This window comes from Fringilla coelebs, assembly GCF_963513975.1.
Source record: "Fringilla coelebs genome assembly, chromosome: Z".
Taxonomy (NCBI): domain Eukaryota; kingdom Metazoa; phylum Chordata; class Aves; order Passeriformes; family Fringillidae; genus Fringilla; species Fringilla coelebs.
In genome coordinates, this window is record NC_140031.1 from 49742339 (window position 1) to 49876246 (window position 133908).

Genomic DNA, 133908 nt, shown 5'->3' on the forward strand with positions numbered 1-133908 from the left:
GTGAGTCACAACTGAAAAGAGTCATTCTGGCTCAGTTATTTACAGAGAAGCTAGAGTGCAAAGGTTCCCCCTCCCCTGCTTCCCATGCTGTAGTTCTTCTGTCAGACACCTCCCATCAGACACTGCCAATCTGTCCTGGTTTAGGAATGGCACTCCCCAATTTTTGCCCCCTCAAAGCTCTCCAAACCAGACACCACTCTCTCGCTCCATTTTCTCCTCCCCTTGCAGTGTGCTGGAGAGAACTGGAGGCACAAAAGACAAAAGATCACAGGCTGAGAGATAAGAACTATTTACTGCAAACAGCAATGAGATATGAAAACGAACAGTAACAGCAACAAACTGCCCAATAACAATTTTGAAGAATACTTCTAAAACCAAGAGCTCTCAAATAGAGTGGACAGACAGGCCTGTAGCCTCAATTATGTCAAAGATACTCTGCTGCCCAAATTAACTCTGGATCACAGCCTGAGTTTCCACACTTTTGTATCTTCTGTTCAGTACTTGTGTTGGGACACTAATCATCATAGAAACTAGTCCAGGAACTCATTTCACAGTCAGACAATTCCATTGACTAACACTAGCCTGCAGTAATAAGAATATGTGGTTCTCTACTGCACTGATGGCTCATCTATCTATTCCAAGGAACAATTACAATACTTCCCCTTTAATACCTAAAACCTCCCAGATTCCAGCTCATATTTTGAAGTGGGTTATTTTACTTTGAATGCGTGAATATCAAAGCCTGAAATACCAGTTTCACTAGTAAAGTTCATTGCCAGGATGCTGTTAAGAAAAACACCCACTGAAAGCAGACATCCAATTGTTGAATTTTACTTGTTTAATAGTTAACTTAATAATCAGGGCTTTATTTTAGGTCTTCAACATTCTGTTGTAACCTGCATTTTCAAATGCTTAACAGTTATGGCCAACATTGTATTGAACATTTTTATGGCTTTCTGTTGAAAAGCAATTGACTGTACAATCATTCCAATGCAGCTGACCCCTTGTAAAATCCTCCTGGGTTTAAACTTACATGTCAAATCTGCAGCATTATTTTCTCTATCACCAGAAATGTATAAAGTTTTGCTTAGAAAAATAAACACCCAAGAAGTTAAATATTGCTTAGTTTAACTTCTGCGAGCTCACTAGGCTCACTGTTTCAGGAAGACCTGGAATTCTGTTAGTCTCCTTGCTAAGAGACTTGCTAGAAAAACCATTAGAGCACTACAAAATGAAATGCTACTATATTTATTTGTTAATTTTGAGAGAAAGTATTTACTCAACAATAATATATTCATATAATAATATTATTTATATTAATTTCAGGTTTATTTTTACAAACAAACCATTGCAAACCATTCTTTTTCTACAGATCACCTGAATTACTTTTTAAAAAATTGCATTTCAATAGAGAAATGGGATAATACCCACATCTGTGGTAAAGTAAAATTATTTACCAAAAGCAAGTTCCAATTTTTGGGGGAAAAAAAACCCCCAACCTCTAAAAAAAACAACAGTCACAGAATAAGTCCAGGATAACCTAGAAAAATTACCTGCACTTCTGATGCTGCATTAACTGATAGAATAGGGAAAAAAAAAAGAAAATTTTTATTTAAACCTACAACTGAGAAGAGTAGGTTATTTGGAGAAAGTGACCATTATGAAAGACTTGAAAAAGAAAACCATACATTTCAAATCTGTCAAACATTTGTGTAAGTTTTAAGAACCAAAGTTCGCAATCTTCAATTTTTTGAGGGTTTTCCTCTTTGACAATTTCTAAATTATTGAAACCCAGATGTTTCAATAAAGATATACAAAATACTTCTGTAGAATTAGGATTCAGTCATGCTTGAAAGGCGCCGTTGCCGTCTCTTGAAGCGCTTTATGTTCCATTTGTATGTCTCCAGCATAAAAGGTCCATTGTAGACAAACAGCACAGTCATCTTGTCATTGTAAGTGAGATTCTGCAGGAGCTGGTGAAAAACACAGAAACAAAAGCCAAAATAGCTAGATGTTCCCCATTATCTAAAAAAGCTGAATAAGATCTATGAAAAACCTTAGGTCTCAAAAATGTCACTATACTAGGATTACAAACTGACACACTGACAAATTAAGTGTATTTGTTCCTAGAAACCCCCTCAAAGGGACTCATTCTTCAGCCAATTTCCATGCACCACTATTCTTATTAGAGGAAAATTTTCCTACCTAATCTGTACCTTCTTGCTACCATAGAACTCATTGCTTTTTTGCTGTATCCAGAGAATACCTCCACTGCTCTGTGGGCACAGAATAATGTTTTTCCCTTTTTTCCTCAGGGCAGGACAGGAGACAGTAACTGTACCAAGCAAATCTATGTCTCTCTGTAGCCTTGTGCTTCTCTAAGCTAAGCAATTCCATTAGTGGAAACTCAGAATTATCTAAATTACTTAGAAGTTGCACTGCTACCTTCTGGAGTCATTCCAGCGCCTGTACTACTTTCCTGAAGTGTAACAGCCAAAGCTGGATACTTATGATAATCCAAACTGTGCCAAACACAAGCCCAGCAGACAAAGGTGTCATGTAAACCACAGATTATAAGCGGTGCTCAGGATGACATTGAACAATTTACCTGCAACTGATGCTCAACTTGTCACTTTCCTCTCCCCAGTCATTTAGGCATTACACCAGATGTTGTTGATTTTTCCCACTTAAATACAAAATTTTTTGTTTGTCTGTACTGAAATGAATCCTGTTTTCAATAAAATTAATCTAACCTAAGATTGTTTATAATTTCACTTTACAGCAAAAACAGGATTAACTCCCAACATGGGAGTTATCTGTATGTTTAATAAACGTGATATTTCACCAGATTTGTATTAAAAATACCAATTTTCAAACCCACTTCTAAGAACATATTCAGTTCATCTACTCATTATGACAGCAAATCACAGCTGTTCAAAATACAGTATTCCTAATCAACTTAACTGCATATTAATTTATACCCCTTCCCTCTGCAGCTTGCATAAAAATACAACCAGGGGAGGTGTCAACACTGAAAAAAAGGGTCGCACTTTTTCCTGTACCCACATGGAACTTGGCCTAGCAAGACAAACTGTCACACTTTCTAGTAAGTAGTGACATATAGCAGGGGCTCAGGAACTGCAGGTAAGCCATCAACAGTAGAGTCTGGCCATCTCAGCCCACCCTGTGCAGCCTTTTTAATTATCCTCTGATGCAGCCCACACAAACACTCTCAATCAAGTAAACCTTTACACAATGTGCTCTCACACTAATTTTTCTTCTGACAGGCCATTGTAACTTGCCATGTCACCTACTTGTGGAGGGAAGAGGGAAGGAGGCACAAAGAGTATCTTCAGCCACCTCTTCATAACCCTGTCTCTTGTTGCTGAATAATGCTGCAACATAGTCCTCAAGTTTTCTCTTACCATGATGTTGACTTTTTTGTTTTTTAATCTTCAGAGATTTTTAAAATTATGCTTTCTCATTTTGATTTTGATCTTTCTGGTTAGTTCTGCATACTCAATTTTCCCCTGTCTCTATTCTTAGTAATTTGACAACAGACTCAACTTTTACAACAGACTCTGGACCCCAGACAGCAATTTTCTACAACTCCTTAAATTTGGGAACCATTAGAGTTAGTTGAGCCATCTACCTTTCAACATCCAAATCATACTGCTCTTTCCCTAAGTAGGAAAGCGCATGGAAAACCTGATTCAGTAAGGAGAGGAATCACAAGAGGACAAAAGGGAATAGATAACACAGAACAACAAACAAGTAATGTGGTCAGGAAATGACCAAACTGCATGGAGGTAAGCATACTGCAAGATCAGAAGGAACAACAAGCATTACCTTCCATCTCCTTCCAGTAAGGTAAATGCTAGGAGGTGGCCTTACGCAGACCCTTCAATTGCTACTTACTGAATAAACAGGACATACCAGCCGGATTTTCTAAAATACACGGTGTAAAGAGATACAGGAGTGATCCTGTAGAGTGTTAATGAAAACCAGCACACTTACTGACTGCTTGTCTCCCTCTTCAGTTTCCTACTGAAACAGTAATATTTACTGTTTCAATTTGTCTTGGACCAAGGTCAACATAACATTAGTCTCTGTTAATGGTGCAGGTGGACAGCCACCCTATTACCCCTTTCAAGACTTGGCACTGCATCACTGCATGACAAGTATGTCAACTGCCTTTTTTAAAATTTTGACTGAAGAGTACAATTAAACTCATCACTCTCAGAGCACAGATCTTTTCTGAGCCTCTAAATCTCAGATTAATACAGGAAAACTATTCAAGTAATCATGTGGGATTCTTCTAGTTCTGATGTCAGCAGCACTAGCCTGCTCCTCCTCCAGTATCATTATCTGACTTGTCTGGAAGTTGGTCTCTGCTACAGTCTGAATTTTATGTTAGCTGGAGGCATTACCTTTTACAGCCTTTTCCATGGTAACCCTGGTCCACTGGTGGCTAACACATAGTACTACCAGTGGGGGCCACAACTCCAGAGCAGGCTTCAGAGAAGATAAGCCTTGGCCTAAGTTGTCTGAATTCTTGCCTGACTGTCCTTAAAATGGACAAATACTCTCTTTAATCCAAATTTCTCAGGTAAGTTATACAGTGTTTATTGGTGTATTATCATACCAAATCCCATTCTCCTGCACTTTAAACTTCCTATTTCATTTTCTGCCACACACCTTTGGTGTAATGAGGAAGTACTGAGATGTCCTTTTTTTACAAGCAGTTTCCACAACCATTTCAAAAACTCTTCTCTCATTCATTGGATCCATTCCCTAAAAAGAAAGAAAGAAAAAAAGTCTGTTCTCTCCACTATGTCATAAGCATCTGTATACAGAAAGAGCAATACCACACTATTCATTCTCACCTGATTTATTTCATCAACAACCCTGAAAGGACATCTGTTGAGTTCTTGCAGAGCCATCAGGTATAACATAGTGGAAACAGTTTTCTCGCCTCCACTATGATGATACGGAGTCAATTCATGAAGTTCAGTGCTACTGTGGAATTTGACTCTAATGCGAATTCCATACTTCTCATACTCCTCCTGTGAAAGCCAGTACCTTTTAAACTTGTTTTCTTTTTATTACAGCTTATTTTATAATGACATGCAAACTACAGGACATTTATACAAATGTACATGGGTCTATCAACTACTCAGGTTCAACTTAAAATCAATATATTAATTCTGGTTCATCTATATATATTAATCCTGTTTCATTTGCTTTCCTTCATTCTTGTCTACTTTTGCTACAGAATTTCCAACACCATTCCCTTTCCATGACTATGATTTGTTAATTCCTGTTAAGAAAGGTTTTATATGCAGTAAGAACATCAACAGGAAAATAAAAATCTTGGCTAGAATAAGAAGAAAGTGATGCCTCTATAAATCCCACTAATGAAAAAAAAAGCCTTAGGATACTATCGATTTGAACAGTAGACTAATGGTGTGTGTGTGTAGGCTGCGCACAAATCTGAACCTCTTAAAGTGCAAACAGCTCAAAATCCATCAACCATTGGCTGTCCAAATCCAGGACATGCTTCAAAACCACAAACAAGGATTCCAAAGCTGGCTTTTCTTTAACAGGAAAGTGAAACTTGGCAGCAGCCTCCGCCAATGATATCAGGATAATGGATGTGGCTCAAAAGAAGGACCATGCAATGAAATGCGTTCATGCTTAAGATGAAAAAGAAATCTTCAGAGGACTCTCTATGATTGCTGAAGTTGTGTTCAGTGGCTACTGAGTTCACTTGGTTGGTCAGAGCATGATGCTAACAACACTAAAGTTGTGGGTTCAATCCCTGTATGGGCCATTTACTTAAGAGCTGGACTTGATGATCTTTCTGAGTCCTTCCAACTTATCTGTTATTCTCTGAGTTGTTCTGATTACAATATGATGTAAAGAGAAATAAACCCCAGAATCTAAGGTCTCTAAGCCCACTGTAATTTCAGATACTTGGCAAAAGTAGGTTTGAAAAAGTGAAGATATAGGCTAGCAAACCAAATTAAAAAGATTGTTGTGAAACACAGCCACAATGGCATCAATCAGACCTTGACAACTGCCACCCTACTATGAATGCCAGTTTGTCTAACTGACAGATTTCCCAAAACCTGACAAAAATGATGCTCGAAGCTCCTTGTGGAGTGAGGGTTGTTGTGGCTAGCCATATGAGTTCTGGCTACTAAGTGTTACCAAAGTCAGACTGTTCTCAGACGCTTCTGATACAATGTTAAGAAAGAACCCAGTAAAATGTTTCACATAGTACCACACAGTCCTTTTGGCTGGAAAAGGCCCCTGAGACCAGAGCCCAACGTATGCCTGAACACCAATCTGGGAAATAGACCATGGCACTCAGCGCTCTGTCCAGTCATTCCTTAAGCATCTTCAGGGATGGTGACTCCATCACCTCCCTCCTCAGTCCATTCCATGTTGAATCACCTTTTGTGTAAAGAAGTTCCTCCTAATGTCCAATTCCTCTTATTATCCAACAGTGACAGCAGGCAGTGTCACCAAGGACATCCACAGGATCTCAAGATTCCTATAAGGCAGACTAACAGAGGCTTGAACTTCAGTGTCACAGAAATATCTCTAATAAAAAGGAAGTCAACCTCTTATCTACAGGAGATGCAAAAGATCCTCCTGCAGAGAACAGCAAGGAGTGCAAACTTGAGAACAGATTATCCACTCTTCTAGACTGCAGCCATTGATCTCTTGAGGAAAGAAGTTATACTCAATGGCACAGTACTGGTAGCTAATCTCTTAAAACTATTTGTTTTTTGCTATAGAAAAGCAAGACCTTCCAAAGAAGAGATTCAGAAAGGTACTCCACAAGCCTTTTGCTTTTAAATAGCTTTACTGTTCCTTCCATGTTCTCCCTTTCAACATCCGTTTTTTATCTAAAAAGACAGTTTTTGTGTAATATAGATCTGTCGAGATAACTATCAAAAGACCTGCAAAGTATGTTTTAATGTTCTAGTTTTTCACATTACTAGCCAGAAAAAAACTGTGTTAAATTTCACTATTGTGTAATCTATGTGTTAACATATGAAAGTCTCAACATCATCATTTCAGTGATCAATTTAAAACAAACTACCAAATTTCCCTCTCCAGTTCATTGCACTGAATACTTCTCCCCAGGTTCTACTGATGCTTTTAACTCCTCACCAGAGGTAAACCCTACTTATAAAAGTTACTGAGAAAGTAACAGGATGGGCCAAATGACAACTGCTTTCAGGACAGATCAAATGCCCTCAGACTCCAGTAAAAACTACATGTAGAACCAAATCAATTCAACACCTAATAACAGGAGATTTAGATTATAATAGAGGACAAAAAATTAACTGAATATTCAGAATTAAATAATGAGCCTAATAAATCTGAGTAACAGCTAAGTAAATAGAGTGTTTCTAACAAAACTTTCTAAGTTGCAGGCCTATTCCAAAAGTCAGGAGGTGAAGTCCTAGTCATCTCGATAAAGACTCACTTGCCTTCAATCAGACTGATAAGTCAGTTCTACTACACTAAAAGTGTTGAGTAAAGTTCAGTGCTTTTAAATAAAACATGTCCACATGACAACTTGTTATTTTTCTGTAGCAATATATGATCAAAACATTTTGCAAGAAAATATGAATGTTATATGAAAAATCAATCATACCTCATTTTCCGTATGAAGATCAACTTCACCAACACACTGCATAGAGCTAAAGAACTTACTGAACTTTCCATTAATTTGTTCAATCATCACTTTCAAGAGGCTTAGCCACTTTTCTTTGACCTAAGAGCAGACATATCCATGTAAAATCAATTTAAGATCTGAATTTTCCCTTGGAGATAGCATTTACACTGAAAAAACATCATAATTAGGGAAGCTAGCATCTCCGTTTAAACTCAAAACAATCTGAAATGTTACCGTTTATTTCTGTACATACATTCCAACAATAAAACAGAATTATAATAATGATGCAGAAGTAACTTGAGCTATTACCTGTGAAATGTTTTGCTTATAGTTATTCAACTCATTTTTCTTTTCCTCTAGATACTCTGTTAACTGCTGTATTTCTTGTGTTTGCTTATTGTATTCGTCAACAACCTGCCAGAACAAAAAAAAAAGCAGTCAGCAAAATATTTGCTAATTGTAACCCTGACTGTAAAAATACCACACTGTGTCAATACTGTTCAAGAACAATTACACAGACCACTGCACTGCACACTAAACAAGACAGTTTTCTAACTTTAAAGCAAGGAAATGGTAAAGCTTTGTTTCTCTCAGATTATTGCAACATCTTCTTTTAAAGAACCATCTTGAAATCTGAGTAGCTGCAGAATCTGGCACTTACAGCACACTGTTCCTACTGTCTAGCTTATTATACCAAGAGATCTAGCAGAGAGTGGGAAACAAGTACAATAGGGGTAGAGGGGGGAGGGAAAGCAATGAACATACTGAAGCACTGAGGCCTGTGAAACAGGAAGCCCTGGTTCTCTCTTCATTCAGAAAAGCATCAATTTCCTCCAACGTGTTTGGAAGAGTCTGAAAAGCCTACAAGACAAAGGATTGCACATGTTACAAAGCAATACTAATGAAGGACTCAAGTTTTCTTTAAAAAAAACAAAATGGGATAAACCATAAACTATTTTGTTACTTTTAATCAGGGTGTCAGATACTCAAGGTTTAACACAGCAAGATTCCCCCACTAACTATTCTGGACGGAGAAAGAAGGTTGGAAGTGCTGTTACATAATTAAGATACATAATTAGTTGGTCTTTAGTTGCCTAAATTGTGCAGGCACAGATACTCAGAGATTCAGGGTAAGATATGGACTATGCTAGATAAGTCATGCAAATGAATACTTCTAAGAGGCTGGGTTCAGACCTCAGTCCTTTGGTGTTGCTACATTAGAGCAGAAAGGTAAAAAAATTTGGCCTCTATTTAGTTCTGTGAACCAGAGACTGTGGATTTCAATTCAAATCACAGGTCTAATTTTCCCTTCCCTGAGCACAAAACAAAGTGGTAGTCAAAGGGTAGTTCAGCACTATTGCAAAGGTGGTTTAAAAGGCTAATGACAGTAATAGAAGTACACAATCCTTTACTGTGAGCCTTCTAATAAAAAAAAAAAAATTATTCCTTGCAGGAGAAGTTAGAAATTCAAGAGTTATGTGAAATTTTCTTTTTGTACGTACAACTTTAAATTCTTCTGGAAAATCTTGATCTGGACCCAATCTGCAGATGTGTTGAGCCTGTTTCATCAATTCCTTGCACTTCTCATAAAGAAGTTGCTTCCTAGTATCCAGTTCATGAAAACGTTGCTATTAGAAATATTAAAAGATATTTTTTAAAATCACCACTATATATATTTTTTTTAATTATTATTGTGAATTTCCAGAGCTAACTCTAGCACACGAGCAATAAACCACATCTGAAGCAGAAAAAGTAGGTGAAACCAGACTATCAAAATATCAAAACAATTTGCTTCAACTAACAAAACTCATTCTACATCTCGGCTCATCAAGTCAACAGAAAGCAAGGTTAACTATCAAAAGCAAGTTTTTCAGAAATACCTACATTTCTTTTCTCTCAGCTTAACATGTGTGCATGTAGATTCCAGAGTTATCTTCCCAAGTTTTACTGTTGTGTACTTCAGCTAAATATAGGAGCCCTCCAGTGGTGAAAAAATTTCAGTTTTCATTTGAAATCATACAGTTAGAGAAATACTTGTTGCACAGTTTTAAAAACAGGACGCAGACACTGACAGTCACTCTCATTACTTTCTGTAACTGTAACTGATTGTTATTTACTAAATACAACAGAAGCAGTAATAATGGCTATGATCATTAGTGATCATCTCACACAAGTTAGTTACCCATTCTCAGCAGCTATCAACTCAAAAAAACCTGTTCTTCCCTCCCTCTCCACTAAGCACTAAGAAAAAGATCTTTGCATTACAGACCAGGATTTCACAATCTCCACACACTGTAAAAATATTTTTCTATACTGAGCTGGTGCTTTCAGAAAGGTTGGAAAATTTTTAGAAGAAGTCTTTTTTTAGACCATCTCTTCTACTTCATGAAGTCCACTGCAGAGGAGGGAAATGTCATGTGGGTTGCAAGGACTGGCATTAGAGCTGTACAGATAAAACAGTAAAGGGAGGACATACCTCCTTTTCTTTCCAGCCAAGATCTCAAGCTACACTGAATTAGCATAAATGCTATTGTACAGCACAATAGTTACCTTCCACTGGATATCTGCATATGCTCTCTAATGGTTTTTTGGATCCCACAAATTTAAAAGTCAAATGGCTTCATCTGAAATATTTTGACATGATAACAAAGGCAAAAGATCCTGTGAGAGGCACCCATACTTTTTTTCTACAAGAAACATGAATTTTATGTATTTGATCATTTCCAGAGCCCAAATCAATTCTGAATCAACTGAAGTGGGGACTCTCAATCCTCAATTGTATACAGAGCTCTCACTTGAAGGGAGGTCTGCAGAGCTGCATGAAATAAGAGTTCAAGTTGATCTGTAGGCACTTAAAATCTGAAACAGATTCAATATTTAACAGATTGAATATGCCTTATCCAAACTATGGTAAGTAAAATTCTTCTGTGAAGAGGAAAATAAATAGTTGGCAGGAGAAACTTCACTATGTGACAGAAAAACTGGAAAGCAATAGATATTTGATGTTACTATCAAGCATGTACTAGAATAAATGCACTGACAGTTCAACAAGTCAATTTTCAATTTTCACTCAACTTTGCCAGTTTACTGTCAATGCCCACATGCAAAATAAAATTTAGACAAATATAAATACACAAGCTTTGATTCCTTATTTCTTCTATATATTAGAAAATATGTGGCAATGTTAATGATCCTGTTAGTTTCCTGAGGGGGCCTCAATGGGACTCCACTTGACGCACACACACCATTTATTAGGAAGGAGGCAGTTTTTAAGAATTATCAGAATGTTACTAATCACCAATCCTGTCTACCGATCTGACCAGATATCTATGTACCAGCCCAAGCTTCTCCCTAAATGGTGATGATGTGTGCAGAGACAACTAGAAACATTACATGAATTTCCCAGTTACAATACACATTACTGACATGAGGCTCATGGCTTTGTTATACTTTCTTACTCCTTACTGAGCTCCAGCCATTACATAATTTTCACTGAACTTTTATAAACTGAGTAAAAGATGCATCATGGGCAAGAACTTATGCAACAATGGTTTTCTAAGTAACATGCTGGACTTCATCTCTTCAACTGTTCAAGTTACTTTCTGCTCCTCTTTAAAAAGTTCTTCTCTGCCTAATTTTCCTGCAAATGATGGTAACTATAACTCAAGTGGTTTTCTAACTACATGCTAAGACCACTCTTTTTGCAAGTACCTGTCCATGCAAAATAACAACTATCTACTGCCTTTCAAGCTGCTTTGCAACTTTATGATCAAGTTGACTGAACTCTTGAAAGACAGGGAGAAATCCCCAACTTACTGCCTTTTACTTGGACAGTTCATTCCCCAGTGCATTGAAAGACTCTACTACTACAAAAATACAAAAATTGACCTTTGCAGCAATTCACAAGCAATGACAGCATCCTCTGCTTTTAGAAATGTATATTTGCTGTGGAACTAACTCCTCTGACTTTTCACCTGAACAGAGCATAGCTTCCTAGTAAGACCTATCAAGGGAAGAATCATTCAGTCTCTTTTCTGTCCTCCAAGAAACACATTTATTTACAGCATGAAGAAATGAGCTATGAAAGAAAGGTAAAATAGCTCTATTGTGCCACTGCATTTTCTGGGTCATCTTGAGCTTGGATTTCCCATGTGGGTTGGAGCTACTTGCTTATGGACAGACTCAGAAGAAAGTAACCCTTCGAGTAACACCTGGCCTTTTTACACACTTCTTATTACAATAAAAAGATCCAGGATAAGACGACTAAGTGGCACATTTTCACAGCAGCTTAGCAGTCTTAACTGAGGATGGCAAGGTACTATTCTGCTTTAAATGAAGAGGCTGAAGTCAAACTACAGAAATCAAGGCTAAATATTTAGCATTACTAACAGCCACTTTGAAACAAAGACACAGAAGCATCCTTTTCAACAGCATAAAGGCTTACCAGTGAGACATTTTCATAGTAGATACCCCAACATTCATAAATATTGTTACCTGTGCAGCTTTTAGCTGTACAGTTCCTGCTTTGTGCTCTGATTGTAGTCTGTTCTTCTTAGCAGTCACCCTGGTCATTTGAAAAGCCAAATCTACTTTGTTGACGGTCAATGGTATGATCCTCTACACACAGGAAAACAAAGCAGGTTTTCTTTCACCAGACTCAAAACTGACATAATCACTACTTTAGAAACTACCCATCCTTTTAGTCATAGCATACAATCTCACACTGTGCTCAGGTCATCAATACTGCTGTCAAATTCAACGAAAAGTGGTGACCCAAGTTATTAAAGAGGTATAGTCCACATGTACTTTTAAGTATCTACAGATACATATATAATTTCCACCAAATATATATAAATACACATATGTAGATATATACACACGCCTACTTTCAACCCTCCCTCACCCCATTCTCTTTCCCTTCTCACTTTATACTATCATGCGAAATATAAGAAGAGTTGAGGCTCTTCATTGTTACTCCATCTCAGTTGTTACTCAGAGAGAAGAATCTAACAGGTGGATATTGGTGGACATCATACATCCCACAGACATAGAAAAAGGTCAAAAAATTAGCACAAAAGACATACACATCTTGTAATGACATTGCAGTTGACTGACAAGATGTACAGCAACTCTTGTATCTGATGTCTTAACTGGAACAGCGCATGACAACTAAACAAGGCTGTGTTTGGGAAATTACATAACAGACTTTAATGATCACTAGAATCTGGTTTGACAACATTGACATTAAAATGTTTGAGTTTTTTTCAAAAAAGTCAGCCTCAGGAACAGTCCAGAGGCTTCAACACCATCAACACATTGTTTACTGTCTAAAGGCTAGCTACAATTATAGGCCATTGAAAGCAACTGTTTATCATGTCTTTATGATCAGGACATAAATACAAATGAATCCTCTCCCTTAATGAAATGGAGGATAAGGTTTCTATTGTAGACCTAGGGGACCTATAAGATAAAATTTTGAGGGTGCTAGAATCTGACTGCAGTGGTGAACCCAAGGTCTGAGATCTTTACTATTTATCATTTTAACACAAAGTTTCTACAGTATGAAGCTGGGCTTCATACCGTAGGCAGGAAAAAGTCTATTTGTTTCCAATTCTCTTAAGCGATTTAAAAATAATTATCAGAAATATAGACTTTAAAAAAAATAGGAGATGAAAAATGGGAAAGTTAAGATTATTCAACAATTAAGAAAGCTAGCTTGAAAACACTAACAGTAACAAATGTTGCATGCCTCCTGCTTAAATTACAAGAATTGGACTCTTCACAAAAGTGGAACACATACCAAGTTAAAAATACATACCTTAATGAGATGCATCAATTCAGTAACAAGTTCTGCTTTCTGTTTATTTATTTCTTTGATCTTTACATTTGCCAGCTGAAATTCCTTCTCTAGGTCAATAGCATCTTGTTCCAGCTGTCTTAAACTATGGGAGGAATCAATATTTGATTCATTGTGATTAAAAATAAATCATACTAAAAACACAAACATTCATACACTTGATGACAAACCAACAGTAAGCAAAAATAGGAATTTGTAATCATAAACATTCCAAACACACTGGAGGCATTCCCAGCCTATACACTTTAAACCAAAGAAATACAACACACAAAAAAGTAGCAGTTAAAGAAACTCCTCTTTTGGCTACTAACAGCATCATTGTGCAAGCATAGTCCTTTACTTCTGTAAATTTCAAATTGGAGAAAAAACATCAGTGTAAGGAATGAACTTTTCTTCTTCTGATACTTTTTTGTAACAATACAGCACAGGTGAGTTCAGGAAGTTTACTTAATTCTTGTTACATAGCCTAGCCAAAAAATAATTGTATCCTCATCTCAGCGAAATAAAACAGAGTTTTCACTTGCTTTAGAGCTTCGGAACATGGAAGAGGAACCATGACATTTAGTGAGCTGCAAACCATTTGGAGATTTTTCAAAACTTCTGAACAGGCCAAGAGGAAGGAAACTACAAACTGGTCATTCTCGCTTTGATCCCTGGGAAAATTGTAAAACAAGCCCCTTCAGGAAGCAATTCTAGAGGCATAATGGAGAAGGTGATCATGGAGATTCATCAAGCATTTACAAAGGGCATGCCATACCAGTGAACCCAACTGTAAAACAATGAGGTGACTGAGATCAAGCAGTTGCTACTTACATCAATTTTCACTTTCTGTTAGGGTATCTGACAGAAGCTCATCTCCACACATATAAAAGAGACCACAGCAGATGCCAGAAGTCCAAGTAATACCCTGCATCTTGGCTAAACCCAGGCCTACCACACAAGCCATAAGTCCATGAAATGCCCATCTCCACAAGCCCAGAGGAGCACAGGGCCATGAGAGCAGATGGGAACGCAAATTCAGGACTCAGAGAAAGGGACAACCTGTCCCAGGACAGTCCCAGTACCAGTGTCCAGGTGTGAAACCAAACAACCTAGTCAACCCCAAGACACCCTTTGGACTGAGGGCAGTTGCCTTCTTGCACTACAACTGAATCACAGAATTAGCTGGGTCGGAAAAGACCTTAAGATCAAGTACAACCACTAACCTAACACTGCCAATTCCTTCACTAAACAATGTCCTTAAGATCATACCTACATGTCATGTTATAAACCAAAAAAGTAACTGAAATAAATCAAAAATCCACTCTTCCAGGCAATGATACCGCTCTCATGTAATTTCAGGCTCTGAAATGCGAAAGTAGTATCTGAAAATACTATTGTCAAGTAAGTCTACAGGGGTACCACACTGGGCTTCAAGAAAATGAGTGAACACATGCCCGTCTGTGACTCCATCTGCAAGACTGAACAGCAGTCCCCGACCCTAATTTAAGTGGTGGCACAACCTTTGGTGACAGCTCTCCTGTCAAAGAGACAGGAGAGCTTCAGGTTCCTTCCTCTTTAACAAGCCAGTTATTCTCCACTGACTGCAGTTAACCTGGAAACCCTGCGGTTTTGTGGCTCTTTCATGTTTTATGGACATTTCTGTCTGCATTAGCAGTACTGTGAATGTACCAAACATGTCGCTGTGTATTTGTGGGATACTCTGAGTGACCCGAATTTCTCACTGTGGCTGAGCAGCCTCACTGCTGGCCAGTGAAGGTTCACCAGGGTTACCAATTGCTCACTGAAGTTCATGAACATATGGATAACGTTTTGAAGCAGCAGAGTGTAAAAATTACATAGAGGAGACAAAACAGAGTTCCTACTTATGATATAGAAGATATCTAAATAAAAATGTATATAACATTTTTATTTACATATAAATATAAATATAACATAATGAAAGGTCTTGTTTCTGACAATTTTGCTGTTATCTCAGCGGAGATTGCCCTGAATCTTTGTTCCTAAAGGCCAAGTCCTCCAGCTTCACTAGTCATCAATTCAGTGTCAAAAGAAACCTCAGTCTGTAGAAGGTGACATTAGCATCCCCAAGAACAGAGTCCTTTAACCTCTGCAGTCAAAAAGCCACTATCAGCTGCTGTTACTGAGACTTCTCCCAAGCTGTTCAGCTGCGTCTCTTGTAGAACAGCACAGTGCTGGACATTGTGTTATAGAATAGACATTATGGGATCCAGCAGAAAAGCACAGGACTCTTACTATTACATATTCAAGAGTACGAACAAATGTGAAGAAAGGGAGGAACTAGGTCATTTGGAGAATAATACGTATAGGGAAACAAAGGAATATGAAGACGAGGGACACTTAGATGTAAAGAGTGGGCTGGTTGCTACCCTCGTCCAGCCATGCCCAATTGGTACATTCTCTTTTTACTCAACTCCATTCCTTCCTCCTTTCTTACTTTCTACTCAGCACTCATGTGTTTGGAAGTCTAAGTGCAAACAACTGTAGTCAAATCACAAGTCAGAGGGAGAAACCTGCTTGTCTGTGATGGCTGCACCTGGCTGAAGAGACCAGAGCGAGTCCACCGTGGGATGATGCAATTGTCCAAGCTGCCAGCACCCTGGTACATGGGTGCAAGAGAGTGTTTGATCCCTAATAAAGACCAAGGCACACTAGACAAGTGGTCCAGGAGCCAAGACAGTAAGCGAGTCACTTAGAGTGACACCACAGGAAGAAATGGCTACTGGGGGATTGGCCTGGCTGACACAGACTGCTGCCATGTGTATGTACTTATGGGTAAGAATACAGGAGTACTGGCTATGGGATGCAGACTGGGAGAGTCGTGGCTACCTCTGTACACATATATTACCTCTGTATCTCTGACACAAGGACCACAGAATGAGCTACTGGAAACTAGGGAGTCACAGCCAGTTTAGCATGCAGGCACACATGGGTGAGGGAGGCAGTCTGTACAGGCCAACAGAAGCAGGGCTACAGCCTCAGGGGTTTGCATTTCCAGGTACAAGCAAATTCAGAAGACTGAGGTCTAGGGCTAGATTCAGAGTGTCTGGAACCAGCTGCCAATGGAATCCACACTGCCCACAGATATGCACAGGCAATGCACCAGGGTAATCCCTGGTGCTGCTCAGACACGGTACAAACACAAGGCAAACACCAGTGCTGCATCTGTCCAGCTGCTCTGTATGACCACTGCACAATGCTGTTCAGATGTGTTCTCTGTGTGTCTAGCGGGAAGTCAGGCTTATTAGCCTCACCACGGGATACATGCGGGAGCATTACCATGCATCAGCTTCATCTTCTTCTCCGTCTGCGGATCCAGACTAATTTCTCTCATTTTTTGAGTGTTGTGTCCCACGCCATTTATGCATTCAAATTTCAAGACCACAGTCTGGATTAACTTAGGACTAAATAGGAAAAAAATGTGGTTCTATGGGGGCCCTTGGTTTGTTTTATCTTGCCCAGAAATCAGTACCAAGGATTGTGTTTTGGATCCTGTCCTATTTAGGACTCCTGACAGGGACATGGAAGAGCAAAGAGATGACCCTGTTGATAGGCTTTTAGACACTGAACTGGGAGGGATCAATACACCTGCAGTTCGCAGAGGTCTACTGAAGCTGGGGAAGCAGTTGACAGAAGATTTGAGATTCAACAAGGACAAATGCAGAGTCCTGTCCTGTGAAGACAGTGGGTCTGGCAGTAATACAGGCTCAGGACTGACTGGCTGCAGCAAAGCTCTACAAAGAACCTGAAGCACTGGTGGACAGTGAGCTGTGCAAGCAGTGCACCCTGGCAGCAAACCAGGCTGTATGAGTAGAAGCACAGGCAAGATAAGCGATTTTTCCTCTCTGTTCAGCACTGCACACAGTTTGAACCATGTGCCAAACCTCAAAAACTTGGTACAAACTCAGAGAGCAATCAAGATGGTCAGAGGCTACAGCACACACTCTACAGCGCAGGATGAGGGTGCTCTGTTTGTTCATAGTCAAGAGACTAATAATAGCACTAAATCTTTCCACAACAGAAACCACTGACAGGATGGAACAAAGTTCTCTTATGAGGTACACAGTAGAATTGAAGACAGTGTTCCTAGGTTAAAACAAGGAAGGTCCAGGCTGGATGTTAATGCTGTCTACACTGCCTCCTAGGAGTGTGTGATTAAATGAAATACCTGTTGAAACATGCCCTGACTGTGCCTTATGACAAATGGTAACAGAAAAACTAATTGCAGAGGCCCACAAAAACAAAAGATATGTAATGAATGATACTATGGACTACTGGGGCCTTACTCAATCCCTGACATGCTTGCTTGGTACCATTTATGCACATTGTGGCATTATCTAGATATGTGCTACAAAGTTAGAACATTAACCTAATAATACATTGAGTAAATACATGCAGTGATATTTAACTGGAATCCTATGATTTTACTACAGAAAATCATCTGGAACATTGCTATATGTTGTGTCAGATACTGTTGTAATTTCTAAACACCTTCCTTGTCTTGATTATCACCTGTATCTTATGCTCAAATACTGGTTACTTTTTAAGGGTAAAGCACACTGCAAGAGAAAACAAAAATATCTCTGCTTTTAAAATGGAAACATAGCTATTATAGATTTTTCATAGATAATACAGCTTGTTTCCTACCTATCATACTTCACACCAATTTTCGATTCCAACTGCCTCCTCCGGTTTCCTCTCTCTAAAAGCTCCTTCTTCTCTTGCCTGAGTTTATTGTCCTTGTGATCCAGAATTTTCTGTCTCTCAAACAGTGCAGTCAAACGTGCATCCAATGACTTTAATGTATTACTGATGTCCTGAAATAAAAGAACACGCACCACTAGTATTCTTACTGCATGCCATACTAACATATGCAGGCTCTGTTTAATGCATGATAAAACAGCTAAAAGGTCACAACATACACAGTTTACAGAAATACATTGGTACCTGTCGCTGGTTTTCCAACTGTCCTCTTTCCTCTGTATTCACTGAACTAGTGAGATACTGTGCCTCCTTCAAGCAAATATTACTAGAGATGGTTTGTTTTGTGTAAGTAGATATTTTAATAATATATCTTTCTTCTGCTGTATAAATTTGCTTCAGATTGGTTTCCTGTATGACCTAAGAAAAACAGAAAAATATTAATCTGACAAAAGCATTACTTAAGGCAATACTTTCCAGAACAAGGAAAAGGTGTGATTGATAAACACAGTAAACTTCAGCTTATGCAGGTCCCACTAATTAACAACCTTTACAAAAAGATGCTAAGTTTAATGCAGCATTACACTTGTAATTCAGACTGGTAAGCAAAGAACTGTTGAGATACTGTTGGAGTATATTACCATAACTAATTAAACAAGTCTGATTGTCAGGATATTACAGACACCAAAAAAATTTTGTTAGCATTGGTACTGCATAGTGAACAAGGATTGTATTTGTTTCAGATATGTAACATGTTGCACCTGTATCCTGTGTAACAGACACAAAGTACTAAAGAATTAATAGATGAAACCCTAAAGTGAGCTGTAAATGTATTAGTCAAGCAAATGTATCTGTAGGAAAAAAGAACGTATAAAAATACCAGAGCTGCTAGTTTTAAAAGCTTCGTATCAAAAAGGATAGTATAAATACCAGAGCTGCTAGTTTTAAAAGCTTCGTATCAAAAAGGATAGTATAAATAACCAAAAATTTACCATCACTCAAGATACATAAACAGAAAAAATGTCCACTAAACGAGAAACAGCAAGAAGCCTCCATAGGATAAGTTACATTTGACTAAAAATATTGTTCAGTTTATATATGCAGCATCAGCTATATTCTGTCAATTACACTTAGTGAATAATTAGGTTGATTGAATTTGTTAAAATGTCTAGCAATCTTAACCCATAATGAAGTGTTCCCACTTCTACAAGGCAAACAAAAAGGGTAAATAAAATTGCTAAAGCAATTTTTTGCATTCTCCATATTTACTTGCCAAACAACTTCCAAAAATAAAACTCTACACCACAGGTGCATTTATGCTTCTTCAGGTACTTTACCCTTTCAATCATGTCTCTGGTCTTCTGTGTTCCGACAGGAACATCATGAACACGGTACTGGTAACAAAGGTAATTCATCACAGGAGAAGGAGCATCAAATAACTCTCGCAAATATGAATAAAATCCATATTGGCTGAAGAAGAGATAAAAAGCAAGCATCACAAATGAAATTCAGCAGGTAAGCAAGCTGAAGTTACTGAAGGGTCAGAAAGAAGTCCCACTAACCCAGAACTAAACTGGTGATAATTTGATTTGCATAAAAAATTCTAATATATAGCAACAAAAGAAACCTGCATTTTAAACTATTAAATAAAAAACTATTTAAACATTAAAACTATTTCCGAATACAATCAGATACATACTGTAATTGTTCAATAGGTGTTGAAGGTAAACTTTCGGCACATGATTCATCAGGTGCACATACAGCATTCACTCTTAGTTTCTGACGATCACGCACCTATATTAAGATTATATTAGATTATTTGGTAAAAACCAGAAAAATACGCCACATGCAAAAAAAATATTAATTAGTGATTCAGAGTCAGAATTATTTTCAACTAATGACTTCTGGAAGAGCTTACAAATTCACTCTGGCTCAGAAATAACCAAGCTCTCTAAAAGCAAACTCTATTAACATCCCTGAAAACACTATATGCTAGAAAATAAAAACAATCAAAGAAAACCAGAGCCAAGTGCTCAGTCTAAAGAGCTAATCATATAAGTGAAGATCAGTTGAGCTGGTTAAAGCAGCCTTGGACTGAGTTCCACAACCACACAAACAAGATACGCCCCCAGAACTTCAGGGGGCTTATAGGTTTCAGGGGGCTTCAGGTTTTTATACCTGAACAGTACCACTGCTGTTCAGGTATAAAAAAGTGGTTAGCTTCCATGAAGAGTGGACAAGTCTTCAAAAATTGCAGGACAGTTTGTCACTAAATACACCGCTGTGTTGACAGTAGTTGGGAAACATTGTGACAGTTTAATAGCGTATCTTCTGTTTTTTCCTCTTGCATCATCTGCCTGACTTTCAAAAGGAACAATCTTCTCACTGATTCAGGAGACAGCAGAATTATGAAAAAACTAGCTTAATTTGCTGCTTAGAGCACTGCATGTCACAAAAGATGCTTCCTGCCTCTTAATTCAAAGGGCAGTGGAAAATTTTGGTACTAAATTATTACATTTATGCTCTACCCATTTTCTTGTACACAGTATTTTCTATTTAAGTGACTACTGCCTTAAGGGTGGAAGAAAGGAGGAAGACAATCTAAAAAAAACACATCTTCTAATATTCCTACATGCATCCAGTTAGACTAAGGTTTAAGGAAACCTTAATTCTGAAGAAAATCTTTGAACACTGCACATTATCCACTTCACATACTACTGTTACGATATAGATATCTATCATTATCATACAGATTTACTTGGTAGACTCCCAAGTTCAGGGTTCCTAACTCAGAACTTAATATTTAAAATTGGTGCCAACTTGCCTCCACCAGAAATGTCTCCATATCTTCTTGACACTCAAAAACGAAAGCCCTCATGTCATTGGACGAAATGTGATTTTCAATATACTTTGCATTTCTACTGTCTTTCATATTGATCTAATAAAGAAAGAGAATGAGCAAACGATTTAATACAATTCAACACCCTCAAAAACCACTTTAAATAATCGAGATGATATCCACACATATATTTAATGAAAACAAGAACTATGTCTTTAAAAATATATTCTTTGCCTTTTTTGCAATCAGTTCTCTTGGGAGGAAACCTGTGGTAAGTCACAGATCACTGTGCTTAATTTTTAGCCATCCATATCCTTTTTCAGCACTCCTGCAGTTATCACCATCTCTCACCATACCACCTCTCCCACTCCATCCTGACCTTACAATTGAAACCACCCCCCATCTTATGTCTAATGGCTCTGCTCCAGCACCAGTAAGGGTTTTTCAATTAGCAACAGAAAACGCCACACTCCTTAAGCTGAAGTGCATTTGAATTCCTAAGAAAAAAGCCCCACACACTTAAAATGGACAAAGCTTTCAAAATCTGAATGAATTTTTTTTTTTTTCAGTTTGTGTTTTTCAGCTAACTTTCACTAGTAATTAAACATTACATGAAACACAAAGGCAAAATTACACAGAACTACACAATTTAATAATCTCAAATTGGTGAAAGGCTGGGTACAGTTAACAGCAATTTGAAAGCTGTAATTTTTAAATACACGAGACTAATTTACATGATACTGAAGTGTACTGGTTTTGGCTGAGGTAGGGTTAATTTGCTCCACAGTGGCCAGTATGGGGCTGTGTTTTGGCATTGTGCTGAATAGAGGGTTCATTACACAGACATGGTTGTTATTTCTGAGCACAGGTTACACAAAGCCAAGGCCTTTTCTACTCTTTGTGCTGCCACAGTGGTAGGGTAGGGATGCACGGAGACTGGGAAGAAACAGAGCCAGAACAGGTGACCCAAACTGACCAAAGGGATATTCCAGATCATCATCCTCAGTATATAACGTGAGAAGGAGAAGGAAGCGGGTACACCTGGAGTGATGGCTTCCCAAATGTCATAGTTTAGGAATGGTGTTCTTCAATTTAGAAGGCCCACTAAAACCATGCCACTGCTTGCTCCGCATGTCCCCTCCCTGCCTGCCTCCTGCTCCAGCAGGATGGAATTGAAAACTGGAGGCAAAAAAGGTAAAAATCATGGGTTGACATAAGAATCATTTACTGGAAAGAGCAATAAGATAAGAGAGCAACCAGTAACTGGAGCAATTTTAATAATAAAAGGGGTAAGACTAACAATTTAGACACCAAACAAATGCTGACTGCCCACTGTGACTTCTCCCAACCTGAAACGGATGCCATTCTCAAAAGCAAGAGTCCCTTTCCCCCGCCCACCCTGCGAAGAGGTGCAGTTATATGGAACAAATTAGAGTCTGGCCACACCCGCTCAGCCACACAAATTTTGGTAATCCTCTCAAGCATTACCAAAATTTGACCCTGTCCTTGGCCAAAACCAAGACACGAAGTCACCGTCATGCATGATGGTCGTGCATGATGGAACCCAGCTCTCCTGGAGATGGCTGAACACCTGTCCATCCATGGAAATGGTGACTTAATTCCTTGTTTTGCTTTCCTCGCATGCATGGCTTTTGCTTTCCTATTAAATTGTTTTTATCTCACACCATGAGCCGTCTAAGCTTTTACTCTTCTGATTCTCTACCCAATTCTGCACATGGGGCAGTGACTGAGCAGCTGTCTGGGGCTTGACTGATGGTTGGGGTTACACCTCAACACAGAGAAAACAAATCCACACATCAATTGATGTCACAGAGGTTAATGACGCCATAAGTAAAAGTGAAGATATTCTTATTGAAGCATTTATAAAATTATCTTGATGTGGTCTTTCAGGGAGAATTCAAAGTTCTGGTTAGAACAACAAATACCTGGGATTCTATTTTAAACAAAAGTAATTTTGAACAGTCCTAGTACATGTACCAAGTGTAAGAATTTGTATATAAATATTCTAATATGCTGATTTACATTATAGCAATATTTTATTAAGTTTGTTTGCAATTCTGCAAAGAAGTGCAACTGGAGATCTTCATCCTCTTCACACTACATGGAGCATATACTGCAAGAGGTGCAATGCACTAAAAAAAGTAATATCCTCTTTGAAAATTTAGCCCTGCTATTTCTAGATCATACAGCAGCTATCAAACCAAAGCAAAACACTAAACAAAACTAGCAACTGATTTCAGTGTCTCTAGATGGCTGGGTAGTGCAAACAAAAAAAACACTCAGAAATCACAGAGGGAAGTAACCACAGCTGAGCAGGTTGTGCTGTAAGGGGAGATACTCAATTGGCAACTACCACTGCTTTTTTTAAGCACCAACTAAGAACTACATAAGTAGTAAGATTGTATTATAACTGGTTGCACCACAGAGGAAGCCTGCAACAGGCATCTTCATGTGGAGGAAAGGAGCCATCGCACCTTACTCAATTACTACATTGCCTATGGAATTCTAATTATGAATATCCTGCATGTACTTGGCAGTACATTCCAAGATGTGTCTCAAAAGTCTTCCAGTCAATCTCGAAGACTTGCAAGACATACATAATCTAACTGTAACAGAGTGGTATGCAAGAAAATCTTCTTACTTCAAGCATCATGGGTTCACAAGTTTTTTTTTTAAACTTGTCTTTGTTGTTTCTTAGCCACATAAGAGCAGAGTGCGTGTCTTCGAATCTTATTCTAAGGTTCTCTTCCTTCATATGCATTATATTATTAAGTTGTCCAAGGCGATCAATTATTCCTGTAATTTAAGGTAGTTTCTTAAACAGAGTCCACAGCAAGTACACATTATAACCAGCATTTTCTGATATCTAGTGACTACACTCCTCCAAAGCTAAGGTTGTTAGTAAATGGTAAGAACTAAATTTCTCTTTCCAGAATGGAGATGCTGCTACTTCTGAAGAAATCTTAAAAACTATAACAGCTTAAAATCTAAAATAGAATTAAAAACTTATCCAAAGAATAACAAAATATGGTAAGCTCAGTAAAAATACAGGAATTTTGCCCTGAAAGTATGTTTTTTCAAGATTTTGAAATCAAAACCAAAAACATCCCCAGAGAAAGAGACAGCAGGACTAGTAATGTGAAATATCTGTGTTACTTCATGCTGGCAGAAACCAAAATGTGTGACGAGAGACTGTGTATTAAAGCACCTGCTATTCAGAAGAGACAGAGATCAAAACCTGAGAATTTTGTGCTATTCAAGATAAAATATAGGGTCTCCTTCCCCAAATCACCTGGACTCCCTACCTCAGTTTCTTCTTGGATTCTATGATTCTTGGATTGCCAGACAGGTATGGGCAAATGAGCAACATTCACTAGGAATATGTATACAACACCCTCACTACCAGTCAAGCTTCAGTTTTTAAATTTAATTTCCTTTCTTAGAAAGGACTCATTGCAAATCCCAGAATAATGTAAAGAAAATCTAGAATTAAGGTTACCTAAAATCCATCTAAGAAGGACAATTGCAGCATCAGCAGCTGATATACTAATATAATATAGGAAGTAGCAAAAATACTACCTCTTCAAAGCAAACTGCTTTCTCCATCAGGTTTGGGATTGCTTTTCACAACCTGCTAACTACAGACCTTCTTTTTTAACCAAAAAATCCCCCAAGCCTCCAAACTCAAAGGAGTTACCTTACCCAGATATCCTTACCCAGATATCACAAGTACTGATTCTTTGAAGGATAGTTTTAAGGTCAATTGTTAATTTTCCATCTTCTTGTTCAATTTTGAAAGTGGTTGTTACTTTTAATAAAGCTATTAACAAGAAAGAGGACTGCTATACATCTAAGCCAACTACAAGGCTTGAAGCAAACACCTTGAATTATTTCCCTACAGCAGGACAAGGAGATTTTGTACAAGCAGATTCATTAAAATAATAAAATTAATTGACAAAGAAAAACCTTAAGTAACTTACTTTTCTCTTCCCGCTCTTGGTTGTTTTTTTCTGCTCTTAGATCACTGACATCATTATCAATATTTGCCTTCTCTTCTTGTAATTTTTTCAGCTCAGCATTAACAGCATCAATTTGTGGCTGAAGATTCTCACAGACTGCCATTGTGTCCAGCTCATACTGCCACTCTTCTATTATTTTTTGAGTTTGGAGTATTTTCTTCCGCCTGTTTGTTTCTTCATCTTTTTTCATTCTGAATGCTTGATTAATTTCTTCAATCTAAAAGTTTGGAATATTTCCAACAAGAAATGAGTTTGGTATACAGAACCTACAACAAACACCGAGGATACCTGTGCAACTGCTATTAAATGCTGACATAACCATGCTCCCAAACCCAAAGAGTCTGTTACAGTTCCCACAGCACTATGACACAGTTCCAGTAGCACTATGGCAGTTGAAGAACATAAGCAAAAAAACAGTCAAGCCTATAAATCAATTTTTGAAGTTCCTTCATTTTCACAAAAGCAGAATCTTAAAGGTTAATAAACTGATTAACGGTTCCTTAATACACCTGAAGTTTAGTCTATGATTAAGTAAAATCTATAGCCCAAACACAACTTGGAAATTTTGACTTTGCATCCTTATACATTTCATTTACTATACATTTCTTGACCAAATACTTAGATGAGACTGTTTCACATCCTTGCAAGGATGTTTCTTTTACAAGATGGAAGATGTATATCCCCAAAAGCAGTAACCCCACTCTCTCACTCTATAGGTCTGTAGCTTATCAAGGAAAGCCTATCACAAACAGCATGTCTCTGTCTATCAATATATACAAAACACACTGTCTATTTTAGTAGATGTATATGCAGTATACACCTCTCTCTTAGTAATTCCTATTTGACTGACAGAGTTCTAAAGACCCATTGTGTACTGGAGGGAGTGTAGAGTGCAAGCACATGCAGCATCTTCACAGAAATTTGCCACTCTGATAACAGAAGAGCAGACAAAAAAACCAAAAACACCAAGAAAAGTCAGCAAGACTCTTACCTGTTTATCTTTCATCTCCAAAGCATCTTGTTTCTCTTTACATTTCTGGGAAATATTTCTGATTTCAGCAGTCTGCATACAGCAAGATATTTATATTTACAGTCATAAATTCAGTTATATTTGTAAAAAGCAGTCAGATTTTGAATAGCATCTTGTAGATGCATAACTAAGTATTTACTCCCCATTTTACTACTGACAAAGCCATCCTCACCCATTTCTTATTCTTGACTGTATCTGTAGCATGTATAATTTCAGCAATTTTGAAGACTTGCATAACAGCATTCATACTGTACTGTTCACAACCATTCAGCCATAGGTCTGCAAATTTTGGCATGACACATAGAGGAAGCTCCTAATCTGAAATTAAAATACCTCCATCCTTGATTTCAATACAAATGTTACACTCAGGTGCCTACAATTATAAAATGTTCTTGCCTCTTTCTCCAAAGCAATTTTACAAAGAAAGGTGACACTAAAGAGCGAGCAAGGCTTAAGCTCCTAGGCACAGGATGGCCAAACCAGGTTTTGTCCAAGTCATCCTACCTCTGAAATGCATTGTGCTAGAGCTAGATCCTACACAACTGAGCTTTACAACTTGTTGGCTCATGTGTTGGCATCCATGTCTCTGCTCCTTCTCTATCCTCAGCTTCTATAAAGTGGAAGAACAATATAGGTTGGAAGGAATTTCTTGGTATCACACAGTCCCTTCCTTTATCAGAGAATGTTTCATTAGGTCAAGTCGCCCAGGCACTCACACAGCTGAGTTCTGAACACAGAGGAAGTACACCATCCCTCCTCTGAAAACTGAATTCCTCCTTTCCTAAACCCTCAAGGCTGAAGCACTGTGAAGAGAATACTGAAACACTGCAGAAGGATGGAAAGACTCCAAGTAAATCCCAGTGCAGACACAGAAACCAACACAGCACTCTCAGCAGAAGAAACATCTTCCTACAAAAAGTCATACTGAAAACACTAAGATGCATCAAAAAAGGAGAAAATAAAACTATGCAGAATCTTTTCCCTACCCCAACCTCAAAAAAGCCCCAAAATTTTAAGACTCAGGCAGACAGTTTCCATAAAGCCCATGCAGAAGAAATACATGTGGGTCTTGCAGTTGACTGCTATGAAGTACTGATTCTGCTTTTCATTTACCACTGTATTTTCAGTTATATGTTTCTAGACACACCTACCTACAGAACAGACAAACAGCTATAATTGTCTTTATGATTTTCATTGTACAATTGAAAAAGACTGTTTTACACCATTAAATATTGCTAAAAAACTGCATTACATAGTTACTCTGTTCAAATGTCTTTAAAGAGCCTGAAGAAACTGTCCTGAAGATACACCATTTCAAACTTTTCCTCTAAAATGGGTCCATTTCTTTTTTTCACATTCTACATGATACCACTCAAACCATCAAGTGTTACTAAAATTTTTTATTCTAATCCAGAAATTGAAAGGGTTTTAACACAAAGAGACAGGAGAAAAAGTCATGCCATGTCTGGATATATTCATTAATAAAATTCCCAGATTTACTCCACCTTTCCTTACTGTTCAGGTCCTTCCAGACAAAACTACAACTCCATATTTGGCTTTTTGCCAACAAATTTCAAGAAAGACAAAATGAAGATGTGGTTATTTCTGCTCTCATGTATATATCCTCACGTCAAGAGAAAGATTTCAAGAAGCAGTCAGAATTAAAGTCATTTGATAATGGATATAAGCCTGGAGCAAATGATCTGAAGAGAATTATATTCCCTACAGGTCTGGGTATCCAGAAGAGAGCAGACTTAAATACTAAACTTCTTTCCCTTAATGACAAATTGAAACTAATCAACTCTTCCTGGCTTACAGAATATTTACCTGTGAAATTCTAGCCAAATGCCTGCATTTTTACAAAGACAGAATTGTAAGTTACAAAAAAATTCAAGCAGTCTATGAAAAGATCAGGAACTAATCATGACATAGCAGCTTAAGCCATTTTAAGCAACTTAAGTCTTGCGCATTCATATTACATCAAAACTATCTCCTGACAGTGCAACCAGCACCAATTCTCCTTTCCAAGGATGTTTCAACAGCCCAATTCTCAAAAGTATGTGTGAGAGAAATCCATTTCAGCAGCTGAAAAAAAGGTACTGTCATGAAAGTTCAGAAAGCATCTCTCAGATCTTCTTAACTTGCCTGGTATCTTGCAAATAGCTAATGCCATAACTACATATATAATACATTCCCTTACATCTTTTCCCACAATTCTGGACTCTGAGCTCAAGACAAAATAATAATCATTCAATTTAGACTTGAACATATCATTTAACATCAGAAAAAAAAAGGTTGGGAAGTGTCTTAGTATACTACTATATACAGAATAGTACTAGTTATGAATAAAATACAAAATTGTAACTCATCACTTGAAGGCCATATTAGAGTATCTCAGTAAGTCTTCTATAAATTACTAATTTCAAATTTATCCTCTTTTCTTCTTCCTGTATTTTTGGCTACTGGAATACTGTAGAACAAATGTACCTCACCAATTTATTAATGAAATAAATGATTTATTTGATTTATTAATTAAATCAATAATTAATTAGCACATAGTTAACCTTTTGAATATACAGTATAAAAAATCTTTACTCAGCAAGTTTAGATTGAAAAGAAAAATATGCTGCTTCAAGAGTATAAATGAATCATCTCGAACATTCTCTCAAGTTTTCTTCCACTGTTTTGAAGGAAGTGCCTATGCTGAGCAAGCTCCCTGCAAGTTAAAACTAAAATGATCACTGTTTGTCATATAAACAAAGTACAACCTTTAACAAAAAAGATTCCTTTTACATGAAAACAGCCCAATACTTCCAAGGACAGTGATACCAATGATTAAGTAGAACTGCTCCCAGCTTCAATAAAACACAGTAGCTTAATACATATAAGTAAAGCCTAACACAATAAGACCAAGCAGTGAGAACAAAGTTTAGCAATTCACAAGCATGAAGGCATTGTTACATTATGCAAATCAACTTCAATTTTCCAGATGTTAACTTTTCTCTAAGAAAGTGCACTTACCTTTAAACAACAAAAACCTTCAGAACAAAAAGCCCAACCAGACAAAAAAAAGGCAATAGCAGTAAGACTGCAATATTTTGGAACATTGAGGTATTTTGCTTCACAGCATAATAAACTCTTGCAATACTGTAGGACACAAAACCTAAATACATTTGCCAAAGAATTTTCTTATAACATGAGGTACTTGAGTACTTCCTAATGTTGGTATAGCGTTTATCACAACAAAAACAACAATGTTGTGAACAATCTGTAGGAGTTTTCTGTCTGGCCTTTCTGGTCTGCTTTTGGGTTTGTTTTGCTGTCTGGGGCAAGGGCGTGTGTTTTGGCTTTTTTTTTTTTTTTGAGGAAGCACATAACTAGTTTACTAATTCACAGTGTAGTAAATGCCACTGAAGTTTCAGACCCCCATTCTACAAAATGCTTCAATGCAGCAGTCCTCTACAGGTGTCACATGTCTCCACATCAACTCTTCTGAGTAAGTCACTTACCTTCAAACAGAACTCACTACAGCAAACAAATATTTTCATGTGATCATTTAACTTTGGTTATCCACTACGAATTTGTGCAGCTTATACACACAATGACTTCTGCAGTCTGAATAGTAAATACTAGTCAAAAATCCTGCAGGAAATTACAGTACTCTTATTTTTCACACGGAAATAATATTTTTCCATAAACCCAGGAAAAGCACTGCTCAAAAAACTTACATAAATTGTAACATATAAGTAGGTTTACCATTAAATTTTCTTATGCATAAAAATATTCACAACTGACAGAAGATTACTGTCTAATTAAAAAATCAAGTCTTACTTATGCAATTATTTTCTTATTAGAGGAATGCTTTTAGGCCAGTAGAGTTGTAATTTACCTTAAATAAATCACATTTCAAGAAGAGAAGAGGAGTGAACATCCCACAAACCCAAACCACAGAACAGATGAAAACAGTCATCTAATTTAACGGAAGTACTTAACTTGGGGAAACTATTAACATTATACGCCAGCAGATTTTTAATGTACAATGAAGAGAAATTTTAAGATTTGCTTTTACAAAACCAAGAGCAGACTGAAGACTATTACTAAAGTTTTACTAAGGAACATATTCCTTGAACAGACAGAGAAGGCACTGAGAACCAAGGACACAGGTGCTTCAGGAAAATTTCTGCTGAAACATCATTATGACACACTAGGAAAAAAGAGGTTATTACTTTACATTTTACAAAGCTAAACACAGAGCACCTGAAATATTACCTACGTTAAACAAGAACTTCAATACCTACATTATCTCTGGTTTTCATATCCAGATTGTTTAAATTTTCTTCAGCTTCTTGGATTTTTCTTGTCCATGGGGCCTGCATTTCTCTCAGACACTTCAGTTCTTTCTTAACTTGGTTTCGGCACTGTTTCACTTCTTCATGCTGTTCACGAACATTTTCATATTCCTTGGAGGAATTGAAAGTAAAACAATAAAAAACTACTGTATTCTATTGCAGTGTTTTATACTGTCCAAAGATTTTATTTAACTGCTCATAAGTTTTAGAAAAATATCTCTTTCAGAAACTAGTATTAGAGCAACTATGTAACTAATACTGCTACTAGTTCCAATGACAAAGAGTTGTAGGGATCATTCGGTCCCCAGTAAACAAGGACACATTATTAATACTTCTTAAATAATATACAATTCAACTAGCAGAAGAAACAACCTATTTGTCTGCAATTACCTCGTCCCCAAGTTCATGTGGAATCATGGAAAAAACTCCTTAGCCCCTCTCTGTTCATAGTTTGAGACTACTTACACAGGAATCTAAAAGCTAAGGAGCAAATAACCACAAACAATTTTGGGAGAAAGAAAAGGAAACGAGCTGGACAGATCATTAGAGTAAGTAACAGACACAACCACTGCTGAAGTAAACCAAGGGGACAGAGTGGAACATACTTTTGTGAAACTCCACCACACACCAAAAACACCAAAGCCATTGCTATCTAGGAAGTTTAACTCAAGACACATTCATGAGAGAAAAGAGATGGTAAGCAGTAGGGTGACCAAGAACCTCCACTTCAAGAAGATGGGAATTTTGTAGAGGAGGTAGTTTAAGCTAAAGGAGTAATTATTAGTGATTTTTCTGTGTGTTATACTCTCTGCAGAGAAAAAACATTAAAAAAGGAAGGAACAAAAAGAAGGGGAACCTCTCCTCAGCTCCTCCAAACTAAGCAACATATGAGAACAATACATTTCATGACTAAGAAGGGTTCATGAGAAAAAAAGATGTTCAGCGGTCCAGAGAGAGGAGTAGATTCATGTATGCAGGGGCACAGAGGAAGGGAAGGCTGTTTGACTTTGCCCCTAATTCAGAACATATGCCTATTTTATTCCAAGCCCTGGAGGTTATTATTACAATAGTAACAGTGATAGTAATAATAATGTTACATGAAGACCACCTGGAAGCTACTTTTAACAGGTGAATTGGCTTTATGTGCTACCACTTTTTCATAGTTACTTAACTAACCTGATGAATCACAGATAAATCAACCTAGGCTACAAAATCCAAGGTCCTTCTTAACAGTGTCTTTTTCATTAAGTCAAAAAGTATTTGATGAAAGCTGCTGTATTTCTGTGAAGTACAGTCAGTAGCCACTGTTACAAAGTTACAGAGATAAAGGGATTATATTTTCATTTAGCCAAAAGAGCAAGCTTAAAATTTAGCTCTGTTCTAAATAAGGCAATTTATTTCAAGATTAAAGCAAATGCACTCATGTACAATTACACTTCAGATTCCACAAATACGAAGTACAAGTAAGTTCCACAGAACTGTCATGACATGATTTTTACACAGCAAATCCTTTTAATACTTTAAGAAAATCTGACTTAACCAAAATACAGAGATTTTGTGTACCTGTACTCAAGTAACTTTGATGCTTGTAACTACGCACTCCACTAAAGACCTGCAGAAGTCCCAAAGCATTTCAGCTTTCTCAAGAGATATTTGCATCTTAAAACAATGTTTTTCTTAATTGTAAATATGAGGAGAGGAAAAGAAGAATGGAATAGCTTGACCAAAACACGTTTTCAAAACTACATGACATGATTCCAGGAACTATGGAATTCTATGGAACTTAAAGTATATGTTCAAAAACTTATTAGACATAAATATATGTGAAAATGGTGTATAATTCTCCACATATAGAAGCAGCTGTCACTGTCAAGGAAAAAAAAAAATAATCGCTTGACAAAAAAATGTTCCTCACATAAAAAGCAGTAGAGTCTTCAGAATTAAAATGCACTTCAACAGTGATCAGAACATGAAAAAGTTCATCACTAGACTTCCTCTTTTCCTCTATGATTAAAAAACAGTCTAATGTAATATTTGAGTTATCATATTTCTAGGCTGCCTGTTTCTCTATTTCATAACATCATGCAGTGTTTATACATCTGCCTTCCAGCTCACTTAAAAGCTCAGGTATAGCTACTCTGCTTGGTTACAAAGGTAAATTCCACAGGTAGGTGTGTTTAGTCTTCAAGTTGAAATCTGCATTTTGGGGAGGATGGAGCAAATGAAATATCCACAGCAGGAAGAATAAACTCCCATACTATTCTCAACTTCAGTAAGCCCCATTTTAAAACATAAACCCACCAATTTATTCTTAGGACTAAACACAGTGCTAGGTCAAAACAACAAAAAAAAAAACCCCATGCTCTTGTAGAACAATGGAATTCTTCTTTTAGAAAGAGCTTGGTATTTTGCAATGTAAGAGAATACCAAAAATTCTGTCACAGTTTAACAAATCACAAAACAGCAACAGAATGTGAAATTTTATTACAGCCCGTAATTCAAATATCCTCTACCTAGTAAAACAATTATGTCAATGTCCTTCAATTTCAAACGTAAATTAAGTACGTGAAAGATTTCGTGTTAAAATTTATTAGAATTTCCCTATAGTCACTGCTCTTGGCATCTCTAAAGTGCACATTCACCTCCAGTTCTCTTCTCTTTACCCTGAATCTAGTATACACTCCTGATTCTGTACTGTCAATCAGAACTCCACCAAGGTGTCAAAGCACACTGTTGTTTCCATGGATTCAGTGGCCAAAAAGTTACAGTTAACTGAGTGCAACCACTAAAAGCTTTAACATACTGAGCAATATAAACTGTCTAGAAGACAGTTTATATTGCTCAGTAGTGGTGCAGTGGAAGCAGTGGAAATAAGGTGTTTAGTCAGACAATGTCTGACTACATTTCAGTCAGACTACATAATCAGTCTACATTTCTTATGCAACACCAGGCTAACACATGTAGTAAGAAAAAAATCCCACCATTCAGCAAGTACTGACATCACAGAAGGTATACCCTACTTCCTTAACACCTACCACCATCTATCTATTTAAATTGCTACCCCAAAATCCCTCTGCTGTTAGCAAGATGATTTGAAGGCAGTGATGGGATTCCCAGTTGCTCAAGATGCAAAGGCCATAATGCTCTTTGCACAGCCATGTGAGGCTTCGTTATATGCAAAATTGCAAAAGGAAGTTTTCTGCATTCTTCACAAGTAGTAAGTCAAGTATTCTGGAAGTTCTATACCTGTATTTCATTAACTCTATACTTTTATATATAGTATAATTAACTATAAGCTTGCAAACAAGGCAAACAACATATTGTTTCAGTAAACTGAAATCTCCATCAGTTTGAACTGTTTAGAGTCATTTAATCCGACTGATCATTCAACACTAAACTAAGGTAGCATTAAAGTGCTCCTCAGAAATACTTACTTTAATTTGTATAAATCACCTGCTCTTTACTCTAGGTTCCTTCAAATGTGTTTAAATATTTTTCTGTCCAAATGCTAATATTTTTGAGATTGGCAACTTAAATTCAGTGACTTGTCTGTCATGCACACTACACTTCAACTAATAAGTTAAGAGGAACATAACCTCTAAAAAATTTTAACAAAAAAACATTAAAAAAGTTACAGCTGAAGAAGCAGGCAGAGCTGTCTACTAGAGCTTAAACCAGTTGCCTCTGCACAGAATAAAAGGAGTACCGTTCTTGGCCTGCATTACTGGCTTTCCTAACTGTGCAGGAACTGCCTGAACTACTTCTGAAGGAACCTATGCAGGTAGGTATGTAAGCAAACATCACAGTTAGACCACTAACAGAATTTCAAGAAATGGCCCGCTTGCACTAAGCATTAGCAATGATATTCAAATTCCTCCAGTCACACTTCTTCTGAAGCAACTTTTGGCCCATTTCTAATTTCACAGTCTTACAGAAAACAGGTTAAGTGAGAAAAACATTGGAAATTAAACTTACCACCCATGGCCTTTTCCTCTCAAGCATCTCTATTAAGTCTACATGTCGCTTGCATTCATGGTATCTTTCAACATCTTGTTTGTACCGTTCAACCCTCTGTTTCATTTTCTCCAATGAGGTGGTTTTTTCTCTGCACATGTTCTGTAATATATATTTTCAGGTTTTACAGTATCTAAACAGTTCCCAGAAAATAGTCTACATCTCACCTGTACATCAAAGCAGAAATTTAACATCAGAGGAGACATCTTAGTACAGCAGTGACTAGAGGGGAACCATCCAAAATGACATGAACAGGAAAACAAAGGATTAAAAGAATGGCCTGTATGGCTAAGGACAGACATTGCTCCTGGAACACTGGTCCTTTTCCTTTTTGTCTGTCTCTTCATTTTCAAGGAAGTGAGCAACACTAAAGCAAAGGACCATCTTGTTCATAAGCCAATGACTTATAGAAGACATAAAATATCTGTATAGGAAAGTTGTTGCCAGTAAAAAAATCCCAAAGAAAGGAGTACTTGACAACAGGCATCCCTCATCTTTTGGGTCTGGACCATCTGCACACATCTTCATACTTATAAGCATGCGAGTGTCAGAGTGAATGAGTTCTGAGAGAAGATGACCATTATTTGGTAAAATCAACTTACCACAGACTTTGCAAATAAATACCACTTTCTAATTCTGTTACATGTCAGGGTAAAATTTATTTCACTTTTCCTACATTCACTGCTGTCTAAAGAACATATTTACCTCTAGTTCTCTTTCCTTTTCTCTGAAATTTTTCAGTTCACAATGAAACCGGTACATTTCCGGAGAACCAATGGACTTTTCAGTGGCTTCGAGCAACTCAGTCTTACTCAATTTTGTAAATTCTCCAACTTTGTCCTACAAAATTTTTAAAAAATTAAAAATAAATAAAATAAAATAAAATATTTTAAAAAACAGGATTAGCTAGAACAGTGCAATACAGTAATACTGGATTTATACACTGAAACATACTTGTCAACATCACCTGACCTACAGTTCTATGGTAAATAACTCCGTCATAGTTAACGATCATCTCATGGGGTAGCCACCAAGCCTTCCAGAGCATGTTCTCAGGATGCTGAAGCAGCCTTGTAGTATAAATCTTTTACAGTATAATACTATGACTAACTCGAAAGTTAAACCACGTAGAAGTTATTATTAAAGCTGGCAGACAAGGCTATTGGAAGCATTTCTGTTGAAATACTGAAATACTCTGAAATACTCTGTTGAGCAGAGGAGCTCAAAACCGTGACTGATACAAGAAGTGTGCTTGCTGTTGATACACTGGGAGAGAACAAATAAACCAGAACTATCAACACTGTAATACTGACTGAACTGACATTTACGTACTAAAGAGAAAAAGTCCTTTTGAACACAAAAGGTGTTTTACCAGAGTATGCTGGAAGTTTCAAACAAATACTGTATGTAGGTGAAAATGAACGATACACCACCTGGCATATTTTTACTTCTGCAGTATTAGCTTTCTAAACTTTAATGCTCTTTCTGCATGTCTTCTTGAATTCAGCAATAACCTCATGGCTAGGCTATGATAAGGTTTCCTTTCGCTACCATTCCTGATGATCCACACGAACTCAGAAAGAACCTGTCACAACTTTCAGGTGCAGTGTGAGGCAACTTAGGCTGTATTAGCAAGTGCTGCTACTTGAACATGAAGACAGGGAACATCAGCACCTTTCCTTTCAGAGTCAGCAGGTACAAAATTGACCTATTAGTGAGCTTTAAAGGTCACACAGCTCTTCTTTCCTTTCACCATCACATCAGCACGGCTGCCTCAACCCTCTTGTTCTTTGTGCTGTCCCACTGAAATAGGCAAAGTGCTGCTAAAGCTAACCAGTAACAAAATCTTCTTAAAGCACAGCACTCCATTTGCACCTACTGTCTTTCAAAATTGATTCATACCTGAGGAAGAAACTGGCACAAATTGTCCACCTGGATGTTTAAGGCTGCAATTTGTTCTTCTACTGTTTTCAGGGTTGCTGGTTTTCCGTTGATAAACCACACTGATGCATTGTTCAACACATAAATCTCACGTGTGATAAGAATATTGTCTGGGGACTTAAACCTGATTAATAGAAAGAAGTGTTTACACTTTCAAAAACACCTGAAAAGTGTTACACCTTCAAAGGTTACCCAGTGTCAAAGTATTGTTAGAATTTATAGATAGCTAAATATTTAATCTAAATTAACTGGACAGTAGCATCAGATTCTTGTTTTCATGATTCAAAAAACATCCAGTACTTCAGTGATGAACTAAATTCACATAGGAAACATCAAGCATATCTGCAAATCTTAGATCGGAAGTTACTTACATAAATGAGATGCTCATGCTGAATGTAAGAAATACTTAAAAGTTGTTAAAAATATGAAGAGTTTCTATAAAAGCATAATCTGTGTGACATTTAGTAAGTTTTAAAATTGGTGTGAAGGAGTTACAATACATCTTTAAGTATTAGTACACAGAAATACATCAGTAAGCTGTGTATATATACTCAATTAGAGAAAAAATAGCATACAACACAAAAATACTTATGTTCATTTTCTGCTTTTAAAAACCACAGAAGATACATTTGTTTTCATTTAGTTTTCTAGCTCCATACCTATTTTCAACAATTTAATCTGGTCAAGATGCAGCAATAACTAAGTCAAAATCCTGGAGTTTTGGTTTACCATTTTGACTTAAAAATTACCTAGCGCCTGTTAAGCACACTCTTAAGGATGGAGAATATAAACTTGCAGCGTGGCCATGAACATTTAAGAATGAAGTTCAATGCAGAAGTGAGTATGCATCTGTTGCTGGTGTTTGGACTAAGCACCATAGGGATATGATTCTATTTCTTGATTACTGAACTACTACTTCCTGCATCACCTAATTTTAATTTAGGAGACTTCCTTCCAAAGACCTACAAAGCCATGCTCTTTTCTTTCATCATTTTACTATCATAACTTGGGTTTAGCTACATTTCAAGTGTCAAATTCAACAAAGGAAACACATGCCTATAGAACTTCAATTTTTAGTCCCTGTCAAAAAACCAATCTTCTGCATCATTGGTTTCCCATCCTAGATGCTCTCTTTAAACATTTTCTACCAATCAGACAAAGGACTCAACCACACTGCAAGCAAGATTCTCTCCAGAATTTCAAAAAACATTTCAATATATTTATGTTAAAACAACCACACCATCTACCTGAAACACATCATATCTCCTGAACATATTGCCTGGCTGATCTCTAAAGAAGGTCTTATTTGATCATTCCCACAATAACAAAAATGCAAAAATGGACAGACAAAAATTTTTCCAAGGCCTGCTGCAGTATTTTTTTTTTCCCCTCAATAAAATTTTCTTTTTAGAGAAAATAATTTTTCTCTAAAACTCTGATCAGGGTGGCCAATTGTTATGCAAATTAACACAGGCTATGAATCAGTTGACTATCTCTATTTTCTCTTTCATTCAGGCCAACAGACTAGGCTAAGGCTTATTAAAATCACCTGTGCCATAGCAGCCACAAAAAAAGATGCAGGTAGTATTGCCCTATGCATAATGGAATTTTAGGTCCAAAAGTTTTCCAGTTGCTCTCTTCTGCAACAGCTTACCTACAAGATTGTATTATGTGGAATTAGTCAGATCTTTTATTTTACTTCTTTTCTATATGTATGTGATGTTTTCAGTGAGAATGTAGGCAAGCCCCTCCTACCAGCAGCATCAGTATAAGAAAGTGAAGGCAGATCAATCTGTTTTAAAAATTCAGACTTTTGTCTTTTTTCTTTAATAAAAAGAATTCCAAATACCACGTAGCAATGGCAGTAGTGACTAAATCATCAAAACCTTAAATGTAATCAAAAGGTAAACACACTATATAGAACTATCTTTTGCTATGCATTTTTTGCACATCAAGACAAGGTGAAATGCTTCAGAAAGTGAGATCAAGAGTAGCCACCACTGCTTATTTCTTGTGTGATAATTATACAACTTTATGTTCTGAAGCCTGTGGGAATTAAAAAAGGACAAATTAAACTTAAAGACAGACCTCTGCACAACAAATTTTTTTCTCGCAAGTTTGTGAATGTGTGGGGAAATGATCCAGTTAAAAGCCCATGAGGAAAGAGGTTTACTACTTACAGTTCAATTTCCACTATGCCTTTCATGCACCCCTGCTTCACAAACAGACTGACCTACAAAATTAATTTACAAGTTTTTATTGCAAAATAAAATGTATTATCTTATAAGAATACACCTTTGTATAATGGAGCTACTTAACAATGTATTTTATTGAAAACTCACAATTTAAAGCAAAATGAAGCACTAACTAAAAGTAAAGGAAGACACTACTATCCTCCACCATCAGCATTAGAACCTCCTCCACAAGTTAACAATTTCTGATCAACTTCAGCCTCCAAAACTGAACAAACTATAATCAGCAGATCCACAGACAGGAAGAAGTTCGCGTGATTTTGGGCAAAAAGACAAGTGAAAAGACACTGCCGAGTACCTGTACTAGAACTGACAACTCTAATAGCATGAAAATACATCATGAGAACCAAAGACAAATACCAACAATACTGCCATGCACTCAATTCCCATATTCCCATTTGCTTATGACTGAGCATCTTCAAGAGAATATATGCAATCATTCAGGCACCCAGATTCATTGCTCCAAACCTACTCAAAGAAATTGCACCTAACAAGAATATCCAAGAAAGCAAGTGCAAAAATTTGAAAATATCAAGATATTAGCTTCCTATTACAGCATCAATGCATATCTTGACAGTAAAAAGTGAAAATAGAGTACAGCAATCCAAATTTCACTTAAATCAAAGATCAGTGCCTCTTCAGCTGAATTTTCAAGACACATTAGTGAGTACATTATTTCTAGAGGTAGTATGCATTTTGGAATTTATTTTAGACTTCCATCTATTTCTCCTTCAGTTGGAGAGTTGGAGTTTCTCCTTCTCATCAAATGTTTAGGCCATTAATTGGCATTTTTCTACCCCACTCTTAGCCATTTTCAAATAAAATCTCTAGTTGACTCAGACTGCCCTACAATTTAGGCGTTTTCATTTCATAATTTATACAAGACAGAAAGTAGTTAATTAAAATAACTCCCCTTAGTCTCTGGACCAGGTTACTCTTCAATTCAGATGCCTTACTTTCTATAAAAGTAAATCAAATCAAGGAAGAGTCTTTCCCCCATCTTCTGCTAGACAGTGCTCTGAATGCAATTCAGATTAACTATGAAAATTACAAAAGCTCGTAATTACCTTATCAGCTCGCCCTAAGAAAGCAGGTTTTCCAGCCAGTCCCAGGCAGATGGCACAAACAATGCTTGACTTGCCCGTGCCATTAGCACCTACAACAACGTTCAGGTTGGGCCCTGGATATACTTCACAGACAGAGTATGTCCTGGAAAGCACAGTAAGTTTTTGAATTTTAAAACACTATATTACCTTAAAAAAAAAAAAAAAAAGGAATTTGCTTAGAAACATTTCGTTACTTTATTACACAGATACAGTTACCTCATCTAGACTCAAATGTGAAACACCATTTTGTAAGAAAGTTCCAAGAATGAAAACTAACATTTCAGTGAAACACTAGGAAAGACATTCCCACCAGCCAGAGTACTCACCAGAACTTTCTTCAAAATCAGTGACTGTGAAGAATAAAATCCAGCAATAGGATGATAACTTTTTAAATAAACTTACTAGGGTCTCGTTTTATTTTATGGATCAAAAAGAAGATAGAAAACGGATCACGCAGCAGCTTTCTGGAGTTACTGTATCAGCTCATCTCTAGCGTTAGTTTTTTTTTTTCTAACTGCATTGGACATCTTTCATCATGTGCATCCAGAAGGCCTACTGCAATAGTAACTATGGGAAGAGACCAAACACCCATGCAAACTCGTATCAAGTTAACACCCTAAATTTATAAAGAATCATTTGATAAATCATTCTATTCCTGAACTGTGCCAAACACAGAGAGCTGAAACACTACCACAAAAGGAGGAGTACAAAGTAGTCGATGGCAACGCAATATTATAAACCATGTACTTGTGGCAGAGAAGGCATATGAACCCTTAAAGAGGACTGAACTACTATCACTGAGGATTCAATTAACACCTAACACGTGACTCATGCACTACACTACTGAACATTTCAAAGGCTAGAATGGAGCCGTAAGAAAACGGTCCGACAACTTCTGCTGGTCCAAATGCGCCCAAAAACCATGGTATTCCCAGTAGACAGGTGGAAAAAACACGTGCAAAGACCACAGACACTTCATCCTAATGGGTGTCAAGGCCTATCGCCACTGCCCTACGAGCACCTTCTGCAGCCTCCCCTTCTCCAGTGCTTGGCAGCCACCTCCCTGAGAGGCAAAGAGCACGCAGAGGCTGCACGGCCGACAGGAGCTATCGCCTCTGGGCAAGGCTGGCCAGCACCGGGGAACGCGCTGCCAGAGAAGCGACACTGCGCTGACAAACCCTGGGACTCGTAACCCACGCAGCAGTGTCTCCCAGCTCCCCACGCCAACTAAGACGCCTTCCTGGAACACCGCTCCCCCCCCGCGCTCCCTCCTTCAGCCCTCGGTACCCGCGCGACCCCGCTCCGCTGCTAAGGCCCCTCTACGGTGGGGCGGAAGGAGCAGGCCGCGGCCGCTCACGAGGGAAGAAACGCCCCCCCCCCCCCGCTCACTTACAGAAAGTTCTTCATTAAGATCCTGACGATGGAGCCCACTACGAAGGGGGACTTGGACTCAGCACACTTCACAGCTTTCCCCTTTCCCCGCGCCACCTCCATGTTTCCCCCCCCCACCCCTCCTTCCCTCTTGGGGCCGAACCCGCGCCGCGCGCTCGGCCCGATTGCCCGAGGGGGCGGGACTGAGCCGCCCTAGAGCTCCTCATTGGCCAGGAGTGCCGGCGCCCATTGGCTGGCGGGGCGGGGAGGGGCGGGGCGGGAGGTTGCGGCCCTTGTTGCTGGGGCGGCGGCGGCACCGGGTGTCGCGTTCCGCCGTCCGTGAGGGCCGTTCGCCGCCGCGGTCCCTGCGTGCGCTCACGACGTTATTAGCAGCTGGGCGCGTTTAGTTTGGAGAAGACTGAGAGGGAATCTCTCTCATTGATGCGTACAACTATCTGAAAGGCGGTTGCCAAGAGGAGGTTGCTAGACTCTTTTCAGTGGTGTCCTGCGACAGGATGAGGAGCAATGGCCATAAAATGAAGTTCAAGAGCTTCCCTCAACACGAGAAGAGCTTCTTTACATTGAGGGGGGCAGAGCACTGTAACAGCCTTCCCCTGGAGGTTGTGGAGTCTCCTTCTCTGCAGGCATTCAAGCCCCACCCACTTGGACACCTTCCTGTGTCCTGCTGTAGGTGACCCTGCCTTGGCAGGGCGTGTTGGAATAGATCATCTCCAGAGCTTCCTTCCAGCCCTAGCAATTCTGTGATTCAGGCTAATGGTTCAGGTAAATAACATTCCAAGGCTACCTGTCAGACAAGAAAAAGTTCCTGGGTGTTTCTGGTCAGCTAAAGGGTGAGCCCAGGAGGCAGGAATCAAGGCTGAGGCCTCAGGAGAGTTCCTGAGTGGCCCAGACCGAGGAGTGTGGCTGGGGAATGCACCACAACAGACATAGAACTCTTTTCTTTGAGGTGGGATGAGAGTCAGGTTTTCTTTCTCAAAACATGAGAGATGGAACAGGACTCAATGTGTCTGTCACATTGCAAGAGGAGTGTGCTCTCTCCAGGCTTTGCCCTTACACCGCTGCTCCTTCGGAGCGGTGCGTCTGCTGAGGGAGGGCAGTCACACTGGCAAGCTCTGCTCACATCCAGGTGGACAAAATAGCAGGTCTTTTAGTGCTTAGCTTGAGCTGTCTTTGTTAATATTCATGATGGTAAAGTGAAGTTTATATTAGGCTTATTTTGGTGTGACGCCACAGTCAGAATACCATTTCGTTTGCTTAACAAAGACGGAATAACAGTGACATTTTATAACAGTTGTTATTCTGGATTTCTGTTGAGAAATTTCTAAATGAGATCTGAATTTGCCCCTCTTTTTGGAAATCAATAAGGATAATGCTAAAATTAAAACAAATGGGACAATATTTATAGAATAAAACCAATATAATAGGACAGTATTGAAGGGGAAGGCAATAAAAGGCCTTTACACTGATCTCAGGACAAGCTGGGTTCCAGTCCAGCAGAAAGCTACATTTATGGCAATCAAATACAAGCCCATTACCACTTGGGGCATTATAGCTGCTTTTCAAGGTCTCTTTTCATTTCCATTTTACAGATTGTGACACAACTGGGATCAAAGCAATTACTTATAAGGTCTTCACTAGCTTTTGAAGAATTTTCAGACATTGAACAGGCCTGGTATGGCAAGTTTCAAAAGAACTGCTCTTTGCCCCACTGTGGTACTGGTACACCTACTGCAGCAGTGAAGAAAAGAAAAAATACTAAATAAATATGGTCCAGGACAGAAATGAATTGCATGAGAAGTTTCCCATTTAGACAGAGCTGATAGAATATTTTTTTTATCTCACCATAAAACTGAAGTTTGCTAGTGGAGAAATCTTAATGCACCATACCAAGTTTTCAAATGTTTTGTAGCCATTCTTTCACTAGTCTCTGAATTTCCTATTCTATGAACTGGCATTCATCAGACACCTTTCAAATTTTCCTTCTGTACTTTAATTCCTGCCACAAAAATGATTGGAAAGGTGATATTCCCTACTTAAGGAAGAACTTACCTGTTTCTTTGGTTTGTTTTTTTGGGTGAGTTTCTTTCCCCCACCTTTCTTTTGCTTCCCTCCCCCTCCCCTCATCAGGGGAATGCCTTACACCTTGTGAATAAGTATTTAGTTCAGTAATACTGATAAAATCACTGTAGTAGTGAGTTCCCTAGAAATCACTTAGTGGAGAACAGGTTAGAGTCCTTCATTTAGGCTTTATTTTATCAGCCTAAATCTGATGCCTTTGATGGAGTAAGGCAGATATATAAATCTTTAGAGACAGAGCCTAACAGTTGTACTTCATGCTTCATTTAATTTACATACAGAGAACCACCAAGTCTGATTATTTGAACTACTTCATCTTCACTTGTTTTCTACTTAAATAATTTGAGCTGAATATTGATGCCAAAACATGCACTTTACAGAACTGTAAAATTGTGCTGATGCATAGGAAACAGTCCATTATTTCTGTTTGCTTTCCTTTTTGAATAATAGCAAGAGCAATGTGTTTATAAGCAGCTGACTAGGGAGACTGTAGGTACCTAGGAGAGGCAGATAAGATATCAATTCCTTTTGGCTCTTCCTCAGTCTCTAGGAAACAAAAAATGGCTTCAATCTGTGTGGTTAAATAAATACATGAGTATTAAATGTATTACACTGAACAATCTCTTCAATTGTTTCTGCCACCAAAATGAAAATTTACAAAAAATGCAAGGGACTAGATCATCACAGGTACTGCTGAACCTTATAGGCTGTTAGGAAAAGCACATTCTTTGTTCTGAAAGAACCAGGATATGGTGGCTGTAAAAATAATTTCTACCACTCTGTACATAGTTTCCTGCAGCAGTTCAGATTACTTTTTGTTAGCCTTCTTATGTGATGTGATCTACACAATTCATTCTATTCATGTTCAAAATAATGAATTCAGGCTACTTTACTAGGTTAATTTCTTTCTCCTTACACTGATTAGTACGAAATCTAGAGCAGAGCAATAAGATGATACTCAAACTTACATTTTATTAGGAAGTTATAGTAAATTAAAAAAGAAACCTTGCACACAAATATATAAAACCTTTAAAAAACCAAGATGTGAATTCAATTTCCTATTAATATAAATGCAAGACATCTGTGGTTGGGCAAAGTGTAAGTGCATTCTCTGTGAGTATAAAAACTTATTTAATAAAAAAAAAAAAACCAAAAAAACAAGACTCTCATCCCAGAAAACATATGGCTTTAAAGTGTTTCATTTCATATAATTCCACAGGCCAGCATCTTATGCTGAATTATACTGAACACTAGAAGTGAGTTTGTTATTGACAAATATATCTGTTATAGTAAAATAATACACTATCACAAAAAACTGCCAGCAGAGTATTAAGTTTCCCAGAGAGATTTGTCATTGAGAATAATTGCACTTAACCTGTAGGATAATACTAGTAGCTAACACTATTTTCTTTATTATTTCAAAACATTTATCATTTTCTTAACAAAAATCCATTCTATCCCCAACACAAAACATTCACTGAATGCAGATTTAAGATAACACAATACTGGACTTCAATTGTGCAGCTTCCATTTCCTCTCTTTACTTATATACCAGAAATGTTAAAAAATTAAAAATGAATGATCCGTGCAAAATGAGAAGCGTTTATGTAATAACTGATATCTCATGCAAAAGAGGAAATAATATTAAAAAATTATGGTCTAAGAAGCCCTGAGTCAATAATTTCATTGAAAAGGCGAGGAACATGAGTGCTCCAAGTTCTTCCTATGTATTGATGTGTATTCAAACCAGTCCAGTATTTACGTAAATCATATTTTAAAACAGGCAGTTCGTGCAGTTTCTCACATACAATTCTTCAATGTGCTTAATTCCTTTCAGCAGACTGTATTTAATACTCAATTTCATTTAAGCTGTCAGGATAGCCTGATGAGAATTGAATTTCTTCCACTTCTGGAATACAAAGAATGAAGAAATACTGTAATTATTTTTGGTTTTGCATACATAAGAATACTTACAGCAGAATTTAATTAGCATGCTGGATTTAAATGGTACTGTCATGTGTTTTTTAAAAAGTGTACAGCCACTAGTTTACTAGTTGAGATTCTGAAGATGATATCACATCCTATTAGAGGATGTTCTGCACTAACCCAGCAGCCTGATATTAAATTCAAATGGGAAATATCACCCACCCACCCACAAACAAGCACTGTGAATTTCAGGTGTCTCTTACAAAGTATCTTGAAACTTACCCAAACAAGGTCCTGCCTGGAACAGAATATCATCTATAGCAGTGTCACTTCTTATTGACACACCGCGGATTGCCTCAAAAATAATCTGAAAAGTAAGACACAAATTTTCATGAATCCATATGGTGGAAGGGCTGAAAAAAATAATAGCCATGCAACCTATTCAAGGGATACGCTTTACCCCCTCCTCTGCCCTCCCTTCCCCTCTCCTTTCCTCTCCCTTCTGTTCTCCCCTCTCCTTAGACAGACTTCTGGCTTTGCATCATCCCTTCTCCTTGGTGCTCCTTAGAAAGATCATGCTACAAGAAGCTGCCATTTCATCACAGCTCAGTAGCTGTGTCAAATCTGGACAAGCCTACAGATAACTGAAGGAAAAGAAATTACACAAATGATCTTGAAAGAGCCCTACCACTACTGACAAAAAATGATGGCATTTAAATTTAAATACTTTAAAATAGCATTTAAATATGTTTAAAAAATTGAATTCATAACTATTTTCCTACTTGCAACCTATTAATGTCTTTAATAAATCCCTCCCTAACTTCATTTGTAAAAAATTATTTCATGTTCTTCAGGTATCCATTCAATGCTACCTACATTCAAACATTTTATTTTATTATTTTTTTAAAAACAAAATAAAATTTGGATTCTAGTACATACTTCAATATCCCAATTTGACTGCTTCTTGCTTGTTTTTCTTACCTGGTAGTTTGTATCACTTTCATATTCTATCAGTCCCCTTAGCCATGAGATGCTTTGTTCCCCTGTCCTCCTCCACAAAGGTATCTCTTCATCATCCCCTTCCTTTTTTAGATAAACACTTAATAATCCAGTCCCAGCTCCATACATATGATAGAAAAATGTCAGGCACTGTTTTCCAGATGTTCCTCTTAGTGATCTTGAAACTAGGTATGCTCTCTGTCCATAGACCATGTTAGATGCCTCTATATACATGTAGTATCCTTAAAAAGATATAAGTAAATATTAGCAAAGTAGGATACATTATATTGGAATGCTCATTATGCTCAATATACTCATTATATTAAAAAAAACCCCATGATTGAAACTATTTTGATAATGATTCATAGACTTTCTGCATTTGTGAACTGTAAAATTTGAGATACTGTAATAATTGCGTGCTCTAATAATGATGGATTTGAATTCAAAAAGCCAAGACATGATCTAGTCTTTCTAGCAAGTTTATAGTATGATTCAGTCTTTATAGAAAAAGGCAAGTTATTTTATTATGCTGTAATATGAGCTTTAGGTTTTGATTTTTAACTGAAGGAACTTCTACACATATTGAACAACAAAGTCTTTGAAATGGATTGCACTAGGTTTGGTACAAACCAGCTTGGGAATTCTCCAATACACTGTATGAATTATGGATCTACAGCTGTAGATAATCTTTTTTTTCACATTCTCTCTTGACTGCTGCTCACCACCAAACTACAACCTGGCTTAGAGGGGATGTCCTCACTAGGGGTTTACACAGAAAATAGGACTCTTGAGTATCACAAGAGACTCAAGCATCCACTGGCTGCTGTTGTTGCTCTCAGCATTCTGCCTGTTTAACTGATCCTTGGGAATTCCCACTCCCTCTGAAGGAAATCTCACCCCCAGGCCTTGCGGTGACAGGCAGGTAAAGGGACAGACCACAAAAAGGGAACTTTGGGACTGTATGAAGAGTTCCTGCATTATCTGAGTTCACTGTCTTCTGGCAGAGTATACATCTCAAAACAGAACAGTTGCTTTATGCAGTGGATGGGATGTGGGGATGCTCCTCAGTCTTCTCACACACTTCAGTTTGCTCCAGCTGGTGATATCTGAGTGATGGAATGAGGGGCATGAATTTGCCTTCCACCAATTTATGGCCTGAACCCTTAAAACTTGGTTATATCTGTTGAAATATGTAGCCACAGAAAGGAATACAAAGGAAGAATAAACTACAGCTGCTGTTACACCAAGAATTGCACTCTGACAGAGATTGATTCACTGGAATTCTGAGACAGCTGCAAGTACATCTGAGGGTATAATTTAGGCTATGGTTGGTGGTGATGCAGTTTTCTATGCATTCATGCTAATGGGGGTCCTAAATACTTGAACTTGCACTAGTGAGCTTGTGGAGCACATTTTAAAGATCAAGGGCTAGTGCAATCTCTTTTATTCTTCATGTTTTCTTTTAAGTTTGAACCCAAAGAAGTTCATACAGAAGAATCTCAACCCCTTGCACAGCTTGCTGTTAAGAAATGAACTAAGGAATAATCATTCACAGACCAGGCTTAAAAGCCTCTCAGTTTTAAGGTCAAGCTATCAGCCTCACTTCTCAGACTACTTAATGATCCACAATAACCTAGAAAAAAGGTCTAAAGTCAGTTTCAGGGAATATTCACATAAACTGGGAGTTTGGAAGGAGCTTTTTCTGTGGCATCTGGACAGTCATCCTCTTCTTTTATCTCCTAAGGAAAAGGCTACTTTGGGACATGACAGCCCAATTATCGACATGTCCTAGAGATAATTCAGATTAAATGTCATATTCTCAAAACCCCTCATGAGTTCCCTGCGTAACGTGCTTATTTCATTTCATGAGTAACTTTTCTGAATAGAAAAGTAAAAGCTTTATCTTCTGGGTTATAATTTAAAATATTTAATAAATATTTTTTATTAACTGTCAATCTGTGTTCTGAAAGTTCAATGTGGAATTTAACTCACCTACCCCAGTAGTGTGGTCTCCTTTCGGTCCAGTGTAAGAAGTGGGAGTTGGACCCCTCTTCCTGTGCCAGCTCCCACGACCTCTCTTCTTCTGGGTAAACACACACTCGTCTTTTTCAAAAGTGCATTCTCCAGGAGTGGGCAGCAACAAATCTGTAAGGAGAGGATATAGTTTAAATCTTCAAATACATTATACTGATATATGGAGAGATTACATGAGTCATGTACTGCATTTCCTTACCTGCTGACATCAATTACAGCTACCTGGCAGTGCTTGCAATAGTCACAAGCTTATACAAGCTACCTTCAAACTGTGATATAAAATTTAATTTCATTCTCTTCACATCTTTGGGAAAATCTGTGCCCTAGTCTAGCTCAGTGACTGGGATTCACTAGTCCTAGGATTCTTTAAAACAGTTTATTAGTCTTCACAATAGTGCTTTGGACTAGATGATCTTATGAGGTCTTTTGGTTTTAATGGTTGGATTCAATGGTCTTAGAGTCCTTTTTTAACCTTAGCAATTCTATGATTCTGTAACTGTTATAGGCTTTATTATAGAATTACCAGTGTAATTTTCTTTTGGCACCCAAGCAGGTTAGTAAGTCCCAGCATGTATAACATATGTAATAAATAAGCCTTGTCAAAGACTGGAGTTTCTGTGAACTGAAATCAATGCCACATTTAGCTCTCCTCTGTTCCTTTGGCACCACACTCTACTGCAGCCTACAACAGACCACAGAGCTCCAATTACTAGAGTATTTTCATTACTTAAATTCTGTTAGATCATACAAAAGGTAATATAATTCATGTGCATGCCAGGAAGCTTCTGTCAGGTAATCTTAATTTGTCATTCAGAAGTAGACATTTCGAGCTGTCTCCACCTTTTGAAGAGAAGGAGCCTTGATACCTCCAAGGCATTTTTCAGGCAATTATTTTGATGCCATCAGAGACAAGCCATGGGACGACTATACACCCAGATACCAGTTCTGCACCTTTGGTTCCTTTTCCAATTGCCTAAAAATTACAGCAAGACAACTGTTGGAAACAGTTTAGGAAAATGGCATCTTGTTTCGTACATGTGACCTCTATTTTGTTAGCCTGAATGCATAAAATCCAATCAAAAGAGGTAATTAAAAAGCTATTAAGACCATTGCAAAGGCATGGCTTTATTCCAAAGAACAGGATTGTAGATTGTGCCTGCCTCATGAGAACGTGGTTTTTTTTTTTTTTTTTTAATCAGGATACAATTGTTGTCTTGTCAAACCTCATAAAGCCACAAAAGAGGGATTTTGGTGAGCTCAGAGAGGTTGGCCTGTGCATGTCAAAGGGTAAAATTTTGCTGAAAACCATTCAGTTCCTCCCACTACAGTGGGAGTCTTGGACTGCTTTTCTCTGTCTTCATCAAAGAACTGCAGCTCAGATGAGCCTGTGTCTTGGCCTTGCACAACTGTACTTCTTGCCTAAAAAAAAAAATTATGCTGGTGTTTTGAAAAATACTGCTTTGGGGTCCATTCCTGGCTTCTTAATGACCATTTGAAAACTACTTTTCACTCAGTTGAACTATGGGTTTATTTTAATGCCCCCAAAGGACCTTTCACCTATATACAACTGCTCTGGGGTCACTGAAATTTATTAGGAGTTAACTGGTACCCCTGTGAGCAAAAACAGGTCCCTGCTGGATGTTTGCTACTTTGCAAAAATAGGTTTTATGCAATACTTATTGGAAAAAAAGAAAAGACAAGAAACCACAACAGGATGAAGTCAGCTGTAGGACAGGCTTGGAAAATGAAGGTGTATGATGAACTCTACTCAAAAGGATAGCAGCTGTTGGATGACAAATACACATGGTCTTACCAGCAGCCTGGCAGCTTCCCAGGCTCAATGATACATCATCCAGTGCCACAAGTCCACAGTCCCAGAAGCTTTTACACCAGCTAACAAAGACAACCTGCAACAGAGGAAGAAAGTTTTAGATACAAAACCCGGCACTATTAAGAGTCTGCAAAGTTAAGTGTTTTTTCCAAATGCACAGCTAATTTTGAAATCTACAGAACAGGAATAATGAATCTACTTTGCCTTGGCACATTCTGCCAATGACTGAAATGTCATTTCCAGTCAGGACTAAATGTATGCTTTGAATCTAAAGAAAATATTTTCTCACTTTTGTAGGCAAATTATGTATATTTCTATGTAATTCCCATTTTACTAGAGTATTTTTTTATCTCTGAGAAAACATGACTCACTGAGGTTGTGTTTTTTTCTTGCCCAACACCCAACATGAACAGCTCAAATACCTTCAGCTGTCTTATCCTGAAAACTAGGAGGTTTTATCCATGGAAATAAATTTGAAAGAGTAATGCGGAGTTATGGACAAGAATGGCTGTGGGAAAATGCAAAGAATAATAGAGATGAACTGAAACTACTACACACAATGGTATTATTCATAAATGATTCAGTGCCATGACATCGTAGAGCAGGAGACTTTAAATATTATGTATAATTCACAGTGTTCATCTGAGTTTGTGAAGATTAATAAAAACATCCAAGATCATTGATTTGAGTAAACATTAATTCTGCCATGGAAAATACAAATCACTAATGAGATAGTAAAATAAAATGTAAAGAAACTCTAAGACTCTCAGTTGCTCTTCTGCCAAAGCTGACACAGATCTCTTTGAATTACAGAAGACACATTAGGATTTATTTTGTGAAAATACTGCCGGCGGTTTTCTTGGCCTAACTACTCCAAACCATCTGTCTGACCACTGGGGTTGTGACCATAATTTTGGAGGACCTTTTCAAAACAATTCCTTTGTGTTTAGTTCTATTCTAGTGATTGCAGATGGATTACTGTCACTTCTAACTGTTTAATCTTCTGGACAACACCTCAGTTGCATATTTGAGGTTAAATGCTGACTGACAAGTTTCATGTGCATACAAAAAAGCATTCAAAAGTTGTTAGAGCATTATTTAGTATGTTCTCTTCTAGTAGGCTTGGTAATACCTTCAGTATGATACTTACATGATATTTTGCCAGTTTGTTTTGCTATGTAGTATTTATTGAATCATTTGCTTATAATAACAGTAACTACACCAAAAACTTAGAAGCATGTATGCATTCTGCTGGCCAGGGTGGAGCAATTTTTGAAACTCTTCAATTCAGTGCTACCAATCCTGATTATTATTGACTATCTGTCTTGTAAACTGCCACTGGTATGGAGTTAAAGAGTGCCCCTGCACAGAATGCAAAACTGCTCAGCATATGCTGGCCTAAACCTCACACTTTGTTTTGTTCTTTTCTTCCCACTGTAGGACTGTATCTTAGCCTCAAGGTTTAACAGGAAAATTTTTTTTTCATACGTTATATGTTCATTGTCAGGACACAGGGGCAATCTTTTAAAAACAGTAGCATCTCTTGGAAAAAAAGCATAAAATAAGCGTAAAATAAGATACAGACATTGAGTGAATATCATTTACCAGAATTTCAATAAATGCATTCTGGTGAACATTTGTAATGAACTAAAGACATATTATAGCCTTAAATCCAAGAATCTTCAGAAACCACACATGTAAGGGTGAAGTCAGTCCCCATTTGTAAAATAACATTTCCACACTGTGGAGTCATGTTTTAAGCAATGCTTTAGCATTGACCTCATTTGGACTAGGATTAAGTTCTTTATTCTTAGATTGCAGTAATTTGTTCCATACGAGGTATGTAACTACCCACTGGATCCTGGAGAAAGCCCTCCATTTAAAAAGCACCACAACAATAACTATGGTCTCTCAAAGGCCATTGAACCAGTAATCTTTGTACAACCAAAGGATTAATCTGATTCAGTGACACTTGTAAACTTGTTCAGCTTTGCCATCTGTAGCTTAAGCTTCACTAGTTTTCCACTTGATTTTTGTGGTGTTGAGGGACACACTGCCATGAGCACACTCTGTAATTTCAGGGATGAAATGACAAAGTCTTCTACTTGGGAGTGCAGAGTTTTCAGTATTGGCTATAGCAAATCTACTGAAATTGTTACAATCCCCTCAATTTATTTTGTTGTTACATTCTTGATTTAGTTTTAGGCAATGGAGTAGAAATTACAGGTCAAATTATTCACTCTTCTTCTGTTTTAAATATTCTTCTCTGTCATAAAGCAAAATATTTGAGTATTTGAACTTTACCTACCAAAATTGTATCAACTTGGATTTACTCAACTACTCATTTTCACAGAGTCAGATCTCTGAATCCTTCCTACAGTCTCAATGGAACCAATCTCAAGTTGCTTTGCATTTGTTCTTGTTTTGAATTAAAATATTTGCTAGGTCAATTTTTCCAAAATAAAATCTTATGACTTTATCTCATGCCTTGGAGAAGACAATAGAGGATTCTTTGTGCTGAGCTTTTTTTGTCATAAAGCATGGCAGATGAACAACATACTGATTGCTTCAAGCTAGGTAACAGAGATTCCTAGACTCACATGCTATTTTGGATGCTAAATTAAAAACATTATCCAGTGAAATCAGTTGTTGCCTGTGTTACTGAAAATAAAACATATTTCTCATGTCTCTTTTTGTTCCGATAACAGGACATAACTAGAGCATCAGTTTCCTTCCAAACCACTGCACCACCTTAGAAGCTGGTTTGTTTATCTTGCAGTGCCCAATCAATGGTCCTGGCCTTCAGTCTCAAAATATCAATAATCCTTTCTTAGCACTTATTCTGGATGATATGAGGTATGTGCAATGCCAGATGAAAACAGCCAGTTGAGCAAGCTTCTGCCAAGACACCATATTGGGTTGTGCTGCTGATACTGGGTGATGTAGAAGGGACTTCTCATCCTTAGCACTCAGCGACTCTACAAGGAGTTAAAACTCACATATAGATAAAGTTAATCTGCTTTTAGAGGAGAAGAAATAGGAGGACATGCAGTAAGGTACCTTCAATGTAAGGAAGGATAATGGGGAAGCTTGCTATAGGAGGTTTGGTGGGAGCTGGACTGAGAACAGGAGAAAAGGAGATCCCTATGTGTTCCCTTGGATCCCTATATGTTCTCTGTGTTTTCTTTCCTCCTTGTTTATCACAGAACATATACATCTCGCTCAATTAGAGAGCCAGATCAGCCAAACAGAAGAAAAACATGAAAACAGCACAATCTGGTGACTTAAAAGCAAGGTAATTTATCTTTTCCATCCTAATGAATATTCCTAATTTAAAGGGCACACTGTAAATCTGTGTAGACACAAAACTCAGTCTGTCACTTAGACACATTTAAAGTACAATTTCCTAAAGAAGAAGAACAGTTATAGTGGAATCAGAGGTGTTTATTTTTCTGAGAAGCTACTGTTGTAACTTCCTCACAGTGACACAGTATTATAAAATTTTTAAAAAAATTTGAACACTAGAAACAAAAGTGTGACCTGACAGGAAGAAGCAGTCAAGATGTTTTCACACAAGACAGGGAGCCTGACTTTTCAGTCAGTTATGCATAAAGAGCTTACATATAAGCATGTAAGCCAGGGACTGACCACACAGGGGATGGGAAAACTATTTTAACTGTCTCAGGGCTTTTCAATACAGATGTTTTATGTGTAGACCAAATTACTCATAGCTAGCTTATATAAAACTAGTTTTTAAGTGGCTTCTATTTCTTTGGCCTAAACAGTCAGAAATTCATTTATCAAGAATTCAAGTAAGCTATTACGCCAAAATATGAACATCTGCAAGCTTCTGTCATTTAAAACAGATTGATTTAAAATGGCACCCGCCAAGCAAGTTCAGTTTCTTGCCATGTAAATGCAATGGGCTTCTATGGGAAAAATAATGTAATATGAAAGCTTCTACATAAATAATTGGATAACACTGGTAATAAGCTTGTGACAGTTGAACAAGTATTTTTGAAAACTTTTCCTGTCCGAGGGCTGAAACAAACAATGAAAGAGAAACATAAAGCTGACAAAATAACCTAGTGCCACAGGCTGTTTATCCTACATCTCTTCTTGCTGGATTGCACAGCCTAGTAGAGAACAGTGCCTGCACGCAAATATATACAGGACACTGATATTCTCATCTGTCCCCAACCACCCTCACAGATTTCCACAAATCTACTGTAAGGGCTCTGTCTTTATTCCTGTCAAACAGTTTCCTGTCCTTTAAGGATCAGAGATACCAAAAGAAGATGTCTAATATTTCATGCAACATATCACCTTGCTTAGCAACTGTGAAGATGCAAGCCATTTAGGCGCTGCTTCCTAACCTGAGTAACTTTTTCAGTTTCCAGTATGCTGTTTCCGTAACCATGTATCAAGCACCATAGGAACTGAGGTTCCCACTTAGCAGCACTATCCTGCTGTTTTCAAACTAACTCTACCATTCTTATTTTAGGCATTTCTGGTGACTGTTCTTCAAGAAGTTTTTATTTTAAAAGGTAAGGGAAGGAATGACAGGACTGTTCTATAAAACTGCAGCTAATTCCAGCCTCTTTAAGATCACCTTATTGTGGGAAGACTGATAAACAGTACCAAACAGTACCAAAAAACTCTTATAATTGACACAAGTGTGAGTTTTTCAAAGGATGAGAAGGAGGACAAGGAGGAGAAGGAGCAGGAGGCGGAAGAGGTGAGGATGAGGATGTCTGCCCTGCTTCAGTTGGCACCTGACTGGAGAACTGTGTTTTTCACACTAGTGACTTGATCACAGAGATCTAGGGTTTCATTGTTTATCCAAGATTAGTTTAGTCATTCACCTGTGACTTTGGTGGATAAGCAGGAAACACTGATTTCTTGCCAGCAAAGAGAAATAAATGCTAGAGTAATTTAACATTGTGCATCACCATGGTGATGATGTGAGAAGAAAGGTCCTAAGATAGTCAGATCAAGTACTAGGAAGGCAGAAGGGTGATAATGGATACTTAGGGAAAACAGTACAAGAAAAAAACCAGTACTAAAGCTTCTATATTATGTCCAACCCAAAAAGAGCTGAAGAACTTGCTGAACTGGAGGTTACGACTGGACCACTGTGGTTAGAGTCACTGTGAGGTCTATTTTCCATAATTTTATAAAATGTTTTTTAAAATTTATGTCTACTATTGGCCTCCACAGCATCTTGCAGCAAAGTTTCTCAGTATTGTTCTGAGAAAGTCTTCTCTTCTTTGTTTTAAAACATGTAAATATTCAAGTGCAACACAGAGTCACTTGATTTTCCTTTCTCACAACTGCAACTAAAATTACTTCTGGAGGATAAGAGAAAGTAAACAGATGAACTCAAGTAAAGAGAGTGAGGAAAAAACCACCAAAGAGGAATAAAAGAATACTTAATCAATGAAAAAATAAAAATACAGCCACAGCTAGACAGGATAGTAGAATAGACTGTTAGGCCAATTACCTTTCTGAGGATTTGATTTTGAACTCTTTGAGAGGTTCAAGCACTATTTTACCAGGTAATATTGCAAAAGCTTGCATGATGGATAAAAAACACAGGATGTTTGCTTTCAAAACCTGAGTTTCAGAATGGTAAGCCAAATCTAGCAAAAATGAGCAGAATTAATAAAAGCAGACTCAACTGAACTCAAACCTTCATTTTAATCTAGGTATTTGGACTTCATTGTGAAGTTGCATAAGAGAAATATTTTTCCATGCTGGTGTTTACCCACACACACATGCACACACGCACACGCACACGCGCACACACACACACACACACACATACACACAATATTAAAATGTAGATTCTTGCTTCACAGTTCATGTGAGCTTCTCAAGGATGCAAATGATATGTGAAATTTTCTTCCAGTTAGCTCCTACATTTTCCTGACATGAACTGGCATGGAAGATAAATTTCAGTACATTCAATCAACTGAAAATTATCTATATAATTCAGATTTAGGTTTTCATGCTGCCCTTCCAGAGGCTTATACAATAAACCATGAAGGATTTAAGTGGATTTAATGTCAAAAAATATTAGGATTTTTTCTGCATTTCTTTCTTCTCACACGGATTCCCTGGGTACAGTATAAATCAATATACACTGCATGTGCATACAATCATAGGTACTTACACCAACTAGGAGAGACAGTGCTGCAACTACAAATTAGAAAATCAGGATTTTAAATTCTCTAGCATTATCAGCATGTGTATTTACAGTATGTGCACACACACACACAAATATATAAATATATATGCATAAAACCACACATATATGTATGTAGGTATAGACATTTATGACTTGCTTAGCTGAATCATACCTGCCTAGCCTTTAAAACATTTTATTTTTGAAATGTCATATTAAAGCCAGCTGGCCAGCTTCATATTTCCTGCTCACAGAACACAAGCCATCAACTTGTGCCAGACTGCAGTTAGCTAATTCAAAAAGAACTGGCAAAAACCATTACAGAAACCAAGAACTGAAAATCCGCATCTTTTTATTGTCCTGATGCAAACAAATATGCTGTCAAAACAAAAATGTATTAGATTAATTTTATATATTTTTCAAAGCTTTGGGAGTAGTATTCATAGTAGAAAAAAGATTAAGGATGTGAGTAATTGGTTATTTTATAGCAATTGTTTTCTGGCTGAAAAAATAATTTTGAACTTCAGGACACATTGTCGTTGACTTGGCCAGCTGTTAAGGAAGTGCCAGGAGATTGTTTACTGTTTCCACATGGGCTGACCCAATCCAAAAGTGGCTCCTGGTAACCAAGAAGATGCTCAGCCAAACTACTGTGCATGCCTACAACTTCTTACCATCCAAGTCCACCTATGATACATCTCAGAAAAAAATAAAATAGGCACATCAGTCACTATGTGTGTATTAGAGGAAAGGTGGCAGCCCTATCTTATTTTGAGACCACCTCTCTCAGCTGAAAGACTGTTTTTCACTTTTCTAAACATTGCCAAGACACAATGATCTCAGCTCAGATTTTCCATGCTAGGTCCTTGCTACAGCCTTGTTTTGGAAGATTTAATCCAAAACAGTTCCATCATTTCCGAGAACAAGTCTAGGAAAAAGGGCTTATTTTGCCCCTATTAAATGAAAAAATTCTGTGAAAAGCTTGAGCACTCCAAGGCTTTGGAGTAGAAGCAAAAGAGTGTCAGGAGTCTGATTTTTATGCCAGTGCTATCTTTTCTGTCAAGTCATTAGTTTTTGAGAAGTTAAAATTTGTAAGAAATGGGACAAGCAGAGCAAACAGAATGGAACATGAATAATACTCCATGGAAAAAAAAAAATGGATTGTCCAGAGCTGAGAGTAAGATGAGGGCTGGGGTGGGGGGCAGAGGGGTGGTTCACTGCCTATGGGACTGGTTAGATAAAATAAAGATGCCTCAGTGATGATGCACGGGACACAAGGACAGGTGGCAGGAGACAGGACAAGAGAGGTCAAGCTTCTGTCATGTCTCTCAGCACTGTCTCCCTCCAGAGCCAGAAGTGTAATCCCTTACTTGCTGCTTACTACCACTCCTTTCTACCAGCCAAAACACCTCCACAGCTGCCTGACACTGAAATGAGTGGTTTTTGCCAGCTATTTCACTACTAGGCAGACACATCTTCACAGATAACCAAAGTGAGTGTTTAGACAGTGCCACACAGTAATACTTTTTTTCCTTCTGTTGCCTTGGAAAAGAAAAAACAAACAAAATAAAGCATGGAAAGACTTTTAAAAGTATTAAAGTAGAAGAGCTGGTCATGAGATTGCAAGGAAAAGCCAGAATCAAGTTCACTGTGCAACTTCATTTAAGCCTACTTCTAAATATTACCAGCAGACAGCCTGTAACTACACCAGGTTTTCACCCTCTGCCTTAAGCAGACATGCCTTAACTTTGGCAATATTTGTCATTTTAATGCTACCTTCCCATCTGTAAACACACCTTGATGTACTTTTCCATTTTAATATGTTTCAGAACTTCACCCATTTTCTTGTGCTTATCTAAGGAAAACCTTGTTAACTGAACTCCCTGTCAAATACATAGTTATTTAGCTAAGGGGTGCCTGATTTATGGTTTGCATAGTTTTTCTCCCCCTCCTACACATCTTCAGACTCAGAAGCAGTGAGGCAAGCTTCTTCACAATTTTTTTACATATCCTGACTTCTAGGAAAACAAAAATTGTTCTTCACAAATTCATGCTAGAAAAGATTTTCCATGTAAATGTCTGATGCTAAAAATCTGCCACCTCCAAGGCTGTCAACCAGTCCTAACAGTCATGCTCAGATGTCATCACTACTCATGAAGTTGATTATGCTACTAAACCCTTCCAGAAGTAATAAAGAAATACCTCAACAGGAGATGATGAAAGTAAATTATAAGCTTGCTATTTTAACTTCTCTGCAAGTATCTTGGGATGATACTATGAGAAACTTTTCTAGTATGCACTTGCTGAGCACTAATACAATTCTTTTTCTATTCTCTAACACTCAAAAGGGAATTACAAATTCTGTTATGTTTTATGGATATAGTACGTAAAAAACCCATTGAAACTTTAAGATATCAGGTATCTGATAGAAAACACTACTCAACAACTGGGACCGAAATTTTAAACATAAATTTGGCTCTCAACACAGTTAGGCATCTGGTTTTTGGAGACCTTTTATGGTCAGTAACTACTGTTATTTCAAAAACTAATTTGTAGTGGAGAAAATATTTAAGATGTTTGTCTTTAATTTAGAAATACTTAGAGTTGCAAGACAAGCTTCCATTCAAATGTTCAACATATTTTCACACTCTGGTCAACATGCAGTGATCCATCTGGTTCTCCATAGATGACTCATTGATAGTGAAAATCTGTTACAGAAATCAGGATAAATACAGAAGTAGCACTTACAGAAATCTGTGTAAAAGTCAGTCTTTGAAAAAAGAACAGAGATGCATTACAATGGCTTAAGGACTTACTGAGGAGGTGATGTCAGGTACCAATGTGTTATTAATTTGCTGAGATAACGTAATGACCTCTTCAACAAGACACTGCTAATTCTTCAAGTCCATTGCTCTCATTTACACTGACTTCTAGTTTCATATTGTAACCCAGCAGTTGATTTTAGGGAAGGAAGATAAGCTCCCCATTTTGATCAGAACTTACCAGTACTTTTTAGACTAATTAAAATCTGCAATTGAGTGCAATGATGATATGACTCACATAGGAGACAAGCAAACAAAAATGAGAGGATGTGGAGCATGCTGAGAAACAAGACTCAAATGGCTTTTGTTAGAGCTCCTCTGGTGAAATCTCCAGCTAATGCACTTTGCAGGTATAGCTCACTTAGGATTAATCCTATAACAAAAAAGTCTGAGAAGGCAAGGAAAATCTCCTATCAGAATGCGGAGAATTTGAAGAGTCTTACCTTGCAAGGCATAGGCTTTTTGAAGGAGATTTCAGCTTGAGTCCAAACTCCCTTTGGAGAGTCCAAGACAGACCAGATTTTCTCTTGAACAACATGATTCTCCTCAAAGATATAAACTGCAAGAGTGCCACTCATCTTGAAAAACCCATATAAGGCATAATAAAAACGCAGACAAAACTGCAAGTTTCCTGGCAGGGTCGGGCCATACAGACGTCCAATGTAGCCAGGCTGTGATGTAAACTTTGTGTTTGCCAACAAATAGTAGCCTGCAAGACAGCAAAATTATTATATTTTAAATGGTATTAGCACAGCTGATTTGCTACTAAAACAGCTTCTGTTATTGCATCAGACTAGGGTTATAAAAACAGTTCCAACTGTCAAGAAATAGATTATCACACTCTGACAGAAAATAACCATTTTTTTCCAAAAGCATCCTGTCTGCTTCTAGCTAAATTGGCACATGTCTAAGTTACCAGAAATTAGCACTTATCAAATTTATCCTGAAAAATTCCCTGGCTTGCTGGCCTCACTTGAAAACTAGCCTTTTCAGGGTTACCACTGTGAGACAAAAAAAAAAAGGAGGGTGGGGCACAAGGCCTATTATTCCCTGCATCAAGTATAAAGAACTGAGACCTTAGTGCATATGATTAATAACCATGAATACACGAAGAAATGTCTGAATTTCAGAACTTATTGACAGTCTTTCCACCATGTAATTGTACTACACAATATTTATGTTTTCCTTTTAAAAAAGCCAACTATCCTAACCCTAGAAGAGCTAAATGACCACTTTTTCTCTCTAAAAACAATGCATTAACCTATTATTACATTTACTTCCACATTTCTTTGGATTCATCCCTCCAGCAACTACAGAGCAGTACAGTGAAGATACTCTGATTTATGGCCCTGTCTGACTACTCAATAGGTGACCTTCCTACTCTACACATAAGTTCCAGACAGGACTGAGCTGTGAGCACTGATTTTTAATGGCAGAGAATTGCACTGAGGCAAGCTAACCCTTGTGCCAGTGATATTACTTAACAGAGAGAGCAATGATACAATAGGTTAACCTTAACCTTTTATACAACATTTATATATAGTTTGGCTCTTCAAGGAGAAAGCAGTTTTGATTCACCAAATCCAGTAGTGTGATCTCCTGCTCTATACACATTGCGCTTCACTTTCACTCTGCTCCATCCTGGGCCATCTTTGTCATCTTGGTAAAAATTACACAGATCTTCCTCGAAATTGCAGCCTGCAGTGGCAGGATTGAAAGGAGCTCCTAAAACAAAGATGCATATGTTCTGTTAGGATGAGTACAGTGTGATATACACAGGTTTGATGCAGAAGGATGCCAAAGCCCACTTTGGTTCATCTTGCTTTTCTTTACCGAAGATAAGCATGTGCTAAGATGTTACACATATATAGTGCAGTGCCATGATGAAACCAAACTATCAAATTTCTATTGCAAGTTGGTCCTATATTCATATATTTTTTGCTGGAGCCAGGAGAAAGCCTGCTTCGTAGCCCCCCTAAAACACAAATGAGATCCAGATACTAGGACCAAATTCTTCCTCCAGGATGGATAATTCACAAAGACATTCAGACCATTTGTTTTCATCTGCTCCTTCATTCAAAAGATTATTAGGACTAAATGAGTTGTGGCCGTGTGCCTGTGTGTGCACTGAACATCAACATTTAGTTTTTTTTTTTTGAAGGGCACTTATTAAAAATCCTTCTTATAGTTACATGTAACATGTGTGCACGTGCATGCTGCAAGTAGGTAAGCAAAATAGTTTTTAGTTCCTGTACCACCTCATGGCAACTTTGTTCTGGAGCTTGCCTCACACAGTGCTAACACTGCAGTGAAGAAAGCTGAACCGTTTATAGTAAAGTTGATTAAAAGCCAAGCTAAGACTACCCAGCCCTGCATATGGTTCTCTCTAAACCTGCAGTATGGAATTCATGGGTCAGAACCTGCTTCATTCAGTCTGAAAAAAGTGACTGCTATATGGGCTATGCTAGTAAGTAAAACATTTCTATTTCTTCAAAGGCCTCACCAGTCTCTTATAGAAGGTGCTTGGGGAAGGAGAGGCACAACCCAAAGCTATCCTGCAAATTTTGGCTTTGTCAGGAGCCCAGACACAGGACATTGTGTACATCACTCAACAGCAGCACATATGACCTTTCGTCATGGAGATGAAGAGAGCTTTTTCACCAGTGGCATGTGCATGGGCAATCAGCTTTAGTAGAACAAAAACTGTGCCTGAGGTCTTTTCAGTCTCAGATTGGCCAAATCTAAGCCCTCCCATGTGGCTGAACTCTTCCTGCAGCCATGGCCTCCCACCTCTGCTTTCCTAGTTAAAGAAAAGGCAGGTGGAGCACTACCATGTGGCATTAAACACATATTCTGACTCAGCCTTTGCCGAGCAAGTTACTCTGGTACCTTTTCCTCCATTTGGCTAACATCAAGACTTTTCCTGAACAAAACTTCGAGGAAAAAAAATAAAAAAACTTAGTGCTGTTATATGTACTGGTATGGCTAAACACAAGGAGAATGGAGAGCTCTTGTTTTTTAACATCTCTGCTCAGAAGAATTGAAGATGACAATAATTGATAAGTCTGAAGGATCAAACAGTATATGTTGTATATGGTGTATGTAACAAAGTATAAAGCAAATAATTTACTTTCATTTCTCAAACAAAAAACCCTAAGCAACCACCTTCAAAATCGAAGTTAGGAGGCACAGTTCTAGATGAACCTATCATATTCAGAACAGATTCTGATCCATTCAGATTAGATCTGAACTTCAACCATTGGGGCAGAAAATGCTATAAAATTTACCACATTTCTCAACAGATAAAAGTTGTCTGAAAATTAAAATGGGAAGAACAGATAAGCAGCTCCAACCCCGTGAAAATTGCAAGCATAACTTAGGATATTTGTTGCAAAATAAAGCAAATACCAAAAAGTTATTGAGGAGATAATGAAACAATGGATTTACTCAGTTAGGAGATGTGGATTATTAATGATTAATGTATCTGGAATCTGCCTCCTTCAGCAGTGATACTACAGCACTGGAGGCAGAACTAGCAGATACTCTGAGATAAAAAGGGGGAAAAACCAGCCCCTTTTTCATCGATCACTTTAAAGAATTTGCCAAAAAATTCAAACTTCTGACCAAAGGAATAGATGGCATCATTGGGAAACCACTAATCTACTTTTGACTAGTGTTTAGTGCCAGAGTTAAACCCCAGCAACCAGCTGCTTCTTGTCCTTTGTCCCAAGTGCCTCTGCATCAAAGGTCACAGGGATTCAGGTGGTGCCTGTTGCTGTGACAACCTAACAAAGACTTGACAGACACTCCCTGCCTGGGATGAGTAATACCTCCTGGAGGTGTGAAGAAAGGGAGGCAAAGCTCATGTTTTGGCTCTGAAGAACACCTCAGGGCATGTGGCATGAAGAACGCCTACACTGGCATTAATGAAAAGTCCAGGGCATTTTCTTCCTCATACCATCACACCTGGGAAAATCCGCCCTCTCTTTCTGTGACAAGCCTGCAAGTGGTAATTTCTCAAAGCCTGTAGTGATGCAAATACAGCATTCAGTCCAGCACTCCAGCGGCAGAACCTTGAGGCAAGGTCTTTAGAAAGGAAGCATTAAGAATGGTTTCTGAAAAAATGAATGGCACAGGTGTTATCTGCTGTTATACCTTCTGAAGGAAGAGGACCCCAGTGGCATTGGTCAGATGAGTAGATAGCACCAAAATCGCAAATACTGACAGACAGTTCTGAGGGGCAAGGCAGAGGGAGAAAACAAGGGAGATAAATAGCAGCAAAAGCTCATCATACCTGTCTGATTGCTGCAGTAAACCGGAGAGAAAGAAATGTCATCAAGGGCGACATAACCTCCCTTGGCGCTATTGAAAGCCACTTCAAATATTACCTAGAAATTACAGTAAGTTGTTATTCATCTGCCATATACTCAGCAATAATTTTGGTACACATCTTTGAAATACAGAATTCTGACTGAATGTCCTAGACAGATTCCAGCACATCTCATATAATGCTGAAAGTGTTGGGATTAACTAAAGTATATCACTTATTAGGGATATAAATCAGAGCCTGACCTTAGAACTAGATCGTTGCTCCCTCAAGGCCAAGGAAACACCAAAAGGAATATAAGTCTTCTGCTTTATGAAGAACCACTTTTAAAGATGCAGTAAGGCTTCTGCCACTGTATTATACAAAACCACTATCCACAATCATCAGTCTGTACTGACTAGACCTCCAGTTTTATCTAGAATTTGTCTGGATCAAGAACTAAAAACCCCCTACGTTCATTACTGTGCCATTAATATATTAAATTTTACGGTTTTCTGTTAATATCCTAAGACATTGAAACCCGCGACTTGGCATCAGCTGTCAGGGAAGATTTCCTGTACAGAATTTATTTAAGAACTAGAAAAGCTATTGCTGTGTTTTGTTTACCACAAAGATCAAACAATGTATTGTATTTAGTCATTCCCAGGGGAAATAATTTCCTCAAGTAAGTGGAGGACCATTTATAAACTCTTGAGGAAGTGTCTTAAAATTTCTCTTAAGTATCAAAGGTCTGAGATACAGGAATACTTTGAGAGCCACCCCCAGGGACAAAGCAAGGAAATAAGGACAAATGCTTTTGGAATGAGATTCTTTTCAGTGAAAGCAATGCCTGTGATGTTTTGCAAACTAGGAGAGCTAGTGAAAGAATCCTGAGCAATCTTCTTTACCTAGATGAAACTAAGAGGAAGACTCTCTCGAAGTGACTGAAGAATTTATGTGTTAAGGTTTAATACTATTTCTATAAAATGATCTCTGAAATAATTACTGCGTTAAATTACATAGAAATTCCTTGAGCAGATTAAAGGCCTGTCTAGCCCAGTGTCCTTTTTCCAGCAGAGAGCACCTACAGAAAAAACTGAAGACAATTACAGGCTTTCAGTTCTTCTTCCCTTACATTATATTCCTGATGGATTCTTCCTTTCTCACTAATTTTTCAGTTTTTTAACTGATCTCAATAATGGTATCTATGGTACATTGTGGAAGTGAGTTCTGCAGTTGAATCATATATGAAAAGACCCTCTGTTCACTTTATTTTAAAACTGTTACATGGTAACTAAGAATTTGGAACAGCAATGTAAATTTTGAAAAACAGGGAACAGTTAATCTTTTCTGTGTCCTTCATGACTCTTAAGAATCTCTAACATACTCTACTTCCATCTTTTTTTATAAGGGCTGAAAACTGTTATTTCATTGATGTAACTTCTCCATACTTTTCATTATCTGCAACTCCCTCTTGGACAATTTTTTAAAATCTTTTTTCAATCTTCCTAAATCTTTTATTTTTAACTGAGAGAGCTGAAGTTGCATACCCTGCTGAACACAAGGTTTCCCTGTGCATTTACCCAGTGGTACAACATCCTGTGTTTTGCTATTTATTCCTGTATGGATAGTTTCCAACATTCTGGATAGATTTTTAAATGCCACCAGGAAATGAGAGGATATTTTCACAAACTCAACAGCAGTATTGCCAAGCTCTAAGTGATCATTCATTAAGTGATCATTAATTAATCGATAGTGCTAGGACTGATTTTCCCCTTTTTAAACGTGAATTCAGTTTCTATTAAGTGAATCAGTAATTCACTTACCATCCTGTATAATGAAGCCTTCTGAGAGCTGCCTTCCTTTCCTGTGAAGTCTGATTATTTAAATGGCTTATCACTGACTTTATAGAGTGTAAAAGGCCTACGTAACATCTCATGAAAATTAGCTTTACCCCTTGTAATTTCTGGAAATTGACAGGTTTATGGTGAATTAGCAAATAACTTAGGTGGAATTGAAGCAAGTAGAATTTATCTGTAATCCATGTATTAGAAGTATATATGTATAGTGAGAGTATATGTTTGTATATATATATAAAAATTACATATATGTGTGTAAAATACACATGTAAGTATGTATGTATGCATATAATATACATACACTGTTTATTTCAGTCTTCTAAGTTTGGGGTATTTTTAGAAAACACTAGGGAATAAAATATTAATTTTTTTTCCAATACTCTAGACAGTCATTATAATAACCATCAGGAGCTGTCTTTCACATTTAAGGACTACTGTAATCTTAGGACCCAAGTTTGGACTTTCTCTCATGAACTGCAGGATATAAGTAAGGTGGAGAATAGACCTCAAATATTTTTTTTAAATTTTCTTCTGCAGTATTTTTCTTACACATTATTTTACAATACGCAGCATCCTCAAAAATGGATCACAGAGTCACAGAAACAGGGAACTGAGAGAACCTTGGTATTATTCAGCAACTAAAAAACTTCCCATCAGTGAGACTCTACAACTTCTCAAGATACTCAGATCAAGCACTAGACCACCTGGCTTCAAAATCAAGCATGAGTGTGGAAAGTGATCCCTCCTTGACCTTTATGCAAAGGGTAAAGGATATCACAGATCACCAACATCTTTGCAGCTATCTTTCAGATACTGCATGGCCCCTGCTATGTTCCTGGCTTGGCCTGAGTTGGCACTCTTGTCTGAGGCAACCTGGAAGTCGCAGCTGGACTGTGCAGGAAGGATTGCTTTACCTCCATGGGATACGGCGCATTGAAGTCGACTTCCGCCAGTGCCCAGTCTGCATTCAGTGCACTGTCTGTTTTCCAGATCTCTTCATAAAAGCCACTCATGTCTCTCAGATAAACAGTAAAAACAATGCTGCTTTCCTGCTTAAGTTGATAATAAAAAGATAAGCAGCCAGATATCGGGGCTGTGGTCTTTGGTGAGATTAGCTGGGCTACTTCCTGAAAATGTTTGACATACACAGAGTCCACATACATGTAGTGACCTAGAAGCAGAAAAGCATTTGGTATAAGGACGCTCTTTAAAGAACACCATGTACAGGAAGTATCAACAGAATGAACAAGACACACATATCTATGAGCAACAATTGCTTCCTAGAAAACTTCAGTAATTCTAAAAGGTTTTTTTTCCTTTCTTTTCCTCCTATGTACAACCCAAAATTATTTGGCTAAGATACCACTTGATAAATAGTCAGTCCCAGCTCTTTCTTTTCTTAAGTCTTTATTATTATTAGAAATAATATATTTATCTAAATTTGAAACATAATAAACTCTAAACTTTGGGAGCCATTCATAAATGGAAAAATGTGTAATAATCGTGTTAACTCCCTGCATCCCAACAGCTTGGTGTAGTATTTAGTCTCTCTTAAGTGCAACTTTTAGTGAAGCAATCAAAGTAAATGAACAACTTTATAAGCCATGTGTTTTCTCATCTTTTACAAAGCAGTTCATTTAATATATCAAATTATTGTCAAATAGCTTTTACTCCTTACATATCTGCTCAGCGTATCTAGGAATTGGTTTATAAAAAAATGTCTTATTTTTACTGCATGGACTTGAGTTTTTATGTAAAATCCTTAAAGAAGATTTTTGGGAGATGTTAATGAACAGAAAAATGCATTACAATTGAGGAGAGTATCTTCCCATCATGAATATGAGCCAATATGATCTGCAGGATTTTCTAAGGGTACAGCTTCTAATATTTTGATTTTGGGAGTGCTATCTCAATTTCACATGTTCACAAACATGCTGTGCCTTGTAGTTTTTCTTCTTCTTGAGTGCTATCTCAATTTAAACAGGACACATCCATGTTCACAAACATGCTGTGCATTGTAGTTTTTCTTCACAGCATCAAAGAGCATTTGATGAACAAAAAATGGCTCTTCACAAGTAGAAAGCTTGGAGAAGACAGAAGCCTCAGACTGGAGGGGTACTTTAGCATGAGCACTGCAAACTGCGCTGTTCGGTTTGAGTGGGCACCACTACAGCATTAGCACACACCAGTCTCACACCTTCAGATATCACTTCTTGCTTCACTCTGGTGGAAGGAGGAGAAAAGACTGCTTGGCCTTGGGTCTCCTCCAGATTGCCCACTGCCAGGGACTGGTGACTTCAGCAATACTTGCCTGCAAAGTTCTCAGCTTCACTTTTCTTCAGCAGTTTTAGCACATTGCCTAGTTTAGCTATAATCTCCCTGGATGATGCAACTTCACAGCCCAGTTCTTGCAAAAAGAAGGCTCTTCCATGACTTTAGGCTTCTTGAAGTCTTCTCAGGAAATGCTCAGCAGGGAGGGCTTGGTGTGAAATAGAAATGCTGTGGCTACAAGAAAACACATCCCTCCCAGCTGGGAGCATTTCCTCTCAAAGTACTTATTTAATAGGCTGATCCACTGTCTGCTTGAAGTTGTGGTGAGTGTTAACTTCCATCAACATTTTACTGGCATTTTAGTGCCAGGGGTGATGCAGGGATGGAGAGACACTCTGTACTCAACTCACACAATTGTGAAGTAAATAAAAAGGCACAGCGGCATGAGTTAAGGAAAGAGGATCAACCCTGCTTTTCATGGGATGTGACTCCTTGCACTGCCACAAGCATCATGCAGCCCAACACACACAGGGTGCAGCACCAGCAGCAGCACCAGCCCAATGTCCTGACCATCACCTGCTGTGGTACTTTGGGCAAAGGTGAAGTTATCCCACAACCTTCTTCACAGCTGTGTAAAAATCTCTTCCCCGAGCAAGGTGTCCAGGACAAGCATTTCATACCAGGCAAGTGCAAAAATTCCAATAATTCTTCCCAGCATTATGTCTCTGAGGGGCTGTACTAACAGCACCACATTTGATTGAAAGAAACAAGACTTCTAAACTGTACAGTTTCACTCAAGATTCTCCAAGCATGTTTTAATACCTTAGTTTTCCTACTCAATTTTCTCAATAGCCATTGGAAAGAAAACCCTGCCAGATGTACAGAGCAGCAGCACAAGAATCTAAAACTTACTGTGGTCCATACATTCAGAATTCACAGAAAGTTTAATGTTCCAGCTCTCACATCCAAAATTTTACTCTTATCTCTAAGTACTTTTAAACCCTAGCAAAGAGTGTAACAACCTTTTTATAAAGCTTACAGGCAATTTTGTCTGAACTTCTGCAAAATCCCCCAACCTCTTTCTAATCCCTTTTTTTTCCCATAAATCACTCTTACCATCCCCACCCCAACCCCACAATGGAAAGAACTCACATAATAATAACTCACAGTATAAGAGTCATACATGAATCACAGACTCAGATTTTCCCACTGTATTTCTGCTCTACTTTTGTTACTTACCCAGTGCACTGTTAAGTGTGTGGTCTTTGGGCAGGATAGACTGAGAATTCCGAATGTTCCCTCCACCAACGAACCAGTTGACGTTAGGATTCCAGCGGTTCACATAGCCACAAAGATGATTTTCTTCAAAGTCACATTCTGCAATTGCAGGCACCACCAGCTGAGTGCACACATTTTCATTACAGAAATAGGAACAGCAAATTGCTAAGCACTGGCCTCACTTCACATATGCCAGAGCAGATAAGGCCTGTATTTATAAAACTGGACGCAGCATTTAAGAGCTCATAATAAACAGAAGCAAACCTATCCAAATTTTTTGATTGTTTTTTGATGAAATTTTCATTTCCATCCTCTTTGGACCAATTTGTCTTTTCACCATTTGCTAGGATAGGACTGCTGTAATTTAGAACCAAATAAAGCAGATTTAAATATACAACTTTCTTGTAGTAAATAGTCAAAGCAGAACTTGCACGTGTAAATCAGGGATGGCCAGAAGCAAAGCAGGGTAAATATTTCATAACAGTAATGCAACTGCTTTGTCTCCTTCACAGAGACAAAAAATTGTGGCAACTTGGTTGGACTCCACCAGAGCTCTCCAACAATGTGAAGATGTCCCAGCCTCCTAGACACTGGAATTTTTGAACTTCATTAGCAGTTTTTAGCAACTATCATGAGGAAATGGCAGTAAGTGTAAATACATATATATATATATATATATATATATATATCAGCACAGTGTTTTGTCTGTAGCCTTTAGATGACACTTGTAAGGAAGCCATGAGCAGGCAGAGAGCAGAAATAGAGAAATACTCATGCAGCTGTTATGTCTAGTATTTGAAGCAGTGGAAAGCTCTTTAAAACATAACAGTTGTTCCTGCTTGAACAATAAATAGATTTGGAATTACATTGTTGTATATAACACATGTATATGTATATGTATATGTATATGTATATGTATATGTATATGTATATGTATATGTATATGTATATGTATATGTATATGTATATGTATCACAGGGATAGGTGAAAAAGCCCCATTTACTTGTTTGTGCACTCTTAGCTTAAAAATTATCTGTATTGAATATGGCAGTGTACTTTTCAATTAGGAAAGAGCTAATGTCTTTTTTTTTAAAGCCAGACCTTCCGTCCAGTTTTATAACTGCCAACAAGGCATTGTCTTCCATGCAGAGTACTTACCAATACAATATCCTGAAGTTATTTTGATTTCAAAAACTGCTATACTGGTGGATTTATCTTGTCCCATTTCACCTTCCAGGACCAGCTGCACAATATAAACCAAACTGTCAATTTTAGAATTTCATTAGTACCTTGAATATTTAAACAGGATAAACAGGAGAACAAATTAAATGTTTCTAGGGGAACCACCTTCCTTACAGTCAGGTGTGCTTTTGCTGAAAGAGCTTGGCAGAATGCATTAAAGATGGAGCCAGTGCCCTTCTTTAACCACAGAAGACTCACTGAAGGACAATGAGACAAGGCAAAAAATTCCCACACTTCATTTAAGAGTATGGAATTCCATATTCCTCAGCTGTGGTTATGCAAGACATTATTGTGTGTGATGCAACATGATGGCTTCTGGGTATAAATACTCTTCTGTCAGCATGTGACTCCTTCCAGAAAAGCACAGAGGGCAGGAATAAGAGAGCACAGCTGCAGACCCAGGACATGGGGTTCCTGTATCTGCCATGCGGCACCAGCAGCTCCGCAGGGATACCAGGAGATGAAGCATCCTCGTGGCAGGGCTCAGCTGGCCATGTGTCCCCGTGAGCTGCTCCATGCAGTGGCTGGTCAGAGCACTGCCTCATGCCAGCTCTGCTCATCGGTGCTAGGGACAGAGGGACTTGCGCTGCCAGCCTTCGACAGGAGAGCCAAGAATAGGGCTCAAAATAAGTTTGCATATATTAAAAAAAGAAGTTTGTGCAGCCCAGCATATGCACCAAAAAGCCTGTGGCATCTTCTAAAACTGGGCTTACCTTATACTTCTTTGTGCTGTTGGTTAAATCCAAGCTAGCTATGAGCCAGCTGTCTGACGGCTCCTTGGCTGACCACAGCAGACGATCAAAACTTTCTCCTTCCTGCCTCAGGTACAGGTTGAGCCTGGCAGGATTAGGTGAGGTGTCTGAAGTTGTTGCTATCTGATAGATCAGTCTGACACAGCTCCATTCCTCAGAGTACAGGTCAGGGCTGGACAGCACTGCTTTCTCACCCTCGTAAGATGTATCCACAGAAATGTAATGTCCTGGGAACAGACACACACCAGAATAATAAACGTCAGAGGCTTTCCTTCTGCATCCCTGGAGAAAGTACTTATTTAGGAAGGAATAGGTAGTTTAGGGACGAGGTTAGGAGGTGAGACTACCACTCCTCTGGTAAGTCACTGAACCTTTTGATATCCTGCTGTACTCACACAAATGTGATTTCATGTGTTTCCCATCACTTTTAAAAACAACTTTTAAATTACTGGAAATTTTGAGACAAGATATTTTATTGGTGTAAAGCAGATTATTAAGCAGTACCCTTTGGAACTGATAACTCTAGATAGACCATTTGATTGACAAGACAATTTGCACATAGAGAAATATTTTGCAGAATATTTAGTTGTTTTATAGACCAAAACTTTTTATTTTCATGTTGGCTTAAAAACAACATATAAAATGAAACATTGCAGCTAAAAACTTCCAAAGCACTTCTGGTTTCAAATAACAAAACCAGAAAGACATTTCTAAGTAGTAAAATTGACATGTCTGCCAATTCAAAAAATTGCAGAATGTAAAGCAATATTTAAACATACCAGCAGTCCAAGATTATTTTAAAATTACTCCCTGGGGCAAGGTCTAAAACAGCCTTCCATATAAAAATAAAAGGGTGCAATGACAAGCGAAAAGTGCATGAGGAGGCAAAAAAAGTGGAAAAGGAACAATGTGTAGAAAAATGAGGCAACAGCAAGTAAATTACAGCGAAGCATAAGCATGGTCCTGGAAACTCTACTAAGATATGAAAACCAAGAGTAAAATGGACTACAGCAGTCACAGAAACCTGAAATGCAATGCCAGAAACAAGTGATACAAAAAATGAAAACTTAAAAAATAAATTTTAAAAACCCAAAACACCACAAAACAAAACAGTAAGACAAACTAGGACACCCATGTCTGAAACGTTATCCCACAGATTATCAGGAAAATTATTCTAACCTATTGTCAATGTGCATTAGACAAATCCCATTTCTGATACTAATTCTCATCACCCAAGCTGCAAGTATGATTAAAAAGTGATGTCAGGGCCTGTGCCCAATTAGCCCTTTACTCAGCAGCACATCACACTTTCCAGGGAATATACTTGTTCTTTAATCTCATCTCACTTGACCACAGAGTTCATCAGTTTCCATGCATATGTAAATACTTGGATAACTCAGAAATGTCAGCAGCCACGCTGATGTTAAATACATTGCTTGTCTTTGAAGCACAAAAATTCCCTCCCAAATACTGCCTGAACCCTCCCACTCTTCCAAGACACCCTGGGATTGCTTTCCAGAAGCTCCCTTGTTGCCTTTTTAAAAGTATTCTCTCCAAAGGAAAAAAATCATCTGCATGGAGGGTCACCACCCTGTCGAGGCAAAGCACATGTGTAGATCTGCTTTACGAGGTTCCTGAAGTCCTCTCCCACAGACCCCCCAGGAAGATGCCAGGAGCAGACAATCACTCTGACAACACCTGATTCTTTGGGAGCTGCGTGTTACAGCATCGCCCTGCATCTGCTCCCTTTCTCACCTGCAGACACAGGGCCCAGCAACACATTTGTACTGCACATTTTGTTTAAATGATGTAAGATAAATGACAGCTAGGAGATAGCTGCAGCCCTAAGCAGTGTAAGGGGCTGTGCAAATACAGAAAAGCTGCATTCTCTTTCCCTTTTTAGGGAATGGAATTTTTTTTGCCTCTTATCATGATTTCTCTTTATATCTGCTGTCTGGTTTTAGTCTACTGGGGACAGATACAAAATCACTAGTAAAGTACAAGTAACTTGTTACTGCAGCAGTATTTGAAAGAAAAATAAACACAGGCAAAAATATTTAAAAATAGGCACTTAATGTGCATAGCAAATACTTAATCTGCCACAATATTACAAGGAAGTCCGTAGGATCCACTTTCATGCATTAATCCAGTTAGGTCACACAAGTTAGCACAGACAGCATTTATGTGCTGGCATATGCCTGCCCAAGGGACGCGTGTTTTTTCAGAGGAAGACAGAGAGAAATTACCGAGACTCCATCAGAAGACAAATGCCTCTTACACATTTGGTTTTCATTGATGTAATTGATAATATCCTATTCAGATGAAGAATCTATGCTTTTAGGCTAGCCTGAACTTGGATCATTTTACTGACAAAGAAACCTACAATTTGGAATCCATGCCTGGCAATTTCAGTTCAGATTTCAGCCCTGGTTTTGCCTGTACTTTTAGAGAAACTCCACAAAAAACAGATCCTTCTTATAATAGTAATCTTTTTTCTTTTTTTCTTTTTTTCAGAAATAAATTAGCATTGACATAGGAAAATACATTCACATGAAGACCTAAAATTACCAGCTATGAGGCTTAAATGGCTGCCAGGTTTTAAAACTTAATTGTATGCAGACTAAAGTTTCTTCTACAAAAGTAGTGGTTTCAAAGAAAACCTCTTAGAATTTCCAATTGGGATGATTATGTCAGTGAAAATTTGACTCTGCTGTCTGTGTGTTGTGCACTTGCTCCCACTTTTGTCTGATTCCCCACAGGTACGAGAGCAAAGATCATGAACTCCCTTTTTAACTGGGGATGGGGGTTGGTTGCTTTTTCTAAAAGGATTAATTTTACATATTCATTAACTCTCCAGAAAGAGAGAGCTCTCACTCCCAACCTAATAATTTTAGCTTCTTTTGAAAATTTAAATGTGTAATTGGCCCCACTGAAATCAGTGTGAGCACTGATAGAGAGCTTTATGTGTAGGTTCAAATGCCTTGCTCATCAGGATCAGGGAGCGTGGCACTTGGCAGTACCAAGCACAGAAAACGCCAACATTAAATTTCTTCCACATGAATGGGGGCATTGACTACATGGCCTTTACCCCAAACTGTACTTCAGTAACAGCAGTGACGTGCCATTGATGCTGAAAGGAAGGTCTCACAATGCAGACCTCAAGGACTGACACAGAGCAATTGTGAGAGCAAAGCAAGGCGAAGGGGGGGTCCTTGGAGTAAAGCAGACAACTTTCCACACTTGTTTGTGGGAGTAATAGCAGGTTATTTTCCAGTCTGTGGAGAATTTGATGAATGCACAGTGGTGTAGCCTCTCAAAGATGAAACATGCAGCTTCATTTTGCAGCATGCCACAGTCCTCCTGCAAATGCCCAGGACAGTTAATTTATAGCAGTCATTCAGGAGTTATCAAGAGAGGGCTACTCGTCAAAATCACAGGAAGGCAGATGAGAGCAGTCACAAAACTCTAGGGAAAGCCTGATGACACAGGAACACAAGCATGCAATTTCCAGCAATTACTTGCTCAGGGTGTAGATGCAGCCCTTAGTGTAAGACTGTATTTCCTACAAATACAGGAAGGCTGAACTTTCCTTGTCATTTTCTGAGTGACACAACTTTTTGTGTATCATGGAGAGTGGCCTGGCAACTGTAGAGTCAACTCCCTCAGGACTCTGGGATACATCTCATCAGATCCCATAGACTTATGTAAGCTCAGATTCCTCAGGTGGTCAAAAACCTGATTCTTTCTAAGGGACTTGGCTTCCCCAGCCACATTTCACAGTCCATTCCCTCAAGAGGCATGGGGAGAGAGGCAAAAAATTTTTGAGCACCTCAGCCTTCTCCTCATCCTAGTTACCAATTTGCCAGCCTTGCTCATCAAGGGGGTAGAAGCTTTCTTTGACCTTCCTTTTCTGGCAGACACGTGTATAGATGCTCTTTGTTTTTTCTTTATAACCTTTGTGAAATTCAGCTCTAGTTTTGCCTTTGTCTTCTTCACCCCATTCCTACGCAACTCGGCTGTGACTCTATAGACTTCCCTGGACACCTGTCCTTGCTTCCACTGACTGTGGATTTCTTTCTTGCCCTTTAGTTTGAACAGCAAGTCCTGGCTAACCCATTCCAGTCTTTTGCCTTCTTTGCCTGAACTTTTCCTCCTTTGGATAGTTCTTGTGCTCTACAGAAAGCAACCTTAAAGACCCACCAGACTTCTTTTACTCTCTTGTCCCTCAGAGCAGTTTCCCAGAAGATCCTATTGACTACATCCTTGACAGCCTAGAATTTTGCTTTTCTAAAATTCTGACTTTACTCTTTACCAGACCCATATCCCCCAGGACTGCAAACTCTTGAGTGCATGATCATCGCAGCCCAGGCTGTCTCTAATCTTGACGGCTCAAATTAACTTGTGTTGGCAACCCACAGGAGCAGTATCCCACCCCCTCTGGTAGGGCTGTCTATAACCCGGCTTCAGAAGTTATCCTGTGCACTACTGGAGTCTCCTGGACTGCCCACAGCTCGCTGTGTTACTTGCCCAGAGCTGAAGGCCCCTGGCCAGACAGGAGCCTGCAAGCACAATGCCTCTTTCAGCTGGAGCATGAAGGCGCTGTCAGCAGGCTTCCCTTGGCTGAGCAGTCCGTAGAACACACCAGCCGTAAGGTTCTCTTCGCTGCCTCTGCCTGATTGCTACCCACAGGCTTTCAACCTGCTCATGCCTGTTCTTCAGAGACAGAACTTCACACTCAATCCACCTCCTGAAACAGAGGGCAATCCCTCCAACCTTACTTTTCTGGAACAGCCTGTAGCCATCCATAGGTGCAGTCCAGTCATGGGATTTGCCCCGCCAAGTTTCAGTAAATGGCAACGAGGTTATAACTTCACAGCAGCACAGTGGCTTCCTCCTCCTCCTGTTTGTTGCCCCCACAGTGTGCAAAGGCACCTCAGCTGAGCTGCCAGCTCATGCTGCCCTCTTGGAGGAATACTCTCTAATCTCACTGAGATATTTCACTGGTGTTTCTTGGCTTCTGTTACCTCAGGAGCCCCTGGCTTGTCTCTGTAAGACATCAAATATCCTCCAGTGTGGCCAACACATCTCAGGTCCACTGGCTGAGAGCCCTCACCTGCACCCTGTCCCTTTAACCATGATATGTCATCCCACAGCTTGTCAAGGGCAAGCCTGACATTGTCCCCTTCCCTGATACATCAAGTTTAAATCTCTATCAATGAGCCCTGCTCACTCCTGAGCAAAGACAAACTTCCACAGACATGACAAAACCAGGGATTGCTACCTACTTTTGACAGCCAGCAGATGCTGGTGAAGGCAAACACCTACAGCCCAGGACAAGGGATGGGAGAAAGGAGACTCAGATATGTTTCCCTCACCACTCTCTCACTACTCAGGCTAGTAAGTAATGCACTTTCTACTCACATTTCTAGGATGATGCTTTACCTACCACGTAACTTGACTGTCGTCGGCATGACAGCTGAATCAAACTTTACAGGACCAAGCATGTGCTCATTTTATATTCCTCCATGTCCAAGGAAAACATTGAGTCCAGGGGGAATTAGGACAATGTGTTTCAAGCCTATGCCTCCTCAATGCAACTATGCACTGACGAAACCAGATATTTAAAATCCTCCTGTATCAATGTCTGTCATCTTGCTGCTCTAATAAGCAGTTCTATACAGAGCTTCTCTCAATTACAGTTGGTGATGCACTAACTCCATGAGTCATTCACCCAAGTTTTCCAAAAATATATACATAAAGGTGGGCATCAGTAGATCCTTCAGCAGTGGCTACATCAATGGCTAAGAAATAAGGGCTACTGAGGTCAGAAATTGTGCTTTTTCCAAAAAAGAGCACAGAAACTACACTGATTGCTTCCTCAGTAAATAGTACAAACAAGACAAAAAAGCCAGATGCTGGCTAATAAACTAAAACAAATTGCATTGAGAAAAAAAAAACAAAAAACGAACATCCACTGAAATAAAAAAAATTACTAGTTAGCTTTTCAATGATACATTTCCTCTGTAAAAATTTGGAAGGGTAACCACAGACTTGTTCTGGCTCTTGGTGGAGTTTATGTCTGACACAGCTGTTCACTTAGTTCAGCCACAGTACAGCTTTACAAGAAAAACTGAATATAACCAGCAAGCTCCAAGAGAAACAATAATAAGGAAATATGAAGCAGGAAAATTTGAGAAATACATTTGATTAGATACTCATTTATACAGAAAAATGGCAAGAAATCTCTAACACTTGCAAGTCCTGTTTTCATTTTTCTCTGTATTTCCCATACAGAAACAGGAAAGCATGTTGCCAGGGTTCCTTAAAACAAAAGCTGATCTATCAATACTTTCTGTGGAATCTCAGAATCTCAATTTTGGGTTTTTGCTTTAGTTTTGGGATTTTTTTTTTATATTTTATTACCAAAAAAAAAAAAAAAAAAAAAAAAAGAAGGAAAAAAAAAAGGTAGAAAAGCAGTACATTTCTGAGATCTATGAAGTCTTCTTACATCTCCAGAAAAATATAGTTGGAAATATTAACAACAGAGCGAGGACAAAATTTTGCAAATAAAGTGTATCCTACAGGTAAAAAAAATGCAGCAACAGCGTGGTGGATAACCCAAAATGTTATTTTATTCCACACTATCTGTGCCCAAAATTGTTACTGTCTCTAAGACCCAGCAGTGTGCCGGGAAACACGGGGACAGCAGGTGCTTGGTCTTTTTAAAGCCAGGGTCACCCAAGTAGAGCTCTCTTGCCTCCATGCTGTGCCTCAAGCCTGAGGGTCTCCTTCTTTTAGTTTCTCTCTTGCCTTCAGAGAGAGGGGGTTGTTTCAGGCAGGTTTGTGGCCAGCGACCTGAGAAGCTGCATTTCACAATCAAAACCTGTTTCAGAGTGAATTCTGCAGGGTGGGGCTGGAGGGGGCTGTTCTCAGTGCTTGGGGAGATCCTTTCTGCTGTTTCTCTTCACTGGTGGAAAGGGATTGAACAAAACTATAAGGGTTGGTAACCCATTTCAGAGTGTCACTTATTAAATTGTCTTAAAAGAACACAAGCAGTGATCCGCTTTTGCCAGGGCTGGTGTTTAATCCCTTCCCCTTGGCCCGTGGGAGACTTGCAGCAGCAGTTTCTCCCCTGAACAGATGGGTGCACTCACAATACATGCAGGGCTGAGTGGAAAAGCCTGGCCCACACTAATGAATGTAGAGTCTCAGTCCCCAGATGTTCAAGGGGGTGCCATGATTAGAGCTACTTGATGGAAATGAAAACTGGAGTTTTCATTTCCATTAAGCCACAGATTATTTTATTTATGGTGAACTGTTAGATTCACATTAGATGACCTAAATGGTATACCCTGGGACTAGTCAGTGTTGTCATCACTGAAAACATGTTCTGTTCTTTAAGCCTCCTTGTCTCCTCCATGGTTTCTTAAAAGCCACTCTGTGAAAGCAGCTGAGGGATGGAGAAGCAAAAGGTGGGTGTTTTGTGTTTACTGTCTGACATGCATTGCTATTGTGAACGTTTTGCTTTCTCTTCTGTACCTACAGGGGCAGCAGCAGTTTCAAGGCCAAAGATGTCACTTTGCATAAAAAGCCTGTGGTCCCTCCTGGCTGCCCTTCCAGGCAGGGAGGGAACTGAATACCCCACCAGATCTGCCCCTGTGCTAGTCATCTTGAGGGAATCAACAGGGTTTCCAGGTAACTCTCACAAAGCTGAGTAGTATGCTAAGAAAAAGAAGAATTTTTTTAGAAAACCACAGCCTGGTATGATGAACACACAGGCAGTTCACCCAGGTAGTCACCCACCTTCCTCTGGTCAAATGGAAACCTGACAACAGCAGTTCCTCCAGCAGCTTTCTCTCCACCTCATCTTACTTTATAAGCTGTCTCCCTACAGAGACCAAGATTAATGATTTGATCTTCTTTTTTCCACATTCACCAGACCAGGCCAGAGAACTGTTAGCCAGCCCTGGGGTATAAATCTTCCAAGGCTCCTTTCCTAAAGGATGGCTTTATGAATTAACTACCAGGTCCACCTCCTGCCCTGGCCTTTGCTCCCCCAGGAAGTTCAGAAATACAGCTGTTAGCAAGCCTGTCAAAACGAACACAATTAGCCCTGAACACTCTGTGACTGCGGCATCTGCTTGCAGCTACTGCCACTCTGGAAAAGTCTTCCAGCCTCCATCTGTCAGCTTGCCTGTGAAGGTCTGGCAAGGGTCCAGCCTGAGCTGCTGTTTTCTGCTTCTGATTTAGAAGAGTTGCTCCACTGCACTGGGGACGCTTCCTCTCCTTGTTCTCCTTCAAGTCCCAAGGTCCTTACATCATGCACCAGATCTCCTGTTTGTTCTGAGCCACAAGCATGTGGGTTTTTTCTTTTTACAATGGATTTTCATGCACTTTCAAATTTTGTTTCTCTTGTTTCAACCAACCCATCAGTCTCAGAAAACTGCTGTTCACATCACTCAGTTCTCATTTTCATCCTACTCAACACATAATTTCGACAACTTTTCATCTGCTGACACAAAGGCTGCCAAGTTTTTGTTGGGTACCTATGATTTTCCTTTAAACAGCTCTTTCCAAAAGACATCTCCATGACTTCTTTTAGCTGGTGTACATCAACATCCTATGTCTCCAATATAGGTAATATGTGGAGACACAAGATTCTCTGCTGTGAATTTCTGGATGGGAAATAATTGAAAAAAGTTTTTCCTCTATTCTTTGGCATCCTAAATGAATTTCCATTGCCCCCAGTGCACAGGAAATACTAAAGATAAGAAGCAGATACAGAAGAAATCACCAAGATCTATTTTTTCACATTTCTCATCTCTTCCATTACTAGCTCTATTTCTTTGCTAAATCATGTTTCCAACAGGATTAAGCACACAAGGGAACGCACTGTGACATCTCTTCCAACACAGCTGCTTGCCTTGGTGGAGTGCATCCCTCCTTCAGCAGAAAAATACAAAATTTCACTCCTTTTGCATTGTGTTGTCTATTTACTTTGCTCATCACTCATTTAATTTGCTTACACAGGTGCATGTGATGTGATGCAGTGGAGTATGCAGGTGACAGATTACGAGCTCTGCTCTCTACTATGTGCCATCAAACTGTAGGCCAGCATGCCACAGGGAGTCAGCATAAGGAATTTGGTGAGCCAGACCATGAAATGAGGGACTTCTTGTGGCATTTTAAAAAGGGGCATTTATGGGGCCACACTTCTCCTTGGATCAGAGTGACAAGAACAGCCATGGGGAGTAAGAAAGAGAAGAAAGAGATACTCCAACCCAATCAACCCTGCTTGGTTTTCTGCATGTCTGGACTTCCATCATCTGGAAGATGAGGCCTTTGCACATCAAAAGTAAAGATTTCTTGGCTGAGTCATGTCCTTGGTGCCTTGGTGTACCCCAAAGTGGTTAAACTAAAAGCCCATGGTGCTCACTATCTGCACCAAGGTCTGAAGCAATCCTGGACTTGGGGAAGCAGTCAGACAGGTCACAGGAAGTAGTGGTCCTGGGAGGGAGAGGGCAAGTAAGCTTTGGAGTTGGCATGAGCAAGGAACAAGTCTGCCCATCATGACTTGGCTTTGGTTCATGACAGAATAGGGTCACAGCATGCATGGGAGGTCCTGGACCAGGTTTTCCCTGGGGGAAAACAAAAAACCCTCAGCTGGTGGCCTTCTGGAGTGCATCTGCAAACCATGTCCAAATTTAGTGCATCTGTGGATGCACTAAATGCATGATTATAAAAGCTAAACTTTTCTACTGCCTGGATCTGCTCTCTCAGCATCTGCCAAATCACTTGGCCTACTGCATTACCCTGGAAAACAGCTCATCTGCCTAAACACTTGTCTGTCTCTCCCAGCTACATCAGATCAACTAAAATGGAACCTCTGTCCACAAGCTTTGTCTCTCCATGGGAAACTATAGATCCACTTGCGTAGTAGAAATTACATTTATTTTGATACCCAGCCAGGCCCCAGGTCCTACACAGATGGACCCCCCCCCCCCCCCCCCAAAAAAAAACCAAACAAAAAAACCCACCAAAAAAAACCCACTTGAAATACTTATTTGGTTTTTCTAGCATCAGAAGTTGAACTCCCAAGAGTTCAGTTTCCTGCTTTACATAAACTTAGTGGTTTCATATTCTTTTTTATACCAGAATCACTGGGATAATGGGCAGGCTCATGGTGGGCTGATCAATGCTCTCACATCATGAAATGCAAACAGAGCTGCAGACAGGCGAGGCACATATTTGTATACATGAGCTGAAACACCTGGCTATAAAAAGAGCTTACAGGTGAGCTAATCAGATCCTGATGAGTGTGGGCAGTAACCTGGTCACAGGTCACCTGAGGGAACTGGCTTAGCCACACCACCAGTCTCCAAAAACCGCTGGAGATCACTGTCTTCTAATGAGTCTATCCCTGGCTGCTGTTGAGCAGCCCCTCATTTCCTGCTCTACTCGCTCTTGAGGAAGTGACCCTAAGCAAGAAAGCAGCTGCAGTGACTCATCTTGTGCCCCAGCAAGCTTCATCCTGGACCAGGTGCTTGCAATGGTGAAGATTCAACATGCACAATCACAAAACCTTTAGTCAAGGAACACATCTACTGATGTTGAACATCACAACCACCAGGCCCATGGCTAACATTTCCTGGAGTTCTGCACAATTGCATGCATCAACTGACCATTTCAAAGATTGGCTTCAGTTTATCAGGGATGCTTCTAGCCTTGCAGTCCTGTACATCATTCCTGCCTGGCAGGGGCTGGTAGCAACTGAAAGTGTGTATGAGGTATACAGACAGACAGCCACAATCCACAAAATTTGAGAAGGGTTTATCAAAATAGTACCAAGATATATAACTGTAATGTCTAGAACATCTCATACACAGTGGTGAATTTACTGATGGTCTCAATACCCATAGAATTCACAAAGTATTTTACAGGATGCTGTGGGTCTCTGTGGGGAGGGGCTGATGTCCTAGGATTCTCTCCCCTGTCCCTAAGTAGTTGCAGTCTCTAGAACCACTGGAAGAAGATTCAGTCATGGAGCTTCTGCCTCAAGCAGGATAATTGAACTATCCAAAATTAGTGAGGATCACTTAGTATCAAAAGCAAAAGACAAGTCCTTGAGCATACTCTGATAGAAGGAACAGAAAGAGAGAGATGCCAGTCAATGGCATGAATATTTAGTCATTTAGGAGATTCAGGAAGCAGTATTAGGCTTTCTATGGTGAATCTAATTGCTGATTGTAAGCAGTTGATTTTTTATATATTTTAGCTTCCCTAGGTTTTATTTTAATTAAAAGAGGTAGTCAAACCCTTCTTTGTCCAACTCAGTGAACCACCTAACACATCTAAATTCACCTCAGGCCATCAGATGTCACCAGCTCCAGGGCTCTGCCATTTGTCCCAGTCCAGTCTGTTACATTGTGGTGGCCTCTCTGCTTCCCCTTGCTAGGCAACAGTCAACAAATGAATTCCTTCAGGCATCCCCTTCAAATACTGCCCAGCTGCCCTGGGACACTTGTCATCACAGACCCTAAGACTTTATTGGTAACACAAGCCTCAAATATTTCCACTTTTTTTCCTAGATTACTTTTGAAGTGAAAAGCTCACGAGAATGTTGGTGAATTTTAGCAGTCTCTGCAATGTCATTCCAGTGAATATCCAGTATTATCCTTGGGCAATTACTCACAAAGGAATTTGGCAAATTCCACTTGAGCTGTAAGACACATTTATCAAGACTGAAGTAAAACCTGAGATATAAAGTCATTGAAAAAAATCTATCAATCTGACCCTGCCAGCTCATGAAACTTTTCTTCAAGATGTCCTCACTGACTCCCGTTTCACAGTCAAAGTAAAAGCTTGTCAAAACTTTCCAAAGTAGTTGAGTTTATAGCCTCTCATTAGATTTTTTGTTATTAGTATTATTCCCCCTAAGGGATCACTGAGGCTATTAGGCCTTATTCCACTTATTTTATATCCTAAACAGCCTAGAGAGGAGGAGGCTGAGGAAGGCCTTATTGTGCTCTTCAACATCCTCGAGGGGAAGCGGAAGGGCAGACACTGATCTCTGCACTCTTGAGACCAGTGAGAGGACTCAGGAAAACAGCCTGAAGCTGTGTCAGGGGAGATTTAGGTTGGATATCAGCAAAAGGTTCTTCACCCTGAGGGTGGCTGGGCACTGAAACAAGCTTCCCAGGGAAGTGGTCCCAGCACCAAGCCTGACAGAGTTCCCAAAGAGTTTGGACAATACTCCCAGGCACATAGTGTGATTCTTGGCGTGTCCTGAGCAGGGCCAGGAATTGGACTTGATGATCTGGATGGGAACCCCTCTAACTCAGCATATTCTGCGATTCTGTGATCCCAGGGTGATCAAATAGACATCAATGAAGTTTATGTAAATCCATAAAATGCTTGTTTAAATTACCTTACACTCACTGTGCTAAATCTCACTGGGCACTTAACACTACCCAAAGGAGTGGTTCCCTTGCAAATGTACACCCTACACTTGAGTATTGCTCACAATGCAGTTAAAGAACCCCAAAATGTGCCAGCAGATCTGACCTCACCTCCCCCCAGCTGGCTGTTAGTACCCAAGAGTGGTCTCAGATGGATGCCCAGGTAGGAATAAAGTGTAGAAAAAGCACACTGTGACACCACCATCCTGTTGCCTCCCAGTTACTGCTGCCATCTCTCAGCATGGAGGTCTGCCTGTGCTGGTTGTGGTATCAACTGTGTGAACACACAAGCCTAATTAAGCAGCATGTGCCTCACATTTATCTGAATAAAAACAAACCATGCAGAAAACAAACCCTGCAGAAATAACTTTGCTCTATCTGCCAAGCTTTGTGTGGTCTTTCTAAAAACAGTCCTTAGTCCACATCTTCTGAGAATGCTTTTTAGTGTCATATTTGCCATGAAGTATAATTCATAAGTTGAGACAAGGCAAATGCTGCAATGCTTGAAGGCGTTACCAAAGTTCGTACAGGATCAACAAACACATTCAGTGCCGTTCCCAAACACATGTTCTCTGTGTCTGCAGCTGCCCCAGGAAGAGCAAATTCTCTGCTGCAAAAGTATTTTCTGCAAACATGTGTCCCTTGAGGAGAAATGGGAGCCAGGAGCTCGCACTGGGTGCATGTGAGTGCTCCCAAACGCTGCTCACAGCACTGACAGGAGTGCTGGCATGTCTGGCTGGTCACTGGCAGTGACTCACTGCTTTGTTTCTAGTGAAACAATTCAAGAAACAGATTTTCAAGCCTGTCCCTGCAGCTGATCCCACCAGCTTCGCCTGTTACCCTGCAGAGCCAGAAACTTCTGCTGCTTGCAGAGGAAGCTCATTGTTTACTGAAGAAATCTGCAGTTGCGCTCATCCAAGGAGTATCAATGGATATCTCTGGGAATACAGAGAAAATTAATTCCTGATTAAATGTTAATGAGCGATTAGACTAACTGGACAACTGTTATTTTGGGTTCAGATTTCATACACAGGCTCCTCAACTCTTTAAAACAAAAAGGTGTAGGAATGTCTTTTCCAGCCTCTGCTCCAAGCTATAGACTCAAATAGCATCAACAGCTGCTTCACAACACACACACGAGATTTGCCATGAAACGTGGTATCAGTGCAACCTTCTGACATGGTCCCCAGCCTGTCCCTCTGCTGTGAAGCAGGAGAAAGACCCACCTCCAGAGCAGGCAGAGAGGGAAACTCACAAAGCTGCTGTTCCTCCACACCTCAGAAGTTGAGAGTAAACTAGGCCACAAGAGAAGATGCTTGCCAAGTTTTACCTTGGAAAACAAGGGGAATATTTATAACTATTGGGAACTCAGAAAAGACAAAAAAGACGACTTTTCAATGCATGATACTGAAGTAACCCAAAGTACTGCAAGCCCTATAGTTGCAATGCTCTGAGGAAGGAAAGAAAGCACAAGAGCTCACACACCAGTCTTCAAAAGCCTGGTCTCTAAAGCTACCAAGAAGCTGATAGAAGCTGACCTAGTATGAAACAATTATCTAAGGCAAAAAGTCTTCACATTCTGAATTTAGGAAAATGTAATGATGCAAGAATGCTGCAAAGAACTTTGCTATATGTATTTTACTTTTTCCATTTAAAAAAATTATAATGGGGGGGTCAATAAAATACATCCTGCAAGTAGGTAACTAAATTTTCTGAAAGATTCCATAAGATTCATAGAGGCTCCTGGCCAAAAGGAATGACAAAAGTCAGAGGGTCTGCAAAAGCTTTTCAAGTTTTGTTAGTAAATTATACCCTTGCCAAGGAAATTGGTGAGTTTGTCCTGACCTGCTACATAAACACAAAACAGTGGGTTTGGGATAAAGGGGTGGGGTAAAAGAGAAGAGGGAGAGAGATGCTAATTAAAGAAGCAGAGACAGAAAGATAGAAAGGAAGAAAGAAAGAGATGTCACCAGTCCTGGCTCTAGTATTGAAGCAGCCGGTGTGTCCAGGGTCCTGGAAGTGCCCAAGCACCCGGGCACTACAGGTAAGTTATCCCTGCCCTGGAGATAAGTTTCTTGCCTTCTATGTGAATCAGCTACCATACTTGGCACATTCTTTTAGACTTTTATGGAAACAGTTCAGAGGGCTTTGGTAGCTTTTGGTGTTCTTCATTCCCCCTACACTCCATACCTACTTCTTGCCCTCAATTCTGTGCCTGTGCTTATCTCCACATTATTATTATTAAATATTATGCAGTTGTGCAATAAGCTGGTGAAATAGGAAAATAAAGCAGTAAGTATAGACTAGTTCATTACAGTTGGTGTTTTAAAAGCAATTAATTTAATTAATTGCTTTAGATGAAAATTAAAAAATATGTTGCAACTGGAGAAAAGAGCAAAGGCAATTATTTGGAGTATTACTTCTATAATCAGTTTGATTTTAATGTGGCCAGGGAATAATTTAATGAAGAATAAAAGTTGAGAACTGAGCAACCCATCGCATGCTCATTTCTGATGCTCACTGAAGTTGTCACAGTACTGGTCCATTCTCCCTCACAGCTTTTGGCTCCTTGGTAGTGGATGCTTGCAGACTGTTGCTGACATAAGGCTATTGGTATTGGCTAGAGATGATGGGGAGCAGAAGTGGTTGACAGAGAACTGACAGAGGTCTCAATATTTCATAATTTTTATAATTCTCTCAGCTTTCTGGAAAAAAAATTGATTTATTGTTTGGCAATATACTGATATAAAAAGTTGGAAGAGATAAAGTCATTGGAAAGCAGAGCCATGACTCCTGGTTAAATTTTGAAATCCAATGCTGCATGTCAATTCCTCTTTGACCCGGACTCCTTCATCACCTTTTTCAACAGATACATTGTGGTCTACGCATTCACGCTTTGGACTACCTACCACTCCTAAACTCTTCTCCATGCCTTGGCAGGGCTGTTTCCTGCCACCTTCAGGCACCTCAGGGGACAAGAGTGATCACAGCAGCACGAATGGAAACCCTGCAGCAGACTCCCTGGGCACACCATGCAACCTCCCCAGCGACTTGTGCTTAAATGCACAGACCCCTTGGCCAGGTAAAGCCTGCAAACACCTCCCCAAAAGATTTTACAGGCTGCCTTCTTCCCTCAGGCTAGAGCAAAACAGTCCTGTGAGGGCCCTTCTGTCTGCCACCCCTCCCTGCCAGGGGCTGCACTGCAGGATAAAACAGCTCATACACACACTGTACAAAATCAGATGGTCCAACCACTGAACTAGAAAAGACCTTATGAGGACGATTCAGCTAGTGGAGGTGTCCAGCAGACAACAAATCCATTTTCCAGCAAGTTTCAAAGATAAAGTAGGGGTTTTTTTGTCTTTTCACAGAGTGGTTTAAATATTTTCAGACTGTGGACTTCTGTCAAGACTTCTTACTCCTCTGGGCTTCAACTTTCTCATAGTGGACTAACCTGCAGGTCAACCATGGGCATAGCAATGAAACTTCCTTCTAGATGCATAACTAACAGAAAACACAGAATTGTCTCTCTCAAGAAAAAAAAAAAAGAATTCAAAAAAACCAGCATAAAATCTAAGCAACCATGAAAAGAGAACTTTTTTAACTAACAGAAAAATATCTAGCTGACCCAGCACAGGAAAAGATTCTCATTCCTTACTAACTCATATGTTAGAAAGGGATGATTGATCATGTAACCCTATTTTTGGCTTCAACACCATCAACTGTGAATTTATATTCACTTTATACTCACTCCAAATTTATACAAAAACAAACACTGATTACAGCTCTTAGGTTTTTAGATACACATGGTAGTCCAAACTACACATACCACTCATCTTATTTCCATATAAGACAATTTCACTGTGCAACGTTCTCTCTTCTTTTCCAAATAAACCACAGTTACTGCCCTAATAACTCTCCAGTTTGACACTCAGTTTAAAATAACAACTAGAAGTGGCTATATTTAGAGAACAATCTGGTATTGGTATAAAGCCTCTCATGTTTCCACTCAAGCACACAAGAATATCCTTGGCTAGGAAAGAAATCCCTCTGTGAAAGATCTTGTAAGAATTCAAATGCAAAGCAATGACTGTATAGGAACTAGAAAAGCTTCATTCATTTGAATTCCCCCTGCTTGTCAGTGAACTTCAACTAAACTTCTACAAAGCACAGCTTAGATTTGCACTGCCTGGCTATATGGTTGCATATTCAAAATGTTAAAGGTCGCTCTACTTGAAATGCTATAAAACAACATCTTAAAATGAAGCATCCCTATAGCTACATGTAAGTTCTTGAGGCTATCTATGAAGATGTTTATACCTGACAGTGAGAAGTGTGAAGCTGAAAGTTCAGCTGCAGATGCAAACACTAAGCAAAACTGTATTAATGACACAGACTGGGAAACACACTTTATTCTGTACAGTGTCAGATTTTACAGTTGCTTGTGCCCACATTATCATGTCACTAAGGCCTAACTCTAAGAGAAGAAAAGATCTATATATCCAGTTTTCTTTAAAAAAAATATTGCTGCTATATTTGTTACTTTTTAAAATCCAGGCACCAGGACAGCTGCATTTGCAGTTTGTGTTGGGTATCTCTGTGTACTCCAGCACTCAAGGCAGACTTGACTTTCCTTAAGAGCTCAGGAATTGCCACAATCAAAAAGTAGTTTACACTACGGAAAACCATACCCAAATTTGTTCTCAGCTAGGGGAGTAAACCAATCTGTAGCTCAAAGCCAGAGAAGTACTAGAAGTTCCTCATTTTCTTGCAGTCTGTATTGGGTCAATTTTCTGAACTGAACAGTTAACGATGACACCAAACAGTCAGACTCTATAATGGAAAATTAATTACTATGGAGTAGAGGCAAAATATAACAACAATGGCATTACTCCAGTTCTCACTGCCGTATTACTGTAATCATACAGGACAAAACTGACTGTCACCTGACACTTGGGTACACAAATATGATTCTCCTGGAATAAAAAACACCTCAGAAAGATTGTGAAGCATGAAGAAATGTGTCACCAGGTACCCGGTCTGCTGGTTCCAGCTCCTTCCTAGAGCTTGCAAGTGACTGTGATTGTTTGCCACAAGTGTTTACATGTCTAAGGCAGAGAATATACCTTGCTGTACACCTGGCGTCTGGCACTCAGGGGAAGGAGAGAAGAAGGGATTTGCTGGGAGCAGACAACAGCAATAAATACTGATAATGAACTGCAGGTCAGCTTGAGGATACATGGCTTGAGAGAATTAAGGACTCTATTTCCCAAACAGATGCAAGAGAGAGAGCACAGACATCTACATCTGTTTCATCACCTGCCTGAACATAGTGATGAGCTGAGAGCAACTCACAGTCAATATCCATTCATTCATCTGCTTCCTTGTTGGCTCCAGAAAACAGTGATGCCAATTACCATCAACTCTTTCTTATGGCCTAAAATGAACTCAATTCACTTTGGCCAAACAGCTGCAAAACTGTGGTCTCAGTCAAGGAGGTTCATGTGCAGAATGATCTGCCAAGAGTGATTAGATGGAGCACAACTATTTTGCTCAAATTTCCCCAGGATAACAACCATGTCTAAAACAGAGCACACCAAAGGTGAGCTTTCAAAAGGAAATTACTAAAAAAGTAGGAAATTATACAGAACAGATCCTGTCACAAAATGCATCAGAGCACTCTACACTTTAACCCATCTGCCTCCCATGAAATTCTGCGGCCATAAGCATTAGAAACATTAGCTACATCACAGTCAAGCTCCAAAGATACCAGTAAGTAGCAAGTTCTCTGTATCCTGCTTACAACTAAGAGATCATTCATCTAAAAGAATCTACAACAAACTCATTCCTTCTCTGGCATGTGGGTGCAGAGATTTCATCTATACATACATATAAATAGGTCAGGCATCTACACATAGCATGTGACTCCTCTGTTTAATTCTTAACTTTAAAAGGAATCAGAAATTCTTACGTTCTTTTTCTGTGCATGAAGATATCTCTGAACGGCCACTGCAGTAGGGCTTTTATAACTTTCAGTCAAAAATACAAAGATGCCGCAGAATCACAGAACAGTTAAAGTTGGAAGACACCTCCAGAAATCATCTGCTCTGACCCTCCTGCTCAAGCAGGGCCATCTACAGCCAGTTGCTGAGGACCACGTCCAGACAACTTTTTAGTATCAGCTGGATTGGAGACTCCACAGCCTCACAGCCACCCTCACAGTGCGAGAGTGCTTCCTATTGTTCAGAGGGAACATTCTGTGTTGCACTGGGTCCCCATTGCCTCTGGTCCTGTCACTGGCTACCACTGGAAAGAGCCTGGCTCTGTCCCCTTTGCACCCTACCTTCAGGTCCTTCTATTTACTTATAATATAAACTTCCTCCCCAATCCTCCTTTTCTCCAGAGTGAACAGTCCCAGCTCCTGCAGACTTTTCTCACATGAGAGATGGTCCAGTCTCTTAATCTTCAAAATCTTTCACTGGGCTCTCTCCGCTATGTCCATGTCTCTCTTGTACTGGGAAGGTCAGAACTGGGTGGAACTCCAGACAGGGCTTCAGCAGTGCTGAACAGAGGGGAAGGGTCACTCTTGAGCTGCTGGCAACACTGCTAATGCAGCCCAGGACACCATGAGCTGCCTTTGTCACAAGGACACATTGCTGGCTCGTGTCCAACCTCATATCCACCAAAGCCTCCAGTGTCTTTTCTGCTGAGCTGTTTCTAACTAGGCCACAATATAAAAAACAAGAAAGTTTTCCCAAAAGACCCTCCACAAATCTTGCAGTATCCATAAAGATTTTAAGTCAGAAGTGACTCTGCCTTACAGGTACCTATAAATCCATGAGCCTGGTTGGATTCTTATAGCCAGGCACCAACCTTATCACCTAACCCTGGAATGAACAGACAGACCTTAAAGTGGCGTTTGCTGCATTCCACAGTTCTCTAACCCAGAGAAAGCACTCATCTCACCCGCTGATTCCAAACTTTTTCAAAGGCCTTCTCAAATTGGGTCCACAGTAATTTCTAAAAAGCATGAAACTATGTTCCAGGCTGGAATAAACACTGTTTAGCAAACGTGAAAGAAGCCGGCAAAGGGAGTCACATTTTCATTGTCAGATCTACAAATGAATTAGTAAGTTCATTGGACAATTAAGGTTCCCCACATCCACTGAGGATTTCTACTGCAAGTGGAAAGTGCTTTTTGGAACACTGAAAATTTTTACCAAAGAGAAGCATTTACAGAGTAAATCTAAACTTTGTTTGGTGCCTTAGAACATGATCTTTAATGTTATTACCAGAAAACAGAGAAATCTGCTTATTCATAGGTATGATCAGGTATAATTGTCTGGCTCCCTTACTCTCCAGGTATAACACTTTGCCACAAATGCATTAGTATTTCCCTAGACTTCACTGTCATGCAGAAGCCTCCTCCAATCTTTTTGAAGCATGAGGGACAGACAAGGCAACAGTCTCACAGTATTGATCAATTGTTAGTGATGTAACATCCAAAAAATAAGATCATCTGAAAAATGGATAATTACTTCCTTCAATAGCTTCATATCTCACTATGGTTTTGTATACAACAGCTGTAAACTGCCCTTCCATTACTGTAGCTCTTTATGCATTTTTAATATCAAATACAGTTTGTGGGCCAGAAATTTGAAAAAACTTGGCACAAGTCACAAGAGTGCCTCTTTAAACATTTTAACAGTTTGCTAATTGAAAACTGTGAAGACTCTGTTTCCTAAAAGACTTTGGCTAAAGTTTCAAATGGAAATCTAATTACCATGATTCATGGTTATTTTCATACTAGACTTACAAGGTTTTTAGAACAGAGAGAAGCGCTAGTAACATGTAGCTCATACTTTATCAGAGACTATATCTATTTAAAACAGCATTCAAAGTACACCAACCCAATTACTCACAGTTGTAGAGTAGTCTCAAATACTGATCTTGAGCCACATTTGGTGAAGAAAAATGTGTTGGAGGAAAGAAAGAGCCACACAGTGTACACTGTTAATCAAGGACCACTATACTGTTACCTAAAATTGTAGGAATCTTTGTCTTGATTATGATGTGAAGAAGGACTGCAATAATCACACATTAATCTCTGGCTGTCTAGAGACACAGTGAAGGATTGGGCAAAAGAGCCTTACTCGTTTCAATGGGAGCAATAAAATTCTTCAAATGATATAAAGCATTCTAAGCAATCAAAGCATTATATAAAATTACATGGATGACTGTGGCCTTCTATCTGGCATTCTGCAGCATAGCAACAAAAAAGTATTATTAAGACAGTAAAAACTTTAATGTTAAAGGAAAATCTCTCCAATTTTTAAAGTGTATTTTCATAACCACAGAAGATTTGGCCCTGTTTGTTAAGTTTAATCAGTCAAGTAATTATGGCTTTGCTTGCATTGCTCTTGCACACAGTGGCTGGGGACAAAACGTCTCAGAAAGTAACATCATGGGAGAGCTCCAAAAAAAGCAACAAAACAACTAGTTGTAACTGCTTTGGACTTACTTTTTCAGTAAGCTTCCAAATATTTCTACTCAATAGCATCCTATATAATAAGAATATTAGGGCATTTTCAGGCTGATTCTAATAAAGTTTTGAACTTTTAAAGTCTGGACCATGCGCAAAATGAACAAATCTTCTTTACTAGTAGAAATGCTTCTGGATTGTCAGTGATCATCCTTTCAGCACAAGTGCAAGCTTACTTGTCCTCACTACAGATCTTGATTCACATTGGATCTTGACCAAAATTTATAGTAAAAATTTCTTCCCTTCCCTCCAAAAAATGAACTGGCAAATGATTGGCTTTCCCCTTCTTTTTTCAAAATGATTACGCAGGTAGTGTCATAGGTATAACAACCACAAAATACTGCCTAACAGCACTTTTACTGATAAAAATACTCATTCCATGCTGCATCTTGAAATTCCTGAAAGAAACTTAACTTCGGGTCATTTGCATCTTCCATTGTTTTTCAGAAAGCTGAAAATATTTCTAGCAATTTTCAGTGATTTGCATGTCTGTACTTGAATTTTAGCAAACTTCAAGAACATCTGCAAGGCCAGGGGTTACATGCAAGTGATTTTTTTGACTGAGGTGATTTCAACTCCATCACAACTCCCAAATTCTCTTTTGCCCTCCTACAGTTTTTTCTTTTTCTTTTCTTTTTTTTTTTAATTGAAGTGGCAAATTATCTATTTACAGTATTTTCATGCAAAACAAAGTCCAGCCAAATTGTCAGAAGTGCAAGGTATATTCAGTAAACAATAATTTTCTAATTCTCCCTCCCTTGTGGCCCGATTCCATGGCTCCGTGTAAAAGGCACTACGGCAGTTGTTGGCTCTGTAAGCTCTGAATCAGTAACAGCTGTATGTGAAAATACACTTATGAAAATGTCACTACTCTGTGGAGAAGAGGAATGCTTTGAAACTCATCTCTCATGTAGTGACTCACTGACAACAATTTAGGCTTTGTTTGTAGCCCTGCGGCAAATGGAAAGGCAAGACTTATCACAAGTGTCATCATGCACATGCAACTGCTGCTGAAGCTCTTGATGGACAGAAAGTGCCCTTGGCTGTCTTTTTTTTTTTTTTTTTTTTTTTTTTTGCACAAGACCTGCCTGTGAAGATGGGGAAGAAATACACTAATAACTGTAATATAGTGGGCATAGCTCAATAAAAATGCTATTACCCAGAAGCCTAGGATGGAAGCTATACCTGGGCAAGCAAAATATAAGGTTCTGGGATCTGGGATCCCAAGGCAAGACAAGGGAAAAGCTGGCACAAGATGGAATGCTCCTCACACATGGTACTACTATTAAACTGCCAGTGACAGCCCGAACAGGAAAATAGTACGAAGTAACGAGTTGCTAACACAAGAGTGGTGGCTGAGTAGTCAAAGTCAAGTGTACAGGAGAAATGGCACCAGAAATAAAGGAAAACAAGAAGAACATGAGAGTCTAAGTGTAAAAGAAGTGTGTGATTCAGTCTTTCCCTACTCCTCAGTAAAGACAGCTGTATTTCTAAATTCAATTACTTTGGCCAGGAGCACCAACATTTTAATTCTCAGATCAAGGTAAAACAGACCATATGCCAATCTAAGGGCTTCTACCCTCCATCAAACAGCACTCGGTGCAGAGATGCTGTGGCTACAGGTTTGGAAATCCCAAACCAATAAGCTCCTGTGGCAGGGTGAGCTCATAAACTGGGAACTTGCCAGCAAACAAACTCTGGGGTATGCCAGCCTGGTTCTGCTGCAGCTAGGTACAAGCTGGTGCAAGTCTCCTTGACTCCCAAGTACACAGCGATCTCACAGCAAACACGAGAGACCACTTGTTTTGTATAAGAATTGTAAAAAGCCAGGAATGTTACAAGTTTTTTCTACATTTTCAAATTACGTACTTCCCAATGTACAGGCAAGTACTGTAGAGAGAGGGAAAGAAAACTAAGACTTCAAATGTGCTAATTTATTTGCCAATAGGTGAGTAACAAAGCATGACAGAGCACATATCAGACATGAACTGTGTTTGCTGTGCCACAAAATCTACGATTGCCAATTACCACCTGCTTCATTACTCTGCATATTACAGCCACATGATGTGACATTCAAGATCAGAGAGCTCAGATCAAAAGAGGTCAATTTTAAGTCATATGGCACAGCTGTAAATACAAGCTATTTAAATGGTATGTAAGCAATGTTTAGATTTGAGATTCCTTATGCTGCTGCTCTCACGCCTGACTTATCTGATGGTCTGCAATAGCTGTCCTGTCTCTTGAAATCATTTCCCATATATTTTTAAGTGTAGCTATGTGATAAATCTGTTCCAAAAGACAAACTTCAGTTTCCTAAAACTACTGTTATTGACGTTGCTTGCTCACCAACTTTCCATAAATTGCTACCTGATAGATGCCTGTTTGGAGTGTATCACAGGAGCAGCATCTTGGAATAATGAGGCAAAAACAGGCATATGCTTTAAGAATAAGAAAAAATGGCCATATTGTATGTAATGTAATCTATTACATCACTCTTCTGAGTGAAATCTATCTCTTTTCCTTCAAAATACTGAAGAAAGAGAAAAAATTATTAAACCCCTGAAATGTGGGCTATTAAAATGTATCCTTGGCAACATGAAGATAGGAAGAAATACACACTTCCAGAATTTTTGAAGGAAAGCAATGCTCAAAAAATAGGTATTTTAAGCTGTCAATAATTCTATGAGAGCCAGGTGCATTCAGCTGTATCAACTACCAGTGATAGCTTTAGTGTTTCAGTGCCACAAAACTCAATGATCACTTGCTTTTTTGGAGCACATTGCTAATATAAAATTGCTCTTCCCCATAGGTTGCTGTCAGAATAGACAAGTTTCTCATCTAGTGCTTAAATCCAGGCAAGCAGATGCAGCAAGCAAACTCCATTACGGCAGAATTAAGCTGAAAGCCAAAATGTACATTATTTTTAGCACTATAAAACTCATCTCTGTTACAGTGAAAGGCAATGGAAAACAAAACATACCCACAGTTCACACAAAGTGCTGTAGAGATATTCTAAGCAAAAATGTAAACATTGCCCAGAGTCACAGAAAGGACATGCCAGAGTTATTGTGTTTAATGAAATTTATCTCTAATAATGTTTGTGAGCAGGATGTTCTTACCATCAGGTTCTGGCCAGCTCTATGCTGGACACGGCTAAGCGTAAGGTTTGGCAAAAAATGCCCATACCTAAGACTTTAGAATGCCTGCAGTTGAACCAAGGCTGTGTTTCCTACTGCTGTTTTAAGTGGGTTGGCATGGTTTTATTTATTACTCTGCTGAGGACTACTGCCTATTACACACAGCATCTTCCTTTGTTTCAAAGACCATTTTGGATTTGCAGAGCATGCCTGTTATCTAAAACAACTACCCTATGCAGTTTGACAGCATGTATTAGAATTAACTGGTATTTCCCTTGCAAACACATATGCTGCTGACAAAGAAGTGAATTCTTAAGGAAATCAGCCACTATGCCTCTGCAAAGCTCTATACCCCAAAATAACTGGACATGGACTGTAGTCCATAACGCCTGTAGTTGTTAGTAGAACCAGCATGGTGTTCAAACTTCTCAACTATCTCTAACTACCTCTAACTACTATAGTATTGATGAATGTAGATGTGATTCCTAAATTTCCCATCCATTGGTTGAGTCCAAGAGTGCAATCTTTGTCTTGTATTCTGAACTTAACAGTAAAATGCTCTTTTCAGAGGCATCATGAAAGCAGTAACATTTCTGCCGGCATGCCTACACCACTGAAATGAAAATGGACCATTGTCCCCTCTGTTCATGTATAGCAGAAACTCACATAAAGCTTTCAGGTCTTATCACTGGTAACATACAAATTGATCCGTTGCTCATTTCAGAAGCAGGATTACATTATGAAGACCTCTTCCTAAGCAACAACATTACTATGTTTCTTGTGTAGTTGGTATCCTAAAAACACAGGAAGCAGAACCTGTTGCATGGAATTTCCCATGATACACTGAAAACAGAACTGGCTCCTTAGGGAAGAGATTGCCTCAAGCCTGATACTGTACTTAACCAGCCTGGGCCATGACCTCAGTTGGGTGTGCTTCTCAGCCCACCCCAAGGCTCACTAGAAATTTATATCCACTTCATATCCAGCTTTTTCTGTATGTTACATCTTTCCTTGCATGATGTTTGTCTGCTAAAATCATTATAGTTCTAAAAGGCAAGCACTGAGCTAGCCAGCCACTGAAAAAGCTGACAGTGAAAAAAAGCACCTTGATATGCCTGAAGGTCCTATTCCTGAATTCAGAGCCACGTGAGACAGCTTGAGGCTTACAGAGGGGTTCACTGAAGCAGAGGTTTTATGGGAGCACAGGTCGACTGGACTGGTGCCTGAATTGTTTCTTGTATAGCTGTTCCTCCAAAGAGCCACTTCACTAGGGCCTGATTTCCCACTCTTGAGTCACTTAGCAGTGAAGTCTTGAGTTCACTTAGCAGTGAAGCAGCTATCCTTTGTAGCACTGAGTATTTTCTTTTGATTTGCACTTGATTAAAATAGGCCCTAAAATGCCAGTTACAGGTACCAAAACTTTAACAATAAAAATTAATTTTTTTTTCAATTATGACAATTCTAAAATTAAACAAAAAAATTATTGCATGCTGGAGCTTCCAGAACACTAAAGAGAAACCAGAAACATTTAAAACTGCAGCTGAACCTTAGAAATATATTAATTTAAGTGGGATGATGTAGCTGCAAACAAAAGCAAAACTTACACTTCCTTTCTGTGTGCCTGGCCCATCAGAAGATACTGGCTTCCTTGGCAACTGGGCAAAATACTTTCAAGTATGGAGTGGAAATTTCTGGGCACAGTTTTAGTTATATTTACATCACCTTGACAGTTTGGCACAAGACTACACTATTGAGACATTTATAAGATACAAGAACTTGCACTGCAAGTCACATAATCTCTGTTAAAGACCCACTGAATGCAATTCTATACCACAAATAACATTTAAAAAAAATAAAGCAACTTTGAAGCAACGCAAGGAGAAGAGGAACAAACCAAAGCTAAGCTGTGTCTCCTGTTCTTAACTTCCTCTGTTGTCCCAGTAAATCACCACATGCACATACACTGACCAACAAGTACCAGGGGACAGTGCTGCCAAAAGGGGCATGGTTTTAAAAGACGAAAGAATGAAAGAGTGTCTAAGGAAGATAAGTTTTGCACACCTGCTGTGTAGATTAGAATGAATTATTTTCAGCTAGATTTAGCTGTGATTCTATGAATGTATTTCTGAGGAGACTAATAGAATACCTTGCGTGCCAAATGTTTCCACAGAATGTCTAGCTATGATCAAATTACAGACTGCAGAAAAACTGTTTATAATGGAAATCCTGACATAACTATGCCTATTACAAGAGCTGGTATACCACATATCCTCCCAGAGTATAACAGTTCAGTTATGTATCTCTGAAAATGAGATGTGCAATAACAGAAGCCGTGCAGCTGTTGGTCTGTTTGTGTGAAAAGATCAAACTACAGTAACAAAAATTGTGTTCTGTGCACCAAAAAAAGAAGGCTGCCGCTGATCCAAACCCCTGGTAAAAGGCCCTTACATCTTGAAACACTGTAGTGTGGATGTGCACAACATGATACACACCCACTTCTGCAGGTTTTACTCCCAGCAACTCCCAGTGCCTTGGAGCTGAATCAATACCACTACCATGTGGCTGCCTGTAAATCACAAGGAGGAAGGAAGTGCTGCTTTGCAGACAGATAGACTGAGAGGGCATGCTGTTAGGAGGCATAGCTGGGACAGCAAAGATGGTAACTAAATTTCCGCTAATACAGGAAATTTCAAACATACAGGAAAATCTATGTATATTTAAATAAATAAATAAACTAAGAAATATATATCAAATAAGAGAAAAAGCACATATTTCCATTATTACATCCTTGCAGGCTTTTCTGAGTTAGGGGTTTTTGTACATTCTCAAAGCCTACTGACTAATCTAAAAAGTAACAATGAAGGTGACTTATTTTGCATAGGTGAGAACTGGGTATGAATCAGGGGAAAATAGTTTTTCTCAACTGAGAGACAAGTGGAAGACAAAACTGGAACAGCCAGTTTTGAATGGAGCACTGATTAATGGTTTCTGAGAGGTTGTCTCTCTCTTTGTATCTGTACTCACCTCTTCATTATTCTTGGCATGTGCTTTTGGGCTTAGAAACTTTAAAAACACATAGTCCCTCTTTCTGTGTGAGCACAGCTTTCACATAATGAATGACAATTTGGTTAACACATAATCAAAATTATTTATTACCCCATTATAAACATGCTGTGTATATTTTTGTTTAGTCTTTTGTTCATGTAGATTCTGTCAAAAATTGGAGCCCACACTGAAAACTTACCAAGTAGTTAGAGCTGCATGGAAAACTCTGTGCAGTGACTGACTATTCTTTTCAACAGCATTAAGTCTTGTAAAGCCTAGTACAACTTACTGAAAGACTTCACTTTTTCTGTTGAACTGGACATACTATAAATCGGAGAAAAGTCTTAATTGAACATGTTGCAAAGATACTCTTGCCAAAGACTGTCTCTTGCCCTGGAAATGCATCCACTTTTAGAGTACAACCCAAAATACATTTAGAAAGAAAATAAAGAATGCATAAGGAAAATAATGCATAAGGAAATTAATGCATAAGTAATGGGACCGATGTGACTGGCTTTTTTAGAAAGAAGTTTTGATAAAAGACACCTTTTCCCAACAAAACGCGAAGGACCGAGAAAGAATGGAGATTTCTGAGGCATCCTGCAAAACCTGCGGAGATACCTGTGCCGGGGGAGCGCAGACGCTTCCCCGCAGGGCCTGCCTGTTGTCAGGGAGGAGCAGACCCGGCGGGAGGAACTCGACGGCGGCTGCTCCCCGCGGAAAACCGAGCGGCGCGGCTCCGCCGGCAGCAGCGGCACCCCGAAATGCCGCCGCCCGCCGCGGGCTCCGGCGGCAGAGCCGGGCGGAAAGGTGAGCGCGGGGGAAGCTGCGCCCGGGAGCGGCAGCGCTCTCACCTTCGCCGTGCAGCGTCCAGGGCAGATGCGCGTAGTCCCACTGGTAGCCGCAGGCGCTGTCCTCGAAGGTGCACGACCCGGGCGAAAGCAAGGCCGCCCCGGCGAGCCGGAGAGCTGCAATGACAAAACAAGCCCCAGTCACGGCGCGTCCGGCCCGGGGGCCGCCGCCGTCCCCGGAGCAGCGCCAGGCGGATCCCGGGCGGGCGGGAGGCGTCCCGCCGCCGTTTACCGTGCGCGGCGAGCAGGCAGAGCCGCAGCATCTTCCGCGCCGGGCTGGCGGCGGCAGGGAGAGCGCGGCGGCGAGCGCGGCCGGCCCGGGGCGCGGTGTGCGGCGGGGCTGAGCGCGGCCGCTCGGCGCCCCGGCGGGGCGCGGGCAGGGCAGCGGTCGGGCAGGCAGGGGAGGGACGGGGAGGGACCGTGGACAGCGCGGGTGGGCGGCCCGTCCCCCTCCTGTCGCCGAGCGGCGTCGGCCCCGACGGTGGCCCGAGGCCGGAGTGGCTGAGGCTGGAATGCCCTCCAGAGTGGGGGTTGCCGCCTCCTCTCCGCGCAACCTGCGGAAGAGTGTCACCTCCAGCGCGGCGAAAATGTGCTTTCTTACGTTTAAATGTTCTCTCCCGCGTTTCAGCTTATACGCAGTGCGTCTCTCCCGTCGTAGCTTACCGTCGCTGGGTACCACTCGAAGAGCTTGGCTCTGGCTGACGTACTCCCTGTCAGGTGTTTGTGCACAACAGTAAGATGCCCACTCAAACACATCTGCAGAGGACGAAGGAGCTCCCGACGCACCAGAGCTCCCATGTTACCACAGCTTGCCCATCTGTCCTTCCCTTCCACTAAACCTGACCTTCAGAGGACCACGGCAGGCTACCCTGGCACTTTTAGCTAAGAATGGTCCAGCAGCTGCTGAGATGCTCCAAATGCTGTAGTTCATCAGCCTACAGAACAACTCAGGACTGGACCACAAGAGATGTCCAGTTCAAACTGTGCCCAAAGCAGAACCAGCTTTGAGCGTAGACCAGGTTGCTCAGTTGGGGTTTGATAACCTCCAAGGCTGGTTTGGCTGGCTGAGCCCTGGCTCCAGTCCTGGGCTGTTTTTGTGGGGAAAGTGTTTCTTCCTTGTGAATGCTCTGAATTTCCACTGCTTCAGCTGTGCTACTCCTTCTTGCTCTCCAGCCATGCACCACTCTGATGAGTCCCGACATTGCATTTCCTCTGTCCCTCTCCTGTCCAGGACTGCTGTTGGATGTTGCCAAAGTTATCTCTCTTCCCAGCTGAACCCTTTCCTCACAGGACAGAGTCTCCAAGCCAACTGCCTCAGTGGACTTCACAACTAAAAGAGACTAAGATCACTTAATTTGTTGCATTGCAAATACAGAAATTCTGAATTATTTGTCTAATCAGGGCTGCAGACATAGCATACTTTGCAGATTTGACTGGTGGCACACAGTAGTGTTTAAAATACAAACTTCCATTTTATTACAATACTTTAATACCAAAGCATTCAGTGGATAGGACTACCACAGACCCCTTTTGTTACTCTCCAGGACCATAAAAGGACTTCCAGCAGGAGGTGGATGTGTGCAAATTATTTTTAGGGAAGTAATGTTTATGTATTAGATAAGAAACACCTTTTAATGAATATGTATGATTATGATGGATAAACCCCCTGTTGTAAAGTCTCACTTCACACACAGAATGAGGAGAGTTTGATCCTCTGTGTGCCCTGTGCAGATAAAGAATACTTGCTTTCTAATCCGTCAAATTGCGTTAGAAAGTGTATTCTGGCCAATTTCAGTGTCTCCATGAATTCATTTCAGTACTAGCCAGTTGATTAACTACATTTCTCTACCAGCTTTGACACACGCCTATTTTTACACAGAATTGAGTATAGTGCATTATCTAGAATATACCACTTCTGAAAAGCTGATGGCATAAATAGCCATTGGATGCTGAAGATTCACCAATATAAGCAATCACTAAGAACAGCTGAAATGGTTCATGCCCTCAGTTTTTTCCTTGCTGATTTCCAACATGTTCCACCTCTTAGCAGAGATGGCTTAGCTTTACGTGTCAGCCACCAAAGTTTACAGCACCATGCGTAAACTGGTTTTCAAACTGGCACCTCCAGCTTGCTGCAGCCTCTCAGGGGCCAAGGAAATCGCAGGTGTGTATAAATGAGATGACATTAAAATTCCTGATGACATTAAAATTCCTGAAACTGTTGTAAAACCTCAGTGGCCCACTGCACTCTTCTCCAAGAACTGTATAGAAGACATTCTCCTTAATAATGAATTTGAAAAAGCATTTTTCCCCTTATTGACTCATGTTTCCTGAAATCTCACCCCATGCTTTCCTGCTGCTGATTTAATTAAGTTGTCGTCTTCATATCAGGGGGAAATATAATCAAGGCCATGATTACCAGGCAATCTCACAAGGGAAAACAAATGTCAGAAATATCATTAATTGTTATATAGGAGTATTTGAGAAGTACAAAAAGCTTCTATAGATGGCCGTGTTTAATTCCATAAACACTCACCCAGTTTGTTCCTGACCAGGCAGGAAATGGATAAGGCACCTTTGTCCTTGCTGCCTTTTGAGACAGGAAATGCAGAGATCTAGCATAAGGCAGAAGACCAGTTACACCTCCTGTCAATTCCTATTTCTAAGTGAGCTTGCTTTCAGTAAAAAGTTGATCCAAAGGCTACCATTTGACTTTTATTAACTTCACTCCATTTTTACAGATTAACTGAACCACCAGAGAAGGAGACGAGCAGCAACTGAAGTCTGAACTTTTCCAAATTCTCTGCACAGCTACAGATACTGTCCTCTCCAGTGTTTGCTTTGAAATCCTGGAAAATGCACTTAATAAAAAAACCTCTTTGCATGCCCAGGCACATCCAAACTTTCCACTTGTTCTCAGACATTGGACACCAGTACTGTTCTCAGTTGGAAAAGGATATCAGGACTGGAAAAGGAAATGAGGTCTTGTAGTACCTTTCAGTGTTCAAACTTCAGTCCTCTCATGTGTTAATATTATTATTTTATGCTTTGTATGCTTTAATGGAACTGTAATCATGCATGAGACTTTACACGTCTTCTTAGGCAGAAGTCCTGGCATCTTTTTCTTTTTATATTTATCTTCAATAAGAAAAATACAAATAATTTGAGCTGAGCTCATATAATCTAACTTTGCTTTGGCATATCCATATTTCTTATTTCCTTTGCCCATTGTTTCCTGTGTTTCACAATTTCAGACAATTCTGATCTTTCCTACGAGCTCATTTCTGCAGCTGCTGTCTTCTCCATTCTGTGGAAGTATATCATGCTGTAGGAATACTTCCACTGCAAAGGTAGAAGATACTAGCAGCCAGTGGCTGTGCTGGACATTTCTGCTCCCATATGGTTTACCATTTGAGGGTGGGATCAGAGAAGAAATGTACCTATGGGATGAGCAGGAAAAACTCCTGGCAGCATTACTTCATTTTTCTGGTAGCTATCACGCTGTACTCTAAGCAGCAAACTGCAACTGCTGCAGCTGAAGCACTGGGGAAAGCTCTTCTACTGCTGTCTCCGGCATGAGCCATGTGTTTACCAGCAAAGCAGGTACACCTGTGTGCTTTTGGGGATGGCTCAGAGAGGAAATTCATTCACATTCTGTTGAACTGATTCTGTATAACGCTTTGGAATGCCCTGCTCTGCACAGCCCAACACGGTTCACTCCTAACAAAATGCACGTGTTTGTCATGTTGTTTCAACTTATTGTGTCTTGATTCTGCGTATCTACTCTTCTGTGCTCTGAAGTTGCATCTACTAATTGATGTTCTGAAAACTACACATGGAGACCCATGGAGCTCTCCACTGCTTCTAGTTTGCTGAGGACGGGTGACTGATCTTAAGGAGCACCTGACTTTGTGAATGGAAATTGCAATCAGGCCAGTGCTGGGTGACCTGCTGAGTGAAGGGAATCCTGCTGCGACTGAGCTTGGCAGGATTGGCTGCTGCTGAGGGGGTGATGCAGAGCCATGACAGACAGGAGGGGTTGATCTGTTTTAGATGCCAAGTCAGCATTTCCTGTATATGAGTTTATATATGAGATGCATGTATATCTGTAAGTAGTGCTGTACTTACAGACAAGAATTTAGTTAGTGACTGAGCTGAGCAATCCTTAAAAAATATTCATTCATTCTGTAATATGCAGGGTTCTCATATAGGGAAAAGATCAGGAGGCCAATCTCATGAGAGTTAAAGGTGGGCATGAAGGCACTGCTCAGTAAAGCTGATTCTTTGTGAGGGGCAACAGAGACTTCAGCAACCCTCTCTTACATTGAAAGTACTCTCTTATATTAAAATAATCAGGCTACTTTTTATAATTTCTGTATTATTTTACTAAGATTATACTTAGCACACCTTGTTTAATTCCCTGTAAAGGAAAGCCAGCTGCTGGAATGAAGCGGGCTCTTGCTGTATATCATCATAGTTTCATGAAGAAGAGTAAAAGGAACAGTCAAGAATGACACCTGCATATGAAATTACTAAATGAGTTAAGTCCCAGTGATCTGCCACTTTGTTAAATCTCTGCTGACACCAGCAAACTGAACTTCCTCTTTCAAAAAACCAAACAAAAAAAAAGAGACACCATTCAGGTGCCAGAGAAATAGCTTGCCACAAAATGCACTGTTTAATAGCTAATGAATGTTTTACAACAATCTTCTCACATCTGAGCTTGATGATTTTTAATTTTTTTTTTAACCAGACAGCTAGCAGATTATTGGAAATGGTTGATTCATCATCCCTGGAGGAATTTAAAAGACATGTAGATGTAGCACTTAGGGACATATTTTAGTCAAGGACCAGTGTTAGTTTAGTGCTTGGATGATCTTAAAGGTGTTTTCCAACCCCAACCATTCTATTATTCTATGATTCTATGACTGAACTGTACAGTAGCTAAACATTGACTGCAAGGCTGGAAATGGGCCTGCTGGCCAGATAATGGCCCCTGAAGGCCACTGGATATTGCTTTTAGCTGCAAATCCCATCCTTTTCAGTCAACGGAGGGTGCTCTTGTCAGGTCACTGATTTTGCACTTGGTATAAGTGATCGGGAATGTCACAAGAATACCCAAGATTGAGCCATCCTAGAGAATGCAGTTCTACAAGAGTCCCTTCTACAGCTTCACACTATAGGCTGGTCAGCCTTGTGGAGAAAAGGAAGCCAGTAGGTAGGAGCTGGAGTAGCACCATCCTTGGCTCACTTTGGCAAAGCAGGAGAGCCAAAGTGAGATGGGCAATCTCATAGCCAGGAGAACTACATTTGAAAAAGTAGTAGCAAAAAGCAGCCTTTCCACATGCATCCACATAAGGGAGTTTCTTGGAATAAGTCCAAACTGCAGCACCTTGCTTCACTAGCAAGAGACAGGAACCGCCACCAGATAAGACCTCACAAGGCAAAGCTGAGTGCTAGAATTCCCTAGATACTCTGCTAGAGATGAGCAGTTAGGAAATGAACTCAGGAAGAAAGATTACCATATTTTGGGTTTGGGGGATCAATATTCAAGGAGGTTTTGGTTCCTGGACAAACCCACAGAACTTCTAAAGATTCAGACATTTTAGTGAATATTTCAGCTACTCAGGTGAGAACAAAAATAAATGCTTCCATTAGAGCTACCCTGTGAGTGTCCTGTTACTGAGGGTTAGTTATATCTAGATGAAAATACAGCCTCTGCTGTTCAACATGAAACAATGAATTTAAATAAGTACAGACCCCTCGTGTGCCTCTTCGGGTGCCCTGTGCAGGGTCAGGAACTGGACTCCATGATCCTTGTGGGTCACGTCCAACTCACCATATTATGTGATTCTGTGAAATATAGAATAGGGACTATTTGCAAAAATATAGCCTAAATATTAATTCCAACACAAGTATATTTTTCATTTTAAAAGTACTCTGAAACAAGATGTACCAGTGTAACTCTAGCTTGTAAATTGCAAAGTTTTGCCATGAAGACAAAATTCCAGGAAAATCCAGATGGTCACAGGACAGGGTAGAACAGCAGCATATATTTTGAACTGGAGAGGTTTATCATTTACTTTGCATAAAGCTAGAGTTAGGATTTGGTTTAGGGCCAGAGAAATCAAAGACCTCAGAGCTGAAGAATCATCAACATCTTGCTCAGCCCGAAGACCTGGAATGGCACCTGGGCTCAGGAAAAGCTGTAACTCAGTACACATCTGGAATCATGAACAGGTTTTATCCCTGCAAAGGTACCTATTTTAAAGCCAGGGCATGGGTTAGTTATCTGAGGACCACATTGGAGCAGTGTCCAATTGGCCAAAGTAAACTGTTCTTTCCAATAGAGACTATCTGCTGTATTCTGCTGCAAATTTTAGCTCTGAAAATAGAGAAGTATTTTTTGCTCAAAAAGCATTCAAGTGCCATTATCATCTTTGGACATTGCAGGATGAATCAGGTAAGAAAAGAAATTGTAAACAAAAACTTGTAATCCAAAAATAACAAAATACCGTGGAGAGTAATTTGTACCAGATGTTACAATATAGATGTAAAAGTAAACACAATTAGGCCTATAACATAAAATATGAGCAAATTAACATCACTGATTGTTTTAAAATAAGTAACTCTTTCTTATCGTCATGAACAAAAGCCACTGATAACTGCAGAAAAACTTTTCTATCAATGGTGTCCCTTTTGTTTATTGGTTCTGTGCCTGTAACAATATACTTTTAAGACTTCTCTGAGATATCAGCTGCAGAAGAAGCAGGGGAATGCCCAGCTGTTCAAAAGCTATTTCATGTTACAGAGGACTGCACAATGAAAAAAATTGGGGTTGCCATGGTAAGATATTATTTGTGTATAAATAAATGCCCTGCAGACAGTTTCTTCCTCAGATGACATTACTTTTGCAGAACTTTGTAGAAAACAGAGGACAAAGCCAAATATGACGATATGTGCAGAGATGGAAAAGGGGGGGGGGGGGGGGAGGTGAAGGAAGTGAGACAAGAAAAGGAAGATTTTTCTGTGCTGTTGAAAATCATTATTGCCTATGTTTTAGAATTCAGTGAAGTGGACCTGCATGTGCCTCATCTTGCTATAAAGTAGCTTTCCAGGGGCTTCTTGAGACTGAAATAGGGTCATGAACCCTCCATAAGGGGCAAAATTTCTGTCAAAAAAATTATCAAAATCCTTCAAAGGAGGGTTGCCCTCTCTAAGAGAGATCTCCTGTTGCAGGATTAGTTCAGCTGTGTCAGGACCTTTTTTGTCTCCTGAGTCAGCAAAGAACTAGCAGACACCATGTCAGCATTGTATCCCTGGGGTTTGAGGTCCTACAGCTGCAAGTTACCGCACTCACCTGGCTGCTGGGGCTGGAATTTTGTGTGGCTTGAAGTCATGCAGTACTCCACCTCTTAGCTGGGTATTCCTCCTGCCTGTGTCAGACCTTTCTCCTGGCCAGCACTGGAACCATTTCTTCTGAAATATGCTCAATAGAGCAAGGATATGTACATATGTATGTAAATGAAAGACATGCTCACAGCTATAGCAGTCCCAGTTGCAACATCAAATAGGAAGTGTATGAGATTACAAAAAAAAAAAACAAACAACAAAAAAACCCAAAAAAACAACCAACCAACCACCACAAAAACAAAAGAGCTGACATACGTGTGGCATTTTTGCCTGAAGGAACTATGGCTGCAGTTTTACAAATTCATAACAAAGTGAAGAATACTCTTTATTTTAAAACTGCGAAGGAAATCAGGACACTCACTGAATGCTAGAGAATGCTGAGTATCACAAGATGTATAGCTTCACTTTCACAACCCTCCAAAGAGGCAGCTCCAGCTGCTCAAAGTTTTTCTATTTGATATATAGCATAAATATATGGGCCACTAGAGAAATATATATTTAAAACTGTACAGGCAGATATTGCCACAGGGTACCCCAGCCCACTCATGTTAAATGCCAGCATTTCAACAGATTACATGCAACAAAGAAGAATCTCTGCAATGTATTGCTTACTTTGATTACAGGTCATAGCTTGTTAGCTACCTGATGAAAAACCTGAATGGCAGCTCCACAGTGTTTCTGCATTGCCAATTGATCTGACTTAAACACTGTTTCATGGGCAAAACTGGCCATTTTATCCCCTGCTACACCAATTTGTTTCTTATCTGTAAATGTTGTGGCACTCGAGCAGTTGTTGAAATCCTTTAGTGCAGCATTTACTACAATGGTAGGAGAAAGGAAACTGCTGGAACAAGAAAGGAGGGAGATGAACATGGCAGTTGTTTATTGTTTGGAATCTTCCATTTCATTCTTCAGCAAGAGGGCAGCATGCTAATAAGCTCAGGTTATTTAGTGTTATTAGCATGTTCAGGTTATTTAGTTTATTGTTTATTTAATTAGTTGTTTAAACAGTTAAGGCCTGGTTGACATTTCACATCCCAGTTTTATAATTCAGTCTACTTCTGCCTAGTTTGTCCTGTGGTTGGTGTGAGAAGAGTGTGACTCTCAAACTGAAATGTTATGTAGCCCAAGGTTAGGGGAGTATAGGGCCCAAATAATGAACATTAAGAATGCAAACCTGGAGGGTACAGAAACATCCTTGTATATTCTGCTCTTTAGAAGCCAATTTTCATGAAAGAGAGAGCATCACTTTGTCATTCCTGATTTGCTTTCCAACCAAAAAGCCTTGCCAATTTGACAATCTGCAAGGACAAAAATGTCTTCCACAGGTTAAAATATTTGTTCCCTAGGAATTATTAGATGTTGGATATTATGAATGCTTCCAGATTGGCAGAGGGAATGACTGACTCACACTGATAATCTCTAAAGAGAAAATTAAATCTAGAAACTTTAGAAGTTCTTCTTCCTGTTTTTAAAGTTAACAAACAGATGAGGCTATTTCTTCTAAAGTTTTTTACTTAGACAAAAAAAGAAAAGCCAAAATTACACCCCTTCTTGTGGCTGCGGTTTTGCCCTGTCAGCTGATCTGATCAATGTCTCCAGCAATCTGTGTGTGCACCCTGGCTGCCTCATACCAGATGAGCCAATAGTGGTCTTTGCACCAAAAGCTGCATTTCATGGTAAATGAACAAATTTCATTTGTCAACAAAGCTACAATTTTGTGGCTTTCTTGCAACCATGTAGAGACAAAAGCAGTGAGTGAGGATTACAGTATATAGCAAGGTCCAAGGGGGGAAATGACTAATAACTAATGACACTGGATATGAGGTTTCCACGACAATGTGCTGTTGTGGACTGGGTCCTATGACTGACTTACACAATACATGTATATGTTTTTGAGTTGTGTTCTCTTCTGGTTAGGAAGACTCCATTTTTAGTTCTAGCATCATGACAAGATGGGTTCAAGATGGCAGATACCCTGTTTCCATCCGTTTCTAGATGTCAATTGTTACTTGTTCTGAGACATGCAGGAGTGCCTAAACTGTTTTTTTCCAAGGTGAATTCTCACAGAGAGGTTTATGATTATATTGTGTCAATATCTATGGCCACCTAGGGAACAAACCAGAATAAGGGTTGAGGTGCTCAGTTACACGTGGGCCAAAAAAGAATTGGTCTGAGCAGGCTCCAGGGCAGGGCTCCCACACAGACCTTACACCTATCACCGTGACATAGCAACAACTTCATCAGCTTCCTCAGACTGACTGGGCCACAGCTCATCACTGTTCCACCTCCCCCAAGCACCAGGCTTCTCACTTCTTTGTCCAGACCTAGCCTTATGAGAAGGGAGAGCTTTGCATTGTCAACACATAATCCCCTGATTAGCTTTGTATTGATTTCCTTTATACTTGGCTGATGGTCTGCAAGTTCCTAGCTGACAGCTTGTGAACAATTTATTAATTGATGGTGCCCATTAGTCCCAGTTATATGACAGCTGACTGTGACATTTAGCTCACCTTCTGCACAGCAGTGAAGCCATGGACTGAAAGGGCCACAGAAGTGTATGGGAGAGTAAACAGGAGCATGTTCTGCTGCTATTTGTATGGCATTGTGCATAACAGACTAAAGAAATCTGATGCTCCTGAATTTTTAGAGAAAGAAAGGTTTCATATTGCTTTGTCAGCTGGGATTCCTCCCTGCAATTGCTCTATGAATAAGCTTTTCTAAAATTTACCATGAAATGTGTTTTGGAATCTATTTTTATCACAGATCCATGTCACAGAATCTCAGAGGTTGGCAGGTATGCTTGGAAGTCACTTAGTCAAAACCCCTGCTCAAGCCGCATCAGCTATAGCAAATTTACCAGGACTGTTGTTCAACTGGGTTTCTAATATCACTCAGAATGGAGACTCCATCACCTGCCTAAGACACTGGATGCGCCGTTTAATTGTTCAAACACTAAAAAATTCTTTCTTCTCTTTAGGTAGAATTTCTCGTATTTCTCTTTTGTCTCTTGTCCTGTCACTGGGCGCCATTAGAAGAGTTTGGCTTTATTTTCTTTATGGCCCCCATCAGGTATTTGTACACAGTGAACTACACTGTCTTGTGGTAACTGCAGTCATGGCTCCTCCCAATATTCATATTCCCAACCAATCTTTTTTTTTTCTGTGAAATTAACAGAAACAACAGAACTTTGGCTTTTCAGTCACCGATGTCAGGAAATCATCTTCAGTGGAGTCTGGAAAATTCCTGAATTGTGCTCTACTGCATTAAGTCTGCAGCAGATAGAATTGAAGAGCTGAAGAACCGCCTGAGGGCAAGTGAAAGTGAAGTTTCTTCCAGCTGTCTGAAGACCTTATCTGAAGATCTTCAGATTCTTCTCTGAAGCAGATCTTCTTTTTCCTAAGCATGTCTCCTTTCTGAACACCCCTCATGGGTGCCTGCCATCCCAAGATTGTGCTCCATGCACTCCTCCTGCTCCTTTGTATGAAGGGCAGCTCCATCTCCTCACTCACCCAGCAGGTCCTTCCTAAAGAATCTCTTTCCATCCATCACAGCCCTCCAGCCATGAGTTCGTTTCCATCCATCGCAGTACACCAAGATAAGTGCAGTGAGACTGTAACCCTGCAAATGCACATACATCTCCAATTCTAGCTGTTTGCTCCCCAAACTGCAATAGATAATTAAAGGGTAGTGGGTGCTTGCAACTTAAATTATGAACTCCAAAAGAAAGGGTGAAAAAAATAATCTCATTTTATCCTCTATTTCATCTTCCAATATCCAGTCCTTTAGGAATACAGTCCTTTCTGTAACCAAGAAACAAGAAGTTGTGATCTTTTCTGCAGCTTAATCCAAAGACCTGTGGAATGATTAGGCTTTAGATGGAAACAGCAAAGAATGCAAGGGAATAATGGAGCACTATAGCAAATTACTTCTTTAGTTTTCCCTAGGAACTCCTTTTGTGAAAATAATTTTGTTTCAGTTTCAAGTAACCCTGAAAGAATATGTTATGTCTGACTTTTGTTTTGGTGCCAGTCAGAAAAAGGCAGGGAGAAAGGAAACTCCATGCTTGCTTGTGAGACAGTTACAAGCCAAGGAAGAATTTCAGGACCTTGAGAACCTACCACAGTACTGCAAGCTGAGGTGCCCCAAAGGGATGGTGACATAGACACAATGACACTGGATCATGTCACAAGCCCTTTCCCACATGGACTAGAGAGTTCATCACTTAAGGAAAAGGGATGAGCTGTGTGGGTTTTAAGAGGTGGAAGAAACAGCACGCACCTTTGCTCACCAGGCATTTCGAACACCTCTGTGGTGTTACCATATATTGGTGAATCATTTCAAGGCCATGAGATTGCAAGGAGCAGGCAGAGTGAAAGAAAACTGTTAGAAAAAGGGAGGAATACAAAGTAGTAGGATGGGCAGAGAGGTCTAACCTCTACAGGTCAGCAGAGCCAGAAGAAGATGAGATTGACTGCAAGAACAAAGAAATCCAAGCATGTACTGCAGCTATTTTTCATGACTTACAATCATAGGTATATATAACCCCTTGTTATATCAGCTGGCAAATTGTGCTATTTGCAAAAAAACCCAGACTGGCTTTTGAACAAATATGAAAATTATGTTATTTCTGTTGTAACAGAAAATTTTAAGCTTGGAAAAGAAAGTTGTGCCACAACAGTAGCAACTGTGAGCAAAAGCAGATGGAGAATAATGCTGATTGGCAAGTTTATTTCATACAACCACCAGAGGTTAAAATATGTTAGATGACCATAGGGACAGTTTAACAATGCCCAGTTTTGTAAGTCAATAGACCCTAGTTATTTTTGTAATTCAGTAACTTCCTGTCCACAGTTGCCTTCATCATACACGATTTGCAATCAATTCACCTGACAATTCTGTTTATATGCTATTGTTTCCTTTGGTGCTACTGTTAATGTTAAATTTGACCTCTATGCTTTTTACTTGATAACTTGCCTTATCTATTTCATAATACATCATGATACCGCATCAAAATTTGAAATGGCAGTTATGGATACCTCTATAATGTAAAAATCAGTCTGTAAAACAAAACATGACTCACTTGAGCTCTGTTTAATTGGAGACTCTAGGAAAGGCATGCACAGAATGACAGAACCAGAATGACAGACTGAGGCTGAAAGAGACTTCTGCTGGCCATCTGGTCCAACCCCTTGCTCATTCAGGGCCACCCAGAGTCAGGTGCCCAGGGCCACGTCCAGATGACTTCTGAATATCTTCAGGGATGGTGTCTCCAGAGCCTCCCTGAGCAACCTGTGCCGATGCTTTTTCACAGTGAAAAGGGTTTCCTGCTGTTTGTAGGGAATTTTCTGTGTTTCAGAGTGTGCCCATCGTGTGTGGCCATGTCACTGGGCTTGTCTGGAAAGTCTGGCTCCCGGCACTGTGTGCTCTCCCTTCAGGTACCTGCACACCTTAATAAGATCACCCCCGAGCCTTCTCGGAGCTCCAGGCTGAGCAGCCCCAGCTCTCTCAGACTCCCTCAAAGGAATCCTACAGCACACAGGGATTGAAAACATAACATACAGCCTGTTTTTATGTCAAGCTCAGAAATCACTATATTTTCCATCCCTAAAATGAGATGCTCTCTCCGTGGCCTGACTGTGCATTGTGATTTCCAATTATGCTATGAGTAAAGTATATTAAAGAAAAGACAGCAGTACATATTCACCAAGCAGTAGGCACAAGTAAACACTTGCAGATTTTGGTCACAATAAGTATAGAATTGGCAGAAACAGAGATAAAGCATCAGTATCCAAAATTATGGAGTGTGTTAAAATAAAAAGGAGCCATGTTTAAGGTATAACACCATGTAATGATGCTGACAAGTCTGAGGTCAGCTGAAAAGATTATGGCCAGCTTACACTTGGCATGGATGCGTTAGCAATAATGTAAAATAGTAATTAAAATCTACAGTGTGTATGCAAAGTGAGAGTATTTCTACTGAGATGAGTTGTCCGAATTTGAAGAAGACAGAAATTTTATGGAAGAGTAATTTGAAAATCTGTGCCAAAAAGGTATGCCAATGTAGCAGTGTGATGTCATAGTTTGTCTCAGGTATCTCTGTCCTTTCCCAGGTGGCAATCACCTTCCCTCTCCCCACCCCTGACCCCTGCTGGTGCTGTCTGTCAATCCTGGCATTCCAAAGTGGCATCGAGTGATTGGCAGAGTTCAAAAGATGCCCTGCATCCCTGGGGGCCATTGGCCCACCCAGGCGTCCCTTGCACCTGAGATCTGCCCATCCCGCACCTGGCTGGTGGGATCCCCACTTCCCCACTCCTTCCCTCCCTCTCTCCTTAGGCTTAAAGGTGCTTAAAGCAGCCAGGCGGTTCAGGGTTCTGTTAGAAGCTGTTGGGGGATTCAGAAGCCTGACATCAGAATAAACTCTGGATCGAACTCTCTAGCAGAATCCACTCTTTTCCTTCACCATCCGCCTTAAAGCACCTGCACAGAGGTAAACCGGAGCTTTGCCTGTCTGGGCATGTCCCTAGGGCCAGCTGCAGCTTCCAGCAGCGAAAGGTGTCTCTGAGGTGAGCCCACCACAGTCGCCGCCTTTCGGCCAAGCAGCAAAGGCCAGAAAAGCCTGGACAAGCCCCATCCAAAGATATATTGGAAATAATTTCCATATGCCATGATCAACAGTCTTCCCACTTGGAATCCCCTGATTCAGTCCTGCCAGGAGTTTTCCATAATTGGTGCAGACAGCTTCACACAAAACATGAGTGTGGAAGCAGCAGCTATTGCTTTCTGCAGACCTGCGAGGAAACACCTCTCAGAAAATAATAAAATTTTCATATGAAAGAGATTATTCAGAAAAAAAATTTACAAAATTCTTCATTGAAATAATCTGTGCATAAAACAATACCTGTGTTGGTTTCCTTCAAATAAAGAAATTCCCAAACACCACTAGAAGTGGAGACTTCGGTGAGCAGAAGAATTGAAAACATCTGGTTTTAAAGACTGACATATAGTAAATTATTCTTCTTTGTGTAATTTTACAGATCATCATTCTAATCCCCAGTATGTTCACAAAAATAAGAGAAAGGCTCCCTGAGCAAGAGGAACTACATTTGACAAGGACATCCAATTTAAGATGGAAATACAAGTTTGATGCTGTAAAACAGCTGGTGACCATCAGGCCTGTTGAATTCAGACCACAAACTCATTAGAGTAGGAACTGCTTCTTTGTTTGTGGCTGGTGTCTTATTTCTTACTTGGATGTGTTATTGCAAAATGAGAGGAGAAAGAAAAGCTCTGCTTTTTGCTAATTCAAACCAGAACTGGAATGACATCAGTTTGTTAGTGTTGGAAGCTAAATTTTGACACGCATAAATAACAGAAACCCTATTGCACTATGTCAAACACTAGAGAGTCCAATCGTGTTTGACTTTTCTATGGTCACACACTCTGTTCAATACCAACATTTCACACTATCTCCTGCTTCTAAAAATAGAATTAAGCCTTCTCCTGTTTCTATTGTAGATTTCAATGAAGATTCGGAATCTCTTGATGAAAATAGATGTGGAAGATACCAGTGTTGAAAAAAACCCATACTTCTGAAATGCTGGCACAGGCAGAATTGAATACTCAGCTTACTTCAACCTGTCTCATGGTGATGTATTTCCCTGGTTTTGTTTGTAATACTCTCCAAATATTATTAACTAAGTCTTTCCATTAACAGTTCTTTTGTGCCAAAACAACAGACTGAATTTTGAAAATAGAAAAAGAGTGTAGTAAAAGGCTAGAGAATAATAAAATATTGATATTTATTAATTACCATAATAGACATGGAAAGGAAAAAGTAAGAAGGGAAAGAAAACAGGGTCAGATATGGCTTTCAAGAAACTGTAGGTAATGACTCAATTGTGCTCCCACTGAAGGAAGAAAAAGACTTTCACTTGATATTAATGGAAATAGGCAAAGATTTTCAGTCACCTAGAGATGCTGCAAACTGAAAAGATGTGTATCCTTGAACACTATGCTGGAGACAAAGAGAACGTTACATTTTTTTACTTTGTTCAATGTTATTTGGCCACAGAAATAGAAAGATAATCTCGACAGCAGCAAAAAGCTAGAGCATCCAAACAGAGTATTAAAGGTATCTATTAATTCTTTTGTCTGCTTATGAAAGGTTATGAAAGGCATCTTACCTCAGCTCATCCAGCACATCACAGTAGAGGTTAAGGATTTCTTCTTTCAGAACAGAAAAAAAAGGAGTACTTTCTAAAATTAATCAGTGTATAAATAGGTTATTTTCTATGCCCCTGTGCGCATTTTTTTTCTAAATATATTTGAGATTCAAATTTTATAATACACTGTAAAACTCCTCAGAACACTAGATTTAACATTCTCATCCTTTCCCTTGCCACAGTATGTATTGCTGTTCAAATACCAGTTCAGCTGTAGGCAAACTTTGACCCATTTCTTGTTCCTTTGCACCCCTCTTTTCTCCACGACTGAAAGGGGCATGTAAGAGGCCATGAGTCAAGTCCTAGTCTCATCCAATCAGGCATAAAAGTCAGCTGGAAGAATAACATGCAGAAGAAGCCATGCCTTTTAGGAAGGAGCACTAATCTGTCTGAAAAACAGCCTTGCACACTTTTTCCTTTTCAAACCGTTTGTACACAGCTGTGAGAGTTATTTACCATTTTTGTCCCTGCCTGTCTTCAGGGTAAAGATTTGTTGGTACAAAAAACCTCTGTTTCCTCCACTTTCACCAGATGGGATTGTGGACCTCCAGCCATCCCACTGTATCCAACTGATTTCTTAGCAAACTTCCCTGCCCCTTAGGAATGGTGTCCCAAAGACCAAGTTCTGCTTTGCACTTGACAAGCATATCTGTGTTAAAAGAATTTGTAGCATGTTCACAACTAAGGGAACCTTGCGTTTGAAGCCAATGACTACACACACAGCTTCAGAATATCTTGGGTTTTGAAAGCCTTTAATGCTAACCCCAGAACAATTGTCAGCATTTATTATGGTGATTTCTGACATGCCACTGGGGATTGTTTCATAATCAGAAAGAGAAGAAGAAGAACCACAAAAGTAAAAGTTCTGCCAGAAAAGTAGACTAAAGCAGACGGTTTATATTAACTGAAAGAGCATCCAGATTTGTGATTTTCTTCTTCCTTAACAGCAATATCAACAAACAAATTCAGAGAGCCCATAATATTTCTTTAATTAGCTGTTCAAACAGTCTCTTTGTATTCCTTAGGTGACCATCAGCATCATCATCTCCCATACAGACAAGGTAACTGGGGATAGGTGGAGATCTCACCCTGCTCTGAAGACTTTTTAGTGGCAAATTGCGCACAAAACCAAAAGGCATACTGAAAACCCTGCCATACAGTATAAATGAAACATCATGCCACTGATGTATTTTGCCTGTCCTAGCAGAGACCATGCGGAATGCAGAGACCTCCTGGGACTGCATGTGGTGAAAGAAGCCACACACGGTGCGACGTGTGTTTCTGCTGCCTGCTTGTACACATCTGTGTGTTGAAACACCCAGACAGATCTACCCCAGTTCCCTTCCCCCACCTCAGAGACACCAGCACAAGTACATCCCGAGTGATGACCACGGGACAAGGTCCTTCAGCAAAGCAGGCATTACAATAAATTGTTTACTGACTCCCATGTACTCTCCAGGCTTTTTTCTTCTTGATGCTCAAGTTTTCACTCAAAACCTAAAATTTGTGGCCACTAGACTATTATTTCCAGGCTTGAGAGCCATCTGTCTTTCTTCTTGGGTGGCTTCCACAGTTGTATACTATAATCAGGATCAATTATGTATTTATTTCTGACAAAGAACAGCCACTTCTCATGGTTCACTCTGCCTCTTCAGACAATGATTGAAACAATTCTGACTCCCGTGTCCCTAAAAGAAGAGGAGTCCTTCTAAATAGGAGAAGATTTAGTAGACAGGATTTATTGGAAATAGTTCTTCCACACAGCAGGTCACAATACAGGCAAAAATTTTCATTAAAAAGTTACTACTAGGTAATGAGAAACCCTCTGAAAATATTAGGGCAGCCTCTGTAAAAATATTACTAAACATTTGAAGCTGACAACTTAGCAGTAGATATAAAGAACATAGATGAACCAAAGAAGAAAGAGGAAGCAAACCCTATCTTTTTCATACATGAAACTTTGTCTATGCAGGGAACAGACAAGCAGGCTCCTACAGCCCAAACCAGTGAAGCAAACCAAAAGATGCAGCCTGATCAAACACCTCTTTGCTGCGTTCACAAAGCCTTTTCTGTGAAACAGCCCCACGTGACCATCAAGTGCCTGAGGGACTGTGGAGCTGAAACTGCTCCTGCATCAGCTGGGCATGGGAATGCTGTGGGCCCAAGACCCACCAGAGGGAGATGCTCCTCCTCCTGCGTTTCCTCACCAAAACCTGAATTATCAACATGCACAAAAAACAGGCCCATGTTGAACAGCCCTTGCCTGTAAGAACACCCCACCCTTGTAAATAATGGCTCCAGCAAAACAGATGCAGCCAGGCTACACCACTCCTTTTTCATGGTAGTCACCAGAAGAGAGATTCCAGCCCTGTTGTACCAATTCACAGCTGTTCAGAATATCAGGTGTCAGTATTTTGAAAGTTTTATTTGTCATTACTGCCAGATGTCAAGGCAATTATTAACCTAATAGATGCTAGTGGTATCTGAGATGCCTGCACCAAGGTTATGGCGACCCATGCAACAGTCTCAGTTCACATTCCTGTGGTCAGGGATTTCAGATGAGTCCTATTAGCAGATAATTTGTACATTTAGTAAGTGTTTATTTGTTTCTAACTGTACATGAAGCTCCAGCTAACAGACCATGACTACAAGACCGTTAAAAGCTCAGGCATGACCCAGTAAACCATCAGAACAATGAAAAGGCCTTTACATACTTATCACACTTTAAACTGAAAAAATATGTTTAAGGCTTGCTACTTCATTCTAGTTTGCCCAGCAAATAAAAACCTATTTTTCAGCTGTTTTAAAAAGAGGTTACTGAAGTAACAACCACTTTCCTTCAACACCTCCTGAATTAGGGGAAAAGAAATGAGGAAACCAAAGAGGTGGGGAGTAAATTTTTCACTATTGATGTGATTGGACTGTGTAAAAGCAATGTGGCTTAATAATGTTAGCATGTCCTTTTGAGATAAAAGCCTTTTTTATAAACTTTCTAGAGTAAAATAGTAACAGCGGGATGGAGATTTGCTATCTCCAAGATTCCAGATCACAAAAAGTCAGTTTATGTAGAAAATGTGTTTTGCTGCCTACTCACCTTCTACACCTGCGTGGGTGCTTTTATGTGCCATTGACATAAATATTTTAGTTGCAATTCTTGATGAAATGTGAAACAGGAGGAGTCCAGTGAAATGAGCAGAATGGACATGGAGATGTCTTTGAGACCTTTCTTCTGCCTACATCCCTTCTTGGACGAGCTGCTCTCTGTGGGCTGTCAGCATAACCAGGACTCGGGGATTGCCAGGCATAAAAACTTCTCTGCTAGTTGCAAAGACTAAGGTACAGAGAAACAAGAACAGCTCTAGCCTGAAGCATGTTTTGTGTCATCTTACCTGTGTTTAGATTGGCCAAAATGCAATTACTACTTCATAGTTTCATAAAAATGGTTCTGACTGCTCATGTTAATTAGCACAAGAGAGCAAAATAAGTGTCAAGAGAAACTATGAGCACTTGTTTCTACAGTGGATTTTCTTTAGTGAAAACTACAAACTTCAGCTAGGATGTTGTGGATAATGCTGTCAGACATATGGTGGGATTCTTGGGGCAGTCCTGTGCAGAGCTAGGAGCTGGACTTTGATGATCCTGGTGGGTCCCTTCCAACTCAGGATCTTCTATGAGTATTTGCTTGGAACATTTTTTTCCTCAAGGGAAAAAAATATAGTAAAATACACAACATATAGGCCTAAAATGACAATTTGTCCCTCATTCTTAAATCAAATGGAGAACTTGTTGTCCACATGAGAGTAGCTTGGATAAAATAGTAATTTCCTAACAGTGTTGTCATTATGTGTACATAGGAAGAGACAAACCTAAATTTTAGTTAAAGAAAGCTTATAATTTTAACAGTCCACTTCCTTTGTCCACTTACTTGGTCTCATTTAAAAATTCTTTTCTCAAACACTCTTCAATAACAATGCTGACTTTTTCTCAGCTGAAACACAAAAAATTTTTTGAGTTAATTGTGGAACCACTGAAATTTACAGTCAAATGTAGGTTTTCTCTTTCTCTTGTGTTTTTCCTTTTAAATCTCTGCAAGTTTGGGGCACAGGAAGAAGAAGAAAAGCAAAAGGAGTGTGAGAGGTCAGCATAAATACTACAAATTTTAAATTATGACAATAGTAAACTAAATTTTTAAGCATCCAAACAATACTTACCTTTTTTTTTTTTTTTTTTTACTTCTCCATGACTAAAATGAAAAATCAAGGCACAATTATTATTCTCTCACAGCAACGGCTAGAGTCAACACCAGGATTCTGTTCTGAGGCCCACTGGAAAGCAATGTCTGGGAGAAAGAAGCAAGATAGAACAATGTGTATCTAGCACAAAATACCTCAAAGTGTGAGGGGACTACACTAACACCATGCATGTGAGAGACATCTCCTGCAAACCCTGATTTATTAGGTACAGCAGTCCTCCCAGATAAATATCAAAGTATGAAATATTGTTTTTTAGTTGGTTGTTTGGGGTTTTTTAGACTGTGGGAAGCTTAACATGTTGATCACAGATGCTTGTGTTTTTTATATACCCAAGGTAGAACAGAACAGCATGTATTGCAGCACACTAAAAAAGCCTTAAATGTGAGTTGTACTGCCACTAGCAATGGTAAAAATGGTCCTGTCTGTTCCTTAGGAATATGTATACACACTTTTCAGCAAGTATGTTCTTGTGCTCTATGCATAATGTAAGAATGTCCTGCTGTGCCCTTGGTTTTGTCCACCAGACTCACATGGCAGCTGCTGCCTGACACAGAGCTCTAGCAATCCTCGTCCTACATATTTTGCACCATTTTTTTATGTCAGTGACAGACTTTGAGCTCTGGACAGGTAGGTCAGAGTAGAAGGCGTGGATCTGAACAATGCACACGTGGGTCTCGCTTTTCACTCGTTAAGTACCCTGTTACCAGCCTCACCTTCTCCACCCTCCTCCAACCAGGAGGTTGCTCTATCCCAACACATACAATTTTAGCAAGCTACTTAGCTGTCAGTTGCCTTTTCATTTTAGAATAATAGAATTATTTAGGTTGGAAAAAACTTTTTAAATCAACCTATGATTATAATTTTGTGCTTTGTTTGTCAAGTTACAGAGCACAGGAGTGGTCAGTACACAGCTAAACTCTTGAAAAAAAAAAGCGTATTCTATGATAACAACAAATACATTTATTTTCATGGCAATAGTAAACTACCCTTTTAGCAGCCTTGTTGACCAGAAAAGGATCAAGAACTAAATAATTTACTGTGTTTACTAGATGAGAAATAATGAATATTTCAGGAAATTCAATGAAAATCAATCTTCTTAAGTAATCGTTACTATAATTTACCAGCTTTGACATTGCTTAATTTTTATATGTATTACATACTAATTTATCATACCAGTTTGTACCATGAGTGATTTAATTGTTGTTAATAAAACAGTAACTTAAAGAGCAGTAAACTGATATTCTGGCAAGAATATTCAGATGTGATTCAGCTCTACGTGAAAGAGAAATTAAACTTATGATGTAACAATGATAGGAAGTTTTTAACTACAGTGCCTTTAGGAACTTCATTAGGGAGACTAAGAAAATTACATCCTAATCCTGTGCAATATTTTCTCAAAAGTAGCATTCTATCTTTATGTCTCAACTTGATTTTCAGTAAAGACATACAGAAAAGATGAACCTGTAAACAAAATTCACACTTCTGCTGAAATATACCAATGCAGAGAGGACTGAATTTTATATTACTTTACAGTCTTTCCCAAACCTCTGCTGACTTCTGTTTCTTTTTGTTTAAACTTTTCCACTGAAATCCGTCTAGTTGATGAATATAGTTAGTAACTTAATTTCACCATTTAAATCCATGGTTAGATACAGAAGGAATACCTGCCCCAGAAGATGTACAGTCATCAACAGGTCTAATCAGATACTGGAAGCAGATCCCAAGTGCTGTCCTAAATTATTTTAGCCAGGAATTTGTTTGTCTTTGTAAGACTTCATGTGCCTGAAAACTTTCTTTTGACACCCTAATCTATTATGTAATCCTCTACAAGGTAGCTCCCATTCTTCTAAATCCTCTATTAGTAGAACTGTCTCAAGAAAGTGCTCACATGCTAAAGAGTTTGTGTATTTTTTTCTGCTAGCAACTATGTTTTTTTTCCTATCTGTCCTTGTGAGGGGAGGAGAAAGATCTTTTCTCTGTGGTGACCAGTGACAGCGCCCAAGGGAATGCCCTGAAACTGAGTCAGGGGAGGTTTAGGCTGAACAGTAGGAAAAGGTTTTTTCACCCAGAGGGTGGCTGGGTACTGGAACAGGCTTTCCAGGGAAGTGGTCACAGCACCAAGCCTGATGAGAGTTTGAAAATCATTTGGACAATATTCTCAGCATTGGGTGTGACTCTTGGGGTGTTCTGTACCAGACCAGGAGTCAGACTCAGTGATCCGGATGGGCCTCTTTCAATTCAGCATATTCTGTGATTCAATGATTTATTGGAGAGACATTGATTTTAAGAGAAAAAATAAAACCATAACTAAAACCCTTCAAATATCTTATCCTTTTGTCCCAACTGGTATCGAAATCAAATGTCTAAGTAAAAGTTAGGCAGGTAGTAACTTTCAGGTGTACCTGATTAGTTATGCTCTTTTTACCTGCTGTTCTATGTCGCTGATGAGCAAAGAGTATGTAAGACCTGGCTCTTATTCATCTTTTTTAAGAGAACAGTTTACAGGAACAAAAACATCAGCTTTCTCTCCTGGTGTGTTTGATTTGTCAGTATTAATAGTAGCTTTGTTACTAGGATGCTCCCACGGAATTAGGTGCCTATCCTGTATTTGACATACACAATAGGCATGATGCAGACTCACTGTTACACTTGCACTTTCTCTTTTTCTCTACTGTTTGCAAAACAGACTTTAACCAGCTTAAATATAACAAAATTATCAGAGAAGCAGGACATAGCCCTGAAAATGTAGTCTTTATCACAATATAAGCCTAATGTGAATGTAACAAAACAAGAGCCATTTATGAAAGCAGGAAAGGTTTATTACATAAGCTTCCAAAACAGCCTCTGCAAAACCCAGAATCTGAGTCCAGATGCAGCTTTGCTTCTAGGTCCAAGACAATTTTTGTTTTCTCCTGTTTTGTCCCCTTCCTGGATCCACCTCCAAATGGATCCAGGAAAGGAAAACAGAAACATAAAACTCTTACCTGTAGGTAAGAGTTTATTTTCTAGATGTGCCTTAGGAAATTCAAGACTGTTCACATTCTTTGGCTCCCTAAGATGGTAGTTTCTTCTTAAGAAGCACCTGGAGGTATACAACAGTTCAATATTTCTCCATGTTGGCTTACCTAGACTAATTTTTGACTACAGATCGGTATTACAGAGCCATAGTTGCAAGCTATTTCTAAATGTTTTGTTCAGATGCCATAAATTTGTCAACAGAAGCTATTTACACAGCTTAGCTTGACCTCTTATTGATGTATGAAAATTAATGTATAGTTCAAACACTATCAGTTTTCCTTATTCATTAAAACTACAAAAGAAGTATGCCAGTAAATAGGGATGAAGTAAAAGGTGTTCCATCTATTATTTTCTGCATGGTTGCGTTTTTCTGCCAGTAACAAATTATTTTAATAACTGGGCTAGATCTAAAACACAGAAAATACCATGTGAAAGACATATGCCATACACAGATTTACTAAATATGACTACCACTGTGACTAATTCAGCTACAAGAAATCCCAAACACATGAATACTTTTTAATTTAAATAATACTTTTTAATACTTTTAAAATTTTAAATATGTTTAAAATTAAGTGTTACACTGTTTTTTTCTAGGTTCATTCACAATGGAAGCAAATATTTAATATATGGAGTAACTGGACAGACAATATTTTGGGGGAGGAACAATTTAAAATGTTCTACTTAAAATGTTGCACTGTTTTTGTGGAAACTTAAGCCGTGTCTGGGAAAGATCCAGTGACTTGACACAGTCACATTTAGAGCTCTCAAGGTTTCATATGAGTGCATTGCTACGTGGTGGCTTCATATACAAAGAACTGCAATGAAAACAAAAAGAAGAAAAGAACGTTTGGAGTGCTTTCATGTCACCAGACATCAATTTAAAAAATTAGGTTCTACCTTATTATTAATGGCAGAATAATTTATTTTCTTTGAGGTTTCACTTGCAGGGAAAGAAACCAAATAATGAATAGCACAATAAATTTTTTATATGAATATCCCCAGTAAAACCTACAATTTGTAACTCAGAGTGGTCAGTGCTTGGGCCAGTGTCCCAAAATAAAGCCTACAAATTGTGACTCAGAGTGGGCAGTTTCAGGGATGGGGGCTATAGTTATTTTAATTCCATAGAATTGAGCTTATCTGTGTATTAAAACCACTAAAAAACCTGAGAAAATACCTTCCCAAAAAGTTCTGAGAAGATTCCATTTGCTGGGGACCAGATGAGAATCATCTTGCTGTTTACCACCTTGACTCAACACTCTCCATTTGGTTCTGAGATGAGACAGTGGAAAAAAAAAAGGGTAAAACACATCTCGTTGTATGCTGTTATACTGACTACGGCTGTAAAGAAAAAAAACCCAACAAATCAAACATTGGAAAAATAAAAGAAGAAAAATCAAGAATACATAATTTCAGAAAAATGCATTTTGAAATTTTTTTCCTAATAGGCAAAGAATTTTGGCTGCTAGGAGCTGGAGAAACACTACAAGATATGTTCTTGCTGGCCTTTACAGCTGGATGGGGTAATGCATACACCAGACTCGGGCATCCATTTAGGCAACGGAGACAGATTTTGTATTTTCTACAGTTTTCTGAAGTTTTCTAATGATCACTACATTCAAGTTTGACCACCTTTGAATTAACAAGAACATGAAGACTTGTCAACAGTCAAATAAGAACAACTGCTATGTCTGCAGATTCTCATTTAATAAAAACCATTGTATCTCTGTTGGCTTCAGTGAAATTACTTGTAAGGCATTTGAAGACACTCTGTCAATATGTCAGAACAGTTTAAGGACATAGTTGTCAATACTCATATCAGATACACATCCCTCAAACTGCACTTGGGGATCTAAGCATAATATAAATGTCAAACGAATCTTAAACGCATTTGGTGTTTAACTGTGATATGAACTTATTCAGCTCCTCAGTTCAGCTCCCTGCCCTTGAAATTCTGAAAAGATATTTACAAGAAAAGCTGAAAATTGAAAAATGTGGACAGCTATAATGCTTAAATGGGTCAGAGAAATGGGTGTAGTTACAAGAAGAGTGACTGTGGAATATTACTGAGGACAAGTTCTTACTCTTAATTAGAGTAAAACTCTTTGTTTCAGGTGGCACTAATGCATATTGCTCACCACATGTTTTACCAGAGTGAACTGCTTTATCCAACAGCATGCAACAGCCTGCATGTTTTCAACTCTGTCAGCCTTTTTTAAAGTCCTGTATTTTAAATGCATTTCCAGAGAGGACTGAAAACTGTCCTCCAACATTTGCCTACTGAAAAATTACAAAACAGGAGGACAAATAAGAAAAAAAAAATCACACCTTTATATCCAAAATGCAACACTAAGTCATTAGTCACTGCATGTATTAAGTCATCTCTGTCAGGAGTTGTGCCAGAGCTCCTGGCTTACATCCAGTTGTGGAGTTTGGCTATCCTCAGCTATATTTGCAACTAAAGATCAAAGGAGGAGAAAACCAAAAAAGGAGTAAAATGCATACACAGGCCCTCCCTCTGCTAGCTACACTGTGCCCTCTAGCATCTGAGTTTTCATTTAAGCAGCCCTTCTACATTCCACTTGTGCTTTTCTAGGATAAATATCTAGGGAAATCAGTTTGGAAGTCAACATCCTTTTACTGCTTTATTTCCAATCCTGGAAGGCAAACTTGACATACTGACAATCAAGAGCAGAATAAAAGCAATTCTGAACTATGTTGTGTTGAAGTTTCTTACAATTTTCACAAATATTTTTGTCGGCTAGGAATATATTACACCATACAGATCTGTAATGTTGTTTACCTGAAATAAGAAAAAGTAAAATCATGAATATTTTAAAGTGTTCTGGATGACAGCCTGAGAAAACAGCTACAGAGTGTAAAAGACATTCTGTCAGTTTCCTGAAAATCAATCACTATTTAAGATTCCAGACTTAACTGCATTCCACCTGTAATGAGGAAATGTTTAAATAGTAAACAATTAATGATAGAAAACTGATATTAATCAAACAGTTTTACAGGAACTTTTTAGAGGATCACAGTCTTTTTGCATTCAGGGAAGGTTGTTGCTGAAAACTTAATAATACATAACTGTCACAAAATCTTGTTCCTCTTCCTTTCCACAGCCAAAAAATGGTATAAAAATCTGCAAAGCAAATTAAGCAGTGGCATCTTCTGCATGCATTATCTCATTTACTATTTAAATAGTTTTTCAACAGTCCTTCCACTCAAGTTCTCTATATATAGAGAAAGTGTTTTATTTGAAAGACACAGATTACATTTTACCCATATTTGCATCATATATATAGTGTTATACATATTTTCAGGCCATATCCATTTTCTTCCCCATCAGGCCCCCTCCATCAGCATGGCTTTAGATCAGGATTAAATGCCTGTGTTGACCAGGGGAAAATCCTAAAAATTAAGGCCTTCAAACATGGGATTGAAGGGGCTGTTGCAGTTCATCATGCTCCAGATTTTTTCAGAGGTCCAGTCAGAGTTCTGCATCACATACAGAGATAAATGCTTATTATGGTACCAGAAATAATACGTTAAGTCTCCTCATTCCCTTAGTGTGGACTTCTAGAAGTCTTAAGTATAATTTCCTTATGTTACATAATAATAGATGAGAAAGGTGAGCTTGATAAGTGATGATTCAAGTCTGCAAGGAAGCAAAAGAAAGCTCTCACGGTTACCTTCTGGCACAGCGATACAAAATCTAGTGGAATTTTTATGGAAAATGCTGCAAAATTTACTTCTACAATTATGTTTTAAAATTTTATCACCTTTTCTGAAAAAATTTATACATTCTTCACAAAGAATGCCAGAGCAATAGGCTGACAGAAACCTCATGTGAAGTTGCACCAGAAGTGCACAGTCCTGCATGAGTGAACAGCCCACGGCACCAGCACATTCTGGAGATTGCCCAGCTGGGACCAGCTTCACAGAAAGCACTTGGGGGTCCCCCAGACACAAAACTGATCATGGGCCAGAAATCTGCCCTTGTGGCAAAAAACCCTACCAAAAGCATCCTGGGCTGTGTGAGGAGCAGTGGTGCTGGTGGGGGACAGACATGATCCTGCCCCTTTACTCAGCTCTGGTGATGCCACACCCAGGTGCTGGTCCAGTTCTGGGCTCCCCAGACACAAGAGACATGGACATACTGGAGAGAGTTCAGCAAGGGCTGCCGAGATGATGAAGGGATTTGAGCACTGCTCCTTTGAGGAGAGTCTGAGAGAGCTGGGGCTGTTCAGTCTGGAGCTTCGAGAAGGCTCAGTGGGATCTTATTAAGGTGAAGAGAGTGCACTCCTGAAGGAGTGCACACAGAGGAGGGAGCCAGACTCTTTCCAGACGAGCCCAGTGACAGGGCCAGAGGTGATGGGCACACACTGAAACACAGACAATTCCCTACAAACAGCAGGAAACACCTTTATCACTGAGGGTGACTCAGCATTGACACAGGTTGCCCAGGGAGGCTCTGGAGTCAATATTCAAAAGTCATCTGGACATGGTCCTGGGCACCCAGCTCTTAGTGGCCCTGACTGAGCAGGGGGCTGGACCAGATGGCCTACAGAGGTCTTGTCCAGGTTTAACCAACCTGTGATTCTTCACCACTGAGCAGCCAACTGTGAGTCCGTGAGTTCAAAAATAGAAGTTTCTATACTCAAGAAAACAAGGGGAGTTTATTTTATACTTCCTGCAATGCTACAAAATAAATTTTCTACTGGAAGGTTCCTAGACCATGCAGCAGTACCACAACAGCCCCTAAAATACATTACATTACCCAACTCCTTGCCATTTGTTGCTCTTTTATTGCCTTCTCACGCTACAGCGGCTGTTGTGAGCTTACTGTTTCTGGGCCAGCCCTCCAGAACCACATGTTGCTTTTTATTGCACATCGTGCTTATCCTTTCTAATGACTCAGTGCAATAATACACACCAAATTCCATGGTTACTTCAAGTGAAGACCATCATGGAAGGGGTTCACTCATTATGGGTCATTCAGGTCCACTCATTATGGGATTCATCACTGTTAACCAAGTATTCCCTTACAAACATACAGTTCCTAAACACTGGAGGATCACGAAATACCATCTTCATCACTGCTTTCTCCATTAGCAAACAAGTCTACAAGCAAAGCTATTTGGTGCAGAGAGGGGTGGAGTAATTTTTTTTAAATACAAGACAGGGTCTAGACAGTATGCAAACTACTGCATGTTTTTATGATTTGATTTAGGGCTAGGATTCAAACATCATTCTATCTTCAAAATTCACTCTAGTACCACTCTAGATATTACTCTAGATAGCATGAGTGTGTTTCAGCCAAAGCATTTCCTTGGCACAGCCACAGAGAGGGAATGAATCCATCCATCCATCCATCCATCCATCCATCCATCCATCCATCCATCCATCCATGGATCCCCCCATAATAAGGTGTCACCGCGCCCCCTGCTGTCCCCGGCCGGGCTCCAGGACCCGCTCCCGTGCTGATCCTCTTAAGTCGTTCCTGCCTTCCTATGCAGTCACTTCCCTGCAGCGACAGCCAAACTCAGGGCGTTAAAACAAAATATGTGAAGTGCAAGCACTTTTTATCGTAAAGGCTTTGCATTTTTAAACCCTTTTTTCTTCAGACTACATTAAAATATCGTTTAGTACCTTCCCTGTCACATGAAAGCCTGGAGCGAGTGCTCAAAGTAAGCATTGCAGAGTTACTTCAGAACTACAACTTCATAACACAGTTAAGCCCCAGTCCTAAAAGGTTGGAAAAATTAAGCTATGTTCTAATATAAATCAGTTTTCTACAACTGCAGTAAGAACTGTTGTTCCAGCAGAACACAGCTACCCATTTTCCTCTTTTTTTTGCATTTAGAAATGGAATTGTGTTGCTGTGATTTAACACAAAAGGAATGCGGTACATTAGAAATCCATCTGCTATCTCTGTTTGTCCTGGACTTGAGAAACTTCTAATCTCTCCTTTCTGCAATGAGTGTTAAGTGCTTTTTCTATGAGTCAGATAATTAAATCTGAAATGGGGCTTTGTCAGCCCTGCATGAGAAGTGAAGTCAAAATAACTATGACATTATCTCAATTAATGATGAAACAAAATAAAAAGGCTCCCCCACTACACTTTACCACCCCTCACATATTCCTAACACATTTTCCTAACATTCTGGAACAGGAAGGTGTTTCATAAGGAAGTTAGCCATGGAGAACCACAGCATTAATTGAATAAAGTGACAGTAATTATGTCAGATCAGTAAGTCTAAGTAAGAATAAAATAATTCCATAATTTTTTGGTTTAAACGCTTGTCTTCTGTAAAGAATGACAGTATTGCTAAGGAGTGGTTTTAAGTATTATTCAGTATTTTAAGCAGACATTTACAGCATTGTTTTTTAATGTGTGAAAAGCTTTTTACATTCAGTAGCAGCACCTGTGTTTTATATTCATTACACAGATTCAGTGCAGCACAGAATCTGTCACTTTGGAAGCCTCTTTCACAAACTAGAGGTTCACTAATATCCTTCATATTTACTATATTACTAATCTGTGTTACAGATAGATATAAGCAAACCCAAACAGAGTAAGTTACATGACTTCAAAATAAAATACGGGTTAGGACAAGTGGGTGAATTTACTTTGCATCCATGTGAGTATTAATGGAAATGGGTTTGTGAAGACAAGCAGGGGGATGGGTTAGGAAGTCCTACACACACCTGATGTGAAAGTCTAGTCTCTTCTTGATTCTATTCTAAAAATGCTCTTGAATCTTAGTTTTTCACAGAAAACACTTCAGAAATTGTAGAAGCCTGACATTTTTGAATTATTGTACTTCAGATATATGAATGCTTCTAAAAATATTAATATCATTACATAACACAGCTTTGTAGTCAACTGAAAATTGCAGCTAGTTTATCTAAAGTTTTCTAGCAAGAAATGTTAAATGCATAGGCTATAATGAATCAAAGTATGTTTTACTTTAGACTTAGGCTGCTGAACTGGTTTAGTTTCATTAATAAAAAGGTGTCTATTAGAACAAACAGCTTTCACCTGATACCTTAATTCACCAACCTTAGGAGATTCACCAAGTAACTCGGAAGAAAAAAAGCCCAAAGATAGTCTTGGGGTGTTGTCTTGGAAACTGCGGCCCAGTTGACTATAGTTCCTTGGAGAAAGATTTGTGTATGAATGCTTTTGTTTAGCATAACTGAATTGTATTTCTCTCCAGAAGAAGCAGAGAAGTATAGCCAGCATGGAATGATACAGACCTATTTCTCATTTTGCCTTAGTGACATTCCTATGAGCCATCAGATCTGACCCAGAAAATACACAGACATACCTACTACATTTGAAAAACCTTGTTTTCTGTACACAAAAAAATTATTATTCACAGAGTGAAGGTATCTTTAGTTTGTTACACAAAGAGGAAAAGCTACCTACTTTAATTGAAGTGATTTGCCTTCTCAATGGAAAATGCACACTTAAATGTTGTTTGCTGAATAAACTAAACCTAACGGACATGAAGATGCCAGTGTTGTTAGTTAAAGCTACAAACAGACTCACAGATGCGTGCACTTCAATTTCTGAGCTACAATAAATGAGGTGGCACAGTTGTTCTTCTGTACTTCCTTGTATCAAATACATTGAAAATAATTGCATTTATATCCTAGTCTTTTGAGATCAGCCTCTTAGTGCCAAGGCATGGCAAGGAGAAAGGTTAAGAAAAGTACAAGTCACATTTTTGGAAAGCCAGAGTGAGACATTCTCCAGGATAAAGGCTAAAAAACAGTATGATTTTTAATACTATTTTCCAACCCTCTCTGCTACCACCTTTAATTCATATAATGTTTGCAATTGTATCTCATTACACTGGAGAGATAGCAAGTAAGAGATCTATGCCTCCCCTTCAAGGCAAAAAAACCTTCTGACACACAGTATTTTGTGCATTAAAGAATAAAAAAGGTCAAATTTGTTTCCTGACCACTACACTAATAAAAAAAAATAGCAACAAAACTAGCTGAGATGTATGCAGCTATAGGACATTTCCAGAACTATCAAAACTCTTCTTTACCTACATTAATGGGCACATAGCAGAGTTCCTTCCCAGCAGCCCTTTAAACCTTCTCCAGATCAACAACTGCCCTCTCCTATTAACCACCTCCAAGATATTTTATAAGATATATTCAGAATGTCAGTCATCAACAACTCCACAAAAATATAACTGAAGGATGAAAACTGCACGAGCAGCTGAAACCACAAATATAATTCCCTTTATTTGCTTCCCAGACTTTAAAAGAAAGACGAGACTTCAACCTATGGCTCCACATGTATTTTGCCATCATCTTAACTAAAAATGTGATTTCATCATTTACAGAAGGGAGGAACAAACAAGTGCCTGATTCTCTTTAGCAATCCATGTTAATATGTGCATAATATGTGCAGCACGTGAAGCTACAGATACCAGGACTGAGTGTTACAGGATCTGAAGGCTTCAGGGTTGTTATTCTCAGGAACCTTCTGCTGATTATAAGTGTTTTTTCCTTATCTAGCTTGACTAAACTAATTGAGGCTTGCATGCACAACTCTTAAACAAAATTGTTCTCTTTTATCAAGCCTATATATTTTTAAAATTTTCAATCTTAGCCCTGGAAGAGGGAGGGAAGGAGGGAGGGACTGAGGACTTAAAAAATTCTGTTACTCTAACAGCAGTTGCAAGACTGCTATGAAGAAGAATTACCTAGAATATGTAAATAAACATCAAAAGGACATTAAGTGGTCACAAAATTTCATTCTCTACCATTCTTATTGTAAATAAAAAGCAATCCTATTATAGATAAAATTAGTTCTCTTATATATAAGGAATAACCCTTGAGACTGAACTTTGTCCTTCCCTAGAAAATGAAAACACATTCTCAAAAGTAGTCTAAGATGCATTAGTAGTCTAAGCATTTAGCAGTAAGCAGAAACATTGAAGGTATTCTAAACACACCAAAAAATATGCTCATTTATAAAAATAATAATCCCACACTCTGCTACAATTGGAAGAAAAATGAAATAGTCAAATTTATTACTTCTCTGAATGACTCCTTGATGATTTTAAGTAAAATCATGCTGAAACTACATTTATATAGGGTGAGAATTTCAACATGGCTGATATGGAAATTGTAAAGAAATCTCAATATTGTCCTAGCTAACACTGGACGGGCAATGTTCATCTAGCATTAAAATCAGTTATTCTTCCTTTCAGAGAGATTTTAATAAAATTAAAAGACATTATTTTTAACAAGGAAAAAAAAGGAAAAAATAAGGTGTCAGACTTACAATAATTGGATATGCATGATTTGCTGATTTGAGTGCATATGACCAACAATTGCTGCTTAAAACCCAGCTCGCTCTTCAGGCTCTGTAGGTGTACTCAAAACACTCGACATTATACATATAAAAGTAGTGCTGGAACTTCTCCCAGTCACATGCAGGTCTTATGGAAAAAGAATATAGAGTTTGTTTCTAAGAAAAATTTTGACATTAGTTAATATGTTGGGAACATGTTCACAATATAAAAAAATTATATCTTTAAAGAAGTAGAATTTTTATTAATTTAACATATTTTCTATTCAAGAGAATGAGGAATTCTGTCTCTGTGAGACTATTTCTTCTTGGAACCTCAGCTGCATTTTCTTTCTAAATAAGAAGTGAAGAATTTGGGGAAACACAGACAAACTTATGTCCACAAGTGACGTCCATTGTACCCAAAGCGTAAAGCATATGAAGTGTTTCTCAGAAATGTTTTATCAAAAAAAAAATCAGCCTATTTTAGAGTGAGGTTTGCTTCCATTCCTTTTATCTTTCATCCATTGGAGAACCATGCTTGCACTGTCTGTCAATGATGCTGTTTCCACAAGCCTACCGATGCTTATTGACCACATAATGAACAAAGCCGCACCACACTCCCTACAGTGGTGACCAACCTTTATCATAAAATATAATTTACTGCAGTAAAAACATTATATTAGGATATTCACTTTTGGTGCAACATCAATATACAATGATTTTTTTCACGTGAACCTTGGAGCTTCCTTGGAGCAAAGCCAGAAGTACCTGACTGTGTCTGAACACCGCTGTACAAGAGTTGCAGGACAAGTGCCTAGAGGAGTCAGTTCCCCCTGTCCTGGTGAGGCCACACCTCAAGTCCTGGGCCCAGTTCTGGGCCCCTCAGTTCAGGAAGGACATCAGGGTGCTGGAGTGTGTCCAGACAAGGGCAACAGAGCTGGGGAAGGGTGGGGAGCAGAATTTCTGTGAGGAGCAGCTGAGGGAGAGCTGGGGGTGTTTAGGCTGGAGAAAAGGAGGCTCAAGGGGACACCTGATTGCTCTCTACAACTGCCTAAAAGGAGGGTGTAGGTCTCTTCTCCCAGGCAACAGGATGAGAAGAAATGGCCCTCCTGGATAACAGGAAGAATTTCTTCACTGCAGTAATGCTGAAACATTGGATTCGGCTGCCCATGGAGGTGATGGACTCACCATTCCAGGAGGAGTTCAAGAAATGACTCCTCCAGGCCATGACACTTAATGCTATGGTTTATTTGACAGAGGTGTTTGGTCAGAGGTTGGACTCAGTGATTTTGAACATCTTTTCTAACCACAATGATTCCGCAACTCTGAGTCAATGCTGTGCGTTTAACCAAATATCTTATTAAACAATGACTGAACAGCAGTCATACCACCTAGTACTTACTGCACGACAAATTGGCTTGTCTACAGTACTTTTAGACCTTTTTAGGTCATCCCTCATTGTAGACATCAGACACTGGGTAAGGCAATCTGTCACTCTTGACAGGTGACCTTGAGAAGGATCCCTGCCTGAGAGACCTCAGCGCAGGAGAGCTCAGTGGGCTCTGGTCACTGCAGACACGTGTAGTGAGAAGTGACAGCCTTGCAGTCAGTCAAACACCCCTTTGGTGTGTGTGCAGGTAAAACTGTGGCAATGCTCCATTCCACCCAGTTCTGCACCAGACTGTGCTTCTGGCTCAGGGCATTAGGCCCTAGTAAGATGTGACTTCCCACAAGCTGTCAGGGTTTGCACATCGGGGCTGATTTCAGCCAGGCCTGTTTGTCAGCATGGCCTGAATCAAAGCACTGCTAGCTCAGTCACCGTGGGTGCACCTGTGTGAAACAGCAACAGCTCTCTGCTTGCTAACCTGAGAGGTGTGCACAACCACGTATAAAACCGTATACACACCCAGCACATTCTCTGATATGAAAGAACCATCACTGAAAAATCTGAAGACTCGTGCTTTTCATTATATGAAAAAATGTGCTGCAGCCTCCTGCATTTGTAGCATGGTTCTCAAAATTTCAAACAACATTTGTAATAAATAGAAAAGCAAGGACAGCGGTGATGCACTTTCACTCATGTTGGCCATGCAATGTGATCTACTTAGAAAAATATTAGGCCATGGAAAATCACTAAGACTGATGTGCCCTTTTCCCCATGCACTTGTTTCCACCTCCACAAAGGAGGGACAACTAGTACCATCTGTGAGACACTTTCACAAAAAATATAATACTGAAATCAATTGCATTAAACTCAGTTGGACTTGTCCATAAAGCTCCAACAAATTAAAATTGTTGGGGGGCACAGAAACAAGCCAAGATTATTACGTGTTTTGTGAAGGTGGCCATGAACAAATTAACACCTACATTTCACACCTGGTGAATTGGATTTGAATTGCAAGATTTTAACCTTTTAGGCATTTATTTACTTAATTTTAATGCACTAGGAGTTTGTTCTGTCACTTTAGATAGTTAGAAGGACATATTATTCTGTACCCATGAGAGAAGTCCTCAAGAAAATCATTTCCAATACTTTTGAGACTGCCCCAGATGACATAGGAATGGATTAATCAGGGAAATGTCTTTTCTGTGTGTAACAGAGAGATAATTTCTGACTATTGAACTACAGTGTATTTTCCACAGTTTATGCCCTATGTGAAATGTAATGAAAGAAATAAATTATTATAATTTCCCCAAAATTACAGTGAGTAAGCATTATTGGCTGATAATTCAATAACTGCCAAAAGCTACTATAAAGTATCATGTGCAATATTAACACCAATGCCCATATTACAAGCTTTGACAATGTATAGA

At 39.3% G+C, this 133908-nt stretch overlaps 2 protein-coding genes across 3 annotated transcripts; both read right to left on the minus strand.

Annotated features, from left to right (window-relative positions):
- Nucleotides 1–272: 272 nt before the first annotated feature.
- On the minus strand, nt 273–41340 carry SMC5 (structural maintenance of chromosomes 5; the record flags this gene model as incomplete). Its single annotated transcript, XM_084225902.1, has 24 exons — nt 273–1973; nt 4699–4794; nt 4887–5066; nt 7676–7795; nt 8006–8110; nt 8462–8557; nt 9199–9324; nt 12191–12313; nt 13515–13638; nt 18222–18391; nt 18522–18695; nt 19613–19745; nt 19975–20069; nt 21100–21213; nt 23777–23931; nt 25116–25371; nt 26146–26217; nt 30483–30644; nt 34509–34649; nt 35253–35387; nt 36450–36612; nt 38669–38721; nt 39808–39949; nt 41240–41340. 24 exons carry the CDS (start codon nt 41338–41340, stop codon nt 1833–1835), a joined length of 3177 nt encoding a protein of 1058 aa, XP_084082028.1. The 3' UTR covers nt 273–1832.
- A 2870-nt stretch (nt 41341–44210) lies between these two features.
- MAMDC2 (MAM domain containing 2) lies at nt 44211–99177 on the minus strand. Of its 2 annotated transcripts, XM_084225616.1 has the most exons (14): nt 99087–99177; nt 98858–98971; nt 70783–71048; nt 69986–70070; nt 68789–68926; nt 66193–66449; nt 63408–63501; nt 60692–60838; nt 59557–59822; nt 50087–50180; nt 48232–48384; nt 46222–46481; nt 45523–45607; nt 44211–45223 (listed from the first exon to the last, which is right to left on the minus strand). In XM_084225616.1, the coding sequence occupies exons 1-14, from the start codon at nt 99115–99117 to the stop codon at nt 45162–45164; spliced, it is 2052 nt and encodes a 683-aa protein (XP_084081742.1). In that variant the 5' UTR covers nt 99118–99177; the 3' UTR covers nt 44211–45161. The 2 variants fall into 2 exon arrangements, with proteins under 2 accessions (XP_084081742.1, XP_084081743.1); XM_084225617.1 differs by lacking the exons at nt 44211–45223; nt 45523–45607 and having other exon boundaries at nt 46375–46481; nt 48236–48384.
- Nucleotides 99178–133908: the final 34731 nt, after the last annotated feature.

Excerpts from the sequence above, each read along its gene's own strand:
- MAMDC2 (XM_084225616.1), bottom strand. The coding sequence starts at position 99,117 with ATGCTGCGGCTCTGCCTGCTCGCCGCGCACG. Across the intron at positions 71,049-98,857 it reads CTGGACGCTGCACGGCGAAG|GACATTACATTTCTGTGGAT; the intron begins GTGAGAGCGCTG and ends GTCTGTTCCCAG. Across the intron at positions 66,450-68,788 it reads CACACTTAACAGTGCACTGG|GTCACTACATGTATGTGGAC; the intron begins GTAAGTAACAAA and ends TTCTGCTTCTAG.